The 132,545-nt window shown below is 37.5% G+C and overlaps 6 protein-coding genes across 10 annotated transcripts; 3 read left to right on the forward strand and 3 right to left on the reverse strand.

Annotated features, from left to right (window-relative positions):
- Nucleotides 1-721: 721 nt before the first annotated feature.
- On the forward strand, nt 722-30,647 carry LOC121421482 (uncharacterized protein C05D11.1-like). The gene is made up of 21 exons (XM_041616204.1): nt 722-908; nt 4,837-4,919; nt 5,900-6,058; nt 6,894-7,049; nt 7,903-8,079; nt 9,407-9,547; nt 10,198-10,400; nt 11,225-11,402; nt 12,691-12,801; nt 13,357-13,500; nt 14,026-14,202; nt 15,103-15,205; nt 16,094-16,224; nt 17,196-17,376; nt 17,920-18,005; nt 18,463-18,614; nt 19,444-19,630; nt 20,826-20,969; nt 21,477-21,637; nt 23,890-24,042; nt 26,386-30,647. The coding sequence occupies exons 1-21, from the start codon at nt 767-769 to the stop codon at nt 26,435-26,437; spliced, it is 3,021 nt and encodes a 1,006-aa protein (XP_041472138.1). The 5' UTR covers nt 722-766; the 3' UTR covers nt 26,438-30,647.
- A 3,776-nt stretch (nt 30,648-34,423) lies between these two features.
- On the reverse strand, nt 34,424-71,774 carry LOC121421483 (tumor protein p53-inducible protein 11-like). 5 transcript variants are annotated; one of them, XM_041616206.1, is made up of 7 exons: nt 71,402-71,774; nt 43,443-43,536; nt 42,878-42,936; nt 41,683-41,731; nt 38,644-38,743; nt 37,282-37,383; nt 34,424-36,290 (listed from the first exon to the last, which is right to left on the reverse strand). In XM_041616206.1, exons 1-7 carry the CDS (start codon nt 71,467-71,469, stop codon nt 36,103-36,105), a joined length of 660 nt encoding a protein of 219 aa, XP_041472140.1. In that variant the 5' UTR covers nt 71,470-71,774; the 3' UTR covers nt 34,424-36,102. The 5 variants fall into 5 exon arrangements, with proteins under 5 accessions (XP_041472140.1, XP_041472142.1, XP_041472143.1 ...); XM_041616208.1 differs by lacking the exon at nt 71,402-71,774 and adding an exon at nt 69,594-69,800; XM_041616209.1 differs by lacking the exon at nt 71,402-71,774 and adding an exon at nt 64,565-64,740.
- Nucleotides 71,775-77,634: 5,860 nt separating this feature from the next.
- LOC121421754 (vegetative cell wall protein gp1-like) lies at nt 77,635-81,091 on the forward strand. The gene is made up of 3 exons (XM_041616553.1): nt 77,635-79,119; nt 79,899-80,151; nt 80,458-81,091. Exons 1-3 carry the CDS (start codon nt 78,955-78,957, stop codon nt 81,081-81,083), a joined length of 1,044 nt encoding a protein of 347 aa, XP_041472487.1. The 5' UTR covers nt 77,635-78,954; the 3' UTR covers nt 81,084-81,091.
- Nucleotides 81,092-81,470: 379 nt separating this feature from the next.
- On the forward strand, nt 81,471-84,500 carry LOC121421449 (52 kDa repressor of the inhibitor of the protein kinase-like). Its single transcript, XM_041616141.1, has 2 exons — nt 81,471-83,544; nt 84,174-84,500. The coding sequence occupies exons 1-2, from the start codon at nt 82,313-82,315 to the stop codon at nt 84,343-84,345; spliced, it is 1,404 nt and encodes a 467-aa protein (XP_041472075.1). The 5' UTR covers nt 81,471-82,312; the 3' UTR covers nt 84,346-84,500.
- A 3,229-nt stretch (nt 84,501-87,729) lies between these two features.
- On the reverse strand, nt 87,730-90,826 carry LOC121421460 (52 kDa repressor of the inhibitor of the protein kinase-like). Its single transcript, XM_041616158.1, has 2 exons — nt 88,682-90,826; nt 87,730-88,052 (listed from the first exon to the last, which is right to left on the reverse strand). Exons 1-2 carry the CDS (start codon nt 89,911-89,913, stop codon nt 87,881-87,883), a joined length of 1,404 nt encoding a protein of 467 aa, XP_041472092.1. The 5' UTR covers nt 89,914-90,826; the 3' UTR covers nt 87,730-87,880.
- Nucleotides 90,827-91,142: 316 nt separating this feature from the next.
- On the reverse strand, nt 91,143-94,586 carry LOC121421896 (vegetative cell wall protein gp1-like). The gene is made up of 3 exons (XM_041616697.1): nt 93,102-94,586; nt 92,074-92,326; nt 91,143-91,768 (listed from the first exon to the last, which is right to left on the reverse strand). Exons 1-3 carry the CDS (start codon nt 93,264-93,266, stop codon nt 91,143-91,145), a joined length of 1,044 nt encoding a protein of 347 aa, XP_041472631.1. The 5' UTR covers nt 93,267-94,586.
- Between the last annotated feature and the right edge of the window lie 37,959 nt (nt 94,587-132,545).

Raw genomic sequence — 132,545 nt, forward strand, 5'->3', positions numbered from 1 at the left:
TTTTGACGCGGGCACTTGTTAAGGGTATCAAAAAAGTACCGATTTTCAAAAAAGGGGTAGTTTTGAAAGACCGGTCAATGGTCAATTGCAGGGTCAAACGTATTTAGGGTACTGGTATGTTTTTTTTTCCAAAGCTTTTGTTTTTTAAGACTAGCCAAACGTGTTTAGGGTATGTTTTTCCCACAAGCTTTTTCTCTAGGCCGGTAATATATTCTGGCGACAAAATTAGGACCAGGGACCAAAATGTGTAAATAAAGCCCGCGAAAAACTTGTTTAGGGGGTTATTTTGCACACAGATAAAAACTCGTGGGGGTGGAATTAGTACGTGCATGGCCATGCGTGTGTACTGTAATACATATGCCCCCCACCCCCGGAGGGGCGGCACCTATGCCCGTGAGCAACTTTTTAATCAACAACGCACTCATTTTTCCTGCATTCAAATAAATACTTGGTAACTATAACGTTATAGTGCACACGTTTAAAATAATAATAATAATTTTAGCTAAAAAAAAATAAACAAAGAAATCAGAATCGTGTGATGTTTACCGGTATATGGATATGATGGGGACAGCGACGTCAACTTTATAGACCGTTTGGTCCTGCCCCTATAACGGACTCCCCCCCCCCCATTAAATTATCACTGGCCGGGGGGGGGGGGGGGGGGCGGGATATCGATACGATACCGATTGTCAAAAGGTCTCGTCACGCGCACGTCACACGAGGCCGAGGCGCTAGGCAAGGTACGTACCAAACATTTGCGAAAAAAATGGCAGCCAGCTTCGAAAAAATCTGCGACGTTGTGTCAAATGGCATTGTGCCTGTTACTAAATATAGGTCGACTGAAACAGGATTGACAGTTTGTCTTGCTCAAGTAGAAGGACCTCTTGTGAATGGTTATTTTGTTTTAGGTTAGTAAAGTTGGTTTAACTTGCGCTTCTAAAAAAAGGCAGCCGCATGAGCTACACTGCCTTGATTCATCACGCGGCCGCGGGAGCAGCCGGCGGGCGGGCTGTGCGTGTTTGGGTGGTGGTTATGGACGCTGGATGTTGCTAAGTCATTAATTATACTAGATCTAGGCCTATGTGCATATTATGGCTTTGGCCTAGGCCTATGACTATGTAATGTGGACGTGTATGACTGAGTGAGGGTGTGTATGACGGGTGTTAATTGAATAATGACACATCCCTGATCCCATGTGATTAATGATATCAACTGCAAAATATTAATAAGTTACAGACTACACAGACAGTACACTAAAAATGCATGCAGCCGAGTGCATTAGTGGAGTGCAGAGGCCAGAGCACACAAGGTTTCTTTAGATAGGTGCCGTGCTGTGCACGAGCCGCTTGCGGCGAGTGCCCAGTGTGCACCATCTGGACTGAAATGAAGAAGCCGAGCTTTCTCTACATTGTCATGATTATAGACAGTTTTACACACGAGCATTTTGTCATGTATTTCTATTTATTTACTGGTATTTATTTGTTTTTTTTTTAGTTTATTTTAATATTTTTGTTTTTATTTATTCATTATTCTTAATTATTATTTATTTATTTTTTTTAATTAATTTTTTTTTTTTTTTTGGGGGGGGGACTTATTTAACAGCTGCCTAAGTCTACTAGACATTTGTATTCCCTCTGACTCTGTAAGTCATTTGGTGTTCATCTCTGGGTTGGCACAATAAAATATTTTGTATATATACGTATTTAGATATTTAAAGAGAAATGCCAGTAGTTGCAGTAAACACTGATTTCATGAGAAAGTCTGTAAAACCAGGCTTAATTGTCAGTATATCATCAAGGATCTGGTACAGTTACATAAACTGAACTTTGTGAAATCTTGAAATCTATGCTGAAATATATTCACACTGGAGATCACCAACACAGATGAGCGCACATGGGACAGTGTATTATTATTGCTTTGAATGTCGTGCCCGACGCTTGACCAGAATCCTTTGGCTCATATTCTTTATTTATACAAACAGACACTTGGTGGTCATTTCATTGGATTCTGTATGAACTCATTTTGATATCGTTACTAAAACTGGCATTTACCTTTGAGAAAGATTTTGTTCACAACCTTCGTTAATGGCTCAAAGTTGAATCTTCAAATAGGACCTCATCTACAAAATATTTTCACAATGAAAATATGTGTATTTTATAATGAAAATGTGTAAAGCGGTTTAAAAACAAAAACCTTTTAAACTCCAGGTCGAAATCTTCCTTTACATCGTCATACAGGAGGTATAGATACACCCATTTTAATATATGAGCATGAATTATAGTTTTTGACTATAATATTGCATTATAGTGTATATGGTGATGTGCCTTCTTCTCCCGCTCTATCTCTCTGCTTTGTTCTTTTTACCTCAATTCATCCTTACCTTCTATCTTTCTTTCCCCTATTTCTACTTGTAGCTCTGGCCTCTGGGTTAAATTATTTTTCTCAATTTCACACACAATTTTCTGTTATTAGATTTATACTTGAAATTTCCATCTGTATATGTTCAGGATTTGTCTTTTCTATTTGTATTGTAATATATGCTTGTATTTTGTTCTGTTTCATGTTATACAGGGCCCCCAAACAGTATTTGAGTACTGATGGGGTTGCCCTGTATAAATAATACCAAATAAATAAATAAATAATTCTCACTTTTGCCACATTTTTTTTTAGTTCCATGACTTAGACCTTTGCAAAATAAAAGAATTCGATCCCAGGGCACCATTAACAATTTGACTAAATGGTAGAAGTCTGGCATGTCTCTAGATGCTTTTGTGTTCTGGAAGGTGTTTCAGAGTGATTGGAAATGTTGGAATTCTAAATTTATAACAAATCTAATTCCTGTACTTCAAATTTTAACGGGGTATTTATGGAACTCAACTGTAACTATTTTCATGACTACATGTATTTGCAACAAAGTGAGCACTTGTTGATTAGCATAGGATTTTTGGATTGCATTTCTGCAAAACTCAGTGACTTTACTTAGTTGAGCCATTGGCAGTCTTGAATCTTATATTTAGCCTTTAAAAAAAATTAATTTTGCTTTGAATTTTAAAATTTTATTTTCTGATTTTGTTTTCTTTTAATAATAATAATAATAATTAACATTTATATAGCGCTTAAAACAACAGTTTCTAAGCGCATTGGAACAAAAAAAAGAAGTAGCAAAATACACTGAGAGAGAACAGGATATGGAATTAAGAGGACTGCTTAATGAGGTAAGATTTGAGGAGTGTTTTAAAAATGATAATAATAATAATAGCCAATTTTTATAAAGCGCTTTTCCCAGAATGGCCCAAAGCGTGTTACAGCATATTATTACCCCGGTCATTGGATTCATTTCAATCAAGCACGAAAAGTGCACAATTTCCACTCCCTGGGGAGCATTCCTTGCATTCGTCGCAGCCACATTATGGCGCTGGCAAAATCAAACATACAATATCTATCGCAGGGATTCTCAAATGGTGGCGCGCGCGCCACTTGTGGCGCACCGAGCCTTGCGGAGTGGCGCTTGGGAGCCGGTATAAAAAAAAAGGGAAAATAAGGAAAAATTGGGGAGAAAACATGTGTCTTATAATCTGCATTGCCAGTAACCTGGAAATAAGGATTTGATGATCATTTTAATAGAATTAGAAATCAAAGACTCTTTACTTGACACTTAATTACTAATTAATTTCCTCAGATCTTGTCCAAGTTAGCACTCGATAACCCCTTAATATGGAGGATCGATGGTGTTCTCCTTTTTATTTATTCTATGCTGTACAAAGGTTATGTGCCACACAAGTGATTTGAAAACCCCGTTTGTAGGATTTATATTTCAACGGCTTTTTTATCATTTCCAGAGTATACGTTTAGGTTAAGAGTTAAACATCAAATAATATGATATTCAAAGAACATCCTCATCATAAAATATTGTGAATTGGCCGGACATAACAAGTGAAAATTGTTTCCGGAGCCGATTAAAATCCGAAGTTGTAAAGGTAAAATACTTGTATGCTCAGATGTATTGCCTGCTGTGATTGCCTGCATGCACTCTTGCTTAACACGAACTGAATAAATGATACCGCACGTGCGTGAGTTGCAGAGAATTAGGGGCAGTTTGGGGCGTCAGTGCAGGCAACGCCTAATTTTCAGCCCTTGCAAAATCGGGGAACGTAACTTCAGCCACTGGCGTACAGATGGGGGGGGGGGTGCCCCCAAGAGTTTCACGACAAGAAAAGAATAGGAGAAAAGGAAAGAGTGGAACGTTGTATTATTTTCTTAATATCATGTCAAAATATAAATTTTTGTATAGAAAAGTTCAATATTTTTGCTTCAGCTGCCATATCTAGCACCCTCATTTTTTTTACTCATTACGCCACTTGCTTCAGCCAATAGATCTGGTGCAGAACAGTCTAAACTTGTGGTTTCATTGGTATTTTGTGAAAAAGTCACTGGTCATTTTTCTTTCAACATTAAAATTGTGTAGTTTGTTGACATTTGTATTTCTTCTGTTTATATTAATTAGAGCCCCTCTGGGCAATTTGAAAGGCCTCATATTCCAAAAAGAATCTGGGGGCTCTGCCCCCTTGACCCCCCACCAGGAGCCTCTGGACCCCCTCCACTGAAACATTGCCAGTTTGCATAATGGATAGTGGAGCATTACAGATTCTCAACAAGAAATGTGGCGCTTCAAAAAAAGTAATTGAGAAAGGCTGATCTATCGCATCCTACCGGGTACCCATTTAGCACCTGGGTCGAGAGTGGCAGTGTGTGGATTTGTGTTTTGTTTTGTGTTTTGAAAGATTTGTGTTTGTGTTGTGTTTTGAAAGATTTGTATGTTTTGTTTTTCTCTCTTAGCCACTGAAGCACACGATGACGATGGGCTACCCCATACGCTTGAACATCTTATCTTTCTGGGGAGTGAAGAGTATCCCTTTAAGGTGAAATATTTGAAACGTTTATCATACATGCTTCCTTAAAGGACAAGTCCACCCCAACAAAAACTTGATTTGAATAAAAAGAGAAAAATTCAACAAGCATAACACTGAAGATTTCATCAAAATCGGATGTAAAATAAGAAAGTTATGGCATTTTAAAGTTTCACTTATTTTCAACAAAATAGTTATATGAACGAGCCAGTTACATCCAAATGAGAAAGTTGATGACATCACTCACTATTTCTTTTGTTTTCAGCATTGTGCTTGTCTGATTTTTCTCTATTGATTCAAATCAACATTTTTCTGAGGTGGACTTGACCTTTAAAACAGAAATTGTGTCCACCATTAGTTTCACAATGTGGAGATGTAGATAGGTGTTTCACTTTTTTTTCAAAATTCAAGTTCACATTTTTCTTGAAGGAAACATCTTTGTTGCTAATGGTGAAATACAACATATCAATTTACATGAAATCCTGATGTAGAATCTTAACAAAATTGAGCTTTATACTCTCAACAATCCATTCAAATGGGATACAAATTTGAGATAGATGAAGGTTGAAAAAAAGTGAGAAGAGAATGAATGAGATAGGAGAAGAAAGAGGAAATGTTGAAAAATAAAAAAAAGGAGATGAATCACAGAAAAAAAGGATGGTTTTGAGGTAAAGTGTGTGATACTTATTTGTTATTGTGTGTTGATTTTTCGATTCATTAGTTATTGTGTTTGATTTGTTTTTCTTTTGATAAGAATTATAAATGATGAGGATTTTCAATCAATATTTTAAATTTATATTGATCTTTCTTCATTGAGTTCAGGCCACAGGGCATGCTCTCCAATTTTTGTAGCTGGATATATGCATGTTTTTTTTAATTATTCATTCATGTAATTATTTTTGCTTTTTCACTTTTGATGATGACAATCTGAAATATGAGGAATTACATATCAATGAAATATAGAATTTTACATTGTTTGGTCTTTCTTCAAGGGGGTGTTGGACATGCTAGCCAATCGTTGTTTGGCTCAGGGAACCAACGCCTGGACGGACACTGACCACACCTGCTATACAGTGATGACCGCCGGGAGTCAAGGTTTCATCAATCTCATGCCGATCTATCTCGACCATGTTCTCTATCCAACACTCACGGTAAGTGGATGTGTTCTAATTGGGGCTGCGAGTGGATCAGCCTGGTAGAAATAGTCTATCAAATTTCTTAAAGAGCCCCGTTGGGTGTTTCATAAAGCTGTTGTACAGTAAGTTACAAGCGACTTTTGGAATGACTGCTGATCTTTTCCTGTGGGAAATAGTACACCTTACATTTTTATTGGTGTTGATGTTGTTACCACCTGCTCATTAAGTTGTTAGTATTTTGAAACACCACCCCAAAAAGTTTGTTCAATACAAAATTTTTATTAGAAATGAATATATGTGATTTCTATATGACATTTCATCAGGGCAATGGCAATAGCCCATACTTTCTCTGCACTCTAGCATCTGTGCCTGATGATCAGTGTTGCCTTGATTTTCAGGCCAAATCATGCTGTCCACAAAATGCAGCCAGTCTGCAGCTCAGCCTTCCATGCCATTGTTCAGATATCACAAATCTGTCAGATGATGCAATTCTACTTGGTAAAGACTATTAATTGATTGGATTTGATATTAATCATATTTTACCTAGGTTAGCCATTTCAGTTCCGAAAACTGCTCTCCCAGCAGGCCCTGCTTGACATGCTTATATATATTATTATAACCCTGGCTCTTTTGATTGGGTGCTCGAGCATTCAAGGAATTTCTTCCTTCTGGGAACCCATTCACCTCACCTGGGTCGAGTGCAGCACAAAGTGGGTAAAACTTCTTGCTGAAGGACAACATGCATTAATTACATGTAGAATGACCTGAGAAACTGATAATTGCCCTGGCTTTAAAGCCATCATATGTTTGTTTTTAAGATGGTTAAGACATTTATTTCTCTTTTTTTTAGGATGCTGGTTACATCACTGAAGTTCATCATGTGAATGGAGAAGGGGAGAATGCTGGTGTGGTGTACTGTGAGATGCAGGCCAGGGAAAATTCTGGGGAGTCCCGATGTCACCTTGCTATGCTGAGAAAGATGTACCCAGGGCATTGTGGGTACAAGGTGAGTTATGGAAATTTTGGTACTTGTTGCATTGTGGGTAATGGATTTATAAATGTTAGTTCTGGGCTCTTGCACAGAGGTTTACCATCAGTTTTTGTACAATGCCTGCTTAGCTGGTTGTACGCAAGCAAATTGGAGACTGAATGTCAAACATTTGTACCGTTGCACACTCGACGTACCATCCAAAATGTACTGTTGCGCGGATTTAGGAGGTGACGTCACAATACAATTTAATTCATTGCGCTCAGTAAAATGAAGGTGCAATACACGTAAAGCCTGCTGGCTAAATGCGCAATGCTGCCCAAGCTGTGCGCTTGTGGGATTTTGCTTTTCGCTTTCAATATTTTTGCTCCCTTTTCATAGATTACTGCAGGGAAAAACTCTTGAATTTTGTTCATATTTTTGCTAGATTCCAATCGAGGCATTGCACAACACAAATAACAAATATTCTTATTTGTGCAATGGTGTGAGATTTCCCATTTGGTGAAAGATAGAGCATCTTTCTTTCACCTCATGCGAAATCTTGCACCATCGCACTCATGCCTATTCGCTACTGGTATACGAAATGGATGGCGAACAATGACTAATGAAGATCAGTACAGTGATAGATCAGGGGGGAGTGGTTTCACAGTCACTTTGAGACAATATTTTGCAGGAGGGGGGGGGGGCTGGATTGGACTAAATTTTGGTAGGTGTGCTCCAACAGTCAATGAACTCCATGCACATTTGTATTAAACACCATCTGATATTTTTTTTAATTCATATTGTATGTATTCAGAGTGTTGACTTCAACAAGAGTTTAAGATTACCGGGTATATATTTTTTTTCCATCTTGCTATTGTTTTCATTGTAGTCAGAGACTGGGGGAATTATGGCCAATCTTCGGGACTCTACGTCCAACGAGAAAGTTCGCAACTACCACCATGACTTCTATCGTCCTGAAAACCTCTGTCTGATTATTACAGGCAAGGTTGCCCCGGAGGATGTCTTCAAGGCTTTGGAACCGTTTGAACAGAAGATCAAGGCAAAGGTATTTCTTCAATATGTGGTGCTGTCAAGATCACATAAGGGCTGTTGCAAAGATGGTTAAAGGTGATGGGCAAACTATCACGAGGCAAGCTGAACGTAGCTATCTTTCCTCAGCTTCGCTTCGGAAAGATAGCAAGTAAAGCCAACTTGACGAGAAAGTGATAGTTTGCCTCGTCACCTGAAATAAAAAGGAGATTATATGCTTTATATTCTGCATCAAGAACCACTGTAAACCAAAAATTCGATATTAATATATCTCTATGAGATTTTTTTTAAATTGAGGTTTCTTTGAAAAAAAAATCTATTGAGACGATTATGCTTGTTTTACTGCTAGCGCTTATTTCAACTGTGCGCAAGCATCCGAGATCTTGCTCCAACAAGATTTATTGTGACCTCACAAAGGAACTTTCCCATCACAACAAAACAATCGGCGGGCAATTTGTGCATGTACACTGCGCGCACCCATCTAGATCTTGCACGATCGACGCTGCATGTGATGGAGAATGATGGACAAAAAAATGGAGTGGCAAAATTCACACGTACTCAAGCTAATTCATAACGCGTTATGACCCAGTGGGCTGAAAAGGATCAGCGAAACAAAAAAGGTCCATCACTGCGAGTGATGATTGATGGGAAACTACACTTTATCACGTGACCGACTTCTGAACAATCCTATAGTAATATTCTTAACATGTGGAATGTAAAATAGAATAATAGAAGATAAATGCTATAGTACTTGTATTTCTGCTATGGTGCTCTCAAGTTCTCAAGCGAGGCAAGATAGCTCAGTCGGTAGAGCGGGAGATATGTATTCCGGTGAACCTGGTTCGATTCCCACTTGATGCGCTAGTGCTCTTTGGTAAGGCATTAATCCTCAGTACCAGGTCCTTCGGAGAGGACCTTAAGCCGTCAATCCTCTTGTTGCTTGCTTAGAGTTGTTAAAAGTTGTTAGAAGCATTCATGCTTTCTTAGCAATCGGATAAAAAAATAACTACCAATACCAAGTTTGCAGCAACACTGTACCATAGATGGTTCAAAACAATGGCAGTTCAGGTCACTCAAGTTCTAATAGTGTTCTTTATGTCTGATTTCTTGCGACATTTGTATAAATTTTGGAATCGTTCAAGTTTGGAGCAAGGAGTAAAGGTAAAAGGTATTTCAAATATACTCGGTGTAGTCTAGATCTAGACGTTAGAAGTTAAAAGTTGTTTGATTGGAAACCCTACACACCCTTATTGCATAGTATGGTATACACACCGACATACCAGTCCTCCCTCTTCAGTAAGAGAAAGTACAGATTACTTTGTATCATTATCTTTTCATTACAGGGTGCCCTACCCCCACATGTCCGCCCGTGGCAGTCTCCTGTACCACCCCTCCCCGAGAAAGTGGTAGAGACCGTCAAATACCCATCTGATGATGAGTCCAATGGAATGATCTACTTGGCTTGGAGGGGTGCATGTGCTGATGTAAGTTATCAATGTTATCTATAGTTTTTTTTTTTTTCATTTTCATTTCATGACATTGCTCCAATAAGAAATGCCTGAACAATCCTATGATTAGAAGTTAAGGTCAGAGTTTCACATTTTCAGAATCCCTTGCCTGAACTATATATGGCTATCTCCTTGAAGCTTTACAAGAGAGATAGGTAGATAAGTTTATGGTTGTCACCATCATCTAATCCATTACGGGATTTCCTATGCTTCTGCTCAACTTAGCCATTGTGTTCTGGGGTCATTCTATACTTCAATCCATCTGTCCTTCCCATTTTCATTCTTGTGATAAATAAAGAACCATTTGACAGATCAAATTCTGAATTGGTCAAGTACATGCATGCCTGTAGGTATAACTATGATCTAACTGATTTTTGAGGTCACTAGGTCACTAGGTCATTGGTCACACAGGTGATTAAGAAGCCTGCCGACAAGTCAAGATTCTTTTATTGTTTCAGGATATGTACAAGATGTTTGTACTAATGATTCTTTTAGAGTACCTAACTGATACCTTAGTCGCTCCTCTGCAGAAAGAATTTGAAGAGCTGTTGGACACTTATTGCAGTAGGAAATTAGTCTCTTTCACTTCCGTGGGACGTACTCATGAATTATTGTTATTGTTTCAGGATATGTACAAGATGTCTGCTCTGTTGATTCTACTAGAGTACCTGACTGATACCTCAGTCGCTCCTCTGCAGAGGGACTTTGTTGAGCTGTCGGATGCCTACTGCAGCAAGGTTCGCTACTCTATCATTGAAGCAACCGCCTCTTGTCTCTACCTCAAGTTTGAGAATGTTCCCAAAGCTAAACTCGGAGACATCAATGGAAGGTGAGCTTAGCCTTGATGTGACAATGATTGTAATAGGCATATAGAATATACTGTATGTATATATATTCAGAGGTGCGCTATTTACTTTTATTTCTTTAGGTGCCCTATTATTTAGTTTGAGCTGCTTTCCCTGAGTTCACTACATGTAAAAGCTCATGACATATCTATTTTTAAAAAATCATTCTATTTTTTCAAAATGCATTATTTTCAATTCAATGAGACAGTAAAATTCTTGTTAAAGATAAATGATAGTAGTTGCAGTAAACACTGATTACACGAGAAAGTGTGTGAAGCCAAGCTTAATTGTCACTATATCATCGAGGATCTAGATCTGGTACAGTTACATTTACATAAACTGGACTTTGTGAAATCATGAAATCTACACTGAAAAATGTTCACACTGAAGATCACTAACACAGATAAGCGCACGTGAAACAGTGTATTATTATTGATTTGAATGTAGGCCCGACTCTTGACTGGAATCCTTTGCTTATTTGCTAATTTCTCAGCAATTATACAATTTCTTCCAGAATCCTTTGGCACATATTTTTTATTTATCCAAACAGACACTTTGGTGGTCATTCCATTTGATTCTGTACGAACTCATTTTTTTAATCGTTACCACAACTGGAATTTATCTTTAAGTAGTGTGCAGAGACAGGCAAATAGAGATGTATTACTGAAATGAATGGTTAAGATGTTTTTGTGAGTTTAAGAGAGCTATCATAAAGTGCACTGTACTTTTTTTTTATTTTAATGTAACCAATGAAAAGAAAAGGAATGTGAAAGTTGAATCAGTTCAATCTTGAATCAATTTGCGACAGGACGTTTGCCCTTCTGAATAACCTGTCAAACGGCACAGAAGATATGGACATGGTACGCATGAAGAGTGTGATCCACCGTCGCATTCTAGAAGCACTCAACAACATGGAAGATAACCCACACGAGACGTTTGCCTTCATGTGCATTGGGGACTTTCTGTATGATAACACAGAAGAGGAGGTGAGTAATACATCTCTTGTATCACTGTTCTTCATCATGCATGTGCAATATTTCAAACAGATGTATAACTTCGAAATATATTTTCCTTTTACTTACAAAGTTATTGTTCAAATTTACTATTTGCTATAGCTATCTATCAAAAGCTGAATCTGACATTGACCTTTCTTTATTAGTAAATACCCAATAGGGGAAGGCGGGGTAAGTTGTGACAGTTTTTGCTTTTTGCATGTTAGAATTGATATGATTAATAATCTTGTCGAAATAAGTACCTTGCCTTGAAATTTAATTCTTCTGAAATATTTTCCACCTATATATAATTTTCTATTCCCACACTGAAAGTCATCGTGACCTTTGAAAAAAACAATGTCAAATGGCTCAACTTGCCCCATATATGGGGTAAGTTTGAGCCACCTTCTGGGGTAAGTTGAGCCACAAAAACTATGTACAAAATGTATGAGGGGAGAACCAGCATGTCAATTTTTTGTCTTTTCACTTGCTAATTCTCTATAAATACTAACATCCTTTAAAAGGAAAAGATCAGTCATGTAAATTTCAATTTCAATCGATTTTTATGGTTTGTTTGTCTTTTAAGATACATTACCATAGGAATTACCATGGCTCAACTTGCCCCATGCCGTTTGGCTCAACTTACCCCAGTCCGAACTTAGTGCGATAATTTTGTATCCACACATTTATTATGCATCCATCATATAAAAGACTATGACAAGAATGAAGATCCATACCTGGACTAATAATGTTGTTATCATGTCTTTATTATATTTAAAGACATGTGTGTTTATAAAGCACTTATCTATTTCACACTCTTTTTTACTTTTTTGGCTGAAATTCATATTTTTCCCTCTAAAAAACTACTTTTTGTTTCAAAGTTGAAAACAATGTGGTGGGGTTAGGGGCTATGCTATGGATCATCAATACATGACACCACCACAATGTCTGACTCATTCATTATTGGCCTGGGGCTGGTGGCTCAACTTGCCCCTATGCTCAACTTACCCCGTCTTCCTCTACAGTTGTTTTAGAAATTTCAAAATGCTTTTTGGGATACCTCTATTATATATTTCACATGACAAACAGTAATTTGTTTGCCTATAACTCCTCAAAATCAAAATTTTAAAAAGTTCATAATTTTGTTATTCTGTGATGGATTTCCATCAAACTTTAATATCTTTCTCTCATATATATTTTTATATTAAAGGTTCAATAAACTCATTGATACCAGGCTCGAATCCCTCTCAAAAATGTTTTAATTATCTTTATTTTCTTTCAGCTGAAGCAACGCTTGAATCAAGTAGATGACTTTCGCCGCCTTCAAAGTGAAGAGAAGTCCTTCTGGTGTTCTCTTCTCAAGGAGTACTTTGTCGATCCTCCCTCTGTAACGGTAAGTTCAAGCATTCTTACATTTCCAAAATCAGAGTGCAATCTTTCTTTTGCTCAAGTATGCGGGAATTATGATAATGAGATTAATTTTTGGGGTCCCAAGATGAAATTTCCATTGTCAATTAGGTGATTTTATCCATTGAATATGTATTCTTGCAATTATAACTGAAGAAATGTATGAGTGTTCGATTTCAAATTTGGTCCAAGTATGCATATACTTGTAGTTAAGTGACTGAGATTTGTTTTGTGAGATTAGTTTTGAGGGTCATTAGGTCAAAGGTCGGAATGATCATAATATACCTGAAAATATTTCTTTTATGGCAAATGTTTGAAGAACTGCTTGAGTGATCAGCATCGTGAGGATATCCTGATAGGATTTTTTGCAATATGAGGTAAAAGCTCACAGGGGTAACTATTTCATTTTTTTAGAAGTGAGGTATGTGATATTTTCTTAATCTGGCAATGTTAGCTCGAGGCATAATCTCCAAATGCGTGCAGTCGAGAATCTGTCTAGTTGAGTTAATAAATCCATAGTTTTTTTCTGTTCCATGTACAGATCATCGGAGAACCAAGCGGTTCGGTGGCCAAAGACATGGCAGATGAAGAGAAGCAACGAGTCGCCAGCCAAGTAGCTGCTCTCGGTGAAGAGGGATTGAAAACAAAGGCAGACATACTGGAGAAAGCCATTGAGGAGAATGAGGTAAGCTCACTTGCTTGAATTATTCCCCAGGGAGTGGGGAGTGTGCATAGCATGTGTGGTGAAATGTTTTATTTGTTTAAATAAATAGCAGAGATACTGGAGAAAGTCAATGAGAATGAGGTGAGCTCATTTCTTTGTTGATTCCCCCAGGGAGTGTAGATTGTGCATAACATGCATGGTGTAATGATAAATTTGCTTAAAGCAAAAGCAGACATACTTTAGAAAACCAATGGGGAGAATGAGGTTTGATCACTGTTTGAATTACTCCCCAGGGAGTGAAGATTGTCTATCACTTGCATGGTGAAATGATACATTTGTTTTGAGCTTTTAGATGTGATATAGGAATATTTTTCTCTTTGCCATTATGACACCTACATGTACAACGAGAACCTTGATTTTGGTGTAAATTAAAATCAATTCTGTATTTATTTTGAATTTATGTACATTATTTGAGGAAAAAGATGTATTTACCATCCCACCAATCTCTCTTCACGCAACAAAAATGCCATATCTTTTTCTACACAGAAAGAAGCACCTCCCGAGCTACTGACCAAACTCCCAATCCCTGACACGGAATCCATCCAATTTCATCCATTCCAACGCTACAGCAACCTCCAGGGTGGGGCCGGTGACACGGGCCTGGATCTCCAGTCACTACCCTTCACCTTTCAGCTGGATGATATCCACACCAACTTTGTCAAGGTAAGAAGCATTTTTCTGCATGATGCAGGGGTGTTTAATCAGATGCAAGGATGTTAGCAGCTTATAACAGTTGTCTGTGAAAAGCAATATTTGTTTCAGATATACTTGATTATCCAGAGAGCTGCACAGCTTTTATGAGGTCTACATTATTCTGGTTTGTGCTCCTCTAATTCACAAAATTAATTATATTTCTATTCATTATGATACTTTGAAAAAAGTAAAAATAGATTTAACTCGAATCAAAATGAATGATAATAACTAGACTAAAACCAATATAGAAACACTTCTTGCATTTCCATGGTCTTGTATTGGCAATATCCAGAAAGTTATCTTGACATTTCCATACAGTATATACATCTGACATTTTTATTTTCTGAAATGATGTCCCTGTTTATATTGATAAGTTCGTATGACAAGTGCTCTCAAATTATTATGGCTTGAGCAGCTCTTGAAGTGAAGTTAGAATGGAGAAATATTTGGGCCGGATGAACCAATATAAGTGTGCATTTTGTCTCACCTGCGTAGAAGAGTGAGACTATAGGCGCCGCTTTTCCGACAGCGGCGGCGTCAACACCAAATCTTAACCGAAGGTTAAGTTTTTTAAATGAAAGCATAACTTAGAAAGTATATGGACCTAGTTCATGAAACTTGGGGGGTTTCGTTGAATTACCATCGTATCTCTGTAAGTGTATTGGTCTAGTTCATAAAACGTGGACAAAAGAGTATCCAAGTATCACTAAACATCTTGTGCGAGTTATAGTAGTTTTCAAAGTAAGCACTGCTGCTGTATTGAATCATATGATGCAGGTGAGACCGCCAGAGGCATTCCACTTGTTTAACCAATTGTTTCCTAGCCGGATGAACCAACATAAGTATTTTTTTTAACCAATTGTTTCCTAGCTCTCGGTTCTGTTGGATACATCCAAGGTAGATGCATCTCTGAAACCATACCTTCCTCTTTATCTGGAACTCTTGTTTGAATCTCCCATCCTAAGGGATGGAGGTAAGTGGTTCCTTATATTGGCTGAGGAAGGAAGGGGGGGGGGATGTTGCATAACCCTTTTAGGAGAGGGTCATTGTTCGTGATTGATAATTCCTTTTCTTTTTCATAACAGAGGGTGAGAATTTTGCTTCCTTGAAACATTCTTTATTTTTACTTTTCTTTGCAAAACAATGCCTGCAAAAAAGAAAGAAGAAATCAGTAAACTCAAGTTTCTGAATGTGTACTCTCAAACTTCTAAAGTGTGTTGTATTGGATAATAGGTATTGCCTCTTTTTTTCATAAGACAGGGGAGGAATTGTGCTTACTTGAGAGGACCTTTTCATTATTTAAATTATACTTATAATAATATAATAAGTTCTTACTTATAAAGTCTAATAAATTCTTACCCCCCCAAAAAAAAAATAATCAAGTTTTGGAGTGTGCACTCTCGTACTTCTTCATTGTCCTCAATCTTTTGACTTAGACTAATGATCAAATGAAAATGCATACACTTTCAATTGCATTCCGTTTGAATCCAAGTCAGAAAATGTTCAATGAGACTGAAGACAACAAAAATATTCCTGGCTAGTCGAGCAATCTGTAAAAGAGGGAGGGAGACAATTTTTTTTTTGGGGGGGGGTGTCATGGTGTTCTCGGGGATTTTACTGTCAAGGATATCAATGGCAATGGTGATGATAAAAATTATTGTGGGCAACAAGTTGATTGGAGCTGTTGTGACAAGTTGTTGAGCCTACTAATACACAGAATGGGGGGAAAAGGGAAAATAATACACCGTGGTCAAGGGGGCGGGGGGGGGGGGGGTGGGGAAGGGATGGAGAATATTTACAAGTGCAAACCCCATTGATATTGGTGCATCACAATTTTTATTTTCCTCTTTGTTGATTGTAGCTGTTGTATCTCACGAGGATGTGATCACTCAGTTAGCGGCTGATACGCTAGCCACCAGGTCATCGCTTGGGATCAGGGGTAGCAGGTTCAGATGTGGAAAGTTTTCACAGGTTGCTAGTATTGTCATCAAGGTGAGATGATTGTACAGTAAGGATGATGGTTATGTTACGCATAAAGGATTCCATTTACCCTATAAGCATGTTTTTGCAGTTATGTTTCACTTGCTGTAAGGCCATTGACTAGCATTAAAGAGAAATTCCATTAGTTGCAGTAAACACTGATTTCATGAGAAAGTCTGTATATCATCGAGGATCTAGATCTGGTAAAGTTACATTAACTGAACTTTGTGAAATCTTGAAATCTACGCTGAAAAATGTTCACACCGAAGATCCCTAACACAGATTAGCACACGTGGGACAATGTATAATTATTGCTTAGAGCGTCGGGCCCGACGCCCTTCCCGAATCCTGTGCTTATTTGCTGATTTCTCAGCAATTACACAATTTCTTCCAGAATCCTTTGGCACATATGTTTTATTTATACAAACAGACACTTTGTGGTCATTGGATTCTGTACGAACTCATTTTGATATCGTTACCAAAACTAGCATTTACCTTTAAGGAAAACCTAAAATATCAAAATTTTGTTGACATTGTGTGCATGTTATGTTTGCAGCAGCCTTTCATCGCATGGAGAAATTATCTTAGTTATTATTCCCAAATAGTTATGAATGATTCAAGTGCAAATTGTGCAGGTCAATGAAACCTCTTTAACGGCTCCAAGTTAACCACAACTTTTGATCAGCGTTTAGAAACCCAAGCTCAGAATAAAGGCCATTTTGGTCATGTCTTACAAAGAGTGCCAATTTATCCAGTCAGTAGCAACTATGGAAAGCCTGCGATGCAAACATCAATTAAAATTGTACATGCATCATTGTCTTGACGAATCTTGTTTGCTCGTCTTTGTTTCCAATGGGACAGAGGTACATATCAAATATAATTATGACATTGACAGATCGGATTGATCAGATCAATCGCAACTCTTCTTGGTATGGATGCTATAAGTTTGCTTGTGTTTTCTCAAATTTTTCTCCTTACCGTAGGTGGAGGAGGAGAAATACAGCAAGGGTGTGCAGTGGCTTCAGGAAATTCTGTTCCAGGTTCAGTTCACCGCCGACAGGATCAAGATTGTCGCACAGAAGATGATCAACGATGTCGCCAAGCTGAAGAGAGACGGCAGGACGGTGGCGCTCACGGTTCTCAGGGATATCAATTATTCACCAGGTTAGGTCCTTTATTCTAACTACTGCACCTGCTGTAATGATGATGATGATTTTGATGATGATGATGGTGATGATGTTGATGATGTTAATGATGTTGATGGTGAATGATGGTGATGATGATGACGATGATGATGTGATGACGATGATGAAGATGATGGTGATGGTGATGATGATGGTGATGATGATGGTGATGATGATGAAGTTGATGGTGATGATGATGACGATGATAATAATATTCCGCATTTATATAGCGCTTAATACTTCGGAATGACCTCTCTAAGTGCTTTACAGACATATTATTACCCAGGTCATCGGATCCTTGCATGCCTGCATACAGTGTATGCACCTTCTCCACTCCCTGGGAGCATTCCAACAAGAGTGATAGTGATCATAGGGTTCGTAGTGATGAGAATGATTGATGATAACAGTGGTGATAATGATGATAACAGTGGTGATAATGATGATAATGATCATACTGCTATTTATAATCCTCTGCTGATTGATAATTCCCCTGATGAAGATTATTTTCTTTTTTACTTTACAGAGAGTAATCACCATGTTGCGTCCATGATAAGACAGCAGACGTTCCTGACCAAACTACTAGATCAACTTGGCCAAGACCCATCCACTGTAAGTTCACATAATTACTTTTAAAAGTCTTTAAAACCAAGGTTAATTTTCACCTTATCATCATAGATCTAGAGCCCAGTCAGTACATTTACATGATTAAACTTTTATTAGTGAAATCATAAAATGTTAGCTGAAAACTGACAGTTATGATCACTAACACAGAAAATTGTATATGTGGTACAGTGTATTAATAATTATGATGGAATTCCTTTGTTAAGTTTGCTCATTTCTCAGCAATTGCACATTTTCTTCCAGAGCCCTTTGGCACATATTTTTATCTAGTTAAGCAAATACTTGGTCGATATTTTTATTGGATTCTGTTAGAAGCCATTGAGATCGTTACCACAACTGGCATTTCTCTTTAATCAAGCAAGGCCGTGTAAAATTTCATTCAATAGCTGTGACAATCAAGTTGCCTTTGAAATAATTAGCTTGATCATATTCACCAACCCAACAGGTCATCAAGAACCTCAACTCTCTCCGTGACCTCTTGACCTCATCTTCAAACGTCAGAATCCATATGGCAGCCAACATGAAGAAACTGTCAGATCCACAATCTCCATGGCAACAGTACTTCATCGAGAAAGGAGTGAAGGCAGCAGAAAAGAGGTAAGCTTTTTTTTTCAGAATTTTTTTCCTTTGCTTGGAATGGTAGTAAGGCCATTAAAAGAGATCTGTGTTTTTGGCGAAACAGGAAAAGTTGTGTTTAGTCTGGTCCTAGATCTTATTTCTTTTGTGCACGTCCATGACACCTATAAAGGAGATCGAGGGTTGGTCAGACACAATGGACTTCTGCTCACGCTGTTGACAATCTCATTCAGCAGCACTGAATGCATTCAAGGAATTAATCCTGCCAGAGACCTACGGTATTCACCTCGTCATATTATTCGTAGAAGTACAGTCTGACCTCTCTTATCTGGACATGGGACCAGCGCCAATCCGGATAAGGGATTTATCCAGATCTGGGAGGCCCAATATCAAATACATGCAGCTGCGCTGCTGGCTGCCTCCCCAGGCTAACGGTGGTAGCTACAAGTTATCTATTGTAGTGGGAATACAGCCAGTATTCACTGCAGTGTCAGTGCAAATTATAGGCGGTATTTTTACGGAAATGAAATCGATCGATGGCCAAAACTGTTGGATAATTTACCTGCTAAAATGATTGAGGTATACATCAAGCATACCTCGAAAGAAAGAGAATGACTCAATGAAACCAAGTTTTACAATTAGATCATCGCAGCGGGTATCGCAGCTTTGCAATGTCAGAACATGTTACACTGAGTGTAGGCTCAAACATGATAGATGGTGCTGTCCGTATTGAGGCCTAATGTTAGCTAGCGAAGTGTAGTTATGTTAAATATAGTGGAGCTCACCATGATACACGTGTCACAAGTTCCGTCTCGTTATTAATTCTAAAATTCATTTGATCTTGATTCAGCTCTGAGGGTCCGCAGCTGTCCTTACAACTGAGAGACAAAACCTCATCTAAGCCCAATGGTCAGATCGTTGGTGTGGGTTCCGTGGAGTCGGCTTTCTTTGTCGCAACTGTCCCTTGTGTTGACAGCTGTGCGCATCCCGACCTACCGGCTGTGATGGTCTACATGGAATGCCTTTGTGCTCTTGAGGTAATGAAATTAAGTCAAATGAGATGATGATGCTGATGAGGACAGGGGATTGGAAGAGGGGGAGGAGGACGGGGAGAAGAGGAAGGGGAGGAAGGTGGTGGTGGTGGTGATGGTGATTAAAATAATTGGACTAATTATAATTGTGATTAACCCTAACTAGGTTACTAGGCCAGGCTTTTTTGGCTGTTCTGTGGGGGGGAGGTTGATTCAACCCCCCCTGAGATCTCGGCCCCCGATCGCGCGTGCGCCGCAAAAATTTGCACGCTGGTAGTGTGCGATGTCATCTACAAGGCTGTATGGGAAAATTTTCCAAAATAATGAGATTTTATTTTAAATGAATTAATTATGCTAATTTATGCATAAATCATACTCTTTGCTCTAATTTACTAAATAAAGCTCCTAGAATGCTAATTCTTGGTAAAAATATTCTTTGTAGCATCCTTAACAATCGCAATTGAAAAAAAACTTCGGTTTGGAAATCAATTTCTTATGTATTTTGTTGTTTTATGAATTTCTTAATGTATTTTTTCGTTTTTTCAAACTTTTGTTTTTCTTTGTTTTTTTCACCAGATTTATTGCACAACCTTTTTGAAGCATAATTATGCTATAATCAATTGATTTCAGCTGTTTAAAGTAAAAATAATCACATCTTTATAAATAAGATGAGAAAACTCAATTTGCATTGACTTTGTACACAAAATCATGTTTTGGAACAATTTTTGGTCTGACATGCCTTATGAAATGTTGCGTAATTTCGTAACCGCGTACCCGGTCCTTGTAAATTTGGTCTCAAAAGATGCGTGAGACTTAAAACTATAAACTCTGCGAGTGGCGCGGTCAAAAAATTTCGCGCGGCTGAATGATTACAGAAAATGTTGAGGGGGGGGGTTGATTCATCCCCCGGCCATTTTAGGGTTAAAATGAATATAATGGTAAAAAGGACGATGATGGTAATATTGATGATGATACAGATGAAAATATTGGTAACGATTATTGGGATGATGTTGATAATAATGAGGAGGATGATTACAATTAATATAAGGTTGAGGATTTTGGAATATCATGTTCATGGTCATCATGATTATTCTTTACTGCTGCTGCTTACGGAGAGCAATACCTCTAGTACAACTCATTCCTCCAGCCAAACACAGAATATGCTCTTGATTCAAATCCCTCCATCTTACATGATTTTCAGGGTCCTATGTGGCGTCAGATCAGAGGGCTAGGTTTCGCCTATCATTACAGCATGTACATCCGACCCGAGGAGGGCTTGATGTACTTCCAGCTCTTCAAGTGCACCCATGTCGTCTCTGCGTACAAACAGGCCAAGGAAATCGTGGTATGTACCTGACAAAAATTATTTTTAATTGTCTCTGCCTGGCTGGGTACTCACATTCCTATTTTATTCATGATTAAATTATTAATACATATTTCAGAGGATCCCTTTAGAAAGTACATATATGTTCATTTATTTTATGTTCATAGGCAGAGATGCTGGCACGCAACAATACGATGTTATTCACGTTGTACATTTTAGCTTGGCCGTGCCACATGACTTTTTGTTAGACAATATTGGCAGTTCCGGCAATTATTTGTTATTTTCTTTGTATTCATGTGAAAAGTTCTAATGCTGTCAAATCATTCTGGCTTGAGTAGTCTGTTGAGTAAAATAAAAATGGAGGAAATCGAAGACAAATATACAAAACGATTGAACATATAGGGTACTATTGCCCATATATTTGCTTCCAGAAACCAAAGACAAGTTAAAAAAGTGATTAGCTTATTAATGGGATTGTCGAGAGGAAAGAGACAAAGAAAAAAATGATTCATTTACTTTTGTTTTTAGGAGGGATATCTCTCTGGAAAGACAGAGTTCCACCCCGGTCAAGTTGAGACAGCGATAAGCAGTGTCTTGTATGAGATCATTGAGAGAGAAGAGACCGTTGCCTCTACTTCTAATGAATCCATGATGAACTATCTCCGAGGGGTGGACCAGCATTACAACAGGTAGGTGATAATAACGGGCATTTATATAATGCCATATATCTAGAAATAATCTACTATTATTACCCCAGCTTTAGCTCGAGCTGCCTTCCATCCTCAGTGCATTTTAGGATTATCCTTGGTTGGTACCCATTCAGCTCATCTACTATTATTACCCCAGCTTTAGCTCGAGCTGCCTTCCATCCTCAGTGCATTTTAGGGTTATCCTGCTTGGTACCCATTCAGCTCATCTACTATTATTACCCCAGCTTTAGCTCGAGCTACCTTCCATCCTCAGTGCATTTTAGGATTATCCTTGGTTGGTACCCATTCAGCTCATCTACTATTATTGCCCCAGATTTAGCTCGAGCTGCCTTCCAACCTCACTCCTCAGTGCATTTTAGGATTATTCCTGCTGGGTACCCATTCACCTCACCTGGGTTGAGTGCAGCACAATGTAGGTAAATATCCTGCTGAAGGGAAACATGTCTTGGTTTGGATTTGAATCCACGCCCCTACAATACTGTATGGTAAATTTACCATTAAAGGGGAAGTTCACCCTGAAGAAAACTTTGTTGTAAAAATAGTAGAAAAAATAGTAAAAAATATTGGTGAAGGTTTGAGGAAAATCTGTTAAAGAGTAAGAAAGTTATTAGAGTTCAAAGTTTTGGATATGTGACGTCATAAACGAGCAGCTGCCCCATGTGTTATGTAATATAAAATGCATGAATTTCAAATTTTGTATGGTTCCTGATGACTTAATTTTGTTTTCTATTCATGATCGGGTGTAAAATGATTTGTCTATTGATGTACAAAAGGTACAGTGAAAACCATTTTCAATTTTCTGAGAAAATGACATTTCACTGATTTTTTACCATTCGCTATGTAGAAATGCTGCTCGCATATGACGTCACAAATCAAATAATTGAAATTCTAATAACTTTTTAATTATTTGATGAATTTTTCTCAAACCTTCGGCAATATTTTTTATTATTTTTTCTGCTATTTTTACAATAAACTTTTTGTCAGGGTGAACTTTCCCTTTAAGTCTGCTTGTCCAAAATATGAGACAAATTTGATAGCTTGTACTAATTGTACTTTCTTATAACTATAACTTTAAGTGTAATTTTACTCGTAATGCCCACACCCATTTCCAAAATAAAAATATACCATGATGCTCAAGTATCTGGCTAAAACTACTCACATCAGAGGAACATCAATAGAACCCTTATCAGGGTTTGGTATTACTGTAATATGCCTGTCAGTTTATAGTGTGGTCCCATATGTTGTTCCTTGTGTTTGACAAGAAAAGCAAATGGTAATGAAATGAATAACGTATCAAGTAACTCTCAATTACTGAAATCAATCTTTGATGTTCTAAATAAGCATTCGGACAATTGTTAAATACTTAACCCTAAATAGACTGGGCTATTTCGACACCTAAGAAGACTGGGGGGGGCTGATTCAGCCCCCCTTATGATCTTGGCCATCGATCGCGCGATCACGACGAAAATTGGCACACACCTTACCCATGGCATTATCTACAAGACTATAACATCAAATTCTGCAAAAAATCTCATGTCTCATTAATTATGCTAATTTATGCGTAAAATCATAAGTTTGCTCTAATTAATAAAATAATGCCCCTGAAATGCTAATTTTTGTTTCACATACTCTAGATAGGCATCTGATCAAATTTATTCAAAAAAATTTCAAACATCACATTTATTTTCTTATGTATTCTATTGTTTTCTAAATTTCTTATGTATTTCTTTGTTTTTCGACTTTGTTTTTTATTGTTTTTTCAATGGAAATTGTTGGGGACTTTATTTTGACCATAAAAAAGATAAAATCAATTGATTTTAAGCAGTAAAAGGAAAAATAATGATACATTTATGAATTTTGGCTAAAAACACTATTTGCATTGGATTTGTACACAAATTCACGTTTTTGAGTAATTTTGGGTCTGCATGCACTTACGAAATGTTGCGTAATTTCGGAACCGCGTACCCGGGGGTCACAATTTTGGTCTCAAAAGTTGCGCGAGACTTGAAAGTAAAAAGTCAGCGAGCGACACGGTCAAAAAATTTCGCGCGGCAGATTTATCGCGGAAAATGTCGAGGGGGGGGCTGAATCAGCCCCCCCAGTCTTTTTAGGGTTAAGGACTACTTCCATGTACACACCGAAATTAGATTTCTATACCAGAAGTTGAGCTTCGCTATGTTACTTCCAAGAGTTATTTTTCAAACTTTAAACTTTCTTTATCCATAACATAGGGAGCTACTGCAGAAGATCTCGAAAGTGACCATAGAAGACTTGAAACGAGTTGGACAAAAGTACTTCAGCCTGCTCTTTGACCCTGCCAAGGCGAATTGCGCCCTCTGTTGTCAGTCGTCGAAGGTGGATGAAATCAAGGAAGGCTTCAAAGCGTAAGTGTGTTCTAGAAACTGAGCTCCGTCCAATAGAGTACCAAAAGGAATACTTCCTAGGCCCCTTCTTGCGAAGAGTTGCGATTGATCCAATCGACCACAACTATGGAAAGCCAGCAACGTCAACATCCAAAATACAAGTTTGTTTAGAATATTTTCGAGGTATGATATATATTCATATACTTCTTGAAAACTTGGTGTGCTTCTCTTTTTTAACGAAGGATATTGTGCACTTATCCTGAAGAAAATATTATTACATTGATGGATTTCGGTATACTAGAAGTTGATTGGATCAATTGTAACTTTGTGTAAGACGGGGGTCCTGATCAACCTTACCTGTATGGAAATCCATCAATGTCATTTGTTTCTACATGAAATATGCACAATGTCCTTTTGTAAACCAAGAGCACACTAAAAAGTCAAGAAAACAATGAATTTTAAATCATATCTAGAGAATATTGTGAGCAAACGTGCCTTTTACAGGGGTGATATTCCTCCGATTTGAATCGAATTTCTGATTTTTTTTCATCAAGGCATACGATTTTTTCCTTCATTTTTGCATAATTTTGAAAATCCCTACCGTCGGAGGGGGGATACCCCCCTCAGTCGCTTCGCTCCCTCGCTTAACCCTAAAAAAAATCAACCCCCCCTCAACATTTTCTGCGATCATTCCTCCGCACGAAATTTTTTGACCGCGCCACTTGCAGAGTTTATACTTTTTAAGTCTCGCGCATCTTTTCAGACCAAATTTACGACGCCCGGGTATGCGGTTCCGAAATTCACAACATTTCTAAAGTGCATGTCAGACCCAAAATTGTTCCAAAACGTGATTTTGTGTACAAAGTCAATGCAAATTGAGTTTTCTCATCTTATTTATAAAGATATGATTATTTTTACTTTAAACAGCTGAAATCAATTGATTTTAGCATAATTATGCTTCAAGAAGGTTGTGCAATAAATGCGGTGATAAAACAAAGAAATACAAAAGAAATTCATAAAACATTAAAATACATAAGAAATTGATTTCCAAACCGAAGTTTTTTTCAATTGCCATTGTTAATGCTACAAAGAATATTTTTACCAAAATTTAGCATTCTAGCTTTATTTAGTGAATTAGAGCAAAAAGTATGATATATGAATAAATTAATAATTAATTCATACAAAATAAAATCTCATTAATTTGGAAAATTTTACCATACAGCCTTGTAGATTAAATCGCACTCTACCAGCGTGCAATTTTTTGCGGTGCTCACGCGATCGGCAGTCGAGATCTCGGAGGGGGGGTTGAATCACCCCCCCCCCCGCCACAGAACAGCCAAAAAAGCCCGGTCTAGTCAGGGTTAAGTAGGTTTATTTTTTTTTCAAGATTGAATATCACCCCTGATTTCAGATGTGGGCATTGTTGGCTTTCCATAGTTGTGGTTGATTTGATCGATTACAACTCTTTATAAGACGGGACCGTGGTATCACATTGCAATTTGCTCCACATTTGTTTCTTTTTAAGATTGCTACACATAATTTCCTTTGTGTTGTAATTTGTTTTAAATTGGACTGTACAAAAGATAATTGGACGCTCTTCTCCAACAACTGGAAATGCTAATCAAATTTGAGAAGTAACATTATCCCCTGCTCTAGTTGAAGAAAAATCAGGACCAGGAAATGAGACACAAAGAAGTGGAGACATTTTCATCATATACGCCTAATTTGCTATCTTTCAATGATTTCTAATTCGAGATACTTACATATATTCCAAGAAAACAAAGCAAGAATTCAACAATGAAAAGCAAACAAACAACAACAGAAATATAGCTGGTGTTGGATGCACAAACCAGACCATCTTATAGAGAAATTGTCAAACAAAAACTACATTATTCAGTAACTCAATGACATGGCCTCAATTTTTTCAAAATGGCCCATAAATTTTAAGAATGAATTCTTCATACTTCATTCTTATCAGATAGGCATAATGATATAGAAGATAGTAATAATAATAATTATGATGATGATAATAAAATTAATAACTGGATTTCTCAGGGAGTTACAAAGCACTGCTTTTCATCCTGGCTTTATCTCCACTGCCCATATAGGTGCTCAAAAGCATTCAAGGAATAAGGAATTTTTTCATACGAGGTACCCATTCACCTCACTTGGGTTGAGTGCAGCACAATGTTGATCAATTTCTTGCTGAAGAAAAACACGCCATGGCTCGGGGGAAAAAACAAACAACATGTTTATTTTTCTGTCCACTTCCTGTTAAGAGAGAAACAATGATCAGTTGATAGTAATAATATCGTCTGAATTTTCTTTTATTTTTGGTCTCTCTCTCTCTCATTGTTTCCTCAGATTCAACCGTAATCTGACAATTATGGCTTCGCTTGAAGAAGGTCTACAATGATGTCGTAGGTTTCCATGACAACGGCTGAAGATATTGTGACAATTATGTTTGATTGCTCGTAGATTCTGTAAGAGTAGTATGTAATTGCTCATAGATTGATATTTTCTTCCTGTGAAGATAGACCCTTGAAATAAATTACATGATTGATTCCATTTGTTTCTTGAGAATGAGGAGTAGTTTGTTTTCTTGGCTGTATTTTTTGCAAAGATGGCTGCCAAGGATATAGTTGCTATTTCTTAGACAAACTACCCAGCTCAAATTAGTGTACAGTTATACGAAATCAGTTTGATGTGCTCTGCAGAGCATTCTAGGATTTGTCAGACTTTTTAGCCGACAAATTCTGTTTTATTGGTTCCATGACATTTGCTCTGGCGATCATTGCTCCGCTCTAAATTTCACGCACTAATTGGATGACCAACTTTAAACCTGGGTTTAACACTATACCCTACCCTGAACCTAACATAAAACCCTCTTGCAACCCTAACCCTACATCATAAATGAAAAGCCCGGAACAATTGTCGCAGGAGCAAAGGTTGCATCACCATTTTATCTGACAGTTGCCATAGTAACTCTGTTTCTCAGCCAATCCAATTCAAGGAAAGTTCTTAGATCTGACAACTTATCAGTCCAAAAAGTTGAGGAAACGCTCCCCTGGAGTTATCTTACCTGATATTCTGTGGAGCGTTGTATGCAGAGTTTTGCCAGTGATTTTCACTAACATATGTTATAAGCTACTGAAATCCTTGCTTTCTGATTGGATGAGAGCAAATGAGTCAGTGAAAATCCATGACAGATGTTATAAGCTACTAATCATCCTTGCTTCTGGTTGGCTGAGAGAAAACTAGCCAGTGAAAAATCAGAGACAAAACTGTTTGTGAAACACTCCCCAAGCTATAATTATGAATGTGATACAATGGTATGTAATGGTACTTGTACTTTCAATTGAAATAGAAGTTAATATTTAAAATTGCAAGTAGATTTACTTGATATAAGAAACAGGAATTATGAACAAGTAATTGATTTCAAGGGCCTGGTTATAGTTGTTTCCTTTTCAATGTCCAGGAAATTTCACTAATAGGAATCTGTGCCTTTTATGGCACAACATGTATGTACATGAAGTAATATTATTTAGTATTTATGCAAAAAAGCGTATCTCTCAAAGAGATAGATATATAACTCAGCAAAATGCTGCATTTTTTTTTTCATTTCTGATTTCCTGTTTCCATTAAGAAATAGACCAAAATAAGGTTGTGCTTGAAAATAAATGCATGTCCTTCATTGTTCATTTTTTTTGTATTTGTTCCAAGCAGTGGCCTTTCACCTTTGTCGTTATTTCTAATTTATTCAAGCACAATATGCATGTGGCATATTAAACCTGTCAGCCAGATGTTGTTTTCAGTTGCATTTGCTTTTTATTGTTTGTTGTGAGCAATATTTTGTTGAAACAAATATGACGATGAAGGATTTGGATGTAAATGAGTCGTTCTTTGTACATGTAACTAGAGACAAGTGGGATATTGCAATCAACCTGCGTTCAATTTCAAATCAAGCCCAAGTCTCAAAATCAAGTTTGTTGATAATTAAAAGAGACTTGAGTTGCAATTTAAGACCGATCAACTACAAATTTGTGTTTAATCAAAGGATTTGCGCATGATTTTGGGTGTTACACGACATTTACAATTGAACTTAGTTTCTTCTACACCCATACAAAGAGCTTGATATTTCAAGCTCAACCAATAAAAATGATTTTTTTTTGTTAGGCTATGTTTTTGCTTAGGATGTATAAACCTTAGTTCTTCATTGCCTTCTGCTTTTCTGACAATCATAATTTGATCAAATTACAGTCAAGATTATACTTGTCATGCAAGTCACTCAATATCCCAAGAGTCTAATTTTCATATTGTATATGGCAATTGACTTGAAAATGAACTCTAGTAATTTTTAAGTGCAATTGGGGCACATTTTTTTATAAAAATGTAGAGAAAGACAGGTAAAATGTTATTTCATATGAGTCACTACGAAAAAGAGATATATATTTAGTGGACTTTAACTTGTCAGTTTCTTTTTATTCCACTCGACTCGTTCTGAAACATACAATTGAAAAGGTATGTTTTTCAGTAATTGTGATATACTTAGTAATATTGATTTTCTTTCTCAATTATTCATGCAATGCTTTGATAATGCACTGCATCATAACTAGTAAATATATGCTGAAATATTAGCAGAAATGGAAAAAGTAACCTAGTCAATTAGCATTTCTTTTTTCGGTCTGTCCTTTGATAGTAGTGATTTTATTTCAGTTATCAGTGATGTTGATGATGTTAGTGAAATTTTTACACATTTATGCATGTGTTCTACTTTGCATATAATTATGGCTGAAAATACTTATTACTAACTGAGGTCTTTTTGATTATGAATCTTGTAATCAGTCTTTCAAGAAATGATTTGACTTTAATTCTGTGATACCTGTTTTGCTATAGGCATTTGGATATTTGCCACATTGCATTGTGCAATTTAGATGTGTTTGATAAAGTCTTGTATAGGCATGGAGGTTTTGTAATGTTTATATGAATCTTTTTTTTCTTGATCTATACACTGTCATTCTTATTAACAGGGATGCCAGTTTTCAGGCAAAAGCCTGAATTCAGGCTCTGGCAATTTATTTCAGGCCATAGTTTTAGCATTTTGTGTACAAAATATTGTATTATAGGTGATTTTCAGGCCCTCTGATCAATTCCAACTGGCATCCCTATTATTAAGTAGATTGTTATCTGTTTATTGTTCTGCTGTTATATTTATTTTATTTCTGAGAATTATGGAACACCTTGATAGCCATAGCCTTATATTTTGTATTTTTTTGTAATATATATAAATGCCCAATAATCTTCATAATGGAAGGATAGGATAATGAAAAATAACTGAGAGCAAAGCACATAACTCAATTACTAGTGATAAAGGTGTCCGGCTAGAGTTTAAACGTTCAACACTGCACTGCACTGGTTTGATTCTCACTCATTAGTTGATGACATTGATATATAATTTATTCCATTGAAAATGAACATTATAATACAGACTTGAAATTCAAAATAAAGAGTCAATGTTCACTCTGTACAGCAGATTCAATGCTGACTTGACAAAACAACCAGTTGGCCTTTTGAATATTTTGTTCTGAAATGATAGTCCTATGTAGTATACATGTATCATTTAACTGGGCAAGTAATATATTATTTTTTATTTTTATGGATGAAAGTATCAACCAAAATCCTTAATACTAACCTTGGATAAATCCATTCATTTGTGCCTCTAGCAAGTGAGAAATACCATTGACTTGATAAAAGATGAGAAAATAGACTTGATGTTTGGGGCCAAATTAACCTTTTGCGTATTTGATGAGACTCGGCCATAAAAAACAGATTTCTACGATGTTGAAATTAATTTAATTCCAATTCCTGAAGGATACAATCTACCCGTTGCATCAACTCATGACAAGAAACATTGGACCTATCAAACTTAAATTTATTTACTTCTATTCCAAATATGCATCCTATCTATGCAATATTTTGTTTTTAAACATGCCCCATTTTACTGGAATATTATGCATTTAGTTGCTTATCTCCAATGTGGCATGAGAAGTGATTACTGGAGTGTGGTTCACTAAGAGCTGGGCCCCTTCTTACAAAGAGTTACGATTGATCCGATCAATAGCACCTATGGACGGCCATCAACATGTACAGTATTATACATGTTTGTTCAAAATATTTTCTATTCATTTCATTCATGTATATTCATGCATTCATTGCTTTCTTGAAAATTCACTGCGCTTCTCTTCGCTTACAAAGGACATTGTGCGAATTTCCTATAGAAAAAATGACACTGATTGATTTCCACAGAGTTACGATTGATTGCATCATTGGATCCATTGTATATCTTTGTAAGATGGGGCCCTGAAATCAATTGCAAGAGAAAATAAAATTGATTTTATGATATACGATTGGTGAATTCGGCACATGAACCAGTCATATTGGTATGATATGAAAGGAATCCGTTAAAAAATTTTATATTCTGGGCCCAGTAATGTAAGGCTAAGTAATCGACCGTGGCCTTATTTCAACAATTGATTGCAATGAATATTGTGTTTGATCAGTCATAAAATAATCAGCACCTCAAATCGCTAAGTTTTATGTAACAGGGTCCAGAAACAAAATGTAAAGATTTGTTTTTAAAAAAAGGGAAAAGAAAAACCCATGAAATTTAAGGAGGTCTACAGGTCCACTTTCGGATGTATATGAACAGAGAGCATTGACCCCGTATACATTCGTAATTCCAAAGCTTCGTTATTCCGAAGGTTCGTTAATCCGAAAAGGAAATGAGGTTCGTTGTTCCGAAGGTTGGTTAATCCGAAAACGAAATAAGGTTCGTTGTTCCGAAGGTTCGTTTATCCGAAAACGAAATGAGGTTCGTTGTTCATTTCGTTTTCGGACTAACGAACCTTCGGACTTGCGAACCTCATTTCGTTTTCCGATCAACGAATCTTCGGAATTACGACTCTCATTTCGTTTTCCGATTAACGAACCTTCGGAATTACGCCACAAATGTTAGGATTAACGAACCGTTTTTCGTTTTCGGATTAAAGAACATCGAGGTATAGGCAATTTACGTGTTTCGGAATTACGAACCTTCGGAATAAAGAATCTTCGGAATTACAAAGTATAACCCATTGACCCATTGCCTACTAGAACCAACTGGACCCTGTATTAAAGTCTATGGGAATTACAGAATTCAGGAGTCAATGGATTTTTAAGAAACAACCTTGAAGATTGAAAAAGTCATATTGTTTGTGACAAGGAAAGTAAGAATATGGGTTATATTTCTGTGCCTTTTGTACACCGAGTCTCTGCATTGTTGTGTGTGAATGTCATTCTAATAATACAGCATTAAAAATAAAAGATTAATATGGTTTGTTGTTTGTCATTCGGGGAGGTCCAATTTATTTCGAGGCGCTTGGACAAGTATTTTCAATTTTTTTCTCAAGTATGGGTACCTGTTCGGTCCCCTCACCCTCCCCCAGGCCATTACTGGTTTAATTTTGTCTGTACCACTAGTCTGTATTTTAATATATAGTAAAAAAGAAAGTTCCTGTTGCTGATTTGTCAAACACATTGGTCCGGTGTTAAATGAATCTGTTTATAAGCTGCACATGACTTTATACATGAATGGCCAATCTTTGACTATTTACGGGATGCCCCCAAATTTTCTTGTTTCAACAAATTGAAGGGAGTGAATATCTTATTTCCTGTAACAGTAATCTAATTTAGATGCATCATATACTTTGCATTAAAATGCTCGTAAATAAACAACGACAAATTTTATCTGTAAAGACTGGATTTCCACTTACGTATTGGGAATATAAAATGATTGGAAATCTGACTTTGCGCCGAAGAATTGGTCTCCTAGCTGGCTTCTGTTACGTTTTGTGAAACTTTGAAAAAAAAGGAAGGGGCTTTCTAAAAAAAACATTTGGCATATGTCACCTTGCATGTAGTGTCCATGGTTTCCCAATTCTTTTAAAAAAGGAATAGGTTTACTAAATCAAAACTCAGAAACAGTTGGTTGTGAGTTTCATTTTATTATCTAAATCTATATACTTGTACAAGACTGTAACAAACTGAATGTGCAGTGATAAAGTAGTAGTACACAATAACATCATCATACCGTGAAAAATAAGTTATAAAAAGAGAAAGAAAATTCTTCAGTTCAACATGTATTTTCAGCAATATTGCACATTTATAAAGAAAGAAAAATGTGGTAGTTGAAATTTTGTATATACTTGGTAAAAAAGGGATCAAACGTACATATTTGTTTCTTTTTTTCAAGTTGATTTTCAGTTCCCTATTAAGGCTGTTTGATATAGAATATATATAAAAAAAGAATATAAATTTAGGATTATTTTTGGAGATACACTTGTAAAGTAGGGCACGAGTACTCAATAAATCCCCTTTTCCTGATGAAACTTGGTTGTCTAAATGTCAAATGAAAATAGATTCATAAAATAACATTTTATTCGCTTACTCAGCACGAAATGGTGGCGCATATAAGTAGAAGCGTATATAAAATGCAATGATTAGCTCAGCAACTTCGCTCCGTAGTTTACAACTATGACGTTCGCAAAGTTTTTATACATTAATGTTGCCTTTTATTTAAAAAAGGGGAAAAGTTACCAACATACAACCATTTTGTTCATCTAGATGTTTTTTTTTCTAAGAGTAAGATCTAAGCGAAACAATCTTTATTGTAATTATGTCGTTTCGACATTGAATGGGATTGAAGAATTAATGGCATTTTTTTTCTACGCACAAGCGTACTTCAGAAAGGGGCGGGAACCGGGGGGGGGGGCACTCAGTATATAATGCATAGTGGGTATGTGCCGCGGAGGGGACCCCTATTTTTACACTCAAATTTCCGTTCCAAGGCATAGCATTTTTGTCTTGTTGAGAAAAAACAAAGAAAGCCGCTCCAAAGCATAGCATTTTCTTATCGAGAAAAAAGAAGAAAGAAGTCCGCTCCAAAGCTTCGCATATTTTTCGTTACGCCGTTCCGGTCGCATTGATCTGCTACAATGAGCTGCAGTTTTGGTGAAAAGCGGCCGCAGAGCACTGTCCGACCATCGTCTCTGCGCGAGCGCACCTGGCGGCTAGCTGCATCATACACGCATGCCCGTTCCATAGGGATGCATACGCACTCACACGCTGGCGATCCGTTCCAAGGACCCCCGTTTTCACAAACATTTGTGGTTCCAAAACCCTTTCCGAGGGCCCTCCTTTTTACAATAAGCCCGCTCCAAGGCCCCCGTTTTTTGTCTCGCCCGCGGCACACCTCCACCACTTTTTTGGTCGAGTGCCCCCCCCCCCCCCCAGGGGCGGGACATTTCCGGAGATCATTTTATCTCTTTGACTCGGTGACGAAGTCACTATTGTTGAAATTTCTGCCTTCTAATTTCTATCAATGTCATATGCCTACTCTTTCATGGAAAATGTAAAAAGAAAAAAATATTACGTCAAAGAGCAAACATAACACGGATATACAGTATCATTAAATAAAAATGAAGAATTTCCCTTCATAATAAACATTTTAGGCACAATATCATTTCGACAATGATGTATCATGAATGAAATATATCAATAATGTGCGAAGTTTTGTTCATGTAACCATGGTAACTACACTATATACACAATCTAAAATCCATCTCGTCAACTTTACACCATCAGATAGTGAAAATTGACAGAACTCCTGCAACGAATACTACCAAAAAAAGGGCACAATAGGACTATAATAATTGCTCTTGGTAAAACATAAACGATTGTCAGACTCGATTGAAAAAAAAGTGATTTAAAGAACAAATTGAATTAAGCACCATTATCTTGCTTATATTACAAACAAAAGTAATTAAATAATAATAATAATAATAAATACAAATGACAGAAAATTAGGAACCTGTCGTAGAAAAATCTGCATTTACACAGATCTCAAAAAGTCAATGCAAGTCTAAATATTTTTTTTTCATTATACGTGTACAAAAAGGTGAAGACGACCTATTATTATTTTGTGATTTTGCATAATAATGTGGGGTCCAGCCACCCCCCCCCCCAAAAAAAAAAAATCTAAAAGGATCCGCGGCCCTAAATTGTGTTATGAAACATAAAAAAAATCAATTATGACCTGATCAGTTGTTATGAATAATAAACCATTCGCGCAATCACACTTGTGAACATGAACAAACGACCCAAGAATATATACACATACCTGTATACACAAAAGCAGTATAAAACCATAATTATAAAGAAGTTTGAACCCGTTCTTTATCTACTATTTCACTGTATTTTTAAATCGATTACCTGGCCCACCCCTCCCTTAAATGGTCAACTATATTTCAACAAATTGACACGCGTTCTCGATATTTAGAGAGAATGTACTTTTTACGCCCTTTTCCGAGGGGGTGGGGGTGTTGTAGCACCTCAGTTGTAATCCCCGTAATAATAGACTTGTGCATTTCGGGCTAATATTTCTCAAATGTTCATATTGATATTGTTTCTAAAAGAATCCATATGCCCGAGCTGCACGCATTTATGGCGGACTTTCCTAGCGCCCGCTCTACGGCGGGTATCATGTCGAGGCTTCCCTTCTAAACGCCCGTAATAACGGGAGAATTCCCGTCATAACAGAAATTATCCGGATTTCCCGATTGATCAGGGACGCGCATGCGTACGGGTGACCACCTTAAACATACGAATCAATTTATATATTATCTCTTCATAATAATGAAATGCAGTGTTTTCGAAACATTAAATAAATAAACAACTTTATATAGATACTCTCAAATCAATAACCATTATTATGTTGTTTTAAGCCTTCTATTACTACGCTCCAAATGCTATAATCTATTCCCTAATCCACAGCTCCTCTTGGAGTGATATGGAACCAATCCCTTTGGACTAAAATGTGCATCTTTTTAGATATGTTTACTCCAAAAGGGATAAAATCTACTATCAAAAGATGAGAAACTCACTCCAAAAGGTGTGTAATAAATATACCAGATTAGCTCATTGTATTCAGTATGTACTATATATTTTTTCCATTGGAATAATTATCTCTATCTGAATTATGATAAGTACAATGTTTCTCCTTCATTTATCTCCGGTAAGATGTCGGAAGATAATTTTATAAAAATATATTCTTTTTACCCACATTGATCAACATGCTCTTCAAAGAATGGAAACAAATCGCTGACATTAAGAATTAAAATGCAATAACTTTTGAGTTTGATAACAGGAAAATATTTCAAACAAAATAATGCACAATCGAAGATGAATTTCGATTTCAAGCTTTCAAACCAACCATCGATAGATTTGAAAAAAGCACACTGTATAGATCTATAGGCCTTTTTTTAAAGTATCGAAATAACATGATTACTGTCAGCTATGTGCAGATCTTATTTTCGTCGTCAGGTCGCTTTGAAATACTTTTCCCCTATATTCGATTTGACTATAGTGAATAGCTTGATTCTAAAAATGACAAAATGCATGACTAGATATAAGAACTGCATCGATACTTAGAGTCATTTTGACTAGTTTGTTCTAGTCATAATATTATGACGCTATACTTTCTCACTGTCACCATTACACCGTCCTCATCCGGGAGCTTCTCCCTATACATTACCGTCATACAGATTCATATAAACGTTTAGAAAGTACAGCATCTCTGGGATTTACATCTTAAAAGCACCCCATTCAACCTATAGGCTGCAATTTGAATGGCATGTCACCTTTTAAAGCTTGCTATCATAATTAAAGAGGACATTGTGATCCTACAAATAACGGAACGTTGGAAATGCATATTAATAGATATAATGGAGTGTTGCAAGAAACTTGCGATCAATTGCAAATATATTTTCTGTGAGTCCTTAAATCAATCATATGTCTTGCAATTAATTGCAAATTTGCGATTGGGCGCTGACATGATCTGGCAACAAGGAGTCTAATTTGGTAATATCTTTCTGTTATAGAATTGCATCAGAATATTTGCAATTGATTGTAAATATTTTCTTGCAACAGACCCTCTAACGTGTGGTCCTTAACTCATATTCTTTGGTACATTAAACGAAACACGGACTAGTCGAATTTGTCGTTTTGCGTGAAATCTGCGAAAAGAGCTCTTCCTTTGAGTAAGGTCTTGAAGGTGATACCGGCCAAGATGGAGTAGAAATAAAGACTTATGATGATCGCCATTACCATGGTAACCACGACTAAGAGGCTAGGGAATGAGAAGTGGTTCGTATCCCAGAGTGTAAACCAGACAACTGAAATAAAGAGGGAGAGAGAACAAAAATGATGATGATTAAAGAGGTACTCCAACCTAACAAGGGTAAAAATTAAAGACTGAAGGCTTACGGACACATACCACTGGAACTTCCAGATAGGTAATTGATGAAGATTTTAAATGATAAATAGCACTTTTACATGATATTTTGGAGAATATTTTCATTTGCTATGCATTTAAGCATTGGCGGTGATCGAGGGGTGGGGGGCAAGGGGTACGTGCCCCAAGGATTTTTTTTTGTACAGGAGCCTATGTGAGAGGGTTGTCTTGTTCCCCTCCCCCTGGACAATATTCTCACGAAATCACCACCTATGCATATGAACGAGCCGATGTCGTCATATTTCCATATTTTTATTGTAATGGTTAAGTACAAAATCCCTGACATGGCACCACCAACCTATTCAAAAACATTAAATTTTATACAAGGGACATTGAGATAGTCAGAAGTAATGAGTCCTTGCAAGGCCATCATCAATTCTCACGAAATCACCACCTATGCATATGAACGAGCCGATGTCGTCATATTTCCACATTTTCATTGTAATGGTTAAATACAAAATCCCTGAAATGGCACTACCAGCCTATTCAACAAAATTAAATTTTATACAAGGGACATTGAGATAGAAGTAATGAGTCCTTGCCAGGCCATCATCGTTTTCGGAAGAACTTTCCAGTCTAAATATGTCTCGGAGGGCAAAAAAAGAATCAGCCACCATTTCAAAGGCACGTACTCTTTGGTCTGACAAATCCCCCCCCCCCCCCCCTCTCCCCCAAATGGGGAAGAGTCCACCAAAGTTCTGTCAGGGTCGAGGGTAATCTGTCTCATGTGTGCCCAGGTTATGCTAATTAATGGGACTCGGCTAGGACACCATGTTGACTTAATCTACAGTACTCGAACATAATAATGGCTAAAATATGTTACTGCCCCATTACCAACCGATAAGATGAATGAAAATATTGTTGGCTCTTACCCATAACCTGAAGTGAGAGATAAAGGACCTCGGCTAATAATGTCCATCTAATGATATATCGACTGACTGACTTTACTGAACTCCAAAATAACAAGGCAAGACCTGAAAAAAATGAAGTAATAATTTTAATCAGATTACTGCAGTTCCACAATAATATTACATTATATTTGAAATCATATAAGAACACAGTGTCGTCCCTCAATTTTTTCACAATGTGGAACACGGTGTGAAATCCCCCTCACATTGGTAAATTTGAGCGTTTCAACAGTGTGAATCACATATTCACATAGTTCACCGTGTGAACACGCCGCGATCAGGCGAACAGTCACACTTTCGAGGTGTCCACAGTGTGAAAATCCCCTCCACACTGTTAATTTGAGCATTTCAACAGTGTGAATCACATCGCATAGTACACCATGTGAACACGCCGCGAACAGTCACACTGTCGAAGTGTCCACAGTGTGAAAATCACCTCCACACTGTTAAAATTGAACGTTTCAACAACAGTGTGAATCACATATTCGCATAGTTCACCGTGTGAATACGCTGTGAACAGTCACACTGTCGAGGTGTCCACATTGTGAAATCACCTCCACACTGTTAAATTTGAACGTTTCAACAACAGTGTGAATCACATATTCGCATAGTTCACCGTGTGAATACGCTGTGAACAGTCACACTGTCGAGGTGTCCACAATGTGAAATCACCTTCACGCTGTTAATTTTGAGTGTTTCAACAGTGTGAATCCCATATTCGCATAGTACACCATGTGAACACTCTGTGAACAGTCATACTCACGGTGAGGTGTCCACAGTGTGAAAATATATTCACACTGTTGAATTCAAGTATTTTAACAGTATGAATAATATTTTTCCCATAATCCTGTAAGCACACTGTGATTACACTGTGTGACGGTGTGTTCTTTCAAGCTGGGATATTCTCTTATACAGAATGCTGTAAAATAATTATAAATGTGAAAATGAACACAAAATTCATGATTTTTGCCATATTTTAGGAGCAAAAGGACATGGGATCTGTACATCTATGGATTGAAGGTAAAGTGTTTATAAAGTAATAATAATACTAATAACGGTATATTCACCCAGGGTAGACACTTCAGTTCCGAAAAACCCGGCTAAGCTAGGCTACCTATTCAGGTGCGCACAGCTTTTTGAGGAATTACTTCCTGCCGGTACACATTTACCTCACCTGGGTCGAGTGCAGCACACTGTGGATGAATTCCTTGCTGAAGGAAATTACGCCATGGCTGGGAAGTATGTGTTTCGATTAATTTTTAGAGTGCGTAAGAGCACGGACCTACTACAGTAGTAGGTTCATGGTAAGAGTAATTTTGTACTTACAGATAAGCGCAGCTCCAAAGAGCCTGAGTGGTAGAACAGCATCATTGCCACAGCCACTGGAGAATAACATATTAAAGATGGTCACAGGAAAGAAGATACTCTGGAATGAAAGAAGAAAGAAGGTAACCTATAGATGAATGTCAGCTGATTGGAAAGATAGTTTGATGGATGAATAAATGAAAGAATGATGAGATGGGTGGATGAATGGATGGATGGATGGGTGGATGGATGGGTTGATGGATTGATGAATGGATGGATGGATGGATGGGTGGATGGATAGATGGATGGATGGATGGATAGATGGAAGAAAGGGTCGATCGGTGAATATGAAAAAAAAATAAAAATGAATGGTGAAGAAATACACTTCTAAATTGATATACGTAAAATACACTAAAAAATAAGGGTTCAATAAAGAGGCCAACCATCGGAAACGATACAATATCAACATTCTAAGAGGCGCCGCTATATGCGCCATTATCCTTATCTAATGGTAAATTTAGATACATAATGCCCCCAGATGGGGGGGGCACTCACGTAAAATGCCAATATATGGATGTGCAGCTTTTAGGCTCGCCCTCACGCCTTTTCAGCAGTTTCCAAGCATATCAATTTCACCACTTCGTATTGACCAACCTTCTCATCCGTGCTTATGCCTCTCATTCAGGCGTCTGAGTTCTCGAAGACCCCCAAATTATTGTTACATTGTACTTCCCAAGCACCCATCTTGCAGAGGGCTACCTAATTTTAAACCCCTTAATTTCATAGCAACTTCATTTGTAAGGGTATATTGTTTTAGATTGTGGGAAAACATTCCCCCATCCTTTCCAAATCCGATCGAGTGCCCCCGACCCCGAGCATTATGTAACCGAAATGGAGCAGAGTTACACCAACCAAGAAAGGTGCAAAGTTGCACATTTTAGGTGCAAAGGAGTACCCGAGTACAAAGAATAAAAAAGTATATTTTCGCACCATTTTTCCACTTAGTGTGCAACGTGAACATTTCATTTCTTGCTGATTTTCACTGAGGTGTACCTCGAATACCACATCTGAAATCTTTAGTTGCACTTCTACTCCTTTTTTGCTACCAGATTATTTTCTTCCATCATTTCTAAAATATGATGATTATGACCGTAGTTAATTCATTATCTTCGTGCGTCACAGGTATTACGTAATCTTAGCACAATTCAAAGTACCAACCTAGAAAGATCATTAAGGCCTACGTTTACTTGAGATCTATTCATATTCTTATTTCATGATAATAATAATTGGCATTTATATAGCGCTTTATCAGGCTACGACTATTCAAAGCGCTTCACAATTATTATTACGCGGTCACTAAAGTCATAGCATTCCATGCAGCCTGTTAGGCGCAAACTTGCTAAACCAACCACAATGACGGTTGTTCCCTACCGGTACCCAATTAACACCTGGGTGAGAAAGGCAATGTGTGGATTGATGCATTGCCAAATGGCGCTAGGCCATGGTGGGATTCGAAGACACGACCCTCTGATTACAAGGTGAGAGTCAGAACCGCTACACCACGGCGCTTCCACATGATGTCAGGGTATAGATAAAAACACTATAGTTGTAAATTCTCATATAATTCCTATATTGTACAATTAAAAAGATACATTGAGTATTCATGGGTGTTCGTGACACAATTTTACATTCTTTTTTTTTTAATAAAAGCCCTTGAAACTTTCATCATGAAGCTATAAATCATCTCAAAACTTGTCTGTAACAGTTGTAAGGGTCTTTACAAGTGTAGTTTGAAATCGCAAGTACTATTACCTTATTTTACTTTTCATCTTGCAATTTCAATCCAATTACCTTTAATATCTTGCCAATTACATATTTTCACAGGACCACCGAAATTGTTTCGAACTTATCATTAATGCGAAAATTATTTTGTTTACACGGCCTCTTCGCCTGCTCGGTGATTATACCAGTTAATGCACCGTATACTTATCTGGGACCCCTTTTTGCCGTATGATACCACTCCGAATTCCAGAGACCATTTTTTGACCAAACTTATATCTAAGCAAGATATCAACATTTTTGTGTTTGCCGTTGAAATCAATCAGTTCTCATCGTCAGCTGTTAGAACATCAGTAACACGCAACTTAAATTCGCTAGCAGAGTAAGCCATCGATCAAAATGTGAATGTCCAATTCGTTTCGCCTTGGAGCCAACTTTATGTTTGCACCCCTTTTGGAATTTTAAGTGCGTCCGATTTGATAAACGAGGATGCAAAACAATTACAGCATTTGACGCATATTTACAGAAGCCTGCATGGTCTCAGTGCCCCATCGGTTTATTTCCGATTCGTCAAATGCCAATTCGTCCAATTGGCAACTCGTCTACTAACATTGGGTCTACCAACAGTTCGTCCGCTATCCACATGGTCTTATTGCCAATTCGTCCACTCACCATTTCGTCTAATAACCAGTTCGTCCAATCGCAATTTAGTCCACATATCATTTGGTGTAATTTGAGTGTTAATTGTGCAAAAAGAATGATAATGAATTAGACCAACTGGTTATGAGACGAAAATGGTCAGACGAAATGGGGATTAGACGAAGTGATGATTAGACGAAATGGTAATTGGACTAAATGGTAATTGTCAGACGGAATATTGATGGACGGAATGGCTTTAGACTAAATTAAAGTAGACCATGTGGTGAGTGGACGAGTTGGCGGTAGACGAACTGGCAAATTTGCTGACCAATCCTGCCCCTTTCCCCTCCAAAAAAGTCGACAACCACAAGAGTAATTTGAGGGAATGTAATGTTCGAATATTTCACTATATACACATTCCCCCAAAAATGTGCAGATTTAAAATTTTTTAAACCTATGCTTTTTTTCATATTTAGCTACAAACTCCTGTGAATATAAATTGTAAATGAATTTTGCTATTTTAAGAGAAATTGTGTCAGCATGTTGAATAAAAAATTATAAGATTCATGATATTGGAACATCCCTAAGAAAAACCCCCAACGAATTCCAGTTTCAAGTAAAAGAGGGACATTCAATTCTTACCAGAAGCGATACTGAAGTAAATACTACAGCAGTTGTCACTTGCCATAACCTGCATATGAAAGAAAACAAAATGGGAAATATTAGAATAAAACTATCCCTTAAGAGGTCCCATGCACTGTAGACTCCCCGCGGACAGACTCCTGTGCTGTACACTAATCTTACTTATTTCATTGCTTTGGGTTTTCTTATTCATGCACGGGCTTAAAAAAATACACTATAATACTAATGCATTTAGATATTAAACATAATCTGTATCAACTTATGCTTTTGGATTATCTTCTTTGCACTGCAGACACGTGGCAGCTCCATATAAAGCTCTTTTATTTTTACTGTATCATTTTTTCAATTCCCATGTTACTTCTTATTTTTTTTACTGAGAGTTAGTGAAGAAAAAAATGAATAAATGAAAATGTAATAAAATACGTTTCATTCTTTTCAAAGTAAAAAAAAGAAGATAAAATGATAGTTGTTGTGCTACTTCTGAGTCGATGCTAATCAGTTGTATGGGTTTCTTTTTTTTAATCACGCTTGTACGTCTTTTGTGCTATTTTTAATCAATTATTCAAGATCGTATTGTGTTACTCCTTGAAAGAGACGGGTCTTGACGGAACATTACCCGAAGACAGAGATGGAGAAAAAATGAGAGGAAAAGAAATATGGACAGGCAGACAGACAGAGAGAGAGGGGGGGGGGGACCAATGGAGCGGAGAGAGAGGAAAAAAGAGAGACGTGCAGATAAAGAGCGAAAGGTAGAAAGACACAGAGAGATGAAGAGAGAGAGAGAGATATATAGTTGCACAGAGAGTGTGAAAAACAGTAGAGAGAAAATGTGAGAAAGTGAAGACTTTGTTTTTTTACATTTGTTATTTTTTATGTTTTGTAGACCAATGCCAGCAAAGTACTTGATTCTTTCTCACTTTTGTTGCTGTTGAGTAAGATTCTGAGATATTGACAGCATATCAGTATGTTAGTCTCTGGATTTACCCCTCATTAAAATCATAATAATCAAGTTTGTATTAGATTTAAGTGAATTACATTGATATTGTATAGGCATACGTAACGCGTGATTAAAGAAAAACGTTATAAAATAGCCAGTGAAAAGAAACCCACGAGAACTAAGAATAACGTTGCGTATCATTATAAAAGAATAATGAATAAAACACATGGATAAGTGAATTAATAATGTGGACTTTACCTTAATCCAGCTGGCATGTTGATAATATAATGATCGTCACTGCCAAGTATTTGGCTAATCTGCAAAAAGGAAACAAGGAATAAATCTATTAACCAAAAGATTCATCATATTCAATATCACATGTATTCTGTATCAAAACTACAATTACTGCATATTTATCAGAGACAAAATATTTGATTTTTAGAGTTTAAGAAATCAACACTTACTAATGCTTTCACCCCTCTAATATCAATATTGACATTTTTTTTGTTTTTTGAATAATAACGGTGATTATAGAAATATAAAAAAACTAATATAAGATTAATGACGTATATATTATACTACGAAAAATAAAAATATTGAAAAAAATAATTCCAATTTCCATTGATTATGCTAATAAAAACTGTATCATGATAATAAAAAATTCATCAATAAGCAGAAGTAGTAGTGGCAGTTGTAGTAGTGGTAGTGATATGAATATTACTACTACTACTACTACTACTACTACTACTACTACTACTACTACTTCTACTACTACTACTACAGTTAGTGTAATAAATTTCCTCATTTTTCAAAATTGGCATACCTTTGATAGTGGTACGGAGCCATCTTCGCATTCTCCTACCCCGAGCAGTTTTCTTGTCTTTAACCGACTCTGTAAGTCCCCGCTACTCTGTTTCCTGGAGACGAAAATAAGAAGAGAGCAGAGGAGCGTGAAATAAAGAGGGAGAGAGAAAGTAGAATAATAGATAGATAGTGCACGATTGCAACCAGGCACGTACAATTTCGCACACTCACACACTGTCCCACACATCCACCCCATCACACCCACACACACCCACCCACGTGCACGATTACAACCGCGCACGCACAATTACGCACATTCACACACAGTCTTACACATCGGCCTCTCAACCCCCCCCCCTCCCACACACACACACACACCCACACGCACCCGTGCGCACGCAGACCACATGCAAAGTGCTCTTGCTTGGTCTGCCCTGCACTCGACAGATACAAATCTCGCTGATGATACTGATTATCCCTTAATGAGATCAACGATTGACAGTTCATACAGTCTGCTATTTTCATATTCTATTTTTGACCTTTGAGTGTGATGATATAAGCGGCATGCCTCGAATAAAAACAGGTATTGCCAAGGTCGATCTCGTACCGCTGTATGTAGTAAGTGTGTCGGCCCGCGAAGGCCGGTGGTAGTAAGTGAGTTATCCTTTGAAGGGTAATGGTAGTAAGATCTGTAAAGTGAGTTATCTTCCGAGGTTAAGCCTTGGAGGGTGATGCGTGTTTTACGTGTTGGGTTAATAGAATAAATATGTAGGATTGTAAGACTGGCTGGTACATGTATTGTGGGACTGGGTTACTCTCTAAAAAGAACCCCAAACAAAAAATGAATATATATTTATATAACATTATAAGTAGCAATTGGTACCTCACTCGCTTTCTAACAAAAGTCCATAACAAAAATGTCGTCTGGATAAGGCTTGCCTGGTCAGACGAAAAGTGTGGATAAAAACCATTTCAGGCTGGCAAATCCCAAATCCTCAGCTGTTTAAATTGACAGGATGGTAGATATGACATAAGGGTCATTCCATGCCAATTCACCCAATGATTGTGCAATTTTGCACCCGACCGTCTCAGAATTCGTTGTAATTTGGTATACATAAAATTCACCATGGCCCAAGCACAAAACAAAAAAAAATTAGTCCAATCGGTCCGTCGGTTCTCGCGCTATGGCCCGCCCTTTTCTCCTTGTTTTGACAAAAATGGGCGTGACCTTCAACTTTCAATGGCCACTGCGTCGTTACGTGTTGACCAATTTTCATGAAACTGGTACCATTTGATAGGAAATTCAGAGAGGAATCCAAAACATGCATCGAATAATGTATTGGAGCAATTTATAAGGTCATGACCTTTGACCTTAACTTTGACCTTGAGTTTGACCCCCGGACAAATAATTTTTTAACCTGATTTTCATATATGTTAATTATTGGTATGATATTGACAAAATATGTTAAAATCAATGATGATATTTTATTTCTTCACATTTAAAAACTCTTCCAAAGATACCATGAAATTTCACTCTAGTCCCACACACTGATATTCATGATAGTAAAGTAATTACCAGTTACATGATTTCTTCCAATCTTCAGTTACAGCATGCAAACACATGAAAAGAAATAAGCTTAATCAGTTTACAAATAAAAGATTAAACCTTTATGCTCATGAATAGGTATCTGTTTAGGCATTTTATGATTCAGCAATATATATCATATACATGTATATATTTTGATGATAAAAGTGAAGACTTTACTACCATGAATATATATGATATATATTGCCGAACATCAAAATGAATATATATTGATGAACATCAAAATGCCTAAACAGATACCTATTCATGAGCATAAAGGTTTAATCTTTTATTTGTGAACTGATTAAGCTTAATTTCTTTTCATGTGCTTGCATACTGTAACTTAAGATTGGAAGAAATCATGTAACTGGTAAACACTTTACTAACATGAATATCAGTGTGTGGGACTAGAGTGAAATTTCATGGTATCTTTGGAAGAGTTTTTAAAGGTGAAGAAATAAAATATCATCATTGATTTTAACATATTTTGTCAATATCATACCAATAATTAACATACACGAAAATCAAGTTAAAAAATTATTTGTCCGGGGGTCAAACTCAAGGTCAAAGTTAAGGTCAAAGGTCATGACCTTATAAATTGCTCCAATACATTATTCGATGCATGTTTTGGATTCCTCTCTGAATTTCCTATCAAATGGTACCAGTTTCAAGAAAATTGGTCAACACGTAACAACGCAGTGGCCATTAAAAGTTGAAGGTCATGCCCATTTTTGTCAAAACAAGGAGAAAAGGGCGGGCCGTAGCGCGAGAACCGACGGACCGATTGGACTATTTTTTTTTTGTTTTGTGCTTGGGCCATGGTGAATTTTATGTATACCAAATTACAACGAATTCTGAGACGGTCGGGTGCAACCACTGGGTGAATCCAGATGGAATGACCCTCAAGGATGCCATTGTTTCCGATAAAAATCCTATTAATACGAACAATGGCTTATTGGACATTGGTTTGAACACATATAATTAACACTATTATCATGATTGCTTTGCATGTAGCTTCAAAAGAAATTCAAAATTCTGATATTTTCATACATCTGGAAATAACTTCAAAGATCTGACAGGGTAAAGATTTGCTTCTAACCTAAGGAATTGCACAAACCGATGCTTGTACAAGGATTCCTATGGAGCTATAGCTTCAAGCTAATGGATGGGTTCAACAACCAGCAGATGCAAAGGGGGAAATTCACCCTAACTTTTCTTAGAGCAGAAAATCCATAAAATATAATAAATTCATATTTGAAAGGTTTGAATTTCTGATGGCGTTATTCGAGCAGCGGCTCCATATGCTATATTATTTTGGTACATACATGTATCCCTCGTTCATAGGTACTTTATATTCCTTTCTCGTGTTACCATTTTTCGAGCCCCATATGCCACATATTTTAGATTCCATAAATTTCCATTTTTCTTTCATGATCGATGATGAACAACAAACATTCTCAGTGAAAAGTATGTGAAAATGAATTGTCTGAACTGCAGGTCTGAGGCAAATCACATTTTGCGAGATGTGGTAGGACCCCTATGATAGGGCGTCAAAATTGAAATTACTCCGATCAATAGCACTGCCATATATGCAGTAGGTCCTTGACTGATCTATATGTTTCTTTATTCATTTATATGTTTAAACCAAAAGGACTCAAGGGTGAGCTTCCCTTTAAAGTCAAACAAAGCAACGTTTCAAGTCCTATTCTGCTCATAATATCTAATGCTTCTTACTACATGCCCACTAGAGGGAAAATACAAATTAGCTTCGCCACTTCACATTATTCATCCAAAAATAATTTCTCCATTGGGGGATAATTTATTTCCCAAGCAGCCTTTCCTTGAAAAAAGAATTAAATGATCTTCTTAGCATTTCCAACAGAAGTCACAGCATTTATTCATTCATTTATTTACTTGGTTAATTAGTTATTTATCTATTGATTTATTTATTCATCCTATTTTATTATCATTATTATCATTTTTTTTTTTTTGGGGGGGGAGGTAAACTAAGGTCATGTTTATAAAGAATATAAAAAACACACAATTCTATGGCAGGAGATCGACTGATGTGAACTGGGTGCTCGAAGGACAGGTCCCCTTTAACAGCACCTCTTGAGTAGAAAGTAAATATGTCTGGCCCAATCGAAATTCTGCTGGTATAAATCATGCGGTTTGAAAAATATTCCCAAGAGCCATTTTACTCGCAACCTCAGGCATGAGATGTTCCTATTTTTCGGCGATGGAATACATAATCATAGCAATTATTCTGAAGTTATTAGTTGAGGCAATATGTTGGGTTTTTTTATAGGAATAGGGACGGTCTGCAACCTGAATAACTGTGAAAAGGGGATAAGTTACGCCTCCCCGGTAAAAGACAGAGTGGCAACATTGTAGGATTAGGTGGAAAATGCGGTCCTCCATGGCCGTTTCCACCGACTGCGCTGGCGTACAAATGGGGGGGGGCTTGGGGCTCTTACTGCCCTCCCCCCCCCAAAAAAAAAATAATAATAAATAAAAATCACGCCAAAAATAAAAGAGAAAAGAAAATACATGAAAGAGAGAATTGTGAAATAAAATATTATTTTCTGAATATTATGTCAAAATCTATCTCAAAACTGGATTTTCGTTTAATAATTTCGAAACTTTTCTAGCTCGCTATCAACGTTTTATAACGTTTACGCAATACGCCATATCTAGCCCCTCTCATTATGGCGAAACATATTGCCCGAGGCAAGCGCTTAAAATCAAACTGCATTTCAAGGATTTCTTCTCCCGTCTGTTATCTAATTGGATTTTTATTTTAAAATCTAATTTTGCCTTTGTAGCCCCCTTTAAAATGCCTTATTTTAAATTCATAGCCCGTATTTTCTATTTTACCCTTTTCTTCTTTCAGTTTAGGATGGGAGTGGGCTGGCGTTTTTACATTTTGGTTCCACGAAAAAGACTTTAACTTGGAAAAATATTTATATTACACATTTACATATTTTACTAATTTTTTCGGCGATTTTTAAACATAAATGCTACTTTTGAAATCTATTTTGCACTAACTACAACGCATTGCGCTAGCTTACAGCGTGCATGCGTGTTACAAGAAAAGATGGAATTGTAAACATGACAGCATGTAATATGTATCTTTATAATTCAATATTCATCGCATGTTGCAGTATAGTCATGATAGTGTTTTCTGTTTTTGTGCAGAGAAGGAATGAAGGAGTGTGAGAACGGGACATTGAAGGCAGACCGATGAGAGTATTGCTAAATGTCAGACAAAATTGAACTATTTGCCCGTTTCCTTCGCTTCGAACGATATTAACAAGGCGCAGTAGTTTTTTTCTCCTTTTTTTCATTTTCAATTTAAGTCTTTTCTCTCTGCAGAACGTCTGCATGTACAGTTTATGTCTGAATGTCGACTGGCCTATGTTTGATGGATTGGTAGTGTAGACTCGCTGACAGGGAGGATCCCACTGAGAATGGATCCATAGGGGTTTACCAGGGAAAGTTTCCCTGGATATACCCCCACAAGAGTTGAAGATAAAGGTTCATGCGCAGAGGGGCTTGCATGAAATCGAGTGAAGACGAGATTGAGAAGGGTGGGGAGGGGGGGGGGTCGAACGCCCCTTACGATTATCAAGGGATTATACTAAACGAGAAGGCAGTTTAGTGTGAAGAGGAGTAGATTGAGAAGGGGGGGGGGGCAAGGTCGACCGCCTCTTGAGATTATAAAGGGATTGTGCTAAACGAGAAGGCAGTTCAGAGTAAAGAGGAGTGGATTGATAATTGGGGGGGGAGCATGAAGGGCGGACGTCCCTTTCGATTATCAAGGGAATGCACTAACGAGAAGCAATTTAGGAAGTGGAAAACGGAAAGCATGATGAAGAATAATGGCTGATATTACGAATTAGTATTCTTACAGGATATGTAAGGAACTTGGCTGGCGGGTTCCACTACCTACCCCAATATCCCCTGCCAATCAGGTCGTCAACATAAAAAAATATATATATCCTTGCGCCACAATGAATACAGTAAGGGGAAGTTTAGTTTCTTTCAAATATGTATGACTACAAGTTTTAGCAATATCATTATCCTGTCATTCTGCGTTGCCTATACATTTACACACAAAGAGCGAAACGAATGCACGCAGGGAACTTATTGCGCACCTCTTTTATTCATAAGAAATTTTTACAAACATTTTCTCTATTTTTCATACAGTGGTAAAGAAGAGCGGATCCAGTTACTTCAGATGTAAATAATGAGTGGTGTTTTACCATATTAAGAACAGGCGCCAAACTTTGATGATCATGCTTTTGCAAGGATGGTATCAGCGTATGAACTACTTCGATTATTCGAGTGAACATTATTTCAAAACACGCACGTCAAATTACGCAATATGAAAATCATTTGGATGAGAACAGACGAAAATTACCTATTACAACTCCTCACTACTACTACTATTACTACTACTACTACTAATACTACTACTACTATTACTACTATTACTACTACTTCTACCACTACTATTACTACTTCTACTACTACTACTACTACTACTACTACTATTACTACTTCTACTACTACTATTACTACTACTACTACTATTACTACTACTACTACTACTACTACTACTACTACTACTACTACTACTATTACTACTACTACTACTACTACTACTACTACTACTACTACTACTATTACTACTTCTACTACCTACTACTACTACTACTACTACTACTACTACTACTACTACTACTACTACTACTACTACTACTACTACTACTACTACTACTACTACTACTACTACTACTTCTACTTCTACTACTACTATTACTACTTCTACTATTACTACTACTACTACTACTACTACTACTACTACTACTACTACTACTACTACTACTACTATTACTATTACTACTTCTACCTCTACTACTACTACTACTACTACTACTACTACTACTACTACTACTACTACTACTACTACTACTTCTACTACTACTATTACTACTACTACTACTACTACTACTACTACTACTACTACTACCACTACTACTACTACTACTAATACTACTACTACTAATACTACTACTACTACTACTAATAATAATAATAATAATAATAATACCACTATACTACTACTACTAATACTAATACTACTATTACTAATACTACTACTACTACTACTAATACTACTATTATTACTACTACTACTACTACTAATAATAATAATAATAATAATAATACCACTATACTACTACTACTACTACTACATGATCAATAACACCATGCACCATCAACATAACCATAACCTCGTTACAAGTAATATTGCGGACGGAAAGTTTGGAATTAGCAAATAAAGTGACTTTGAGAAGATAAAACTTTAATACCACCAAGCGCAACGGAGAAGTCTCATTGTAATTTGATACATCCCGAGACCATTAAAGGGTTTGAGTAACTTTCTGGATGATTGCAAAAATCTGAGGTATAAGAATGCTGTCAGTGAATGGTGGTTTTCGTATTTACTACGGAGATATACTCTCTACAACGCATAGATACCTTTGAAAATGCAAATAATACCACAATGAATTGTGCTAAAGCCGGAGTAATTATAGCAGGGCCCACAGGGAGAACAATTATTTTTCGGACCTGAAGTGGCTACCCTGGGTAAATATGCCGTTATTATTTTTAACGGAGAGCTGAGAGACTTTTGTCGAGAGTTGGTGGACTGGGGCAGCAGATCATCCGGTGATTTGCACCGGACGAACAATTGCACATAATATGTCGTTGTCCAGAGTCAAGAGATTCCGATGCTGTCCCAGTCCACCACCTTTCGTCAAAAGCCTCTCAGCTCTCCACTGTGACTTGACTTGCATTTTCAAAGGAATTGGTGCGTTGTAGAGAGTATCTCCGCAGTAAATGCGAAAAGTCCGGAATGTTTCAAACCCAGACAAACTTATTTCAGAAGGTTCATTGCCTGCTTCGCAATAACTGAACAAATATTTTCCCTCTATAGCTTATAACGGGAGAAGACAATAGCATTCATTATCGCAACCAATAAGCGACCGGTCAATCAACTTCAAAAAGCTCAGGTGGTTCTTGTCTGACCCAAAGGTTTACAAAAATGAGAACAGCATATCAGGTGCATGAAATTTTTTATACTGAATGAAGCTTAACGATCCTTTAAATTCGAGGACTAGGCCTTTCGACAACTTTCTATTGAAAACAATAATTTGTAAAGAAAACGAACAGTCATAATTATAGTGTGCACCGAAAACACGATTATACCCAAATAAACTTACCCGTATATTGTTTCATGCTGTGCCTCTTTCGTGGAACTTTTTCCTGGTTTATTCATAACGCTACAGTTCATGATAGAATTATTTCCCAAACTAAAGGTACGGCATCACCCGCAAGACTGACGACCCTATGTCAGCCCTAGATAGCTAGCAAGGTCCACAGTTACCACTAACTCACTTTCATGTAGTGATGTAAACTGCCCATGAAGGTCGGCGTGTACACTGTTAATGGGCGTAACGCGATGTCGTAATTTTGATTTAATGAGTGCACTAGGAGTTCCTGAGCGATTGTTTGTCCAGATGAATTAATTCCTCATCAATAAAATGAACCAAGCATCGTGACGAGCAGAGAACAAGCTCCGGGGAAGTTACAGAAGGGAGTTACAAGGGTAATGAATCCTCTTTCATCGTCGTTAGATGGGGACGTGTTGGGAGGAACGCTGGGTGGGGATGCCAAACGCCTTCCTTATCCTAGAAACAAAACACGTCAGAGCATCGATCTTTCGCGAGGAAAATCGTTAACATTTGAATTGGAGATGGGATCCTGTAGTATTTCTTGCAGGAGGAGCCTTGCTGCTACATGCTAGGTATATACAAAGGTTGCGAGCGACGAACGAAGTCGTGTAATATTTCAGAGTACGACGGAGCACGGTGTAATCAATTTGGTGTCTCCGCAATCCTCATATAAGACCTGGGAACAACAACATCATGATGCTTTCCTAACATAGCAGTGAGTGATGTATTCAAGGTATATATTCCAAGTTCTGCGCTTCAATCTTCAATATATAGCCCACCCTTCAAAGTCACTATAATAAAGCGTTTCCCTCTCTCTCTCTTCCCTGCTGTTCCCGTCCCTCCCTCTATCCACCTGTCGGTCTTAATATCCATCTATAAGCTATTTAATTATTTTAAACTTCAATTTCATCTTCATTGTCTCTTATGATTCTTTAACTCTATCAGCAATTCATCTATCTATCTAGTACATATCTGTTTATCTAATATATATTTATCCATCCATGTAATATATCTATTTCTCAAAACATGATCATATATCATATCTTTTCTTCTCACTCCCTTTCATCCTTTGTTTTACCGTCACGTTTTCACACGTCATCATACCAGTGTTCATAATGCGTTACCATAGTAATCTAATGTTTTCGCAATTTCCTAATTCATTTCACTCTCTATTGACAAGCATACGAACAAGCCTAGAGAAAAATCGAACATATCCACATTCATGATTTCCCATATATCCACCACCATCCTTCACAGCTATTAATCACCATCTTTTCCTCTTCTTTTTTCGGTATTATACCCCCCCCCCACCGCTGCTCATTCAACTCTATACCTTTTTTTTTCTTTACACTACACATTTCTATACACATTCATTAATGCATACATTCACCCTTACATAGTTTTTTTTACATGAATAAATTTCATTTACTTTACTGGAGATCCCCGATACCATTCTCCGAATGCTGCCTTCTCTTTATTGTATATGTATATAAATGTAAACCCTCTCCCCTTCTCCCTTCCCACCCCACCCCTCCATTCCCCAATTTCCCGCATTTTTTTTTCTTTTTGCCCCCTCTCCCTCTGTCTTACAATAAATTTCTGACGTACCTTTCATTTACTGGAGATCCCCCCTCCCAAACCATTCTCCAAACGCTGCCCCTCTTCTTAACTGTCCTTATCTCTCTCTTTATTGTACATGTATATAAAATGTAAACTCTCTCCATCCCCTCCCCTCCCCTCCATTTCCCGCCTTTTTGTTCACCCCCTCTCCTCCAATCTCTGACGTAACTTTCAAATCACTATCAGATCTTCCCTACCCCTATCACGAGACAATCTAATCTTCATTCCTAATCCATAGTGTATCACCTGTCCCCAACGTTTGTAATTATTGAAAAGGATACGTCGAACGAGGCAATAGAAATACAAGATGCACTGATATCATGAACAATAGCGGACAAAGTTGTTCTGACGTATCTGTGATGAAAACGTAATAATTAATATCAGCTGGTTTCTATGGCAATCACGCGGACCTGCACACGGTAAAAAAAACTTATTTTGATTCCACCCACATGCGAATCCAGTATAAAGGTGTTGAAGTCCACGCAAGATATGAAGTCAGCGTCTTCGAATGCTTTCCGCTTTTATCAATAACACGCGCAAAATGCACCGCATGAAGGAGTACGATTTTGGGGGAATTGCTGGCATTGAATTAACATTGGGGTTTATGTCGACCGGAACACGCGCGCTCACACGGCACGCATGGTTTAAGATGGAGTAGCTGGTCGGGCGACATTGAATTATGGCACTGAATAGGAGAAAATAGAAGATGGATTGCGCTTGATGTTTTCGTGAACGGTTAAGGGCACTGGTGTAAGGAGGGAGATATAGGAGGTGTGTGTGTGTGGGGGGGGGGGGGGTGGATTCGAAGGTGGCATGGGTCTACCTAAGTATATGAAGATACTCGAAGATATTCTATGCAAAATACAAGGGTTTCAAATATACATATACGTATTGTATCTATATATAATTATTATTATTACTTTTATTATACTATTATCATCGTCATTATTTTTAATTATGGTTTATATCATTATTATTATCATCATCCTCATTTATCAATTTATTTATTCATTTATCTATTCATTTATAGTTGTTTAGTGATGGGCTGAGGCGGAAAATGCTAAAGATGCAGGACATTTTGGAAATCTTATGAAAGGATGCATCTCTAATTCTTTGTATCAAAGTTCAAGAATCTTGATGGGCAAAATTACACCCATGTAAAAATACAATTCAGAATGCAATAAAAAATTGCAAATTACGTCAATGGATTGCATAACATAGCATTAAAAGAATCGCAGTGATGGAAAATACTTTTACCCCTCCTTCTACAATTATTCTTCGACATATCCTTGAAGATAAAGAAGATAATCAGAGAGAGAGAGAGGTGTGCGTCATTTTGTTTCATAATTGCCCTCATTAGCGAGTTTTCGCTTGGCGACGCGGGTGTATGTCAAACCATCTTAATATTAATTCCGATGTCTCGATGTCAAGAACTATAATTCTTAATATAAAAAAAAATTATATGGAGGATTTAAAAACATATGTGAAACACTGAATTTTTCATATCAAGAATGACATTTTTTCAGTATCAAGTAAAGTATTTCTTGACATCTATAAATTATGATAAATGGCTTGCCATATACGCCCGCGTTGCTGAAGGCCCCTTCATTCGCTGAGCAGAATCTCGTTATTTTACTTGGGAGTCGAGCGTGAGTCGGCTCCAGGAGCATGTTAATTGCATAAGGAGTTGGCAGGGCAGTGTTGCTACATAGGAATAGATAGGGGTGACTGCCTCCCAGTCTGCTGCGCAAATCCTTCACTCGAGCTAAGGGTCTGAATGTACAGCCTACCCATGCCTTGTGTACTGAAGACCCTCTTGCTCAGGATTGAAACAGCAAGTTTTGTATGTGCTATAGTCTTTGCGTGATCAAAGTCTTGCTGATCAAAGTTTCGATCAAAGTTTCAATCAGGGTTTGTGCCTGCAGACTAACTGCCTTCTGCGATGTCTCAAGAAGTAGCGGGAAATAGAGAAAAAGTTGGAAATTAAAAAATATATATATATTATTTCATATGACGCTAATCAGAGATCACAAGTTAGTGTTCAATTTACATGGAAACTGAACATTCTTGTGCCCCGATGTCATGTGCAAACGTATGGAACGAAGGCGCCAGGGCTTTGTGATAGGCATTGTAGGTACATGGTATGACGAACTTAAGGTGACCTTATATTCAATAGTAAAAATAGTAGGTCAAGGTGTGTATCATTATAACAATCCTACGACCCAGCCTTCTCTTTGACTACTCTTCTCACTTCTCCCATCTTCTTCTATTTCTCCTCTTTAAATACATTCTATTTCTTCTTAAAAATCATAGGAGGTAGCCTATCTACCCCTACCCACCCAGCCGAGAGGCGCCACCCCTATGCATCGGAATATCATCTGCCGAGGTTACACGACTATGTGGGGGAAAATGGATCGAGGATGGTTTATTTCTCGGCCACTGTCCTTTATGGTCTGTTTGCTGGTGATGTTGGTTGCTATGTGTCGTAGGGGTGACATGCGTGGTTACAATGCCATTTTAAATCAAATTTACCTCCATGAGCCAGCCCTCTCAACAGAGCACTTAACCGATAACAGTCAAGCTGTGAGGACCCGTTTGTATCACTGATGTATTCTGCAATAACATGCTTAGAGAGGTCGGGGAAGCTGGGAGGGGGCAGGGAGAAGGGGGGGGGTGCAACCAAATGAATAGGGAGCGACTTTTTTTCTGAAGATTTGAAAATCCAATCATGACAACTCGCTCTTTATTAGTGGCAGCAGGTCAGGCATTGGTATAGGAGCACAGGGACTGGGTATCTCCTACTTTGCGACAAAATGGAGTATGGAATTATGCGCTCAGAGACAGGAAAATGCTCAAAATATGAGGCAAAGGGGAGGGCGGAGTAAGGAAATTAGATAAAGGGGACGTCATTTCAGTAAAAAAAAAAAGTAAAAAAAAAATGATAGGATATTTCTTTTAGTTTTAACTAATAGTTATTTTTCTATTTTCCTTCTCGCTCTTTTTATCCCTTAAAACAGGTTAAACAGTGTGGCCATCCTAGCTCAATAAAGTAGTTTTACAACAGTCGTACATGAATAGAGCCTTATTGCGTGTTAATTAACGAGGTAGAGCGTCGTTAACAATCAGTTAATAAAACCTGATTAAAAGACTAGGGCCTGTTTTCTGAACTCGGGTTCAAATCAAACCATGGTTTAAAGTTTTGGTTTAAGTATGGGAAGCCACTTGGGGCACAAATCTGTAACAGTACACATCCAATGTATTGGCACACAAATTGTTCATGATTGTCTGAGAATGATAAATGAAGTATTTTTCTCCATTATGAAAGCAAAATAGTAAACATAAGAAATATACAATAGAAACAGAATTATTGAATTTTTGGCTCCCCATAATTTTAGCACAGACTGAGACCGTGGTCTATGATAAACCTGACTTCAGAATACGAGCCTTTATATTTCGAATCATCTTGCTATCTGTGCTATTTATTAATTACAAACATGGCAACTTATCTCCTCATAGGTGAACTAAACAGGAACAGCCACGCCAGCCTGTTGTAAATCTGTTATACGCAAATCCATTCGTTAAAATTCGTTAAAAATGGCGGATTACCAGAAATAATTTCAAAAGATAAGGTTCAGTTTAAATTGACAATAATCAACGGTACATTTTTTTTTACGGTGGATATTTCCACAATTGTTCAGCACCCCCGAATAGTAATTGCCCACGAGTTTCAGGGCGATTCCATTACTCAACACTTTTCAACGTGCTGTCCAAACAAACGAGAAACTTAAATTTCTTTTGTGGTATAATAATAAAGTACTACTGGGTAGTTGTGTAAAAAAAAAAGGGACTACCAACACAAATAAGTTTTCCATGGATGAATTAGGGGTGAAAATGTTTCGTGTCGTAGGGCACATTTCTGAGTCCCGTACGACACACAACATTTTCACCTTGTATTCGTCCGTAATAAAACATTTTTTGTTGGTTATCAGTTTGTCACATATACCCGCTTTAACTTTATCATTGACAAAAAAAATATCATTGCCAAAACGTTCAGCTAAGAGACTATAAATTGCCAAAATATCGCGTACTACACGTATGGAATGGCACTACAGCAATTAGGATAACGATGGGCACAACCTAAAACCTTTTCATTCATACTCAACTACTCAACTGCTGTTAAAAAAATGCATTGAATATTCAGCATTTTTTTTCCAAGTACGCGCCTTGAATCTCTGATACAGTTAACCCCTTTAAGACACTAATTTCGGTGTAATAAAATACACTGTCATTAAGGCTAATTAATAACCACGAGTGGTTTCACATTGTATTCGCGGGAAGCTACAAAGGCACTGTCGCCCATGTTTCCCTGCACTACTAAATCCCTTCTTGCAGTGAAACCACAACATCTCACAGCTAATATTAATATCCGAGAGCCCTTTGTTTCCTGGGATGATCACAGAGCTTGAATAGGAATTGAAACTAATCTTTTTTTCTCCTTCCTTCCAATAACAAAACAAATGTCATGTACAGACTACACATTTACAGCCTCATTATTTCCTCTCCACCTGAAAAATACGGTGTAAACTTGTGTACACCTAGAAGAGCACCAGACATTTTAGTCCGGTGTTGAATTAACAGAGTGTTAACACCCGTGGGTGTTATTAGAGGATCACGATATTCCTCGCTAGAAGTACACCACGGTTTTAGCGTAACACCAAGTAGTGTCAAAATAATAATAAAAACTATTCCTTATCATACAAGCATGGCAAGCAATGGGTGTTGAACGAACACCACGAATTTAATAATGGTCTAAAATACTTAGTGTGGATCTGTGTCAACATTGGTGCACAGTAAAAACTGTGGTGTTAACCGGTGTACATGGAGGACCACACCAGTTATTTACACCGATGTTAAATTGGTGGTGTTAGTTTTACACCTATATGTGCTATTACAACAACTTTTGTTGTTACATTTACACTCGTTGGTGTTATGTTTAATCTCTAGGGTGTAATGTTACCACCTCAGGGTGTGGTCCACTATTAACACCAATTGGTGTCAGTTTTAACACCGCAGTTTTTACAGTGTGGTTTAATTTCAACACCACTCCTGTTATCATTTTATAGGTTCTATCCCAGGTGGATATGTAAGGTGTTTACAATATTAGTACACTAGTGATGATAAATGACGAAGCCCCTCTCCCCCACCCCTTCCCCCTCCAGGGATCGTAACAAAATCCATCTAACATTATTGTAATTACCTAAAACTAATAAGCCAACATTTTCAACAACGAAGAAAATTTGATATCAAAGACTCAATTGCGTTGTGTTTGTTTGTATCATCTTCCTCATGTTATATTTGGTGTATCGAAAGTATTTTTTGAATAGGAAAATAAAACATGACATCCTTAATCATCGAACTTTCAACGTCGGCCCCTTCCCCCTCCCATCCCTCGGCTTCTCAAACAGCCGTAATGCGATGCGCTACTTTGTATGTGCTTAGAAAGTGGAGTCCATCAAGGATCGTGATAGGTCCCCCCTTGATCACTATGGGCCAAAAGAAAGTACAATACCTAAAGAGATTTACACCCACCGATGCCGCAGTGTCGATCTATTGGGCTGTCAATGGGTATATATCTTGGTCAGTCAACAAAACGGTCAGTACAAACTCACGGTGGGAAATAAATATTATATTCATAATTTATTCACATTAAAGCTCATCATCAGCAGCTGTGATATTTGGATTTACGCATTTTATACAAAATAGTAAAGATTGCAAACATATAGCATAATTATCAACCCATGTGCCACGAAAGAGTATTTAAAAAAAGAGGAAAATGGAGGAGAATCTGGCCAAACAAAACTTATGATGATAGTAATAAGATCAATGAGATGAAGATCGAAATTATGAATATATATAACTTCCTCCCTTCAGCTGTTTAACTTTCTTGAAAAAAATAAAGATAATGGAAAAAAAACTTACACAAAAGAAGATTGTCTCTTTTCTATTTGATCCTCCATTTTATTCAGATCCAAGACAAAGTGTATCAACCAACGACTGTTAAATAAATTCTGATCACTGAGCAATGATTGCTTTCTTTATATAAATTATGTGTAGGCCTATCCCTAAAGACGTGCGAGATAGCAATTATCGCATAAGCTTTCACAACCGAAAGAAGAATTAATGGATTCAGAGCGCAGTGGCATGCCTGGGAACTGGGAAGTACATAGAAAATGTTAGATGAGGGAGCATCTTTTCATGAAACGAGAGGGTGGGGCGTACCAGCAGACATGGTACAGTTGTATAATTCCTGGAAGCTTTAATCCTAAAAGAACTGGGCTATTTGAGATGTATTGACGACTCGGGGAGGAGGGGGGGGGGGGGCATGAAGGCCTCTCGGCTGCCGTTCGCGCGATCGCGCTGAAATTTAGCACGCACATTTCTTACCACATAAACTACAAGGCAGTATAAAAACAATCTGAAAATAATCATTATTTTCATTTATTATGAATAAAATTTGAAAATATATTCATGACAAACTTTATTTGCAAATTTAACACCAAATTTCACTTCAAATTTTCCTTTTTTCCAGATGTCATGTTTGTAATTTAAAGGTTTCAACAAAGAAAAATTACGAAAGACATTTTTCCTTATATATTTCTTTGTTTTTAGAATTTCTTATGTATTTCTTTGTTTTTCATCTTTTGTTTTTCATTGTTGTTTTTTCAATGGAAATCATTAAAGTCACGTGGCTTCGCGATTCTATACCCGTATGTCGCGAATTTGGTGTTAACAGTTGCGCGAAACTTCGGCGCTATCTTTTTTTACATTTTTGGAAATATCGCGCGAAGGATTGAGGAGGGGGGGGGCATCATCCCCCTGTCCTCTTAGGGTTAAGCAATTCAATGCGTGAAAGACGTGATGGCTACTTTACAGAGTGGATACAACGTAGTGCCATCCCAAACAAACACACGCACTCTCACACCATGCTCACATACACACCCACACACCATTACGCACGTACACACACACACTTTCTTAACTACTTTGAACTCTCACCCGAGTTGGTTACGAATAAGACATGTAAGAAGTGAGAAATTGATAGTCTGTGACGACGAAGACCACCCTTTAGTCACCCCCCCCCCCTCTCTCTCTCTTCCTCTCTCTTCGAGCTCTCTTTCTGTCTATCACAATTCCCCTAGATCTACCTTCTCCACTTTGTTTGTTTTACATTCGCTCTCTCGCTGAATCTACCAGTCCCTCTTTCTATTCTTATATGTCATCCGATTCCTTTTCACAATTACCGTTATTTTTTCCTTTTTTTAACCAAAGCCCCCATCCGCCTCCGACGCCTTCCTAAATTCTTCTTAACGGCAGCCCCCCCCCCAAAAAAAAAATAAATAAAAAAAAAAGTAGGAAAGAGAGAAAAAAATGCATGGCAATGCAATGAACTGCACGTCCGAAGTAAGGAACTATCCGTCTAAGAAAAAACTTTCCTGTTTACATTGATAAGAGTAATTTAAAGGGGTACTCCAAGCGGAAAAAATCACAATATCTGAATAAATACAATACAAAATGTTGCTGGGGTAAACCTGTCAACGCTTATTATATGTAAATTAAGGTAATCATGAATACCATGTGACTGATTTTAAACATTTTTCCTAAAATTTCCTTGTTCGTCTATATGACCCCACAATAGGCTATCAGACAACGTTTAGGATACTCCCTTCTTCGAAATTACTGCTATTTCCACTGTTGTAAAATTTTACGACGACTATGCAATTTTGTACATAAGGAGAACTAAGTCGCGTCTGCCACCACACGATTACGACTGCATTTTGACCGGTATATATGCCTATGAACATGATAAAGGCTACAGTTTATTGTCTAAGAACTGTTAATATTATGGCACGTTATGTGATCTACATTCCACACAAACAGAAGATTAATACCACGCCGAACACTGCGTGGACTGAACGAGTTTACGAACTCGTTCAAAGTTATCAGTGTTGCTTTTTAATAACGCCCAATAAATTATCGAATAAAGTCTGAGACTAAGCCTAAATAAGATTTGCTGGTGTATTTAAATCAAGCGGACCGTGAGGTAAGGATGCATCATATCACCACCTTTATTCAATTCTTTTCTTTGACAAAGTAATTAATCAAATTCAAACCGAGTGCTATCGCTTATCAACCACAACTGTTTGTCGAGTGCTTTTAAAAGAAAGAAAAAAAGTTCGGCAGACATTTTAGAACGTGTAAATTGTCGAAACAATAAATTTCTACCTGCTCTTTAAAAAAGAGCAACGTCTGTTTTCCAAGAAAAAAGACTGCACATCTTGCTGGTCGAATTGGGCATAATAATGGAAAGATAAAATAAAGCAATGAAACAAACGTGAATGTAGGTGACGTGATCATCACCTCGCTTCGGAGAAAGTATGAAGAGGGGTTGCTGCGTCAGAGTCAGGTTTGATGGGGGGAGGGTGGGCGAGTTACCTCAATGCGATCTTGATTTTTGTTCTCTATTGACTTTCGAGAGCTATATGCCTCAGACGTCTCATTTTGTATACTCTTCCTTCTTTCTTCCCCGTTTTCCATATCACAACACCGGTGCTGATTTAACACCACCCCGGTATCTTTATCAGAAAACACCAGGGAAGTGTTGAAGCAACACCAGTTAAGAATCAAATCGATATGGCTTCATCAAGAAATGATGAATAATTTGTTTGATTTTAGGTTGTACTGTTTTTCAATTAGATATATATATATTATGTATGTCTATAAATGTAAGAGAAAAGAATATAGATAAAAATGTATATTAGATATTTTGAGAACACATCTAATTGATTTAGAATTTATTCAGGACATTGTTTTACTACATTTTTATTAAGAATTGTCAAATGTATGGATGTGTTGATCACAATAATTGCACGTTCAAAGTTTAAACCAAGCTTTGTAATTATGGTGTAATTTGATTTGATATTGTTTTTTTAAATTATAATCATGAATGTTATGTTTTACTATGTTCAATTTTGTTTAATGAGAGAAGAGAATAAAACATTATTAAAAAAAACACTGATTAATGTTGTTTGAATGCCTATCTGGTGTTAGCCTAAAGCCGCAGTTGTACAGATACCGGATTGGTGTTAAATTAAAACCAGCGTATTAGCAGTGTACGTTTTTGTTCATCTTCTTCCATCTCTTCACCCCCCCCCCCCAAAAAAAAAAAAAAATAATAATAATAATAGGGGTACCCCTGGACCCTGTGGTGCCGCCCGTATATGGATCAAGAAATGCAACGCTGTAAAACCGCCGCGGCGGGCCGGTGTTAATACAACACCAGCCTAGTATCTATATCGGTCCACACCAGAGAGGTGTTAAAACAACACCAGTTAAGAATCAAACTGATATTGATTAACACTATTGGTGCTGCTTACATGCCAAATTGCTGTTAGACTTACGCCAAACTGGTGTTGTTTCAACACCTGTTTGCCATGATGTTGATCGATACCAGGCTGGTGTTAAATTAACACTGGTGTTTTTGCAGTGAAGTAGATGAGATGCGTGAATAAAAGTTTAAAACTACACTCTAGATTCCAAGCTTTTAAAATAAATCCAAATCAATGACCGGCCGATTGTTGGAATTAGATTCAAAACCTTTTGGACATAAATATCTCTGAAATATAAATCTGAAAGACTTGAATCGAAACGTTTCGCGATTTAAATTCAAGTTAATCCTATTCGGCTGATCGGCTGGTTACCATTCTCATCCTTTCTGGATTTTATCTTCATCAAATCCTTAAACTTTAGAGTGTATAGGAAAGTTTAATCGCAGTTTTCTGCTTCAGATTTCGGAGAAGAATGATTGAAAAATTTAACAGGTGTGAGAGAACGATCAATTGGACAAGCCCTTGATTGATAGATAAGTATATATTCGAAGCGAACCGCGATGCTGATCATGCAACGGATATACATAAATACATACGAGCGTTGAACTGCACATGGAATACCCACTTGGGAAGCAATGCATGATCAGTATCGTATACCTGAAGTAGCTCATCGCATTCCTTGATCGATTGTATGATATCCCCGTAATTAGCATTTAGGTTTGGGAGAAAATGTTCGTCCTTGGAGTACCCGATCAGCAGAATTGCTCCAAGAAATTGAAAGAAAAATCTCTAAAATCCAAGTTGTAATTTTGTTTGGTAGCTAATTGCAAGTATACATGCAACCACACATACGCTCATCGTTATAACAAATCTAATTAATTTAACCCAATAACTCCTTTAACTTTCTTCAACTTTTCCTCGGCGTTTTTTTTTTCTCAATATGCCCCCTTCCTCCCTCAGAATGTTTGGCGTCTTTTGAAACCCCCTGCCACGCGCATATCGTGTAGGACATATGAAAGCTATTTTAACTTTGTCATTAAGACAACTACCATGCTTGATTGTCATTGGCTGCTGAGCCCCGTTTGTCAGAAGACTTTTTTTTTGCTTGTCAAAATTTTCCTCGGAAAAATGTGCCCCCTCCCCTTTTTGGATAATCCTGGATCCGTCCTTGATTACTATCACAACAAATTTATATTAGGTGCAACTCTCTACGAAACAGGTCTTAGCTGAAATTAGCATGACTAAATGCAACAATAAATTACAGGGCCCCCACACCGGCGTTATCACCGAACACAATAGAGGATGAACTTGGACCTTATGACCCTACCTCACAGGCATCACAGGGGGTAACATTTGGATCCATTCAGGGAATGTAAAAGAACAACAATAGCAACAAAGACAGAAACCCACGGATTTCGTGAACAAATACGACTCGGAGAATACGAGAGATGCAATTTCAGCGCTAATAACCCCGAAGCTCTCTTTTTTTTTTGGGGGGGGGGGGATTTTGGGAATATGCCAATAAACCGTTGGCACAGCCGATGAATTGGTTACGTATCCTTTTATAGATATTTTCCTGTTTATCTACATACATGTATTTCTTTTCATACAGAGCGTAGTTTACAAAATACTTGATGGACGAAATGGAAAGAAGTCAGGTATAGCTCGTGTTTCACAGTTACCAAATCACCTTCAACGCGGGTTGCTCTTGACGTCTCGATGGCCTGCCAGAGGCTTACCGGACATAGCAACCGAAATGAAACCAAGTTAAACTGGATGCCAATTATTGCAGTTTATCTAATGCCCAAAAGATATATGAGAAAGAGAGAGTGTGTGTGTTTGTGTGTAGTGTGCGTGGGTGTGGATCTGCGTGTGTGTATAAATTGGAATCACAAAGGCTATTATCACGTCCCTTTATCTAGTATAAACCTTAAAAATTGCTTCTTTCCGAGACATTGGACGCTACAGAATTCTTTAATTGATCTACGAACTAATTTTGTCCTAAAACGATTATAATGACAACTGTGCTTTATTTTAATTTTGAAATGAATTCACTTGTCCTAAGGGGCTAATGACAACTATTTTATTCTGATTTTTTATAACAGTAGATCATTTCTGCGGCCAGTCATTCTACACTTGTAACTTGACACTAATTTTCAAAACAAGAAATCCAAATATTCTTAATTATCATGATTGTTGTGCCAGTGAACTTTAGAATATGAATTATCAAATATTATTCTCTACTCACATATCCATTGCAGTGTTATTCCACTTTAATCAATCCCAATCGATTCCTGGTCCTTAGTATCAGGTTATTCCAAAAACGATAAAATGCTATCACCACCTGCTCGCAGTCGACTCCACGTGTTTCTCGATCCCAACTATAATTGTACCAACTACACAGACAGCTAAAAATGATATTCTATTATGACATGAGTGTGTTAACAGTTTACACGAAGAATGATTCTTTTGAAAACACAGACATAACAATCAGGAACTAGGAAACTATTACAATCCCGGACAGCTCACCCACGCTGATACAGCCACACCAACGAAACCGAATCCAAACCGACCGCTGATAAGCCGTTGGAAATGACGTAATTATTGTGATCGGTCCGGAGTCAGGTTTGACGATGTGACTGTTCAGCAATCACAGAAGTTTCTATTCGGGTTTGTGCCAGAAGGCTGTAAGTATGATCGACTAGATTCAGATTGAGTGTGACTGTTCAGCAATCACAGAAGTTTCTATTCGGGTTTTTGCCAGAAGGCTGTAAGTCTGATCGGTCTAGATTCAGATTCAGTGTGACTGTTTAGCAATTACAGGAGTTTCTATTAGGGTTTGTGCCAGAAGGCTGTAAGTCTGATCGGTCTGGAATCAGATTGAGTGAGACTGTTCAGCAATCACAGAAGTTTCTATTCGGGTCTGTGCCAAAAGGCTGTAAGTCTGATCGGTCTGGATTCAGAATTGAGTGTGACTGTTCAGCAATCACAGAAGTTTCTATTCGGGTCTGTGCCAGAAGGCTGTAAGTCTGATCGGTCTGGATTCAGATTGAGTGTGACTGTTCAGCAATCACAGAAGTTTCTATTCGGGGTTGTGCCAGAAGGCTGTAAGTCTGATTGGTCTAGATTCAGATTCAGTGTGACTTTTCAGCGATCACAGGATTTAATTTCTATTCGGGTTTGTGCCAGAAGGCTGTAAGTCTGATTGGTCTAGATTCAGATTCAGTGTGACTTTTCAGCGATCACAGGATTTAATTTCTATTCGGGTTTGTGCCAGAAGGCTGTAAGTCTGATCGACTAGATTCAGATCGAGTGTGACTGTTCAGCAATCACAGAAGTTTCTATTCGGGTTTGTGCCAGAAGGCTGTAAGTCTGATCGGTCTGGATTCAGATTCAGTGTGACTGTTCAGCAATCACAGAAGTTTCTATTTGGGTTTGTACCAGAAGGTTGTAAGTCGGGTTTGTGCCAGAAGGTTGTAAGTCATACTACCCCAAAGAACGGCTTTATTCTTTGGCTATGCATGCTGTTACTAAGACCATCCGTCACAACAATCTGTGTCCTATTTTCTGAACCCGGGTTAAATAAGGTTAAGGGAACTCCACCCTAACATAAAATTTGTTACCATAGCTTGAATAATTATCTTAGGAGTGCGTGGAAGGCTGCCCTATGTAGCGTAATCCATGATTAAATACTGTAATACTGAATGAAAACTAGTAATATTTTAAACCATCATCAAATCAAAGCAAAAATAGTCACCAACACGGAAATCGCAAATTTTGATGATTCTATCAAAGCCTAATATACCATGGCTTGACTCAAATCAAAGTAGGCCTAGAGTGAGCTGTCAAATGTTGTTTTCTTTTTGTCACACACCTCGATCCAATGATTTCCGGGATTCCCCTTTGCCATTACCCATGGTTGACGTCATGGTTCGAATTGAAATTAACATAAATAATTCAAGGGTATCCTAACACCTCCCTTTCATGGAAGACCATTTCTTGGTCTGAATATCCAAATTAGAAGATAGCAATGAGATTTCTGTTGATTTTTAAAGGACTACAACGACTTCAAAATAGAGTTTTCTCTCGGAGTGGGGTGGCTGGGTGCCCCCCCCCCCAAAAAAAAAAAAAATCGAATCGAAATATCAATAGTGTGTGGATGTTATAATGGGCATGTAAAATTCGTGTGATATTTTTTTTTTCCTCTCAGGCCTACATGATCAAACGTTTCTGTTTTCAATGAATTTCACAATGGCCTCCCTTTCATTTCGAAATGTTTCATGTAATTTATTATGTTTCGACACTACTAATAAATCACATGAGCATAATTATCACCATGACTCCCGCTGCGTGGCTCGCTAATTTGGAAAAAATAGTCCCGGTTCTAGTAAAATGTACGCAAACCGGACTTGTAATGAACAAACAATAACACATTCCAATAACATACTTCTTTTATATCAGAAACACCCACACTGCAACCTTGATCGCCAACTTGATAAATACAAGGAAGCAAAGTGATGTGCGACAAAGCCCCCTCCCCCTTCCCTTAAACGCACTGCCAATGTACATATGTTTTTTTTTTTACAAAATATAAATTACTTTAATCAGCACAGACAACATCAATTTACCTTGTTCGTGTCAATGTCATTGAAAGTAGCCCACGAACATGCTGACCTTTAATCGCAACATTTCTCTGAAACTAGGCTATCAACAGCGACTGTCGGGGATCATAAGTGGTCATCTTGGATATAAATACTTCAGCGTATATTGGTAATACAACCGAATTATTTGAAGAGCAATGGTGGTAAAACAGAGCCCTGAGAGAGAACGCAGTGCCAGTGTTTTCTCAGTGTGCAATCAACTTCACACTTTTAAATTTGAGTACCTGTATTGAACAGTGTTAATCATATATTTTCCATAAAATTAGCCCAAATTGAGAACATGGTCTCAGCTATGCTGGGCTTCAGAATACGGGTCTAGGTAAAATTCATACCGTCGAGTTTTCCTCACTGTGAAATTATCATCACACTTTTTCAATTTAAGTATTTTAACAGCGTGAGTCACATTGCTACACATTATACCATGTGAACACACTGTGAACTTTCACTATGTCGTGGACAGTATCCACAGTGTTAATCATCTTCACACTACCTAATACGATAATTTTAACAATGTGAATAGCATCTTCACATAGAGCATATTATCATGTGAACATGAATATCAACCACACTGTCGAGGTGTACAAAGTTTGAGAATATCTTCACACAATTGAATTTCAGCATAACAGTGTAAATCACATTCTCACACCATTCACTGTGAGAACACACACTGTGAACACTAATTGTCCAAAGTGAAATTATATTCACACCTGCGGCTAAGTTTGAGTATTCAAACGTGTAAACCACTTTTCTACGCAGTATACCACGTGAACACAATGTCAACACTCATTCTGTCGAAGTGTCCACACTCCATAGTGTGAAATTCTGTGTAGATATTTTTATTACAAAAATAAAATTTGTCATGGATTTTTAAATAATATTCAGAAAATAATATCATCTTTCACCCTTCTCTCTTCTATCTTAGTCGTGAAGCCCCCCCCCCCCTCCCCTCCCCCATCTGTACGCCACTGAAGCGTGGTGCACTGTGAAAACTGCGGTGTTAAAACTGACACCAATTGGTGTTGATAGAGGACCACACCCTGATGTGTTAAAATAACACCCTAGAGATTGAACATAACACCAAAGAGTGTAAATGTAACAACCATAGGTGTTGTAGTAATACCTATATGTGTAAAACTAACACCGTAAATTTAACACCGGTGTAAAATAACTGGTGTGGTCCTCTATGTACACCAGTTAACACCACAGTTTTTGCTGTGTGGGATGATCAGACTATATTAAACATGCGAAATAACCAACCTTCGTCTCAACTTGATAACAGGACCAACTATTGCTAAATAGACAACTTTCCTTTTGTTTCCTGGGGTAGGAAACCACACCCATGAAAACTTAGAGCCCAGACAAGCATCTGCTAATATACTTCAAAGTTAATATATTTTCAAAAGAAGTTCACATAGCAATATAAACCATGTCACTTGAGGCCTACATCGTAATCGTCATATGAATGGGAAAATGCGTTCAAAATAAATTCGACGAAAAAGTAGAAAGTGTGGTAACCTTTTACCGTCTTGTTTCGTTTTATTTTGCTTGCGTGTTTTTTTTTTTTTGGGGGGGGGGCGTGTCAGAGAATGTGAGACTTTTTTTTACCCCCACCTTTATAACTGGTTACGCCTCGAACCACCACTGGATATCTTTACTTGACAAATTATTGCAGATAGTTCACTTTTACACATTCAGACAAGTATACACAGGCCCAAACCCAAGAATCAGATTCGTCATTTGAAATGGCGGATTCCAAAGAAAAACGCACAATTCTATAAAGCCATGTCTATGCCTGCTTTTCATTGAATCTAAATCATTCATATAAAAACAAATAAATGATAACAGGATTATGATTGTCCTTGATAACCTTGTTCCAAGCAAAAGACAATTCCGGAAAGATATAGCTAAAAACATCCTTCCTGATGTGTGGCTTGGATGACAAGTGCCATGACAAATATATCCTGTTCTTTATTTCAAAATGTAAAACATAACAAACCAAAAATCCTGAATCATCAGCCATAAGGCAAGCAAACAGAGAGTGAATATAAAAGAGTTTATCTTTTTTTATACCTAGGTTTTTTTACCTGACTGTTAAGAAAGTTCAAATGCCTGTGAGCAAGCAACCAGGGGACCAACGGCTTAAGGTTCTCTCCGAGGGACCTGGTAATGAGGAAAAAATGCCTTTACACCAAAGGGCACTAACGCACCACTTGGGAATCGAACCCGGGTCACCAGAATCCGAAAGGCCCCCGCTCTACCGAATGAGCTATCGCGCCTTGCAGTTTCTTTCTCTTTTTTTTGGGGGGGGGGCGGGGGGTGGTAAGGGTTATATTTTACTTATTCAAGCCCCTCTAAAACACATTTCAACATCGTTAAACAGAGGGAAATACAACAGAAATATAGATATGAAGGTAAGTGATGACATAAATCACGTGTATTTGTTTTTTTCTAAATCTTGCTTGTTCTCTCTAAACAGCCCCTTCTCTTAGCCTCTCTCCATTTTCCCACCTTTCTCTTTCCACCCAGCCTTTTCTCTGTTCATATTACTCTCCACACTATCTTCCTCTCCCCTCCAGCACATTCAGTATAATAGGCCACACTCAAATTTCATCTTACCTCAATGTACGTTGGTTCCTGGCATCCATTTTTCGTTTAGATATAACTCCCCAATAATATGATATAGCGATCCACTCTCAAGAATGTCAAACACGTGTTTTTGCAGTCATTGAATATAAGTCTGCACTTATTGCATAACGAATGATAATACTGGCATGTAGAAGATGGGTACGGCGGTCTGTCCTATTAAATACCAGCTAAAGTAGTATATTGAGGTATTAAATAAAGGTATGAGGAGGTATATAAGAGAAGGGAACGTACAAAAGACCCCCAGGTCTATTCTTATACGGTGCAATTGAACAATGACCGATATCGACCGAGTTGATCAGATGTAAGATTATTGTAATCAGTATTGATTTGTTGAACGCACTGTCTACCGAGCCATGAAGCTCATCAGGAAAAGGGGAGGATAAGAGAGAGAGAGGGAGGGGGGGAGAGAAAGATATACAGGCAGAGAGTTGAGGACGGGAGAGAAAGGGGGATGAGGGGGTTCTTTTTGTGAGGTTCTACGTTATATTTTAGAGTCAAACAGCAAAAAGAAATAAACATAAAGAATAAAAAGTTTGAACCAATCACGTGATAAAATCTTTAATTATTCAGAACGAATGACAGATGGACAAATCTTTTAAAAAGAATGGTATGCAATGATAACGATGTAAAGATAATTATGATTGGTCTCAGCAAATTTAAAACATATTACCTTAAGTATCAAAACATCTCTACAACAGCATCTAAAAAATTGATCCCATATTGCTTTTCAGTTCTCAGGATCAACTTCTCTCGCCATAGTGTATACCAGCCAACATAGAGGGCGTTGTTCATGAAAATAACATTTCGGGAGAGGTTTCCTTATCTGGCCCTTTTTTATCTGTAATGTAAATATTAACCAGGCGAACTTTGATGGGATGTATTCCTTTTCTTTAAACGTTTTCTCCCAAAATAATTCCACATTAAAATTTATGATTAATTAGAGTATATAGAAAAAATTTCCGCGAGAAAGATTTTACTACGCATATTCATAATTATTAAAGCAACCTCTTTCTTTCGTTCTCTCTCTCATTTTCCGTTTCTCCCTGACTCTCTCTCTCTCTCTCTCTCCTTTGAAGATAACGTGCAAGTAACCTAGAGACGTATTAAAATCTAACAAACATATTGATTCATACCATAAATATATCATAGGCAAGATTATAGATCGATATAAACGACATTATACATGCCATCAAAATACAAGAGATAATCAATACATTTTTTGTCGAAATATTTTCTTGTAGAAAAAATGCCGCGTTGTACAAAATAAGTATTCAATACACAATGCTATGAATTGCGCGAAGCTTACATTATGAATATGCATTTCTGAGATGGAATATTTAGTTAAATTTATAACAACACTAGCAATCATTTATTTTTATAGTAGCCTATGTACTAGTAATAATAGTTATTCAGTTTTCTTATGAAAATGAGGCATATGAAATGAGCATACTTATACTCAAAACTGTATGTATTCAAATATCACACGAATGTAGCAAGCTACACTGTAAAAAATGTGGTGGTAAAACTGACACCAATTGGTTTTAATAGAGGACCACACCCTGAGATGTTGAAATAACACCCTAGAGATTGACCATAACACCAAAGAGTGTAAATGTAACAACCATAGGTGTTGTAATAACACCTATAGGTGTAAAACTGACACCACCAATTTAACACCGGTGTAAAATAACTGGTGTGGTCCTCTATGTACACCGGTTAACACCACAGTTTTTACTGTGATTATAAATTTTCAGAGTTAGTCATTTTTTGTCACTTACCTCATGGGAACGTATGACGGCTCGGGGTGCAGAGAGTCCATTTTATTTCCTTTATTTCCAGTGTCCATCTTTTGGCAATGTAACTACAAATTAGACGAAATATTGATTGAATATAGGTCTTTCCATGCACACAATTCTTAACCCTTTCTCCTCTACGTACAGTGCTGACAGTGCATTTCGCCCCAAACAGTCTTCTTGTTATCGTATCAGTGCACGAAAAGAACAAAAGAGCGAGTCGTGGTTGCGAAGCACGATCTTCAAGGTTATCGTTGTGTATTCAAATAATATTAATGATAGCGTTTTCCTTGACAGACGCAAGTCAAGGAAGTTTAATTAATGAAAAAAAGAGAGGTCTTTTAGAACAGAATGTCAAAGCTGCGCAAAGAGCAAACAATATCAGTAACCACTTTACTATTCCTATACTAGAAACATTTTCAGGTGATTGAGTAGGGAGTACCGGCAAAAAGAAAGAAAAACATGCGTGTTATCTTAAATCATTTGAAAAGGGTCAAGGTAAATCAAATGGTGTGTTCAATGAAAATTCTGATTAATTACATGATGATTACGTCACCTACTATGATCACATTTTTGTAAATTGCTGATTTTTTTTTTCGCATTTGTACAGGTGGGTCTTCTACCAGGCGCGGATCCGGGGAGGGGGCACAGGGGGCACGTGCCCCCGTTTTGAGAAGCACAATTAAAATTCGTAATGGAAAAATGCCATTAAAACAGAAGTGTGCCCCCTCTTTTGAAATTGAAGACCTTTTTTTTTGCTTGTCAAATTTTCTCGGGTACGAAATATTTTTAATTTTTTGAGGGGGGTTGGCGAAATTTTTCCTCCGAAAAAATTGCCCCCCCCCCCTTGGAAAATCCTAAATCCGCCCTGCCTTCTACATCTGTACAGGTGTTTAAAGTTTGTACTATATTATGGTCACGATGGTGCAGAATAATAGCAGATGGTTAAAGTAGATATTTCCGTTTTGAGATGATACGAAATAGAATGAAATGAAGAGTACAATAATAGAATGAAACGAAAATGAAATGAATTGAAATTAAAATTGATTGAAAAGAAATACACACAAAAAAATATAAGAAAATCGAACTTCAATTGAATAGAATTTCGAAGAAAGGGAACGAAAAGTAACGAAATAAATTGGTATAGACTAAAAATGGAATAGGATTGAATTACAGAAGTGAAATGATATCGACTAGATTAGATTATTTCAAATCAACTGACTTAAAATGCAAATATATATATTAAAATTTAAATGGATAAACATCAATTGAATACAAAGTGCCAGATTATTTCAAACATTTTATCCTCCAGCTTCAAAGGAATCTTCCTCTATTTTATTAGACATCGCAGAATTATGAGGGGGCGTTTCATAAGCTGTCTGTCAGAGATTTTTCACTGACATCTGTTATAAGCCACCGAAATCCCTCGCGTTGATTGGCCAAGAGCAAATTTGCGAAGAAAAATCACGGACGAAACGCTTCATGAATTAGTCCTTTGATGCAGTTGGTAAATATCGCCCTGTTGCCATGGCAACTCAATATTTAGTCAAGAAAGGACAAATATCTCTTCGTGACATCAGTGGACAAAGAGAAATACACTTAAAGGGGGAGTCTAACTTGATGCAGTCCAAAAGCAGAGCTGGGACCCGTCTCACAAAGGGTTGTAATTGATCCGATCAATCGCAACTATGGACGGCCAGCAATGTCAACGTGTATTATGCATGTTACTTCAAAATATTTTCTAGCTATGATGGAGATTCGTGCATTATTTGTTTTCTTTAAAAATATCACTGTGCTAATTCTCTTTGTTTACAACGGATGATGTGCTAATTTCCTATGGAATAATTATGACACTGATGGATTTCCAAAGAGTTACGATTGATTGGATCAATCGTAATTCTTTGCAAGATGGGCCCCTGCATGGGGTATATGGGTGATTCCATACGTGTCGTACGGGACATTTAGAGAACATTTGACAGTTTTTGACAAGAAAAAACAAAAAATATTCCAGTAACTATAGGTGGTCATCAACTACTACCAGAGTGTAAGAAAAACCAAGACTTAACATGACTTGAATTCACATCCTGTATAATACAGATTAAAAATAGTAATGTGTCGTACGGACGCAGAAAAAGTGGCTTTTTTAGAAACCTCAAGTTTGTACTCAAAAGTCTGTGAGTTGGGCAGATAAATTTCATAGAAACTGAACTCAAATTGACACTCAATTACCAAAGAACAAACACATTTACAAAAGAAAGCAAAATGAACATTCATGAATAAATAAAGCAAATTATAATTTTCGAGAACATTGTGGCGTACGGGACATTCAAAATGTGTCGTACGGGACATCTCTAAATTGAAGCCAAACTTTCTTACTTTATGTCACTTTGACTTCTTCAATCACATTATTTGGCTGATGATAATGATAATCCCATCAAACTAAGACATTCATTAGGTTAGAAACCGCTATTAGGTGAATATTTCTGTCAATATATCATAAACAAAATAATGTGTCGTACGGGACAATTGTGTGTCGTACAGGACACTTGTGTGTCGTACGGGACACTTGTGTGTCGTACGGGACACTTGTGTGTTGTACAGGCACTGCGTGTTGTACTGGGCAGCCTGAATACATAAACATGAACTTTTTATCAATCAGAAGGAGCATTGCCCCTAAATTCTTGCTTATTTATGAATAATCTTTTAATAAGCAGTCATTCAGGACAATACAATTAAGTAACCTCAATATATACAATTGGGAGCAATATGTTATAATTTTTTTCATGATGGGAAATGTACAAGTGTTCACAGCATTTTTACGAGCTGAAAAACTTCAGGTTTTGTGTGAAGTTATATTTTAGGGAACTAATTGATGATTTCCAAACACTATTTAAACAATAAATGAATGAAACTTTGTGTAAATTATGGGGCTAAAATGATCATGATGTTATGATTTTTTATATAAAATGTATATCTACATGATATATGTCACAACTGTCACTTTTTTCCCTTTTTTGGTCACAATTTTTTTGTCTAAAGAAATGCGGTTCTACTTTTTCAAACCCATCTGCATTTCATGAAACCATATGTTTTGTCTTATTTTCAAGATTTTTTTTACAACTTGAAAAACGTAAGGAGTTTCAATATTGTATATAAAAAATAGTGATCATCAAGGGAAGTCCAAATAGATGATCATGATGATTGATATGATTTTTTTTTACATCTTATAATAATTCCACATTAGCATGCAAGAGGAAGTCATCTTCCAGGCTAGGTTGAAATATAAAAGTTTTCTTTTCATGCTCAATGAAAAGAAATAACCTGCTCTGATCAGTGAAAATCATCGGTTTAGCTGAAGGGATTCACAAAAGAATAAGCCTACATGAAATCAATTAAAATGTTTAGAATCACCTATTTCATGTTCTATGGAGATAAACAAAGTACTTTTTCAGTTCACTTTATGTTAAATCAATTAAATGAATTTAAATATGCCTACTATTTATGGTTTCTGAATCCAAATCCTGCAATTAGATGCATTATTATATTGTGTGTCGTACGGGACATGTCCCGTACGACACAGCGTGTGTCGTACGGGACATTTTTAATAGGACAATAATTGAAAAATGAAGGGCAGTAATTAGATCCTTATGGGATAAATCGATCACCTATGGGTCAAACAAAGAGAAACTCATTTTATGAAATTGCATCATCAAAAATAAAATTGTAGGAAAAACTTTTGCATTGTCATGTGTCGTACGGGACATTGCCAAAAATAGGTTCGGAAAAATCAGGGCTGCCCCTATTATGGATCATGAAAATGTTGTAGATATTATTTGGAACCATCAATGATATATTATTCTATTGACCTGCAATATTTTCAATCTTCTCTTGCTTTGCAAATAATTGTTTCAGGTGGAATTTGTACTTGACTATTCAATGAGCAAAATTATTGAAAATTTAAAATTCCATTGTTCTCCCCCAAAAAAAACTATATCTGTCTTCACTTTTGGTTAAAACTCATAATTTTCATAAAATTTAGGTATCATAGTAAAATATTACACTACTTATGACTTATTGAAAGCATGTTGAAATTTATGATATTTTTGAAGTTCTAGTGTGGAATCGCCCATATATATATATATATATATATATATAATATATATATATATATATATATATATATATACCACCAGGCGCGTACGCAAGGGGGGGGTTTAGGGGGTTCAAACCCCCCCCTTTTCGTTTCCTTTTTTTTTTTTTTTTTTTTGCTTGTCTCCCCAGAGGTCGGTCTGGTAGACGCACGGTACCCCTACATAATAATGTATGACGCAAGAAATTGTAAGCACAAAAAGAGGGCGGATTACCAGCCCCCACCCCCCCCCCCCACCCTCCCCCCGCTCAGCCTCAGCGGTGACCTTTTTCCGGAAAAACAGGTAACATGTGTCGCTAGTTATGCATGCGCGACTACATGTGGTCCACCCCGGCCTGGCGCGGCCCCCTGGCCGGGCTGACTGCACTGTGTACGTACGAACGTGTATTATGTTATAATACGTTACACCTCTAGTGGCGTGGAAGACGCAAGTAACTTTTGAACGGTATGTAAACCCCTCTTTAAAATTTTGAAGTTTAATCTTAAATTTTAATCTCTTATTTATTTACTTTCATAAGCACTTTAAATAGCCTTAGGTGTAGGAATCATACGAGAACGAGTCACTGTCAGGTTTAAATCATTGTAACAAATTCTACAATCATACAAGTTGCAATAATTCATGGTGGAATGCATGCATGCATGCGCATGTACAGTAGATCTAACTTGACTCGAGTAGGTCTAGATCTACTGCTGATTAACTGAATAGTATACGCCCACGGTCCACCGTACCGGCTGACGGCAGGTACATGCGAGAGCCTGACGCCCCGAGCGCTATATAGGCGTTCGGGTTGTCGTAGTTAACATACACCGTAAACAGCATAGATATTGGCTTGGCCCTATCAATCATCTAGTTAGATCTAGATCTAGTACTACTTATTTAATAGCATAACAAGACTAGTACCACTGTACCAGTAGAGTAGTAGATCTACTATTATTAGAAGTGACTATAGACTATATAGACAGTGAGTAGTGAAGTTGCAAAGTTGATTGTATTTGATTTTGACTGTGACAAAATAAATTCAAATTCAAAGTTCCCCCAAAGTTCAAACACGATCTTATTAAATTAGGTTATAATTGGGATTTTGGAATATCAACAACGTGCAATAACAAGTGCGTTTAAGCCAGCCCACAAGATATTTGTGGCAGAGCTACCAAGTCTCACGCATTATGCGTGAGACTCAAGCATTTTGGACTCTTGTTCATCCCCTCAAATCTCTGTCTCACGCAATTATCACAGCCTATCCCTATATACATTGTACACAATGTCTGTGATCTCACTCAGATTCACAGAAAATCTCACGCATAGCTGGTCTTTGAACTTGGCATCTCTGTGGTAAATTCGACAAACTTTTTCTTGATCTCTAGTTAGAAAGTGCTGCATTTCGTTTAAAAGTGGTTACACGACATTTGTAAACTTATGATTGGGATCAGCCTCGAAAGGCCAATGACCTACTGCTGAATCCCACAACCATTATCTCAATTTATTATGACAATCTGTCAATCTCTATCAAATGCTTCATTATTTATGGAAGTATGTACTCGCCTTATACGATTTTCGGTTTATATATCTATATTATGTTTATATATCTACAGATAGTCTTTGTATGTTTTTCAACAATATTTGTGGAAATAAATGAACTGAACTTAATTAAAATCAGTTAATACTATGTCTTAGTTTAATAAATTGAAAACGCATGAATAATTAAATTAATTTATAAATAAGGGAAAGAATTAAATAAGTGAATGAATATATGAAGAGTTTCATCGCAAAACGCATTAAGCGCAATTTTTGACATTTCTGAAGTAAGAGCTCCATCGGATAATACAAAATAATATATTTCAAATGAAACATTGCTCATTATATAAAGGATTTTTGCAGTTATGATTAAAAGTATTAGAAATTTTCTTATTATTTTCTTTATATTTCAGCAACCTAAATCTGAAATATCTCAAATCAACCAAAATGGATATATTGCAATGAAACTCTACATATGCATTATACTTTTGTCGTTTTGTTTCTTTTTCAGAACAAGGCAATACAGAGTTACAGAGTACTAGACTACTAGTAGTAGTGAGACGACTATATAGTGACAATATGCCGCAGGTATTTTGATTTTTTTTCCGTCTTCTTTTCCCTCTCGATACTATTAATACATGGATAACTTTGCTTCTTATACACACGGTAGCCCGAGCATGTTTTACTTTTAGATGCAGAACATTTTTTCTACCAATATAAATGTGTTGATGGAGGGAAGGGGGCAGCCTTTCGGGAATTGCCCGCTTTCTTTCATCACGTACTTACATGCATGCACGGTCTTTGATTGAAGTATCACCTTCAATCAGTATACTTAAGCGTCCCCCATTTTTTGACCAGAGCATTCAAATATTACATGTGTAAATCCTTCCCAGTGGTGTATTTATGGCCTAATTAAGGGGGGGGCACATGGATTCCCAATGGATGGGGTGCAGGGGAAAGCCCCCTAGAAGCTAAGAGCTTTTAGCAATTTTAACAACAGATTCTTGGGCCGCCATATATTGTCACTTTTAGTAAACACTGTTGGGGGGTGCCCCCTTGCCCCCACCATTTACTATGCCGTATGTTCAACATCCATCCATGTAAACTCAGATCATGCCGTGCATTTTGGCTTCAATTTACTATACGCTTCGAGTTTGACCCCAGTATATTACTCTTTCTTTTCTTAGCATCCAAGACCAAAGAAATCACGGAAGCGATTTCAACAACAAACCCTTTTTCACTTTGGTCTAGCACAATCTAGTGTCGGTGTTAAACGAGCGAGAGCGTGTTCAGGAGGTGAAGGTGCGTTTTGAAGCTAAAATCATTTTGCTAGAGGGCAAGTTCAAGGTTATTTCTAGGCTGGCGAAAGTTAATTTCTGAACAAAATTGACGTTAGAAAATGCAAAACTATTCTTGTCCCATGTGTAAAGATGGATAATGATTATTGCAGATAATAAGAATTTATGATTTTTTTTATTTTTGATTTAAATGAAGAAACTGTATAATAAATAGCATTTAAATACACAGGTCTAGAAATTGAAGTTGTGGAAAATGTGTTTATCGTCCTGATGTCATGTCCCCTGTGTAACGCCTGCAAAATAGCTTAACTTACCCTTTATAATATTTGAAGTAAGATGAATTAATAACCATCCGAAATACACTAACGCTTTATTATACTTACAAAGTTACTCTAACAATGTGAGCTTGCTGAATTTTATCATTAATTGTGGACATTTATTTAATCCATCCATATATGATCTACCAATCAATTGTACAGATGCAAAATTGACATGTGCTCTAAGAGTTTCTGCTTTGGAGTTGAATCGGAGAAATACAGAATACCAAATTTTCAAACAACGCTTGCTGCAAAACATGGATGCCGTCAACATGGTCCTACGACGGGATGTGCCGGGCGATGGAAACTGCTTTTTCCACTGTGTACTGGATCAAATGGGTCGACCTGGGATGGAATGTGGACCTAAGCGCAGAACGGCTTCAAACTTGAGAGCGGATGTCGTATCCTTTCTAGCTAACGTGGTTAGTGCGATTGTGTCAGTAGCAATTCAGATTTATCTTCTTTTTTTTTGTAAATGATAACGACAAATCGGGGCTTAATTTTCATTACTGCTTCTCTTCTAACATTTTAATGATTGTTTACAATGAGAGTATGATGAAGCAGTGGTAACGATAGAACAACATGAAAGGACTGATTTTTGGTGTGTGTGTTCCGCTTGTGCATAACTTAAAGCCATAATATTGTTTTGGTGGATTTGAATGACTTTCCATCAATCCTTGGAAAATTGCAGCATTTTCACTCCAGATATTAGTAAACAACCTAAAACCTAACCATAATTAATTTAGAAGGCATTTTAAAGTGAAATTAAATATGGCCCCCACTAGAGAGAGCTATGTACATAACTCTAAGGTAGATTTTTTGGAGCATCCCGAAAATGTAAATTTTATGCAATTTTCTATAACAATTTATGGTTTCAGACAAAACGATCCACATGGCTTTTATAGCTCGTACAACTCGATAAATAAAACCCCTTAATTTTCAACCATAACCCCAAACTATACTTCGTATTAAAAAAATAATAATAAAAAATATCTACCCCTGATAGAGAAACACAGTGTGAACTTGTAAAATTGGAAGGTGCATCATTTTAGTAGGCCTACATGTACCTTACCTATACAGTATACATTTCCACAGGTATTTAATTCTCTGGATCAAATTAGGAATTAATTTCCGATTTCCTTATGCATGCATACATCACCTGTACTTGAGGTGTCATTGTTGTTGCTTCTATTTCTTTCAGGATGAAAATGACCCACTAAAACCTCATGTCACCGAAAGGTTTTTGTCTGAATCGAAGAAGGATGGGATTTGGGCTGACCACGTTATCATCCAGGCAATGGCGAGAATGCTCCACAGGGACATATGGGTGGTTACCAGTAGTGAGTCCATGACTGAAAGGGGGAACCTCATCGAGAAGATTCAAAGTGGATACCAAGGACAAGGAGACCCAATGCTTTTGGGTCATCTTGGCCAACTTCATTATTGGAGTTTAGGTAAGTGTTTTTTTTTGGAGTGTGCAAAGACTTGGAACATACAAAGGGTGTAAGGTGGCCTAAAGGCCCTAAAGCGACAATAAATTCAGAAGCACCAAACAACAAGATTAGATTAAAAGCATTGGACAGAGATGCCACTTTTCAGGAAACTTTTAATAATAATAATAATAATAAAAAAATAATAATAATAATGATAAAAATAATGATAATAATAATCATCATAATAATACATGTGACTTTTAATGCGCCAAACCCAAACATATATATTAAAAAAAAATTAATATGTTTTGTATGTTTTGCCAACAGAACCAAAGTTGATGCCAGTGAGTGCAAATAACTCTCCATCACCATCTCCGTCGTCTGTGACCACACCACCAGCTCCGCCACCTGTGACCACACCACCAGCTCCGCCATCTCCGATCCCACCACCAGCTCCGCCATCTCTGCCACCTGTGACCACACCACCAGCTCCGCCATCTCCGCCACCTGTGACCACACCACCAGCTCCGCCATCTCCGATCCCACCACCAGCTCCGCCATCTCCGCCACCTGTGACCACACCACCAGCTCCCCCATCTCCGATCACACCACCAGCTCCGCCATCTCCGATCCCACCACCAGTTCCGCCATCTCCGCCACCTGTGACCACACCACCAGCTCCCCCATCTCCGATCCCACCACCAGCTCCGTCATCTCCAATTCCACCACCAGCTCCGCTATCTCCGCCACCTGTGACCACACCATCAGCTCCGCCATCTCCGATCACACCACCAGCTCCGCCATCTCCGCCACCTGTTACTACACAACCAGCCCCGCCACGTCCACCGCATGTGACCCCACTACCCGCTCCGTTTGAAAATGATATTGGTTTGTTCATCGGCAAAAGAAGGGTAAGTTCATCTAAAATACTGCTTAATTTATTTGAAGGATAAAGTATGCTTATGCTCAAGGATTGCAGGATACCTGCACCTTGAACGAATAGCTATTGAAATGTCCGAAAATATGCGCGGTGGAAAGGGAGCATTTGTTGTGATTTCATAGAAAAAGACTGGTTGCGTTTTGTAAGCATTTATCTTATTTTTGGCAATTTTGATTTCTTTATTTTTATTTTTTTCTTTTTTTTGTTTAACGTGGGTAATGAGGAGGACAGTAGCTAACATGAATCCAAAAATCATTAATTTTGATAAGGTAAATTTCAGTGGACATCACTCTATGAATTGTAATGTTTTATTTCGACGCTCAGTATTATGAAGTTACATGACATTTTATATATCCATGTCAGGCTAAAAATGTCTATAATTGCACATAATTTTCTTTGTACATCTTACGGGGGAAATTGTTTCACTTGCTATTTTCATTTCTCTTTTGCTTCTTGCAGCTAGATGGTAATACTCAAGTTCGGCTCCTTCGCAGTATTTGGGTGCCAGGAAAACATCATCCTTTTCCACTGGACAATAAGCGAAACCTGAAATTTCAGCATCAGTGGCTCCAGCGTTGGCCTTGGCTTGCATATAGCGCGTCAAATAATGGTGCATTTTGCAAACATTGTGTGTTGTTAGCGCCAGATAATGTTCGAGGTCAGCGACTCCGAAAGTTAGTGACGGAGCCTTACACCAATTGGAAGAATGCTCTTGAGCACTTCGGAGCTCACGAACAAAATGAGTACCATAAGACATGTGTGGAAAGTGCGTGTCGCTTACTGAAAATAGCTGACAAGAAGGAGACATCAATAATACATCAAGTGGACAAATCAGCAAAACAAAAAGTGGAAGAAAATCGCAAAAAGATTCGCCCCATCATAGACACCGTAGTATTATGTGGAAGACAAGGACTTGCCCTCAGAGGGCACCGAGATTCTGGCCTGATAAGTACAGACGAAGAACCATTGGCGAATGAAGGTAATTTTAGAGCTCTCCTCCGTTATCGGGTGCAGGCTGGTGACCAGAGTTTGAAGACGCACCTGGAACAGTGCAATAAAAATTCTTCGTACCTTAGTCCACGGATCCAAAACGAGATAGTAAACTGCTGTAACACCTACATCCGAGACAAAATTGTAAAACGGATAAATGCTGCCCAGTGCTTCTCCGTATTGGCAGACGAAACTACCGATGTGTCAAGCGTGGAACAGTTTTCCCTGTGTGCGAGATACGTTGACGAAAAGATGTGCGTTCGTGAAGACTTTTTGCAATTCGTACCTGTGTATAACCTAACAGGAAAGAATCTTGCAAATGTACTGACGGAGAGTCTGGAAGGGTATGGGATCAACCTCCAATACCTCCGTGGTCAAGGTTATGACGGGGCAGCAGCCATGAGTGGGAGATTTAAAGGTGTACAGAGTCACATTTCAAAAGAGTACCCCAATGCCCCATATGTGCATTGTGCGGCACACAGTCTTAACCTCGCGGTGTCGGGGTCATGTAATGAACGTCCGATAAAAAACTGTATGGGAACAATAGAAAGTGTTTACAGCTTTCTTAATACTGCCAAGCGTCAAGCTGTACTGAAAGAAAGTGTAGAAACAATGAAAGCAGGGTCTCCTAAACCACGTGTGGAGAAACTTAAACAACTGTGCCACACAAGATGGATAGCCAGACATGATTCGGTACTAACATTTTTAGAGTTGCTTCTTCCAGTAGTAGATTCACTGGAGTCTATTTCAGAGTGGGAAGACAGAGTCTCCGCTACAAATGCTTCCCAACTTCTTTGCGCTATTAGGCATTCAGAGTTTATAGTATCACTTCACGTAATTGCAGAAGTCTTTTCAAAGAGCCTGCCCCTTTGCAGAGACTTACAGAAAGAAGCGACTGATCTTGCTGCTGCGATGTCATCCGCACAAATACTAGTACAAGCTCTAGTGGAGATGCGAAGCAAAGCAGACATAGACTTTAATGACATATTTCTACGGGCTACCAAGACATGTGATGCCATCGGAGTGACTATCAATCTTCCAAGACTTGCAGGAAGACAAGCACAACGATGTAACGTACAAACAAACTCACCAGAAGAGTTCTTCCGAATTGCTGTCTTCCTACCATTTGTGGACCATTTCCTAAGCGAACTAAATAGCAGGTTCTTAAGTCACAAGACCCTCCTTACAAGCTTCATGTGCTTGTTGCCGTCAGAAGAATCTCTGAAGGTTTCTGCGAGGCCATCACGCGAGCAGTTAACTCAGTTAGAAACTCTTGTAGACAAGTATTCATTTGATGTTGGCACTCACCATCTTGGGGCTAAAGGAGAACTAGAAATATGTTACCGTGTAGTCTCACAGTTAGAGAATAAACCCAAAAATGCACTGGAAGCACTCATTCGATGTGATCCCATTGACTTGCCCTCTATACATACCCTGCTCAAACTTCTTGCAACCCTCCCTGTCTCAACAAGCTCCAGTGAAAGGTATGCTTTTCATTTTAATTCATTAATTCTTAATTTGTATTATATGTCTGTCTTTAATTTGAAGGGATAGGCCATAGGGTATCTTTTGCGAGCACAAGTTACGTTTTTAGAAAAAGAGAGCTTGCATTTCCCAGGTATCAAATAACGGGAATTTAATTGTGCCCCCAGCCTTTCGTTTTTGTCCCACGGCACTGTTTAAAAGATGCACATTTGTAAAGAGTGTCATAGCCGTTAAAAAAATGAAAAAAAGGAATGATTTATTTCGAGTTTTTACTTTGGAATAGTCATGATTTCATCTTTTGACATGGTTTGTAGGTTTGATGAGTTTTTTGGATATCAAATAATTGGTCTGAATTGCTACGATGTAATTGAACATCATGGTCTTCATTCTTCAAAAAGAAAACAATAACATACTCACAATTTAAACATTCTGCTCTTTAAGATATTCTGACTGTCGAAATGACATTTGTTTTTAAATTAAAGCTAATACTTTTCGGTTTGCGTGCTCATGATATAAAAACATGGAACGAGAAAGTTACATGATAAACATTAAACTATTAATGTAAGCAGTATTATGCCTATGCAGTTAAAGTGAATGAATGCACGTTTCTTTTATTTTTCTTTTGCAGATCGTTTTCAACAATGAAAAGAATAAAAACATATCTCAGGAATACTATGGGTCAAGATCGCCTTAACGGCTTAGCATTGCTTAACATCCATCGTGAGATCTCCATCAATACCGATGAGATATTAAGTCGGCTTGCCGAAGAGGCACCAAGACGAATTAACTTGAGAATCTAGAGTAAGTATTTCATATTCATTGTTTTCATTAATTTGTTTGCATACATTTTTTGTTTTGCGTGCTTGTCTCACCGGAGATCGGTCTGGTCAAGGAGTTACCAGGCAAGCGCCTGATAACTCCTTGGTCTGGTTACGGACAGTTCCCCTACCCAATAATGTATATGACAGCAATAATGAACAGAATCTCTTTGTTTCCGACGAAAAACACAGAAAAAATTTCCGCTCACTTCGCTCGCTCCATTTTATTATATCTTTTATTTCCGCATGTCGCCGACATGATCACGGTATCGCCATTAACAAGGCCATACATGATTATCATGATGTATACTTATGAATACAAGTGAACCAAGACAAAGACATACGTTTTCTTACAAAATATGTTTTACCAATATGAAAACCAAAATGACGGAAAACGCTAAAATGTCGGTTAGCTCGCTCCGCTCGCTCGTAATAATTTATGAAATTCCATAAGTATCTAGTCTCCTATTCAAGGCCGTATTATGAGTGTTACGAATAGAAGGACATGTAGCATCGACTAATATTTGATTTACTAACAAACTATTGACAAGAAATGTATGTTTTGACGGGAAAACGCGAAAATTTCGGCTCGCTCACTCCGCTCGCTCGTAATCATTTATGAAATTTCTTAAGTTTCTAGTCTCTTGATCAAGGCCATATCATGAGACTTACGAGCAGAAGGACATGTATCATCAACTAATATGTAATCATTACCAACAAGCTATTGAGGAGAATTGTATGTTTTGACGGAAAACGCAAACATTTCGGCTCGCTCGCTCCGCTCGCTCGTAATTATTCATGACATTTCTCAAGTTTCTAGTGTTCTGATCAAGGCCATATCATGAGTGCTACGATCCGAAGGACATGTAGCATCGACTATGATACCAACAAACTATTGAAAAAAGGTTATGTTTTCAACGCAAAAACGAAAACATTTCTGCTCGCTCGCGGGTCATGACCGCACTGTTACATACCCCATCCCCACTTAAATGTTACTGTCTTATTTGCAGCGCTGAAAAAAAGGAAAAAAAATCATCACCTCCCCCCCCCCGCTCATCACTTTTTATAGACTGGGCGGGAGATTTAAAAAAAAAATCAGCTCGAAAACCCCCCCCTTTCAAAAATCCTGCGTACGCGCCTGTATACCACCAATGTTAAAGCTACACAGCAAAAAACGTGGTGTTAACCGGTGTACATAGAGGACCATACCAGTTGTTTTACACCGGTGTTAAATTGGTGGTGTTAGTTTTACACCCATATGTGTTATTACAACACCTTTGGTTGTTATATTTACACTCTTTGGTGTTATGTTCAATCTCTAGGGTGTAGTTTTAACACCTCAGGGTGTGATCCTCTATTAACACCAACTGGTGTCAGTTTTAACACCACAGTTTTTACAGTGTACAGTCCTTGGTCATGTTGGTGGGTGTTTTATGCATTGAAGAAGCTGCTTGTGTAAGTTACGAGCAACTTTTCTGGAGACTGGTTACCCTTTCTTTTCGTATCATATTTTCATAGGTGTTGATTTAGATCCTAAGAAAGGGACAGCAGTCGTTCGTAAAGTCGCTCGTAACTTACATACAGCTTTGTGAAACGCCAACACGGCTAAAATCAAGGTTTTGTTGGCGGTCGATATCAAATCTTTGTTACAACGAGGCGCAATGGGCAAAAATTTACGGATCGAAGCATAATTCTACAGGTATAATCTATCATTAGATCTTATGTAACGTGTATCACTTGTGAATACGGCACAAAATAAATGAAATATGGCTTTACCTACAACCTCCCCATTATGATCCTCTTCTGTACATTCATAACATTTAATTTTAGTATCTAACTTATTTATATATTCATTACTTTATTACAAGTGTAATATTTTTCTAATACTACCGCCCCCGCACGTAATGCTCCTACCCATTTCCATAAAATACCCTAATCATTGCATTTGGGATTTGACTGCGTCGCAAACACATCAATCAAATTCGATGTTGATGCTTGAACATCTTGTATTACCAATCAAAATTAATCTACAATTTTATTAGAAAAAAAACGCTATTATAAAACAAAGTTCTGTGTTATATCTGCCAGACTGTGCAGTGGGTTAATTGTTAATGGACGGAATATGAAAGTTAGGATGATTAAGGTTGGACAATGGCGGGAATCTCATTATCTAATGGCATACAAGTACATGTATCCCGTAACACAAAGGTTAGCAATTGATCGCTAATTTCAAAGAACAATTCTGATTGGTTCATATTCAGTCTACTTAGCAAAATGCGCATGCAATGAGGATCTTGATTGGTCATTTCATTTAGCGATTAATCGCTAACCTTTGTGTTACGGCGCCGATATAGTCGGGTTCAGGCGCGTACGCAGGATTTTTGAAAGGGGGGGGGTTTTCGAGCTGATTTTTTTTTTAAATCTCCCGCCCAGTCTCTAAAAAGTGATGAGCGGGGGGGGAGGTGATGATTTTTTTTCCTTTTTTTCAGCGCTGCAAATAAGACAGTAACATTTAAGTGGGGATGGGGTATGTAACAGTGCGGTCATGACCCGCGAGCGAGCAGAAATGTTTTCGTTTTTGCGTTGAAAACATAACCTTTTTTCAATAGTTTGTTGGTATCATAGTCGATGCTACATGTCCTTCGGATCGTAGCACTCATGATATGGCCTTGATCAGAACACTAGAAACTTGAGAAATGTCATGAATAATTACGAGCGAGCGGAGCGAGCGAGCCGAAATGTTTGCGTTTTCCGTCAAAACATACAATTCTTCTCAATAGCTTGTTGGTAATGATTACATATTAGTTGATGATACATGTCCTTCTGCTCGTAAGTCTCATGATATGGCCTTGATCAAGAGACTAGAAACTTAAGAAATTTCATAAATGATTACGAGCGAGCGGAGTGAGCGAGCCGAAATTTTCGCGTTTTCCCGTCAAAACATACATTTCTTGTCAATAGTTTGTTAGTAAATCAAATATTAGTCGATGCTACATGTCCTTCTATTCGTAACACTCATAATACGGCCTTGAATAGGAGACTAGATACTTATGGAATTTCATAAATTATTATGAGCGAGCGGAGCGAGCTAACCGACATTTTAGCGTTTTCCGTCATTTTGGTTTTCATATTGGTAAAACATATTTTGTAAGAAAACGTATGTCTTTGTCTTGGTTCACTTGTATTCATAAGTATACATCATGATAATCATGTATGGCCTTGTTAATGGCGATACCGTGATCATGACGGCGACATGCGGAAATAAAAGATATAATAAAATGGAGCGAGCGAAGCGAGCGGAAATTTTTTCTGTGTTTTTCGTCGGAAACATGAGATTCTGTTCATTATTGCTGTCATATACATTATTGGGTAGGGGAACTGTCCGTAACCAGACCAAAGAGTTATCAGGCGCTTGCCCGATAACTCCTTGACCAGACCGACCTCCGGTGAGACAAGCACGCAAAACAAAAAAGTATGCAAACAAATTAATGAAAACAATAAATATGAAATACTTACTCTAGATTCTCAAGTTAATTCGTCTTGGTGCCTCTTCGGCAAGCCGACTTAATATCTCATCGGTATTGATGGAGATCTCACGATGGATGTTAAGCAATGCTAAGCCGTTAAGGCGATCTTGACCCATAGTATTCCTGAGATATGTTTTTATTCTTTTCATTGTTGAAAACGATCTGCAAAAGAAAAATAAAAGAAACGTGCATTCATTCACTTTAACTGCATAGGCATAATACTGCTTACATTAATAGTTTAATGTTTATCATGTAACTTTCTCGTTCCATGTTTTTATATCATGAGCACGCAAACCGAAAAGTATTAGCTTTAATTTAAAAACAAATGTCATTTCGACAGTCAGAATATCTTAAAGAGCAGAATGTTTAAATTGTGAGTATGTTATTGTTTTCTTTTTGAAGAATGAAGACCATGATGTTCAATTACATCGTAGCAATTCAGACCAATTATTTGATATCCAAAAAACTCATCAAACCTACAAACCATGTCAAAAGATGAAATCATGACTATTCCAAAGTAAAAACTCGAAATAAATCATTCCTTTTTTTCATTTTTTTAACGGCTATGACACTCTTTACAAATGTGCATCTTTTAAACAGTGCCGTGGGACAAAAACGAAAGGCTGGGGACACAATTAAATTCCCGTTATTTGATACCTGGGAAATGCAAGCTCTCTTTTTCTAAAAACGTAACTTGTGCTCGCAAAAGATACCCTATGGCCTATCCCTTCAAATTAAAGACAGACATATAATACAAATTAAGAATTAATGAATTAAAATGAAAAGCATACCTTTCACTGGAGCTTGTTGAGACAGGGAGGGTTGCAAGAAGTTTGAGCAGGGTATGTATAGAGGGCAAGTCAATGGGATCACATCGAATGAGTGCTTCCAGTGCATTTTTGGGTTTATTCTCTAACTGTGAGACTACACGGTACCATATTTCTAGTTCTCCTTTAGCCCCAAGATGGTGAGTGCCAACATCAAATGAATACTTGTCTACAAGAGTTTCTAACTGAGTTAACTGCTCGCGTGATGGCCTCGCAGAAACCTTCAGAGATTCTTCTGACGGCAACAAGCACATGAAGCTTGTAAGGAGGGTCTTGTGACTTAAGAACCTGCTATTTAGTTCGCTTAGGAAATGGTCCACAAATGGTAGGAAGACAGCAATTCGGAAGAACTCTTCTGGTGAGTTTGTTTGTACGTTACATCGTTGTGCTTGTCTTCCTGCAAGTCTTGGAAGATTGATAGTCACTCCGATGGCATCACATGTCTTGGTAGCCCGTAGAAATATGTCATTAAAGTCTATGTCTGCTTTGCTTCGCATCTCCACTAGAGCTTGTACTAGTATTTGTGCGGATGACATCGCAGCAGCAAGATCAGTCGCTTCTTTCTGTAAGTCTCTGCAAAGGGGCAGGCTCTTTGAAAAGACTTCTGCAATTACGTGAAGTGATACTATAAACTCTGAATGCCTAATAGCGCAAAGAAGTTGGGAAGCATTTGTAGCGGAGACTCTGTCTTCCCACTCTGAAATAGACTCCAGTGAATCTACTACTGGAAGAAGCAACTCTAAAAATGTTAGTACCGAATCATGTCTGGCTATCCATCTTGTGTGGCACAGTTGTTTAAGTTTCTCCACACGTGGTTTAGGAGACCCTGCTTTCATTGTTTCTACACTTTCTTTCAGTACAGCTTGACGCTTGGCAGTATTAAGAAAGCTGTAAACACTTTCTATTGTTCCCATACAGTTTTTTATCGGACGTTCATTACATGACCCCGACACCGCGAGGTTAAGACTGTGTGCCGCACAATGCACATATGGGGCATTGGGGTACTCTTTTGAAATGTGACTCTGTACACCTTTAAATCTCCCACTCATGGCTGCTGCCCCGTCATAACCTTGACCACGGAGGTATTGGAGGTTGATCCCATACCCTTCCAGACTCTCCGTCAGTACATTTGCAAGATTCTTTCCTGTTAGGTTATACACAGGTACGAATTGCAAAAAGTCTTCACGAACGCACATCTTTTCGTCAACGTATCTCGCACACAGGGAAAACTGTTCCACGCTTGACACATCGGTAGTTTCGTCTGCCAATACGGAGAAGCACTGGGCAGCATTTATCCGTTTTACAATTTTGTCTCGGATGTAGGTGTTACAGCAGTTTACTATCTCGTTTTGGATCCGTGGACTAAGGTACGAAGAATTTTTATTGCACTGTTCCAGGTGCGTCTTCAAACTCTGGTCACCAGCCTGCACCCGATAACGGAGGAGAGCTCTAAAATTACCTTCATTCGCCAATGGTTCTTCGTCTGTACTTATCAGGCCAGAATCTCGGTGCCCTCTGAGGGCAAGTCCTTGTCTTCCACATAATACTACGGTGTCTATGATGGGGCGAATCTTTTTGCGATTTTCTTCCACTTTTTGTTTTGCTGATTTGTCCACTTGATGTATTATTGATGTCTCCTTCTTGTCAGCTATTTTCAGTAAGCGACACGCACTTTCCACACATGTCTTATGGTACTCATTTTGTTCGTGAGCTCCGAAGTGCTCAAGAGCATTCTTCCAATTGGTGTAAGGCTCCGTCACTAACTTTCGGAGTCGCTGACCTCGAACATTATCTGGCGCTAACAACACACAATGTTTGCAAAATGCACCATTATTTGACGCGCTATATGCAAGCCAAGGCCAACGCTGGAGCCACTGATGCTGAAATTTCAGGTTTCGCTTATTGTCCAGTGGAAAAGGATGATGTTTTCCTGGCACCCAAATACTGCGAAGGAGCCGAACTTGAGTATTACCATCTAGCTGCAAGAAGCAAAAGAGAAATGAAAATAGCAAGTGAAACAATTTCCCCCGTAAGATGTACAAAGAAAATTATGTGCAATTATAGACATTTTTAGCCTGACATGGATATATAAAATGTCATGTAACTTCATAATACTGAGCGTCGAAATAAAACATTACAATTCATAGAGTGATGTCCACTGAAATTTACCTTATCAAAATTAATGATTTTTGGATTCATGTTAGCTACTGTCCTCCTCATTACCCACGTTAAACAAAAAAAAGAAAAAAATAAAAATAAAGAAATCAAAATTGCCAAAAATAAGATAAATGCTTACAAAACGCAACCAGTCTTTTTCTATAAAATCACAACAAATGCTCCCTTTCCACCGCGCATATTTTCGGACATTTCAATAGCTATTCGTTCAAGGTGCAGGTATCCTGCAATCCTTGAGCATAAGCATACTTTATCCTTCAAATAAATTAAGCAGTATTTTAGATGAACTTACCCTTCTTTTGCCGATGAACAAACCAATATCATTTTCAAACGGAGCGGGTAGTGGGGTCACATGCGGTGGACGTGGCGGGGCTGGTTGTGTAGTAACAGGCGGCGGAGATGGCGGAGCTGGTGGTGTGATCGGAGATGGCGGAGCTGATGGTGTGGTCACAGGTGGCGGAGATAGCGGAGCTGGTGGTGGAATTGGAGATGACGGAGCTGGTGGTGGGATCGGAGATGGGGGAGCTGGTGGTGTGGTCACAGGTGGCGGAGATGGCGGAACTGGTGGTGGGATCGGAGATGGCGGAGCTGGTGGTGTGATCGGAGATGGGGGAGCTGGTGGTGTGGTCACAGGTGGCGGAGATGGCGGAGCTGGTGGTGGGATCGGAGATGGCGGAGCTGGTGGTGTGGTCACAGGTGGCGGAGATGGCGGAGCTGGTGGTGTGGTCACAGGTGGCAGAGATGGCGGAGCTGGTGGTGGGATCGGAGATGGCGGAGCTGGTGGTGTGGTCACAGGTGGCGGAGCTGGTGGTGTGGTCACAGACGACGGAGATGGTGATGGAGAGTTATTTGCACTCACTGGCATCAACTTTGGTTCTGTTGGCAAAACATACAAAACATATTAATTTTTTTTTAATATATATGTTTGGGTTTGGCGCATTAAAAGTCACATGTATTATTATGATGATTATTATTATCATTATTTTTATCATTATTATTATTATTTTTTTATTATTATTATTATTATTAAAAGTTTCCTGAAAAGTGGCATCTCTGTCCAATGCTTTTAATCTAATCTTGTTGTTTGGTGCTTCTGAATTTATTGTCGCTTTAGGGCCTTTAGGCCACCTTACACCCTTTGTATGTTCCAAGTCTTTGCACACTCCAAAAAAAACACTTACCTAAACTCCAATAATGAAGTTGGCCAAGATGACCCAAAAGCATTGGGTCTCCTTGTCCTTGGTATCCACTTTGAATCTTCTCGATGAGGTTCCCCCTTTCAGTCATGGACTCACTACTGGTAACCACCCATATGTCCCTGTGGAGCATTCTCGCCATTGCCTGGATGATAACGTGGTCAGCCCAAATCCCATCCTTCTTCGATTCAGACAAAAACCTTTCGGTGACATGAGGTTTTAGTGGGTCATTTTCATCCTGAAAGAAATAGAAGCAACAACAATGACACCTCAAGTACAGGTGATGTATGCATAAGGAAATCGGAAATTAATTCCTAATTTGATCCAGAGAATTAAATACCTGTGGAAATGTATACTGTATAGGTAAGGTACATGTAGGCCTACTAAAATGATGCACCTTCCAATTTTACAAGTTCACACTGTGTTTCTCTATCAGGGGTAGATATTTTTTATTATTATTTTTTTAATACGAAGTATAGTTTGGGGTTATGGTTGAAAATTAAGGGGTTTTATTTATCGAGTTGTACGAGCTATAAAAGCCATGTGGATCGTTTTGTCTGAAACCATAAATTGTTATAGAAAATTGCATAAAATTTACATTTTCGGGATGCTCCAAAAAATCTACCTTAGAGTTATGTACATAGCTCTCTCTAGTGGGGGCCATATTTAATTTCACTTTAAAATGCCTTCTAAATTAATTATGGTTAGGTTTTAGGTTGTTTACTAATATCTGGAGTGAAAATGCTGCAATTTTCCAAGGATTGATGGAAAGTCATTCAAATCCACCAAAACAATATTATGGCTTTAAGTTATGCACAAGCGGAACACACACACCAAAAATCAGTCCTTTCATGTTGTTCTATCGTTACCACTGCTTCATCATACTCTCATTGTAAACAATCATTAAAATGTTAGAAGAGAAGCAGTAATGAAAATTAAGCCCCGATTTGTCGTTATCATTTACAAAAAAAAAGAAGATAAATCTGAATTGCTACTGACACAATCGCACTAACCACGTTAGCTAGAAAGGATACGACATCCGCTCTCAAGTTTGAAGCCGTTCTGCGCTTAGGTCCACATTCCATCCCAGGTCGACCCATTTGATCCAGTACACAGTGGAAAAAGCAGTTTCCATCGCCCGGCACATCCCGTCGTAGGACCATGTTGACGGCATCCATGTTTTGCAGCAAGCGTTGTTTGAAAATTTGGTATTCTGTATTTCTCCGATTCAACTCCAAAGCAGAAACTCTTAGAGCACATGTCAATTTTGCATCTGTACAATTGATTGGTAGATCATATATGGATGGATTAAATAAATGTCCACAATTAATGATAAAATTCAGCAAGCTCACATTGTTAGAGTAACTTTGTAAGTATAATAAAGCGTTAGTGTATTTCGGATGGTTATTAATTCATCTTACTTCAAATATTATAAAGGGTAAGTTAAGCTATTTTGCAGGCGTTACACAGGGGACATGACATCAGGACGATAAACACATTTTCCACAACTTCAATTTCTAGACCTGTGTATTTAAATGCTATTTATTATACAGTTTCTTCATTTAAATCAAAAATAAAAAAAATCATAAATTCTTATTATCTGCAATAATCATTATCCATCTTTACACATGGGACAAGAATAGTTTTGCATTTTCTAACGTCAATTTTGTTCAGAAATTAACTTTCGCCAGCCTAGAAATAACCTTGAACTTGCCCTCTAGCAAAATGATTTTAGCTTCAAAACGCACCTTCACCTCCTGAACACGCTCTCGCTCGTTTAACACCGACACTAGATTGTGCTAGACCAAAGTGAAAAAGGGTTTGTTGTTGAAATCGCTTCCGTGATTTCTTTGGTCTTGGATGCTAAGAAAAGAAAGAGTAATATACTGGGGTCAAACTCGAAGCGTATAGTAAATTGAAGCCAAAATGCACGGCATGATCTGAGTTTACATGGATGGATGTTGAACATACGGCATAGTAAATGGTGGGGGCAAGGGGGCACCCCCCAACAGTGTTTACTAAAAGTGACAATATATGGCGGCCCAAGAATCTGTTGTTAAAATTGCTAAAAGCTCTTAGCTTCTAGGGGGCTTTCCCCTGCACCCCATCCATTGGGAATCCATGTGCCCCCCCCTTAATTAGGCCATAAATACACCACTGGGAAGGATTTACACATGTAATATTTGAATGCTCTGGTCAAAAAATGGGGGACGCTTAAGTATACTGATTGAAGGTGATACTTCAATCAAAGACCGTGCATGCATGTAAGTACGTGATGAAAGAAAGCGGGCAATTCCCGAAAGGCTGCCCCCTTCCCTCCATCAACACATTTATATTGGTAGAAAAAATGTTCTGCATCTAAAAGTAAAACATGCTCGGGCTACCGTGTGTATAAGAAGCAAAGTTATCCATGTATTAATAGTATCGAGAGGGAAAAGAAGACGGAAAAAAAATCAAAATACCTGCGGCATATTGTCACTATATAGTCGTCTCACTACTACTAGTAGTCTAGTACTCTGTAACTCTGTATTGCCTTGTTCTGAAAAAGAAACAAAACGACAAAAGTATAATGCATATGTAGAGTTTCATTGCAATATATCCATTTTGGTTGATTTGAGATATTTCAGATTTAGGTTGCTGAAATATAAAGAAAATAATAAGAAAATTTCTAATACTTTTAATCATAACTGCAAAAATCCTTTATATAATGAGCAATGTTTCATTTGAAATATATTATTTTGTATTATCCGATGGAGCTCTTACTTCAGAAATGTCAAAAATTGCGCTTAATGCGTTTTGCGATGAAACTCTTCATATATTCATTCACTTATTTAATTCTTTCCCTTATTTATAAATTAATTTAATTATTCATGCGTTTTCAATTTATTAAACTAAGACATAGTATTAACTGATTTTAATTAAGTTCAGTTCATTTATTTCCACAAATATTGTTGAAAAACATACAAAGACTATCTGTAGATATATAAACATAATATAGATATATAAACCGAAAATCGTATAAGGCGAGTACATACTTCCATAAATAATGAAGCATTTGATAGAGATTGACAGATTGTCATAATAAATTGAGATAATGGTTGTGGGATTCAGCAGTAGGTCATTGGCCTTTCGAGGCTGATCCCAATCATAAGTTTACAAATGTCGTGTAACCACTTTTAAACGAAATGCAGCACTTTCTAACTAGAGATCAAGAAAAAGTTTGTCGAATTTACCACAGAGATGCCAAGTTCAAAGACCAGCTATGCGTGAGATTTTCTGTGAATCTGAGTGAGATCACAGACATTGTGTACAATGTATATAGGGATAGGCTGTGATAATTGCGTGAGACAGAGATTTGAGGGGATGAACAAGAGTCCAAAATGCTTGAGTCTCACGCATAATGCGTGAGACTTGGTAGCTCTGCCACAAATATCTTGTGGGCTGGCTTAAACGCACTTGTTATTGCACGTTGTTGATATTCCAAAATCCCAATTATAACCTAATTTAATAAGATCGTGTTTGAACTTTGGGGGAACTTTGAATTTGAATTTATTTTGTCACAGTCAAAATCAAATACAATCAACTTTGCAACTTCACTACTCACTGTCTATATAGTCTATAGTCACTTCTAATAATAGTAGATCTACTACTCTACTGGTACAGTGGTACTAGTCTTGTTATGCTATTAAATAAGTAGTACTAGATCTAGATCTAACTAGATGATTGATAGGGCCAAGCCAATATCTATGCTGTTTACGGTGTATGTTAACTACGACAACCCGAACGCCTATATAGCGCTCGGGGCGTCAGGCTCTCGCATGTACCTGCCGTCAGCCGGTACGGTGGACCGTGGGCGTATACTATTCAGTTAATCAGCAGTAGATCTAGACCTACTCGAGTCAAGTTAGATCTACTGTACATGCGCATGCATGCATGCATTCCACCATGAATTATTGCAACTTGTATGATTGTAGAATTTGTTACAATGATTTAAACCTGACAGTGACTCGTTCTCGTATGATTCCTACACCTAAGGCTATTTAAAGTGCTTATGAAAGTAAATAAATAAGAGATTAAAATTTAAGATTAAACTTCAAAATTTTAAAGAGGGGTTTACATACCGTTCAAAAGTTACTTGCGTCTTCCACGCCACTAGAGGTGTAACGTATTATAACATAATACACGTTCGTACGTACACAGTGCAGTCAGCCCGGCCAGGGGGCCGCGCCAGGCCGGGGTGGACCACATGTAGTCGCGCATGCATAACTAGCGACACATGTTACCTGTTTTTCCGGAAAAAGGTCACCGCTGAGGCTGAGCGGGGGAGGGTGGGGGGGGGGGGGGTGGGGGCTGGTAATCCGCCCTCTTTTTGTGCTTACAATTTCTTGCGTCATACATTATTATGTAGGGGTACCGTGCGTCTACCAGACCGACCTCTGGGGAGACAAGCAAAAAAAAAAAAAAAAAAAAAAAAAAAAAAAGGAAACGAAAAGGGGGGGTTTGAACCCCCTAAACCCCCCCTTGCGTACGCGCCTGGTCGGGTTATTTGTGGCTTGCGATGAAACGAATGTTAACATGAATGATGAAAGAAACCATTGCTGAAGTGTTTTTTTTTGTATGATGGTCGGATATCATCTTGATAATTAATCTTTTCTGCCTCTTAAAAAACATTATGGTTTGGGCCGATGGGATTGCGCTTTGTCGATATATATTTTAATAAATTCCATAGATGAGAACATTGGAGGTGCATTCATTATTATGTTATGAACATTAGGCTAATTAAAAAGAAAGAAGTATATCAACAGATACATGTACGTTTGAAATACAATTTGGCATTCTTCGCATAAAAGCAATAGCTTTGCCTGCGTATGTATGGGCCACTGCCTCACTGATACTATTATACAGTGTTGCTAAAAAAATTGTGAACCCCACCAGATAAGTAACATTATTTGAAGTGTTCAAGTTCTGCCAAATTTTTAGATATAAAATTGTCAGGTGACAAAATATTCCATTAAAATGAAGCTTGATTCCGTAAATAGGCTCGCGGAGCATTGTGTTGTCGTCTACAATAATGTAGGCCTACATTCAACACCCAGTATATAAAGGAGTGCATTTTGTGATGGGGCTTGTCAGGGGGAAGGGGGGGGGGGGGGCAGACTGCCCCCTTGACGAGTCACAACTCATGCAAGGGACGTACCCCTGCCCCCCCCCCCTTTGAACTTGAAGGCCTTTATTTTTTGCTTGTAATTTTTTTTTCTGGTGCGAAAAGTCCTTTTATTTGCGGTTGAAGACCTTTTTGCTTGTCAATTTCTTTTCTGATACGAAATCCTTTCATTGTGGTTGAAGACCCCTTTTTTGCTTGTCAATTTTTTTTGGCGGACAAATTTGCCCCCCCCCCCCCCCCTTGGAAAATCTTGGGTACGCCACTACAGTTGTACATATTCGGCCTATAGCTGATTTTCCATATTTTCGGTAAAGGAACCGTCTCCGCTGTCAAAGCATTCGCATGTGGCTGTAAGGAGGTGGATACTGCCGGTTTTCTCAAATCAGGCACCGTAACCACGGTAACGCCAACGCCACATCGATTAAGACTCTAACTTTAATATTTTGTTTGGTATAGTTCCGTATGAACATGGTGTAAATTGTTTTGATGTGAAAAGTAAACTTTGATCTTCTTATCCGTCTCCTTGGACCATCAATTGCCATTTTAGTACCACCCTCGAAATCCCTGGCCACCCAGATCGTGCTTTTCTGTACCCTAATCCATCTATATATCTCCCAATATTGTCAAAGGAAACTATGGTATCCATGGATACGTATGTGCAACATTTGTTTTTCCACCAATTTCCACATTGTCATCCCTATCTGCCTATACATACGTCGTCATTAAACTTTGAACATTCCTCTTGGCTCCTATAACGTCATTTTTTCTTTACCACATTAAAAGTCCCACATCGCCCGTATCCCTTCCCCGTACATCTTGTCATCCATCTTTTTCTCTATATGTTTCGATTTATCCAGAGGACTATGGTTGCCATGGTAACAAGTGTGCAACATCCCTTTTCCCGCCAGTCTTGAGATCATTGCCACTTTAAATTCCAGGGGAACGATACATTGCTTGCTGACGTCTAAAAGGAGGGAGATGAATCCGGTGTCTATTTTCGGTTTAATCGAAATTTCACAGGTCTTTTCTTCTTATTCTCCTTCTTCTTCTTCTTTTCTTCTTCTTTTTCTTCTTCTTCTCCTCCTTCTGCTCCTTCTTCTTCTTCTTCTACTCCTTCTTCTTCTTCTTATCACTTCTTCTTCTTCTTCTCCTCACTTCTCCTACTTCTTCTTCTTCTTTTCTTCTTTCTTGTTTTATTATTTCTTTTTTACAGTTGTTTTTGCAATGAAAGGAGAAGGACGAGGAGGGGGGGGGGGGGGTAGGAGAGAGGGGAAGTTTGGTGCCGCAGTACCAATGACTTAGGTATACAGAGGGGGAGGGGTTGGGATGCATTAGCAAGCACAGGATAAAGACTGAGAGAGAGAGGGAGAGAGCAAAAAGAAAGTTGGAGGAAGAGGAAAGGAAGACAGAAGGGGAGAGGGGGGATACACACACACACCCTCACATGCAGAGACAGGAAGAGAAAGAAAGGGGTCTACTCTTATTTTAAGTATATAATTCATATGGAATGCATTTGCTTGGAGTTGCTATATTGACATAATCTTTCTTGATCCAAAATGTATATCCCAAATAAAGCCGACGATGTCTCTCGCAATTTCGATTTATATGGAAATATGAGACTAATCCGCGAACTCCCACCGACTCCTCGCTTTAATATTGCAATGTAAATGCATACGGAGGCGGAATTTACATGTACAATAATTGCCATGTCTGCTAGTTTTGATGCCCTTTCTGGTAAACAAACATGGAAAAAAATTATTAAATGAAAATGAATTCACAGTTGTTCTGACTTTCATTAAAGGTCATTTTGAAAAATAGTTTAAAAAAATGATAGGGTATAATGCAATTTTTATAAATGGATTTGAGTAAATGAAGAAAAAGAATTAGTTACTCAACGAACGAATAAGTTCGTTATGAAAATATGAGTGACTTTAAAATCCACGGAAAGAAAAAAAGTTGAAGGGGCCATAAAGATCATGGACCAATAGCGCTCTTTATAATTATTTTTATTTTCTTGTTCCATTTAAAAAAATATCTTCATCATCTCCTTCAATCAAAACAATGAAATGTTCATCAAGATTTGAATGGCTACAGGAGTGACATCCTTTCCTAAAAGTTGCATTAACCGGTTTAAATGGTTCGTGGCAACACTTATTGTTGGATTCAGTTTTATGCAAGGTTGGATATAACATTTGAAAAAAAAATTGCCATTCCTCCAACCTTTTAATGTTGATTTAACATTTCATTTTAGAGTGTTTGAATGAATGATGACGACCGTATCCCTGGCGTCTAAATGTATTTCAATTGATTACAAAAACATAGAAACAGCCAGAAAAGAGGAGTGAGAAAGCGAAACATGCCCTACATCGTTATCATCAAGTCATGACGTAGAACATTAAACGCTGATGAATATCTAAGCCCCATCGGTGTGCATGGGCATTTCTACATCGGGTATTCGGTCCTCAAGCATTGAAGTGAATTAACCTACATACCAAAAGCCATCATTATACGTTAATTTCACCTTCATTCACGCCATCGCGATGCATCAGTAGCCATGTTTACACGTGATAAGCTCTTGGTTTATCTTGCACCGCGTTTGCACGCTGTTACAGCTCGCGGTGCACACCAACAATATATACGTCATAATAAAGATAACGCTGAATCCGTGCGCTTTGAAGTACGTCATAATGGTAAAGTAAATGAAATGCGCGCCAATTGCCGATGCAGAATCGGCTTTCTGTTTACACGTAGAAAAATAGCCGATTCTGCATCGGCTCGCGGTCCTAAACCTACAACTTTGGTGGTGCAAAATTGCCAATTCTGCACCGCGAGCCGATGCAAGTAAATCGCGTTTTCATGCAACCAAAAAGCCGATTCTGCATCGGCTCGCAGTTCTGAATCGCGAGCCGATGCAGCGTGTAAACACGGTATGTACCCTAGTATACTGAGTAATTTACATCGTTTTCAGGTGACACTATACACGCTATACCCCGTTCATATACGCCAACTATTCGGGGGGGGGACGTTGCAAACGTCATTATTATTAGTACCACGATGGGGTATGTGAACGGGTTTAGTAAATCTAAATCCAATTTTTCTTCTTTCTCTTCAACTGTTTTTCTTTCCTTCTTATTTTTTTTTCTGCGGCCAGGAACCCATCATGGAAGTTTTCAAACAAAAACTTTGCATTATAGATTCGTGTTTTTTCAACTCTCAAACGAAAAAACGCCTTTGTGACAAGTTCGGTCGATTTGCCCACAAATGAATGTCTTATTGCCCCCCCCCCCAAAAAAAAAATAGCACCCCTGCATTTCAAGACTAGATGTCATTACATGTTCTTAAATGGATTAGGAGCTTGGGAGAGTAATATTAGAATTTACACTTAATTTTGGTAGACAATGACGAAATTGATGTTTGAACGATCACCGTTTCCAAATAAAGACATAAAATGGAACAAGTACAAGTTCGGAGAGTGCTATGTAAGAATTCCGAGAGGAAAAGTGCATTGTAAATAGGACAACACTGTAAAACGAACATGAAAAAAGGGAGATGCATGTTATGATTAAAAATGCCATCATTTAAAAGGGCCCATAAATGCGCTTTTACAATACAACATGAGCTTATTATAGTGCGCAAGGTGTGAAAATAATTATTGAGTGGATCAATGCCTGCACAAATCGTCGTCGAACATTTTGAAAATACATTCTTCGCTGCCCGGCCTCTGGCAAAGCAGTTTAACAATTTAGATTATGCAATTACTCTAAAACATTAGTTCAATTTTAATTCATTATTGATCTTTTTATTAAAAGCAAAATATAAATGAGAAAGAACAATAAGTAAACACACACTCACCTTGTTTGCTGCTCCTTTCTGAATCGAGATTTTTTTAAAAGATATGTAAGTTGATATTACGATAAGGATATCACGTGGGTATTATGTCACTATAAATTTCGTACTTTTTAGTTGGCGCACAAAAAACAAAGCCTTCGAAACGTAACTGAAACATTTACCTCTAGTTGGAAGTTGAAGAAAACCACTTTCAGTAATTACACCAAACAAGATCGCCTGTGAACAGATAATGATTTTCAGGACGGAAAACACGTGAAACGGGCATTGTATCGAGCGAAGCCATTCAAATGATTATTTCGAAAGTCTCATTTCTCGCACAAACTCGAGTGCATTTTTTTTGTGTGTAGTGGATATTAGTAAGGCTTGCAGCAGCTTCGGAAGAGCTATGATATAAGGTCAGGGAGGACAGAGATAGAAAGAGAGAAACTAAAAGAGGGGAATCAGGAAGAGAGGGGAAGGTGGGGTGGGGGGGGCGGGCAAAGCAGTAATTATGTAGAGGACGATAGAGATAGAAAGAGACACAGAGAGAAAAAAGGGGGAATGCACGCATGGTGGATGCAATATGAAGGAGACAGGGATAGAGATAATTATACTGATTAATTAATATAAGTAGCGAGGAAGAGAGAGAGGGGGGGGGGGGGGGGGGGGGGCGGGGAGGGAGAAAGACGGAGAGAAGGGAAGAAAGATGGGAGCCTTTAGGCGAAGAATTGTGAAATTGATTATAAGAGAGGGAAAGAAAGAGACTTACAAAATTGAGAGGTGATAGAACATTTCAGACTGAGGAGAGATACATAAGGAATAGATGGAGAGCTAAATATAGAAGAAGAGAGAGGGGGGAGGGGTTGGGTGATCAAGGAGCGAATGGCCATTAGTGCATAAAAGATGTCCTCGTGTGTCCTGTTTGATCGCGGTATAATGGACGTAATGGCATCAAGATGATTTTTAACAATCTTCAAATTTTCACTTCATAACTATTCACATACACGTTAAACTATGCTAGATAATTATATAGGACTCTCCGCAGAGATTTAAGTGGCATTAAGAGGACAGATGTCATTGCCATGGAATGAAAACCTCCTGTGATACTTTCTTATACATTATTTCATTACAAAATTGAACTTAATAATTTCAATGGTTTCTATCGAGTTCGATCGCTTTGCTCGGTTGCGAAAGTAGTGCAGTGTATAAGGTACCCATTAGGGCCTACGTCATGGAAATCAATGCGTCACAAGGAAAACTTACAATGAACCAGTCGAAAATAGAATATAGAATATATATATCAGTATATCATGTATTTTCGAGTTCACATAAAATATAGACAGAGTTATAGGGTAGGGCCTCAATGTAAGGGTTGAGTCTATAATTTATTTTTGGCAGTAAAAATGAGTAATAAACAATAGAAAAAAAATAATTAATCATATGAAAGATGTATTGTATAAGTGATATTTCTGATTTTAAATGTTATTGAATTCATTCATTACTTGCACAGAACCTAAGTTACACTTTTATATTTAATGTATATATTGTTATTTTATGTTAACAGGGCCATGCTGAAAAACAGTCAATCTGAGCTTGTTATCCTGTGTAGAGATATTAAAAAAATAAATAAATAAATAAAATGAATAAATAAAAAAAGGTCGGTTTAAACAAAGTTTATTCATAAGTATACCCCCGCTTTAATATCACAGAAGGAAAAACGGTTCCATGATTTTTTTTTCCGGCAACAACTTTTCCACTATAAATTCCAAATGCTAATCGAATGACTACATACAACCTTGGATTTAACACTATACCCTAATCCCAATTGCAACTCTAAACACTAACCCTACACCTTAGACGACACAAAGCCTGGAGCAAGAGTGAATACCAACTTCAATTTCAATCCATGCATAATTGATATACGTTAAGTTACACGACAAAATATTGAAGGCCAATTTATCCAGCGAGCAGCGGGTCTGTAATCATCACGCTTTTTTGTTTAGAACAAAATAGTTTGAAATCGGTTACCCCGGGTAACTTGGTCAGCGTGACGTCACGCATCAGTATTCTGTATTGATGAGAGTGATATAATTATGATAACCATAAGCTCACGTTGTCGCTTTGACTGGTTTGAGTATTGTTTATTGTTATTATAATGCAGGATAAGAGATGAATTCTCAAAGTAAAAGATAGATAATCGATAAGGATAGCCTACTCTATTATTTTATCATTAATTGTTTTTATATCATGTGTTTCATTAGGATTTGCATTATTCATTCCTATTCCCAATATCATTTTTATTAATATCATAATTACTATTATTATCATCATTATTATCATTATCATTAATATTATTATTATTATTATTAGCAGTAGTAGTAGTAGTAGTAGTATCGTAGTAGTAGTATTACTGCTATCATTATTATAATTATCATCACCATCATCATTTGTGTTTTCATCATCATTATTACTAATGTCATTGTCATTATTATCATTATTATTATCATTACTATCATTATCATTATTATTATTACTTTATATGAAAATGTATCCTTCATAATACAGAAGTCCTGCGGCAGTATAGCCCCGATTACACCTACAATTTTACTGTGTAATCTTACATGCATTGAGAAAAAAAACAGAAAATTTGTATTTGGTGTATAAAACCTTACAAATTTCCTGTAATAACATTTTTATTCCCTCTTTTAAAATAGTCATGTTCTGTTCAATTGCAGAAAATTTCCTTTTATAACAGTTTATTGAATGATTCTGGTATTTTTTGTGTAAAATTTTTATGTTTCTTTCTACAAAATTTAATGTATTATCATCAGCATTAGTATTACTTATATTATAACCAGTATCATTATCAATGTTTCCATGACATTTTGGCATCGGTGATTATTAAAGAAAAAATGCCAGTTTCTATTAAGATAATTAGTAAATTATTGCTGAAACTGTTATCAGCCAACTACACTACAAATCCACTGTGAGTTCCAGTAGAATTTAGGTTTACAATAGTAAGAACAATGCTTTGACTTAAAAAAAAAAAGTGTTTCGTTTTGAATGTACCGATTCAAACTTACAGTTTAACCGAATCAAACCGTTCAATGGGTACACAGAGGTAAATACGAGGATAATGAATAATGTGTTAAGATCTAATCCAGATTCACCAAACCTAGTCACCAGCAAACGTGTAGCCCAATGGGTATGTATAATGAGGGAAAAAGTTGTGCGTCGAAACGAATTGGCAACAATGGGCAGTAAACGTGGAGTGATATCTTGGGAATGTATTTCGGGCAACCGCAAGAGGGCGGCATTGCATCACTTGCCAAAGTGGTATCAAGTTCGACGAAGCCATACAATCTAAAGCACCAACTTCTCTGAGGTGCCTGCAATATCAGAGATCATCAAAAACAGTAATAGCATCAACGGCAAAAACAACAACAGCAGCAACAACAAAACAAATAAGGAACACAGAATACGTTACACCTTAAAAAGAATCACCTTTTCAAGTTGGTTCATTTCTTACGTGTGAAAGCACCGCGGATTTACTTCATCCTATCTTTGACCTAAATCTGTTTAAAGTGACAGAAAATATATCTGTCATACACTGTTAGAAAAAATAAAAGAAGTTCCTGCAGCAGAGTCTCGAGAACACCTGTAATCTTACCGAATTGCGTAATCTCACAGGAAATTGGTATTTGATGTATGAAATCTTACAAATTTCCTTGAATAAAACACCCTTTTCCCCCTTTTTTAAACAGACCTGTTCTGTTAAATTGGAGAAAAATTCTTGTTTTATGAATTTACAGAATGATTATTACGCAATTCGGTAAGATTACAGGTTGTTCTCGAGACTCTGCTGCAGGAACTTCTTTTATTTTTTTCTAACAGTGTATGCTGTTACCTTCAATTAGATATTCAATGTGAAATGGACCCAAAACCTCAAATTTTAATCTCTACAATCTATGACCTTTGAGAGAGGATCTGAATTTCATGTTATCAAATGAGTACACGTATCTTTCTAATTAATGTGAAATGGTCACATTTTCAACTAGTATATACACAGCTTCTTGGGATACTTGAAACCAATGACTTGCAGATAGAAAGGGGGTGGGCTGGGACCATGGGCACCAATAGTTTCTAAGGGGGAGGCCTTGGGAACAAGAACAGGGAAGGAAAGCGTGTTAAATATTATATCATTTTATGAATATATCAAAATCTATCACAGAAGTATATATTCTATAATTAAAACTTACAGCATATTTGCTTGCTTGCTTAGCTCTCTCGCAGCTTTTAAAGAACTTTATTGCCCCATGCATCATGTCGGCCACCCCCCCCCCCCCTCAATTCTTTTGGCTTATTGTGCCATTGCTATATAGAAACTTGATACATTGTCTAGAATGAAATAGGCTGAAAATTTAATGACAATTATTATGCTTGTCAATATCTTTCTAATGTCCAATTACTACATGTTGTATATACGTACTTAAACGACTACTGGTATTTTTAAATACAAATATAAACATTACCGAGAGGCAGCTAGATTTGAATATTAATCCAAACGGCCGACAAAATGGCATATTTAAATCATATTGTGTAAATTGAAAAATATATTAGATGACTCCCACGATTTTGGAATATTTTCATATTCGATGCTACTCGAGTATGGTTCACATCAAAGGTCTGGATATGTAGACAGGCTTTTGGTAAAGTGGAATAACAAGCACTGATTAATTTTCGGATTAACGAACGAATATTCGGATCAATGTAACAAATGATTTGACAAACAATACATTTTCCATTTTCGGAATGGCGAACATCTTTGCAAGAAATTTACGTGTTTCGAAATCATAAACTTTATGGAAGATTATTCGCGCATTCGGAACAACAACTAGGATTGAAGATTCAAGATTCTTTTGAATACCCGTGATAACTGACGTCATCTAATTAAAATCGCCACACATTAAGGGCATATTGTTCTCGTACGCACACGGAGAGTTTTAACATTTCTGATTAAACAATGTCTTCATTATAGGAGAGGTCGCGAGTTAAGATGCGCCAAACAAAGACGACATCAAATTTAATTTTTCGTCTACAGCAGCTGATGAATTTTAACTACGTCATCTTGTTAGCATTGGGTCTATCCTACTCCTTTCAGACTTGAAAATTATCCATTCAGATTATCTCGGATCCTTCTACTGTGAACAAGGTTTTTTTGCCATACTCTGGTTGGTTTATTTTCAATTGATCCAATGCCAATTCGTACGAATACCAACTCGTCTACTGTCATTTGGTCTAATAGCTATCATTTCATCCACTATCCGCATGGCCTAACTGCCATTTCGTTCACTCGTCATTTCGTCTTATAGTCAGTTGGTCCAGTGGTCATCCATATACAATTTGTTCTAATTGGACTAAGTGTTAATTGGGCGAGAAGAATGAAAAATGAAATGAATTATTTGACCAACAACCAGTTAAATATGAAATAAATATTGGGTCTGATTTTCAATTAGCCAATTTACCATTTGGTTAAATTACCAATTAGGTCATTTAGGCGTACCCATTTCATCTAATACCCACTTGGGTCTAAACCCTCCTAGTCTTCTTGGTTATCGACGAAATAATTAATTGGATTTTCATTTAACATAGTCCAAGTAATAAGTTAACGAAATGGTGATTAGACCAACTGGACATGGACTAAATGAAAATCTGACAAAGTGCACTGGACCAAGTGCAACGTAGTCTAACGGCAATTACTTCCAAATAAGACCAAATGGATTTAGCCCATTTGGCATTAGACAATCTGAAAAGTAGGCCAACTGCTTGCAGGGGACCTTGCAAATCTAAACCCATTCTTTGATGTACTGCAATATTCTGGTGAGAATGGGTCCGCATTTCATTGGTAATCGGTATACGCATTTCATCTTCAATGTGAATGGGTCTCCATTCCAATTATTTCAGATTCGCTGATACGAATACTGACTTTGTCCGTGGAATTTACCAAGAAATTGTGTTTAAATCTGACGTCAGACATCTGTCTGGGTTCTCTAATGAGCGGAGAGGTAGCCCTGAAAACCCTCACGATTCTTGCCTCTCATGAAGTAGTTTGGGAGTTTGGAAGCGAGATGCTTGCCCACTTTCTCTATATCACACTGACCTCAACAATGTCGACGACAACATCAATGGCACCAGCTCCATGATGGCACCAATGATAAAAAACCGACTTTGAAGAAAAGCAATAATGCAGATGCTGATATAGTTTTAATAGTAAGCATTGTTAGAAGTTTCAATGTTCTGGTCATGCTGGTGGTGAAAAATTGCATGCAGTAATGATGGTTGTAAAGGAAGAAGATGAAGTAGTAGTAGATGTAGTAGTTGTAGTAGTAGTAGTAGTAGTAGTAGTAGTAGTAGTGGTAGTAGTAGTAGTAGTGTGGTAGTGGTAGTAGTAGTAGTAGTAGTATAGTAGTAGTAGTAGTAGTAGTATAGTAGTAGTAGTAGTAGTAGTAGTAGTAGTGGTAGTAGTAGTAGTAGTAGTAGTAGTGGTAGTGTGGTGGTGGTGTGGTGGTAGGGTAGTAGTAGTAGTAGTAGTAGTAGTAGTAGTAGTAGTAGTAGTAGTAGTCGTAGTAGTCGTAGTAGTCGTTGTAGTTGGTGCTTATCTCATTAGATTTTAAACCACCATGTATTTTAGTACAAATGACCTTCCTCTGATCATGCGTATAGAATCTTTTGATCATGCGCAGAAAGGAAGTACGAACTGGCTTATTGGTAGCATATCCGATATGCGTCGGGCTAGTGGGCAAACTACTGACGGGCGACCAGTAACTTGCCCACTATAGCCCAGCGCATATCACATAGGCTATATAGCTTATTGGCCGAGTACCATTTTCATTGCTCTACTAGATATTCATCCGTGGGGAGGAACGTTCTTTATCCTTAACCTTGTTTGTTCTGTAAATGGGTGAAGGGGAGGGGATCATTATCCATCTCTTTGTCAGTCATTCGGAATTACCCAGAGGGCGTCTCCCCTCCCCCCCCCCACCTCTCTGCTCCCCCTCTCTCTCCCCCTCTCTGTTTGGTGGCATCAATGTACTTATGCGCAAATAATGCGTCACGTCAGCTCTTTTGGGTGACATTTAATATGTCTAAAGGTAAAAATATTTTATCAGAATCTTTGGTTGCTACACCTTTTCCAGTATCTCACTCACTCGCTCTCCTTCCTTCTCTCCCCTCCCTCCCTTCTCCCTCCCTCTTCCCCTCTCTCTCTCCTCTCTCCCCTCCCTCTCTCTCTCTCTCTCTCACGCAATGGGCCACAGTACCACGTATAGAAGATTTCCCCTCACCTTTTATTGACGAGCCGAATCAATAAATGATGACTTACCCGCCCTTGGTGTTAGCCACGCGACACGATACTCTCTCAAATATTTAAAGATACCAAAGAGGGTGAAATCTCTGCGGTGTTAAAAGACGCCATTTGTTCAGAGGTATAACCTTTAGTCTGGTGCATGGAATATTCTGGATATTCACAATGACATCTGGGGGGCGTTTCGTGAAAGCGGGACTTTGTCGGACGTTTTATCCCACAAGTTCTGTTTTATCCGGCAGCTACCATGGTAACAGCCAAGCAGAACCAATGAAAGATGTCGGATCTGACAACGTGTTGGACAGACATTTTGATGAAACGGTCTCCAGGGGCCAGTTTTTATGAAGCTTTTTATAATGAAGAATTGCAATAACTGTTAAAAGCTTCTGAAATTATTTAATCTGAGGCCGATAGTAAACTTGATATAGAAATGTGCATTTGTTCTTATTACAAGTCTTTGTAAAACGGGAACCCTGGTATTTGAACGGGAACAAGGAGCTCGGGATTGGACATTACGTCACAAGTCTTCATTCTAAAGTAAAGAAAGACCTTCCCACCCCCCTAAAAAAAAGAGAGAATATAAGTAATACTAACATATAAAATAGTCATATTGAAACAATAAATGATGAATATAGATGATAGCAATAAAATGGCAGTAAGGATATACATGACTAAGATATAAAAGATTGAACGGCTATAAACAATGAAAAAGAACACGCGATTTCAAAAAGTTAACAAACTAAAGAAATCCGAGTATTTTTTCGACATTGCAACGAAGAGTACTCTCCTAAAAAATCAGAAGACACTTTGCACACAGTAGGTTGTTATGTCAGGCAAACCCCAATAAACTATCAGTTTATTAGGATCAAACTTCCTTTTTTTCTCATCCCTTATATTGAAATATGAAATATCACGGGTTTAGCATTTCCATTCGACCAATCTAGGATTACATTAATCTTCGAAATGTATGTATCTCTCATACCAATCGCCTTTGGCGTTTATACGGCAGACCTTATTGAGCCCTTTTGTTGCTATAGCCTTTATACTGTGGCAGCTAAAATCTGTCTTCAGAGCGATCGCGTCGGATAATGATGTCTTTATTGTTGTTTTCTGTTTTGCGTTTTGCTTGAGGGAATATCCTAAAAAAACTATATTAGTGGATATAAGTTTTCTCTTTAGTCATTTTGAATGATATGTACATTATAGACAACCATACTCTGTTCAGTTATAAGTTGTATATTTTTGATGGCCAGTTGAATTCACCTGAACATAATACTATTAGTAACCCTTTGGGGTTTAACATGGAATCTTCTCAATTCTATTTGCGTATATAAATCTCTTGTTAATAAATCCCGATTTTATCTTTAGAGATACATCATTTAAAATGGTAATAAATAAAAAAAAACGCAAGAGTGGTTGGATAAAAAATGATTTCCTGGCTTTCACATCTACCTATAGCTCGATCACTGTTTTGGGAAAAGAAAAAAAAGGCTTGACTTTAAAAACAAGTGGAATGCTTCTGGCAGTCTCGCCTGCGTTACACGATTTGATATACCAGCAGTGCTGATTTTGAAAAAGACTATCAAATTATTATTCATACAAGAAACACGCTCATATGATGATGAAATACTAAGTCCATTTACCCAACATGAACTTTGACCATGATTATGTGACCTCAGACATGTGCAAAACAATAATATTATTACCCTTATGTCTATGCTCCATGAACTATATGTGTAGATCCATAAACTTTTTAAGTTATGATGACAATTCCACAAATACCCCCAACATTCACAAAGTTCGTTGACCCTAAATGACCTTTTATTTTAGTCATGTGACCTGAAACACACAAAATATTCATGGTACATGGTTACTGTTATGTCCCAAGTTTCTATGAACTAGATCTATAGACTTTTAAATATATGATGAAAATTCCACAAATACCCAGCATTATCAAAGTTCGTTGACCCTAAATGACCTTTGACCTTGATCATGTGACCTGAAAATCGCACAGGAAGTTTTGGGATACATAATTGCTCTTATGTCTAAGTTTCATCAACTAGATCCATTAAATTTTAAAGTTATGATGACGATTCCACAACTACCCCGAACATGGTCAAAATTCGTTGACCCAGTGACCTTTGACCTTGGCATGTGACCTGAAATTTAAGCAGGATCTTCAATGATACACTCTTCCCTTATGTCCAAGTTTCATGAACTAGTTTCATACACTTTCGAAGTTATGACATTTCAAAAACTTGACCTTGGTTAGGATTTCGATATTGATTCCCCCCAACATGGTCTAAGTTCATCGACCCTAAATGACCTTTGATCTTAATCATGTGACCTGAAACTCAAGCAGGATGTTTGATAATACTTGATTACCTTTATGTCCAAGTTTCATGAACAAGGTCGATATACTTTCTAAGTTACGAAGACATTTCAAAAACTTAACCTTGGTTAAGATTTCAATGTTGACGACGCCGCCGCTGCCGTCGCCGTCGGAAAAGCGGCGCCTATAGTCTCGCTCTGCTAAGCAGGCGAGACAAAAAAAGGACAGCGAAATATATATATATATACATATTGGTGAAGATTTGAGGATACTTTATCAATGATTAAACGATATATCAGAATTCTATTTTACGTCGTATGCCAACAGCAATCCAAGTATCATAAATTGAAAAAAATCAATGAATTTCATTTTCTAAAAAAAAAATGAATATAGCTTTAGTTGTACCTTTAGTATGTTAACAAATTATTTCACACCCGCTCTTGAATGAAAAAATAACCATCACAAACATTGATAAAGGAAATTTTTGCACTTTATATTAATAACAAATGATGCATCTGCCCGTATATGACTTCAGATATAAACAAAAAATTAGACTTTAATAGATTGTTGAAATCTTTGATGGATTTTCTACAAACATTAAGCAGTATTCCTATCACTTTTTTTCTAGTATTCTTACAGTAAACTTTTTTGTAAGGGTGAAGCACCCCTGGGCTACTTAGCAGAAAAAGATCATACGTATGTGCCGCGGTCGAGACCCCCATTTTCAGCCTAAATTTGCGTTCCAGAGCATCACCAATTTAGAAAGCCATAGAAATTCCTATTTTTCCCCATTCCAGAGACACTCAAATTTGTGTTTTCTTGTTCCAGTGCACGCCCATCATGACCTACTCAGCCGGTAGGGGCGGCGAGCTCGATCGACGCGGAGTCATTTGTGTTTCGAAGACCCCCATTTTTATGTGGTGAGTCCCATAGCAATGCATTTTTAGCAATCGTTGATTCGAGGGCCTTGCCGAGACGCCCATTTTTTAAGACGAATATTTAGTTTCGGAGCCCCCTATTTTCGACTTTGGTGTGGCGCATAGGTATCATGTAATAGTTCTAGTAGCCCCCTGTGAAATTCCCCTTTAATACCATATTTGTTTCGTTAGTAATTGCATGTTGCATGCAAGTTGTCAACGTTTCGAATCACATGGGATAAGACGGGTGAACTGTTATTGAATGCCTCGTCGATCGTATTAAATCATGTGTGAGACAGGGAAAAAAGTCCTCCATCACTCCCTCTCTTTCCCTGTGCCGAAATAACCTTTTCAGGATTGTTTTTCTCCACCCCCCCCCCCTCTCGATTTCTCTCTCGCTCACTCTCTCCTTACCTCCTGATGTTTTCTTTATTTATTTATTTATCTATATATTTGGGGGAAGATCTCATATCATTTAGGACATAAACCCACCAAATCTGCTTTTCAAATAAAAAATCTCCAAGGAGGGGGGGGGGCATCAGTTCAGCGAACCCCCCCCCCCCCCCCCCCCCCCTCCCATAGAAATATACGTCATTATCTCCGATTCAGATTTCGGATTTTACTCAGATGATAGAAGATATAAGAGAATACATGTCATTTGGCATTTTAAGCTCTTCCATTAGTCGTTCGAATGCACTCTATTCGCAATCCCTGCCGGTAATTTACATAATGGATCTTTCCCCTCTAACGATTTTCCGAGAATACAAGTTTCATTATGCCACGTGAACCAAGTCAAAAATAAAGAAAAAATATTATGACCCATATATCATGGTTATGCGCCTGCGCTTAACGTCAATTCTCCACTCAAAGATGTTGATTCGACCATGATATAGAAAATAATAGAAGCAATCGCACAAATATCCATCCCACACACAAATCCACACTTTGGTTTTTTATACACACACAAACACACGCACCCTCACCCTCACCCCCGCATACAAATGTTTTTTGCCTCGTCCCAGCGGACTGGTATATTCGCGGGCAAAATGATTTCGTAAATTTCTCGCACGAAGGATTGCGGCATGATATGAAATTCATAAATGCATGATGTTTGAACCACATTGCTTATAAAAGAGAATTCACTAGAAACCACAACTAATTAAATGAAGAATTATATAGATTATATAGAAAAAAATTAAGTTTTATATTTTATTCAGCAACTTATGATTGCAGGGAAAACCACAATTTCATTATTTATTTCATCACGGGGGAGGGAGATCTTAATTCAATTATGTTTTAAGAAAACAAGAGACAAAAAAGGGAAAAAGCAAATTGAAATTAAATGATGCCCCAGCCCTCTTGCTGATATGATGTTAATATTGAAATATGTTACACAAACGTGTAAACATGTAAGCATTGCGAATTAAGACCCTAGTACATTCGAAACATTATCTCAATTAGTCTACAAGCGAAGACCTTAATCACCAAGTTGGTCCTCACCCACAAAGGCATATGTTTTTGTTGTTTTCCAAGAGTCAAAGAGAGAGAGAGGGGGGGGGGGGGGGACCTTCGACGCTCAAGTTTCTGTCAAGGATCTTATACAAAAATCTTTAGCTCTGTGAAAAAATAGGTCACATCGTAATGCCCAATGCCCACCCCAAGAAGTTCCACCACTAATATACAACCCTCCGTACTAGCTATACCCCTATATTGAAAGAACGTTGGCACACATTGTGATTACAATGTGCTCACAATGTTATCACAGTGTGTCCAAGTTGTGTTAAAAGTGTCTTTGCAGTGCGTTCAAAGAGATGTTCACAGTATGTTCAAAATGTGTTTAAAATGTGTTCACAATGTGTTCAAAATGTGTTCACAATGCGTTTAAACTGTGCTCACAGTGTGTTCGATTTATTGAAATGTGTTAAAAGTGTGTTCACAATGTGTTCACAGTGTGTTCAAAATTTGTTTAAAATGTGTTCACAATGTGTTCAAAATGTGTTCACAATGTGTTTAAACTGTGTTCACAGTGTGTTCAATTTATTGAAATGTGTTCACAATGCGTTTAAACTGTGTTCACAGTGTGTTCAAAATTTGTTGAAAATGTGTTCACAATGTGTTCACAATGTGTTCACAATGTGTTTAAAATATGTACACAGTGTGTTCGATTTATTTCAATTCAATTCAATTTAAATTTATTGAAATGTGTTAAAAGTGTGTTCACAGTGTGTTCAAAGTGTCTTCTCGGCGTGTTTGCAGTGTATTCAAAATGTGTTCACACTTCCCAGCGTATCCAGATCGAGAATTATGTGAACGTCTGATATACTGTCGAAAATGCTCAAACTTATCAGTGTGGATATGATTTCAAACTGAAATGGAACTGGCACCTAAAAAGTTTGAGCGAGTGCACTATATGGAGATGTGATTCAAATTGTTAAAAGGCTCAAAGTAACAGTATGGTCATAAATACACACTGTGGATCCCCGTACAATATGAGTGATCACAGTGTGTTCACATGTTATGTATAATTCCAATTTTAAAACACTCATTTTAACATTCTCAGCCTGATTTTACACTGTGGACGCCTCGACGGTGTGTGTATACAGTGTGTTCATATAGGCCACTGTGTGCAAATGTGACTCACACTGTTAACTGCGCAAATTAACAGTGTGAAAATAATCTAACGCCCTGGGCACATTGACGCACAGTCCAAATGTTCACAGTGTGTTCACATATTGGACTACATGTATAAGCAAACAGCAAAAACTGTGGTGTTAACCGGTGTACATAGAGGACCACACCAGTTATTTTACACAGATGTTAAATTGACAGTGTCCTATAGGTGTTATTGCAACAATATTGGTTGTTACATTTACACTATTTGGTGTTATGGTAAATATAGAGAGTGTAATTTTAACACCTCAGGGTGTGATCCTCTATTAACACCAACTGGTGTCAGTTTTAACACCACAGTTTTTACAGTGCAGATGCGATCAACACTGCTAAAAATAATGCTAAATTTAACCATGAGAAAACCATTTCTAAAGGTAAACACCTCTACAGTGTGTTGACACAGTGGAACCTGTGACCATGAATTTGGCGGTCCTAAATTTACCAGTGTGAAGAAGGTTTTACATTTTGCTAAACACTGTGGAAGTTTTGCGGTGTAGCGGTTCTGACTCTCGCCTTGCAATCAGAGGGCCGTGTGTTCGAATCCCACCATGGCCTAGCGTCCTTTGGCAAGGCGTCAATCCACACTTTGCCACTCTCACCCAGGTGCTAATTGGGTACCCGGTATACTAGGAAACAACCGTCCTCGTGGTGAGTTTATTAGCGAGTGTGCGCCTAAAAGCTATGAATTCATCGACCGGGTAAATTGTGAAACGCTTTGAGTAGTCGTAGATTGATAAAGCGCTATATAAATGTCAATTATAATTATTTATTCTAGTATTATTATGATTATTGTTATTATCATCATCATACTATACAACACATCCTAAGGGACGCTGTGTACCTTCTAGCATATACCTTTCGCCGAACAACATTTTATCATGCTACCCTTTAAGCAGTTCAGAAAAGAAATCAGTCATCGTATATCCTGTCTTCAGTAACTGTATATACTCCATTGGAAATGCATAAGTTAAGGCAATGCTAGAATAAGTAAAAATGGCCTTTCGGAGAGAGATGTAATTGGTCAAAATGCCAGGCATATAGGCCTGGGAGATTTAGGCGAAAGGTCGTCTATAATCTCTCATGCCGAGTTTATCAGCCGTTGGTAGCCATGGAAGTACGCAGGATCCATATATTGCCTACAATATATTAAGTATAGGGTTAAGCAGTAGATTAATCATCAACTACATCATCAGCAACATCACTACCACTCCACCATCATATCATCGTCATCATAGTCGTCGTCATTTTCATCACCTTCATCATCATCATCACCATCATTTTCACCATTACACTTTTATCACCATCATCATCATCGTGTCATCATTTTCATCATCACACTATCATCATCATCATTATCATCATCATCACCATCATCATCACCATCATCATGTCATCTTTATCATCATCATCACCATCTTCATTATTTTCACCATCACACTATCATCATCATCCTCATCATCATCGTCGTCGACATCCTCGGGAAAGTCATCAAAATATAACTTTTTTTCTCTCGGTTTTTCCATCTGTTTCTTGTATCATGATTCATTTTTCCCCTGCTCGACTTTCTTTTACTTCTTTCTTTTTCTTCTTCTTCCTTTTTAACTCCTGCCTTTTTGCCACTTTTTTCTTTCTACTTCTTCTAATTCCTCCACACCCTTCCTTACTCTTAATCTCATCTACATATTTCTTCTTCATCTTAATCCTTTCCAGCTCTTTATCCTCATCATCTCGAAATATTCTTTCTCATCATTTTGTTTGAAATCATTCTCCTAATCCATTATTCATGTTCTTGGATGATCGAACGTGTACGTCGGCCTACATTTTTACCAATTTCTCATTCTAAATGTCGGGGAACTTAAAATTTTGTCATTTCCTGGGATGTATATTGTAATTATTAGGATTATCGGGAAGGGGAATTCCCCGTAAAAGAAGCAATCTTCATTTTAGTTTACCCGAGGTAGATCTATCGTATAATAGCTTTATTCTCCAATGTTTTTGCAAATCGAAAGTAAGAGCTCCAAATTGAACTGTTTGAGCATGTTGTCTGAACGCATTTCGTAATATGACACTTTCCAAATGTCATTTCCACCGCCAATGACTAGCAAGTGGGTGTCGTAAAAGTGTAATCTTTTCTCAAAATACAATATTGTGACATCACAAGCTGGACATGCGATCTAGTCTTTTATGATCCTCTATCAAAGGAATATTGGATGCCTGAAGAAGAAAATAAACAACTCATGAAATTCCAGCCTCGATGTTTTGGACGATCAACTGGCAAAGAATGCATGTCGCTTAGAAACGCGCCTCTTGTGATTTCTGCAGACCTTTAAAAATGTCAGCACCGTCTTAGAATATTAGTGTCAATGTAGGAGTCTGCAGCGGGTAAATTTGCTGTTTTTTAATCTCCCTCAAAAGCGCGGAAAAGCAAGAGATTTATTCATTAAAAAAACAAGACCAGCGTAAGTAGAGTAAACTTGGGTGATATATACGGCAGCACGGATCTTCCTTTCCTAGGTGACTTGTTTCTTCGGGGAAAGTAAAGGTTTGATGAAGTCGTTGGTGTATCTACAATGATGGGCTCTACTAAATCGAATTTGAGCGCAGAGAGTGTGACAGAGCGTCTTGATATTAGATTAAAATGGACGAAGCAGATGACTTAGACGTGTTTGGGAATTTCTAATTAGTCAATATGGTTAACATATTATCGGGAGGAGAAAACGATAGCATACACGTTTCACTCAGGGTTACTTTAAGATTTCTCGAAAGGATTGCACTGATCAGGCCCATGTAATACTGAATGAACGAATGATTACCCCCACTGCTTTAAAGGTCAAGTCCACCCCAGAAAATTGTTGATTTGAATCGAAAGAGAAGAATCAAACAAATATAATGCGGCAAATTTCTTTGAAATTGGATGTAAAATAAGAAAGTTATGACATTTCAAAGTTTCGCTTATTTTCAACAAAATAGTTTTATGAACGAGCCAGTTACATCCAAATGAGAGAGTCGATGATGTCACCCACTTTCTTTTGTTTTTTATTGTTTGAATTATACAATATTTCAATTTTTACGAATTTGACGAATAGGACCTCCTTGCCTAAACCACAAAATGTTAAAATAATGGAAGTCCACGTGTTCAGGGAGGAATGAAACTTCATTTCACATGACAATGACGAGAAAATCAAAATATTTCATATTTCATATAATAGAATACAAAAGAAATAGTGAGTGAGTGATGTCATCAGTTCCCTTATTTGCATACCGACCGAGATGTGCATATAACTGTTTTGTGTAATGAAGCGAAGCTTTAAACTTAACTTTCTTATTTTACATCCGATTTTGATGGAATTTTCAGTGTTATGCTTGTTGTATTTTTATCTTTATATTCAAATCAAATTCTTGTTGGGGTGGACTTGTCCTCTAATATTGAACGAATGATTACCCCCAGTGCTTTGAAATACACGTCGTTCTGTTCCATTCTTCTAATTTTTTTTACGCAATGCTTTCGACACTACAGATCAGTCAATTCTTAAGTGTCGAAAGCATGATTGCATAAATGCAAATGCATCATGGACATGTGGAGTTCTTTAAGGAATTCTAAGAGTTAGCTGTCCTAATCGATTATTATCTTTCAGTTAAACTCGTTATGGACGAGTTAAAATACATTCACAACTACGAGCTATATTTTCCATTCGTTATACAAAAACATTATTGTTTAGAGCAGTTTTTATCCTTTGCTCACTTCTCTCCCTTTAACTGTTTTCCATACCTCTCCCTTCTTACCCCCCCCCCCCTCCCACTCTCCCCCCCCCCTCTCTCTCTCTCCACCTCTCTCTTCCTCTCTTCTCCTTTCCATATTTTGCATATACCCTCTCTTCATTCATTCCACTTATCTTAAAGGTAAAACAAAGCCCCCCCCACCTCTCTATCTCTCTCCCACTTACCTTAAAGGTGGGACAAATCTCCTTGATGAATCCTGTCTCAGCAGCATATTGACTTGAATGGCTTTCTCCGCTGTCCCTTCGGCAATACCACTTCCTGTATCACCATCATCCTGCGTGTCCGTTTTTGGTCCCATGACAGCCACTGCAAAAATGCAATTTGACAAATTACAAAGTGATAAACCATCTTTCGATATGACCACTGTCAAACTATTGACACGACATATGCGTCGGCGACACCAGATCTGCGCTTTATTTCGTCTAAGATTAAGGGTTAAAGGGAAAGTTCACCCTGAAGAAAACTTTGTTGTAAAAATAGCAGAAAAAATAATTAAAAATATTGGTGAAGGTTTGAGGAAAATCCGCTAAAGAGTAAGAAATTTATTAGAGGTCAAAATTTTGGATTTGTGACGTCATAAACGAGCAGCTGCCCCATGTGTTATGTAATATAAAATGTATGAATTTCAAATTTTGTATGGTTCCTGATGACTTAATTTTCTTTTCTTTTCAGGATCTGGTGTGAAATGATTTGTCTATTGATATACAAAAGTTACAGTGAAAACCATTTTCAATTTTCTGAGAAAATGACATTTCATTGATTTTTTACCATTCGCTATGTAGGAATGCTGCTCGCATATGACGTCACAAATCAAATAATTGAAATTCTAATAACTTTTTAATTATTTGATGAATTTTTCTCAAACCTTCGGCAATATTTTTTATTATTTTTCTGCCATTTTTACAATAAACTTTTTGTCAGGGTGAACTTCCCCTTTAAGGTTGCAATAGGGTCTTGTGGTAGGTGTAGGATTATGTTTAAGATAGGGTATATTGTTAAAGGAAACCAAAACCCAAGAAGAGAAGTAATATTATTGGAAAGAGTAGAATGAGAGGAACAATTTAAAAAAAAGTTTCATCAAAATCGGTTATGAAATAAGCAAGTTATGGCAGTTTGAAAACTCTTGTTGTACTTTTTATGGGCATCCTCAAATTGGCAAATGTGCTTCAAAATGGCTGATTTTGTGGACAACTCTCCATTTGTTTTGTACAGATATTTTCAGATTTTCCTCATTATCTTTCAAATTGCATCTTGCCTCCTTCTGAGCACAACATATGTCATGGGAAAATATAATTCACACCATATATATCAAGGTCAGGAGGAGATAATGTGAAATATGTAAAATAAAGGTAAAAATCTGAAAATATGTGTACAACACAAATGGAGAGTTGTCCACAAAATCAGCCATTTTGAAGCACGTTTGCCAATTTGAGGATCCACATAGTAAGTACAACATGACTTTTGATTGTCCATAACTTGCTTATTTCATAACCGATTTTGATGAAACTTTTTTTAAAATTGTTCCTCTGGTTTTACTCTTTCCAAAAAGATTGCTTCTCTTCATGAGTTTTGGTTTCCTTTAAATCCAGGTTCGAAGTGGCTCATTCCATCATTGTGGGGAATTTGTAGTGGAGCAATTGTCGCCGGATCAAATGTCATGGAACCCTGTCAATCAGCGTCCTAAAGTCAGGGTCTACTTTTAATTAAGCCAAATTAATATGGAGATGGGGAGGGGAGGCAAGGGGGAGGGGCGGAAATATGTATTGTTCATTTTACATGATATTTAGCGAGACTATTGTATTGAGCGAGAAAGCGTACCTCAAAACGCTTTTACCCGAACGCTATCACATTCGTGATTAGTGCCGAAAAAACAACAAACCGAGAACGTAGTATCATCAGCTGAAAAGGTAGTAGTCCAACACGTCCAACACGATGTTTTCTGTGCAGGACATGTGACCTTCAACATAATTTAGTCAATTTATATGAATATTGGTGATACCAATGCCTTCGGGAAATACTAGTCAAGGGCATGATGAACAACCTTTCACAGTCACTATGAGCTACGTTCACACAAACATGTTGCAATTCTCAAACTGGAACAAATGGATACGATGTTTCATTGAATTGATTTGAGTAAGCTATGAGGGGATCGTTATGAATAAACAAAATAACACGAATCATAAAACTTCAAAATACTATCTGGTAAACATATACGAAATGTAGATCAGAATACGGCGGCACTGTATTCTCTTCTAATTATGTATGACGATATCTTCCATATAAACCTTTTTAGTTATATATACTAGCATACACAGTGAACACAAAACATTTGAGGCAAACAGGTTTCTTTTAATGCGTATGCGATTGTCGACTTTCTGCAACCACATCAGTTGCTTAATTGGAACATTGAAAAGCCGCGTGGACGTATTTGAAATGCGCGGTTCATGCATGGGCAAAACAATAGAGAAAACTACCATAAAAGGACCAATCTTGCTGCTTCTGGTGTTAAACCTGCGACGGGTGTCAGCTGGAAGTACATGTACGTCCGTGAAGATCTAGAACGCAGGCCTGCTCCGAGGAGAAAGAATAAATGAATCAACACGCTGCAATCAAATGCGAAAACTCCTTCACTTTTGAAAATTATAAGTTAACAGGTTTTCTTTCCTACGATGTTACAAGTACGACCATGTTGCAGTTCTGAAACGGTCTGTTCGGCTACAAAGTTCTGTTCAATCACGGCGGACGTATTTACCATCTCATCTGCGTCTTTGAATGTTCCATAATTATGTTGGTGAGCGGATAACGCGCTATTTTCTAGACACCACACTGCGCGCGTCACTATTACTAACAAACATTTTTTGGTCGTGTTGGTATTTTACAGATCACTTTGCAAACTTTTATTTCAATGTATTTATGTTGTATAATTTTTTAGTGGTAAAAGTCATGATTTCGCTTTTGGGCAGATAATGCCCAAATATCTTTACGTTGGTCTGCTTGTTAGCTTTAGTTTCGTGATGCATTACCAGAATTTTCATACTTTTCCGGCAAAATAATGATCCACTCGCCATGGAAGAGGTCCGTAGTTTTTGTTTAAAAAGGCGTTTCATTGTTACTAAGGGAACGTCGAAAATCAATTCTAGACATCTGCTTGCCTACATTTGTTGATTTTATACAAATTTAATTAAAACTTAGGATATATCACTAAGTCTGATTACCGACCCTACTATAAATTGGGTCAATGGTCCGATTATAATATAGTATAGGATACATATATCACCAATCGAATAATGCGAGTGAGAAGCTCTGAAAACTGGAGATTCTAAGCACTTTTTGTAACCAAGAACACAATGAGTAGGGCTACCTTATATCAAACAGGAATTGATGCGAGCGCGAAGCGCGAGCCAAATATTTTGAGTTTTATAAAACCTAAAATATTGAGTTTTACTTCATAATGGGTAATTCAGTTTGAAAAAGGGCACTTTTCATTTTGAAAAAAAATACATTGACTTTCCACGAGGAATTCACCGGGGACAAGTGTCCCCCACCCTGATTTCGCCGCCCCTGCAAACTATATTATAATATTGAAAGTAACTATTAACATGAATCAGGGCAGATAATTAGCAACATGCATGTTTAGTACCAGATTCTTTTGATGATTTGGAATGCATGGTGTAATTTCACAAAGACTAATTATGGGCAAACACTATTTAAACTTAGAGCTAGTTAGCTCCATGATTTAAATATGCTGAAACTTGATTTTAACATACGAGAATTAATTTTGGAGAGTGGATTTATTTGTATTACAGTTCTGGGAATGAAAGGGATTAGAAAGCTTTCAAACTGAATGTTGGAAGCCTGGAAATGATTGCACCAATGACTTGATTGATAACCTCATCATACCCCCCACCGTCCCCTCACACTCCCACCCATCCCCAACCCAATCACATTCTCACTCCATGATTTTTTTTTATTCAACGGCAAAATTTAGTTTTAAAAAATGTATAGGCCTAATATTAACTTGGAACATATTTGTGTCCTTTTGCCAACTGCAAACTTGTTGCCTTGTCATCATGAATTAGCCAACTGCAGATTACATAGCTGAACATGAGTTAACATTCTTGTGTTCTGTTCTTTTTAGATCCGAATTTTGCCGACTGGGCTGTGAATAAACAGCACTTTACCGACTGGTAGAGACAATAGTGTTTTGCGACTTTAATAGGCCCACTCCATAATTTGCCAAATATACTATGGCTATGATTATTTAACTTCAACTTTGGAAATTCACCCCACCCCATATTCTTTACCTAGTCTTGCCTCTTCTCATAATTATTGCAAAACTAGTGAGTAGGTCCAAGGAGCTTCAAACAGAGCTCATTCTATAATTTGCAAACGCATAAGCCTTTTTAGGGCTCACTTTGTATGTTGTAGCTCTTTTTTTACTGACTGGATGGGCCCTAAGGCTGCCTACATGGACCATGTGGACCGTGGATTTGCTAACTGGTAGTCTTTACTCTATAAGTCTACATTATGTAACGTTCTTCGAAGGTAGTACCTTTCTTTCTTTCTCTTTTTCTTCTTTTTTATTTCCCCTTCTTTCTCTATTTTTCTTTTTCTTCCCTATCTTCCATTTCGCCAACTAGTATATGAATTTGCCGACTGCCATGAATGGGGGGCGGGGGGTCACATCCCCCATCCCCCCACCTTTTAACTACGGCCCTGTCAATTTTAAAATTTTGTAGGACAGGCTCTGGAAATTGTTTTCTTTTTTATTCAAACTTTAGCTGTCGAAAATCCCCACCCACTGGTCCATTAATACAGTGAAGGGTAGGGATGATAGTGTACATGGTGTTACTGTCGGAGATGAAAAAAGAAACCCACACGTAGCTACACTGTAAAAACTGTGGTGTTAAAACTGACACCAGTTGGTGTTAATAGAGGACCACACCCTGAGGTGTTGAAATTACACCCTAGAGATTGAACATAACACCAAAGAGTGGAAATGTAACTACTAAAGGTGTTGTAATAATACTTACATGTGTTAAACTAACACTGTCAATTTAACACCAGTGTAGAATAACTGGTGTGGTCCTCTATGTACAGCGGTTAACACCACAGTTTTTGCTGTGTATGAATTATGGATTGAGCACGGTCTTAGTAGCAATTCCTTTTAAAGAAGCTGTAAAACTGGGATCTTAGACCTACTATTATCATTATTATTATTATGATATCATTTTTATTATCATTATCATCATTATTTATCTTTATTATTATTAGTAGTAGTAGTAGTATTAACAAGAAGTACCCTTCAGTTGCGTATAATTTATTCATATTCTTTTTTCCTTGGCTAAGTAATAGCAACCAGTCAAAATTAACTACTTTTTCGGCGGCTTTTTTTTAAACATATATCTTAGCTCCTTTAATATTCCGGAAGGTTTTTTCCTTTTCCTCTCCTTTTCATTTTTTTCTCTTTTTGTTCTTTTCTTTTTTTTTTTTTTTTCATCATCGTCACCGCATACTAACTTATTGTACATGTACGTGTGACCAGCCGCTTTTTTTTCATCAAATGTCAAGATATTAACCATTCCATCCTTAGTATTTGGAATTGCATTTTGTTAACAGCACAACATATCAAGAATTGAATCTTCCTATATATTTGAAGAATAATTTTGGATTGTTATCAGAAGGCAATTATCAAAATGAAGAAATTGGATTAAGATAATGGCTTGCGATAGCCTACAAACTTCGGCATACGCTGGCTGAAAAATTCAGGTGTGTCATCCTCTTTAACCTCAAAACATGTTTGCCAATTCATGTGATCTGTAGATTACTAATTCACTACGGCATAGCATTTTCAGAATTATTCATTATATATTCAAATCCTCCACGCAGAATTTTGCTCTACTGATTTATTTTTCTCCCTTTTTTACAGGAGCGTCGCCATAGGGACTTCAGTCAGAAGAGAACAGTTGTAAATTTTTTTAAATATTTCTTTAAAGGAAGGCCTACGTGAAAAGGTATGAGTATATTAAAAGAAATGTCTAAATAGGAAGAAAGGGAGGGGGGTATAAATCAATATAAAGTAATGAGTTGGTTAGATCTCAATTACACCTATTTCATTTCTTTGAAAAAAAATTAAGTCAAATTTAAATGGGTTGCCGTTGAACTCCTCGTCATCAAAATACCGTGCCGTTCAAGTTATCATATTATATTGATGAAATTCAGTATAAGTTTTCTTTTTGAAGCTCATATGAGACGCATATTCATATTTTTTCTGTTATTTTATTGAACAATATTATTGATTCATATCATCAAACGTTGTTTTATCATGTTGATCACTGTTTTTCGAAAGTCCTAATATTTTTCCTTGGTGATTATTTTTGAAAATGTTATTGATATTATTAATCAAGTAATAGTGGTTTTCTTTGAAATTGTTTTCTGAAGGATATTATCACTGATATGAGTTTACAGAACCATTAATTCCTGAGAATTAAATTCGAAATGAATTATATATATTGTTCTTAAATTTAAATTGATTTCTTATTCATACTTACAGACGTACCAGTGGCGGATCTACGGGGGATGTTACGCGTGCTAACCCTTCACCCTTAGTTAAAAAAAAGACCCATATTTTGGAGCCAAGCCCAAATCACCTTCGTTTTATAGTGAATCTTTAAAAAAGAAATGCTTGAATAAATATTTCTCGGTACCAAAAATGAACTTCATTTGGTAATGATACTCTTTTTCTTTTTGGTCGTCAAATTTCCCGGTACCAAAAGGACCTTCATTTTTTTTAGTGAAGCCCCCATCTTTTTTTTTTTTTTTACTTGTCAAATTTCTCCGTCAAACCTTCTTGGAAAAAAGTTAGATCTACTCCTACGTACAGTACGTAAAGATAGCAATGCACTCACGCATTAGGAACACACAACACTCATACTTACACTTAAAAAAAACAATAAATATCCTGATATATAACTAAAAATGAATGCAATATTATCGTTTTAAATGAAGAACATTTTGAACTATCTATTTTGTTTCAGATTTATTCAGGATTGAAGGGAATTTGAAAGGTGAATCCAATTCAGGAAATGTTTATTTCCAGATAATGCTTCCCAATTGTCCCATAAAGCAATGTTAAGTATGGCCTAACAATTTTATCATCCACATTTCAGAAACAAATCTCGTTTTCAAGCCTCTTAGAGTGCAATATTTCTTACTATCGCATCAATCGGTGCTTGGCTATTAATTTACCTCGCGGGAGATGTAAGCTTTTAATGACCGAGAACTTAGCCCACTGAAAGGCGACAAATCGATAGTCGAATGACTTCTGATTGCATCTAAAGTCATTTCGCGAGGGGGAGACCTGACTACAACGTGTATACGTGTAAAAGGAGTATTGTACGAATTTTCAATGCATTAAAGGGGGGGGGGGTTCACACTGGCGTTAAGTTGGTTTTCATAAGGGAAGAAAGAATAGAGGAAAATACCGGTTAAGTTTTGATGAAATTCCGTCAATGAATAACGAAGTTATGATTTTTCAAATTTGATTTTGTGACGTCACAGATGAGCAGTTCCTCAATAATTATATTATGTGGTATTAATCCCACAAAATGTATGTGAGGGGGGGGGCACTATTATCTGCACGACAGCGCGGATTGGAAATGTAATAACTCTTTTATTAACCCTGTCGTACTTTTTGTGTTAAAATTTTCTGTGTAAATGGGGCATATTTTTCTGGTATGCCAGGCATGCCTTTTAATCTCGTGAGAGTTCGTGATGCGGGTCGTGAATTTCACCTCACGCGTGCCTGAAGATACTCTTGTTTGTTTTCGAATAAACTGCAAAATGATTTATATCATATCAGGATAGCTGTATATAAATGACATAAGCGCTTTGAGAGTCAGTGCATGCGTGCAAAACACGGCATGTTCCTTTCCTGTTATAGGCCAACCTCTTATGCATACTGAAACCGAAGATCCGTTATTTTCAAATTTCAAAATGGTTGTCAACGTGATATCTGATAGGGACTGCGCTAAAAATGAGTTTGAGCAAGATTTTTGCATTCACTCAAGTGGACACGGTAAAATGGACTTTCAATCTTGAGGTTGTTTTTTTTTTCGTTACGTGTTAATCATTTAATCAATCCAGCGAGCAAAACGTTTTTTTTTTCATAAAAGGAGGACTTCAAACGAAACCCTTCTAGAATGTAAAATTTTAAAAAGAAATTTCCAATCTCAATATGATTTGGACACTGTCCAATTTTATTCACCCACCTTTCTACATGTGATATATCACGAAAATGTCAGGATATATTGAGGTACAATAGGCTACTTATAGAAATATGTTATAATTTATATTCAATGTACTTTTTATATTTTTGTGTGTGAGAGAGGGAGGGGTTCTTTCCTCCATCAATAAAAGGGCTCATGTGAAACAAAAAATGACAATATTTCGTTTTGAAGAACAAACCTTTCTATACGTGATGTTAAACTATAAAGGAAAATCAAAAGTACGAAAGAAGTCAAATCAAATTTGACAAAATATAAGGAATGAAAATAATGACAAAATAATGATCATAAATAGCAAATCCTACTTTTTCTGATCAACGAATATAAAACATTAACAATCTAAATAATGTGTGGTTTGCATTCATTGCAAACACGTGTGACAGTGTTTCTTAACAGCATAATTAAAAGGATCTCAGTGATAATGGCGAAAATGGGGGGAGGGGGAATGATTTTCTATAATTCAGATCTGTATTTTTCCTTTTGAAAATCTCGGGAAAATAAATTCAAAATGACCGTTCACCCTTCTCATTCTCTATGCAAACCCTCAGGGAATTGGGTCAAGACTTCGAGACGATGATTTCGGACGGAGAGCGGGAATTATAAGTTAACCTCACTGGCGTACATGTAGTCACCATTATCTTTTGCGACAGTTACACCGACGAAAACAACCGAGAACTGACAGACTGCATTGTATTGGTAATAACATTCTAGCTTTGATCGGACTGGAGCCCTTTTCGACAGTGTGACTGTGGTAATATAGTGACACCAGTGGCCAAAGCCAGTGGGCAATGGCGTTGTAATCCCGGCACTAGATATTATCCGATTATCGTTACTATAATCATCATCATTAAACCAAATTGAGGTCAAGTATCTCTGTGTCTCCTTCATTCTCTTTGAACGGAAAATGCATATTGTTATAAAGGTTGACTGTGAAAACAGTGTATTGGGACATCATTAATACGCCTACCTATTTCGATTGAACTTCTTGTTATTACTTTATAGCATTATAAACCCTTAGCAATCATGCATTATATCTCGCAATATTGAGAGAAAGTGCGGTCGAGGACAAGCCCATTAATAATAAAAAGGTAGGACTACACTTTTCCGTGAGAATGTATTGCAACCCCTAAATTCAGGCTTTATATTTTAATGCGTCTTGCCAGTCAGATTTATTCCTGCGAAGTGAGTCACTCACACATACCCCACACACTCACACTGACCCCCACACAATCGCAGATGTCCCGACTATAGGTGTCGATTTCTTGTGATAATTGGGGGATGACTGGTGTCAGAGTCTATTGTAGGACAGTGAGCAAAGGGCAAAATTATGTTATTGAAACATGATAAAGCTATGTTCCCAAACTGTGTAGCTTCTGTTAAATTAATAAGAACATATAAAATGCATTTGTTGGTAATTTTTTTTTTGCTTTTATGCAACATCGATATGAGAGAGGGGCCTAAACATTTGCATTTGCATTTATTCATGGCTCATGAAATTACCCAAAATATATCGGAAAGTTCACTTATCACATACTTGTAAACTTCAGAAAAAATAGAATTAACTGATTTGGGTAACGAATTTTTTTTGGTATTTCTGTGTTGCCGTTGTCAATTTTGATTGATTTTATGCAATTTCATAAATCTATCGATATATTTTCCTTTTCTGGAGATATACTGTTTTTATTTCATGTCCTCGAAATATTGGGGGATGATTGTACAGGCCATCCCCCACCTGATTTTTTTTTTTTGGGGGGGGGGGCAGAATATAGCCCCTATCCCCCCGGGATCGACACCCATGTTACCCACACGCTCACACATAGCACCGCACATTGCTTATACACGTACACGTACACGAAAACTAAGACAGAACAAAAGCATGCAAGGTGCAACTAGTTAAACTATTCTTTAAAATGTGTTTTCTTTTCTGTTTTTCTCTCCTTTTTTGAAATCACGAAGACCTAGTCAATACATACAAAAATAGAGCATGGAAATGATAGATGAATAAATTAAGAGATTTAAAAATATAAAACAAGACTAATAAAGATGAAAATAATGATATATTGACAAATGGATTACAGATGAAGAAATAACGTAAGTAAAAAATAGATTGATAAATGAATATGAACCAAGCTGCCTCGACGTGAACTTCATTGGCTCTTGATCGACATTAAATCCACGACAATGGGCATGATAGGTAAGCATTGAGGTATTCACTGAAAAGGTTACACCGCAAATGCCAAAGCACAAGTCACCAACTTCTTTCTCGACCATGTTTACTAAATTACTTCTGTTTCGTGGAAGGGTAGCGAGGCCTATTTAATACTAACCACCGAATATTCTGAATAGATCTAGCCGGATCCCTCAGATTGTGGATTTATTTGTTCAAACATCTTCTAACCAAATTCCCAGCTTACCCTATGATACTCAACGTGCACACAGCTCATGTTCTCATATCTGCTCCCCCACACGCGCACTACGCGGATCTCTTACACACAATCAGCTGCTCACACACACACCGACCTTGTTCACGCAGCATCCAATCTCGCATCTTACCCTTCATGCCCTTATGATGAAGGCCACACACACACACAGCCCGCGCTCCCACACTGTACACCCACACTCGCACTCTTCAAATCTCACACACACAGTCAGTCGCACACACACACACACAGACCGTCCTGTATGTATAAGGTTGACACGCGTGACATTCCCTGTTTGGTCCCGTACGCAGAAAACGATGCCTGTTCGTAATTTCATCCGCCTCGTCGGGTGTCCTCATGCGAACTCTTTTATTAATTTTGCCCTCATTTGCTTCATATCCAGGCAATTTCGAGAAAGCAAAGCCAATATATCCTCTAGGTTGAGTCGTGTGATTCCCCCGTGGTATTCTTCTCGCAACTCGTCTTCAGATGGAGGGAGGAAATTGAAAATGAAAATTCTAAGGAAGAAAGAAGAAGCGAGGAAAGGGGGGGGGGGGGAATATTGTTTATTAATTAGGATCTCCTTCACCTCATTCCCATCATCTTCATTCTTTTTCTCCTCCTCTGATTCTTCTTCCTTTACTACATCTTTTCTCCCACTCCTCCTATCCTTTTTTCTTCATTCTCCTTTTTCCCATTCCTCGCTTGTTATACTATTTCTTCTCTTATTTATCTTCAAATCCTGCTCCTCCCCCTTTTTCTTCCTTGTCTCCTCCTATTACTCCTCCTCCTCTTGTTTTTCTTTCTATACTCCCCTTTTTGTTACACTTCTATCTCTTATTTCTTTATTGTTATCCTCTTCTTTTCCTCTCCTAATCCTTAAATTTCCTATTCATTTTTATCTTCCATTTTACGTCGCTGAACTTTTTGACACACTTTCCATTTCTCATTTCAGTACATGTGCAGCTTGGGGCTTTTCATTGCAAAATGGTTACAGGTAAATTAAGCCCAATATGGTGTCAAAAGGCTAATTATCCCCCAAAATTGTTTATAGGACTTCGATTTGAACTTACCAGAATCTGATATTCGGGAGATATATATGTTTTTAAAAATTGTACAAAAACCCACTCATTGCTTCCTATTTCAATAAGTAAGGATTGTCACCAATTATAATTATTTTCATTTGTCCTTATGTTCATACTGATTTAAAATTAGTCACGACGTTTCTTAATTTCATTTTGGATACATTTCAGAAAATATTCCGAAACCCTATGCGCTTGTATGGGAGTCACCGTGGCGATCGTTTGCATCACTGCGATTTTTAGCAGATGGCGGGAAAGGATATTTCACATTTTACAATAGCATGTGAGAGATACCAGATGCGACTCTCAGGTATTTTGATAGGTTGACTCGACGAACAAAAGGTGTAACTATTATTTCTAACAGAGAACACATTTCTGTATTTGATAATTATACGGTCAAGCCTCCATTTTCCACACTTAGTTCATTTTTATTTCTTTTCATTGATCTGTTCTGCATTTGGTATTTTCTTTTATCTTTGTATCACTTGAAATTCATAAGAGGACGATCACAATCACCCCCCCCCCCTCCCCTGTGATATCATATCTGTATGCTTTTTGTTACTCCATCGATGTTAGTTAATTCTTCTGAATGAGGCTGATCGTTTATATTATAAAATGGAAACAACGTCAAACTTCGACAAGACGTGGTCTTGTTAACACCCTGAATTTGATGAATGATGTTTAGGCCTGTAATATCATCACCTAATCACTTTAATTAAACGTGTCACTGATCCATGTCGAGATAACGAGAGTGAGCTAATATTGCATATTTATTGACGACAAGTAAACAAGCTCAGCGTTTTGATCCATCGCTTTCTACCTTTTCAGAGCCAAAAGATTGATATCGATACCGTTATCACCCAAGCAAATCTATAGACCGATCACCATAATGGCACATTCACATCAATGCACCGATCATGCCGATTGCAAACCGATCGATAATGTACCATTCGCAGTAACAAAATAGCCTTGATCGGTCTAAAGCGGTTTCGTCGTTGTGCCTGAGCACACGCATTTATCTTTTTTCTCATAGGCTGTGGGATGTTAGGTTATTCCTTTCCGGAAATTAACACCTCCTTTTAATCATTCATTTTTCTTCAAGCAAATCTGTAGCCACAAGAAGTAAGGAAATTATTGTTTAAATGGTGTGCGGTTACAGAAAGGTGCGTGCTACCAAGAAGCTGCTAGAACGTGTACGAAGGAGTTTTTCTTTTGTTAAAAAGGAACTGTATGATTCCGCACATTAAAGCACATAACATACTTGAAACTTGAAACATCAAAATCATATGCCACATCCCCTTTAAAATGATTGGTTAACATTGGTTTGACCTTTAAAAAATCTGAGCTAGAAGGTCACACTAGTCACCTGTGCCTGTGATATGTTACATAAATGAAGTCCAGAAAAAATTGCGTTCGAAAATAATTATGTAGTGCTTCAAAAATTGATATATAAAGTGACCGGAAACACCATCTTAATTTCATCCTATAAACTTTATATGTGTACTATTTAGGAGTCTTATAGACGCCTATTTACAAAATCAGGGTTTGCCTTGTAGTTTTTAGCTTTTCATTCTCAATAATGGTTGTTTTCAGGGTTAGTTATAATACATGCATTTGTACACATGATTCATCTTGGTTTGAGAATTCTTTTTAAATCGGCTGCTCACAAAGTAAAACAATACCTTTAACCATCATCATCTTAAAGGTGAAATATATTAGTTGCGGGAAACACTTATTTTATGAGAAAGTCTTAAAAATCACGGTTAAATACAACCATATTATCAGATCTAGTTCTGGCACATTGAAATAAACTTATTCTTGTGAAACCTTGAAACCTTAACTGAAAACCGATAAACCTAATGATCACTAACACCAAAAAGGCATACGTCGGACAGTGTATCGATATTAACTGGAAAAATTCCCGACATTTTCTGGAATTCCGTGCTTATTTTGCTAATTTCTTAGTAATTACACGTGTTTTTCAAGAGTCATTTGACACTTGAAATTTTTATTCATAAATACGAACACTTGGGTGGTCATTTCATTGGATTCTGTTCGAAGTCCTTTTGAGATCGTTGCTACAACTGTACTTATTTTTTGAGACCGATATTTCTGAACTAGTTCCTGGCTTATTCTGTATGCAACATTATATCCAAATTGACTTCTAGCAAATATCGACTATGATCATAAATATTTTAAGCTATTTTAGTAAAATTCATGCAAAATTCATTAAGCTGCCCCGAAACAAATACATAACAGATCACAATGTTATTTTTTTTTCATTATAATTAAGCCTTTGGGAAAATATCATATCATATTTTTGTCATTAATTGCTTTAGCCTCCACTCATCAGTAATCGTATACTATTTTGTTCTGTTTTGAAATAAAAAATACTCAGTCCGTATTCACACAAGCATCTCCCAATCATCATGTATGATGTTGGATACGAGTTGCTGGAATATGCCAAATCAATTATTCATCGCCAGCAAAAGATAAAATGAAACAGATTATACGCTTTTTTTATAAACGACAAGAGCGCAAACTTTTCTATGCACTTACATGTGCCGCTTTTCTATAGTCTAATACATTGTATCTTTGCCTAGCTAAGGGACTTGA

This window comes from Lytechinus variegatus, chromosome 9 (assembly GCF_018143015.1).
Source record: "Lytechinus variegatus isolate NC3 chromosome 9, Lvar_3.0, whole genome shotgun sequence".
Taxonomy (NCBI): Eukaryota; Metazoa; Echinodermata; class Echinoidea; order Temnopleuroida; family Toxopneustidae; genus Lytechinus; species Lytechinus variegatus.

Bases quoted from the DNA above. Each gene is read 5' to 3' on its own strand.
- LOC121421482 (XM_041616204.1), top strand. From the start codon at position 767: ATGGCAGCCAGCTTCGAAAAAATCTGCGACGTTGTGTCAAATGGCATT. The intron at 13,501-14,025 runs GTAAGCTCACTT...TTTTCTACACAG, and splicing joins AAGCCATTGAGGAGAATGAG to AAAGAAGCACCTCCCGAGCT. The intron at 14,203-15,102 runs GTAAGAAGCATT...ATTGTTTCCTAG, and splicing joins TCCACACCAACTTTGTCAAG to CTCTCGGTTCTGTTGGATAC.
- LOC121421483 (XM_041616205.1), bottom strand. From the start codon at position 51,369: ATGAACTGTAGCGTTATGAATAAACCAGGAAAAAGTTCCACGAAAGAG. The intron at 43,537-51,298 runs GTAAGTTTATTT...TTTCGTCTCCAG, and splicing joins CAGCATGAAACAATATACGG to GAAACAGAGTAGCGGGGACT. The intron at 37,384-38,643 runs GTAAGTACAAAA...CATTTTTTTCAG, and splicing joins CTTTGGAGCTGCGCTTATCT to GTCTTGCCTTGTTATTTTGG.
- LOC121421754 (XM_041616553.1), top strand. From the start codon at position 78,955: ATGGATGCCGTCAACATGGTCCTACGACGGGATGTGCCGGGCGATGGA. The intron at 79,120-79,898 runs GTTAGTGCGATT...TATTTCTTTCAG, and splicing joins TATCCTTTCTAGCTAACGTG to GATGAAAATGACCCACTAAA. The intron at 80,152-80,457 runs GTAAGTGTTTTT...TTTTGCCAACAG, and splicing joins ACTTCATTATTGGAGTTTAG to AACCAAAGTTGATGCCAGTG.
- LOC121421449 (XM_041616141.1), top strand. From the start codon at position 82,313: ATGTGCGTTCGTGAAGACTTTTTGCAATTCGTACCTGTGTATAACCTA. The intron at 83,545-84,173 runs GTATGCTTTTCA...TTTCTTTTGCAG, and splicing joins TCAACAAGCTCCAGTGAAAG to ATCGTTTTCAACAATGAAAA.
- LOC121421460 (XM_041616158.1), bottom strand. From the start codon at position 89,913: ATGTGCGTTCGTGAAGACTTTTTGCAATTCGTACCTGTGTATAACCTA. The intron at 88,053-88,681 runs GTATGCTTTTCA...TTTCTTTTGCAG, and splicing joins TCAACAAGCTCCAGTGAAAG to ATCGTTTTCAACAATGAAAA.
- LOC121421896 (XM_041616697.1), bottom strand. From the start codon at position 93,266: ATGGATGCCGTCAACATGGTCCTACGACGGGATGTGCCGGGCGATGGA. The intron at 92,327-93,101 runs GTTAGTGCGATT...TATTTCTTTCAG, and splicing joins TATCCTTTCTAGCTAACGTG to GATGAAAATGACCCACTAAA. The intron at 91,769-92,073 runs GTAAGTGTTTTT...TTTTGCCAACAG, and splicing joins ACTTCATTATTGGAGTTTAG to AACCAAAGTTGATGCCAGTG.